The sequence below is a fragment of the Ascidiella aspersa genome, chromosome 2 (genome assembly GCF_963924565.1).
Source record: "Ascidiella aspersa chromosome 2, kaAscAspe10.2, whole genome shotgun sequence".
Lineage (NCBI taxonomy): Eukaryota > Metazoa > Chordata > Ascidiacea > Phlebobranchia > Ascidiidae > Ascidiella > Ascidiella aspersa.
In genome coordinates this window covers 24,862,184-24,982,412 of record NC_139448.1, presented here as the reverse complement: position 1 = coordinate 24,982,412, position 120,229 = coordinate 24,862,184, and the positions used below count along the sequence as shown (strand labels likewise).

Sequence of the window (120,229 nt, the reverse complement as noted above, 5' to 3'; positions counted from 1 at the left end):
TAAGAAAAACATCATCTTTTCCATTGAAGCCTGTTATAAAAATGTACGCTTTTGGCGTAATTTGTTGTTTAATGACCCCTAGTCCTAATTCAAACCGATTTCTGTTTACAAAATTGATTTGGTAGGACAGACAAGGTTATCACAAGTTGCGTGACACTTTCTTAGGACCCTACTGTACATTTTTAAAAGGTGTATTACTGTTAAAATGTACGCGATTGAGCTATGTCGTTGATTTCGGGGCTCTTTCCATTTGGTACGTAAAAAGTAACGCAAAAAACGGTCTACAAATGCCGCATAACGCAACGCACATCATTATTTTATTATTAATAATAATGCTTTATCAACCCAAACTCAAACCTGAACCGTAACCCAAATAATGTGCGTTGCGGTATATGCGGTATTTGTTGACCGTTTTTGCGTTACTTTCTATGTACCAAATCGATGGAGCGCCTTGGTTTCCACTTCTAGGCGTTAAGATTTATGTGAGGAATTGCCTTATAAATTAAATTAATACCACTTAGTTTGTTGTAAATCTCAAGATGCCGAACTCATTAAACTTAACTGTATGGCGGTGTTAATTGTTAGCTTCTTAATGTAAATGATATAGGTATTTTGCATTGTACACTGTACAGAGCCTATTACAGAAAAAACAACTTTTGGTAAACCAAACCCATAAATGAATTGGCGTTAGTGTACAAATTTTAGTAAAAATCGTAGAATTCCAAATTTGATGAGTGTGCCGCAAATCAAAATTCTTTTTCGAGGGCGTCGCAAAAAAAGTTTGCGAACCACTTACATTACTATTGGAATACAAATGTATCTATTTCTATACTACTGTTTAAGATCTCAAATTTAGCGTTGGGGCGCAGTGGTGCTATGCAGCTTGCGAACAATTTTTTGAAAGGCAAATTTTGTCTGCCCCTTGGTGGTAATTAAGCTTAAAACTTAGTAATTTGCCAGCTTTTCTTGCATAAAGTAAGTTGGAATAATATTTGGTTGTATACCAATTTCATTTAAATAAACAAATTTGCTGTGTTTGGTAAATGGTAATAGCCATTGCTCATTAGGAAATGTTCTTTACGCAAATATATCCTTATCCTACAGAATACTTTCCATACGGTAATTTTTCTTTAGTATGCCAGTGTTCAGTGCGCAAATTAAATTTATGCTGTACTGCTGCTCTAAATAGTCTTCTATATACTTGTTCCAGTGTTACAAATTAAGACTTATTGAAATTGATACCATAAACTGAAAAAAAATACCCAAATTCTTTGAAAACATCGTTCAAACGAAAAGTTTTTGCACCTCAGTTTGCTGTGTGTAATATTTAACTAGCAAATATTATTGGTGGTGTGCTGTTTGTGCGAGTGAAGCAAGCAATGAGCATTTGTAAAGTAGTTACATTTGAAATCAGTAGCTACCAGATGTCGCTGAATTCAGTTCATAATGTTGCAAATTATATTATATTTGATTGCTGATGTGCGTTAACTTGGTTATTTCTGAGAATTCACAAATATTTCAAAAAAAACGTTAGTTAGGTTTAGAATTATTTTGACTCTTATCAAGAAGGTTTTATTGCGTGTTCAAATCACGTCGGGGTCACCAAAAATGAGGTGTTTAAGCTCATTTAGAATAAAAACAGACTCGTATAACAAGGGGGAATAATCAGATTTATTTCATGCAATAAAATAGCGTTATAATATTCAGTACTCACTTTGATTGACAGAACTTCGCTCCAACAAGACTCCGGTACAACAGATAAAAAATAACACGTCTAACTTAAGACTCAGAAAAATGTGAAGTGAAAGAGGGAGAGAAGTTGGGAGCGAGCAGATAAACGCGAGAAAAAGGTCGATGAAAAAACATGTGGTCACGAAGCGCGTGGAGAGGCTGGTCCGGAAAATGTCTTAGGAAGCTATAGGAGCACGAACGCGCGCAGAACTTAAAAACTAGGGCAGGCTTGTCAGATTACAGGAAGCTTTGCTTAAAACCGCTAATAACTCAAAACAGTGCACAAAACGATTCAACCATATGCATTTTCAAAAACTTAACAAATAATTATAAACTTAACAAATAAATTCGCCAGCTAAACACTACACTGAGTATGTTATTATAATGTTAAACTTATCCACTTGGTTTATTTTTATAGAACTTGCTCATGTTTACTAGTTAAACTATAATAGCAACACATATTTGTCTATCACTGTGATTCAGCCATTCTGGGATTATGTTGGACATTGCTTAAAGACATATCAACAGTACACTGGGAAAATAAAAAAATAGTCCGTCTATTCCTCAAAGATACAACAAACCTCTGGTAAGATTATTGTGACAATGAGATCATAGTGTAATTCAAACCATTTTAGAGTATTTATTTTACTTCAAAACTTTAAACTGCTAATTGTCCATGGGTAAAGTTTATCTAGTTTAGGGCTACCCAAAGTTTTCAGGCTGTGACCGCTTTTATTATATTAAACTTTTTTACCCACTAGGTTTAACAGTTTAAAGCATAACATTTCTCAATGTCTGTCTGCTTTGTCATACATTTATTGAAGTAATGTGCGTTACATAATTTGCCATTAACATACCAAACAGAAAAAATAACAATTTTATAAATGTAGCACTTTGTGTAAAATTTAACTCCATGAGCAACCCCCAGTTTTGAAAGCCCTGGTCTATTATACAAAACTTCCGAGTAATTTTGCCAATGTTTTGTTTGTGACTTGCTGGCAGATTTTAAGTATTTATTTAAAATCTTTTTTTAATTTAGTATGTTACACTATTTTGCTATTATACAGGTTGGAAAACTGATTGGGAACCCCAACTTAAAAAGTTCTGGTCATAGAATGAGCAGATTATTTAAAGAGTAAAACACAATAAATTCCTTCAAATTTTCCACCCTTTTACCATTTGTTGTGCTGTAAGAAGCCTATTAATTAATATGAAACTCTATTCTCTTGTGGATAACATATGACACTGCTTTACACAAATTCCTACAGGTAGTTGTTTGGGCTTTTCAGTGATTTTGATTTCTTAAGTCAGGGTGGTCCAATGTTGCACAATATTTCTTACATATTCTTTACGGGCCACAAAGCAGGCTACATGCGTGCCAGGAGCAGATAAACGATTTTCGTTAGGTCGGAGCATGAAGTGTTTAAAGATGTGGCACAAAGCATTGTCAAAAAGTAACTGTCGAAAGATATATAAGCTGCACAAACTTTCTGCTATCACAAAATTGTTGCCAAATAAAATCGAGCGCAAATAATCAGACTGGCAGATTGGTGCGCTCCAAACACGCAAAATTGCATATTTGACAACACTTAATTTTGAAAAAGACTGCATTTATAAGTGCATTGCAAAACAACCATTTTAGAAAGTTCCATATAGGACGCACTGCGACTTTCAAACCTGTCTGACACATACAAAAAATTAGACTTTTTGCCAAGTCATAGTAAACTGGTTTATTTAATGGTGTAATCGGAAAAATGTAACCCTAACCAAACCATTGCAGTATGCTCGCTGATTGTTGGTCACTTATATTTCTTTAAATAAACCCTGTACATTACAATAATTCAACAGTGCTTCGCGGGCCACAAACAATGATGTCGGGCCTGGGTTTTGGACCACCCTGCCTTAATTTATCAATTTTTGTTAAAAGTGTCATTATTTGCCTGCTTCTTGGTACACCTTATATGCAAACTCAGGCAAGCAAAACAAAATAATGTTTATTTAAAATGTATATGGTTAAACATGGTAAGAATCAATCAATTTAAAGAATAAATAAAGTTCTTTATTGACACCAGATTCCAGAGGCCACTTCAGTATTGTATTCTTTTACCTGGTCAACAGTGTCTGTAAGAACACAATTTATCGATCAATATATTACAAATGTTTTTTTATAATTTTATTAAATTATCGCTTTGCACTGATTTATTATATTTATATTTCCAAGTGTGTATTACATAGTAAACGTTTTGTTTTATATGAATAAAATATTTATAAATTTTTACTTTGTCGTCAAAAGAGTTGTTGAGTTATTACTTATTCTGAATAAATTTCAGGAAATAAATTATAGACTGTAAAAGTATAGTGGCTTAATTTAGAGTAAATAAAAAAAACACACAGAACTAGGTAGCATATTGTACAGGTTTGAAATCAGGACTGCGGGTCTGCCTCGAGGAGTTGGTTTGTTTTGCTGGAGTCGGGCTCGGGACTCGAGTAAGACCATGTAAAACTACCCGACTTCCAAGTCTGACATGCGCAGTAAACTAATATGATCGCCAACTGAAAATTGTAAAGGTGGAATATAGCATGAGGTAGAATATTTTTCAACCATGTATTATGAGTGAATTATATGACACCCCTATAAGTGTATAGCTGAATATCCATTGTTAAACAGGCTGTTTAGTCAGGGCCAGACTCGGGACTCAATGAAATGCCACATTTAACTGGAGTCGGACTCGGGTTATTTTTAACCGACTCCGCAGCCCTGTTTGAAATAGATATTTTTTGTCATTTTCAATGTAAGTTTGCGAAAAGTATTTTTTACCTTGAGTGCTTCTTATCTCTTTTCTCCCTAATAGCTGATAACAAAAGTTTGGAGCTTAACTGCTGGAGAATGTAGTTGAATGAATATCAAAGCCCATGTATAGAAGTAGGTGACATCTTGTAAACAGCTTAAATATATATATCTTTATTCAGTTTAAACTTGATTGGATAACTGGTAGTAAAAGAATAAAGGTTATTATTACATTTAATTTCAACAGATTACAAAGCTGCATAATCTGGTGCTTTCCTTTTTCAAATGAACAATATTACACACTAAGTTTGTGTTCACCGAACCCTATCCAGTACCAAAATGTGTAATGTTAATATTCCTTAACACCAAAAATAAAGAATAATTGAATATATTACAAGATCCCTACTCTAATTTTCTTTAAGTTTTTTACTGTAATGCTAAAATAAACGAAACTGGGGCAATAAAAATAACTTTAAACAATATTGTAATATTTTGTTTATTGTACTATATAAGCAAACACAAAAAGTTGTACCAAAAGGCTTACTAGTAATAATAAAAAATGTAAATTCCTCTCCGGCACCCCGGTTTTCGAACCACTGGTCTACTCTACAGCAACGCGTTGTACGCTTCCGCAGTCATTAACTGGACGACGTTGGCGCGCCAACGAGTGTGTTAACCATATTATATAGTACTTATGGTCAACTGATATTGTATGCCCTACAGGCATTTTTGAGTGTGTTTACACGAAACTCGGCAATGAAAGTTTGACACCTAATTCAAACATAACTTTTAACTTGTCAGAAATGTCGAACCTTAATATATATAAGCCGGTTGCTCCAAAATTTTAGCTCACCAACATACAAGTCAAGCCCAGTTGTTTACGTTTTACTATTATGCACTAGAGCGGAACGCTGTCGAAAGTAGAACAATGGGCTACGTCACAGTTTGTCCTCATGGTTATAATCTCTTTGGATGGAGAGACTGAAGGGCAGAAGTTTCGTAGTGTCAGGTTCAAGGTAGCCTACTGTATGCCACCGATAAACAAGTTTTTATCTTTTGTGCATGAAATTTGGGCCGATTACAGCCTCAAGGACAAATCAAACGAAAAAGGGAAGTGCTTATGCCAGTGGTCGGCAAACTTTTTTCGTCGCGGCCCAAAATAATCTTTTCGGAGCTATTGAAAGCCCACTACTATGTCAGTCTATTGTCAGTCTATAACAATTATGTTATCGGTATTTGCTTTAGTGAACCAGTGGGTTTTGAGTCACATTTAGGTTAGTCTTGTTTTCAACCAAAGGAAGACGAAAGGGGGGTCGATCACGTAGGTTTTGGAAAACTTGCGAGGGGCTCACGACAACAAAAAGGTTGGGAATCACTGCTATAGACTTTGACCATGATAAGGACTTGTAACTGACCTGGCAGTACACACTGATAAAAAGGGCGATTATTTTTTACCTAAAAATGATAAATTTTGACCTAAATATATAATTTTTATAAAAAAAGGTTAACCTATTAGATAAACGTTGATTTAAACAACATTGTTTGAAGAACGGTACTGCATTTGGTGTATTTGCGTCGCCAACCACACGTTTTGATGATTTACTGACTATACCGGTTGTAGCAAATTAATCATTTTTGGAGGTTTACTATGCAAAACTCATGAAAATGCTTAACGGTTAATATTTGTGTTATTTAAAAAAAAAAATAAAACAAGACGCTGGTTATTTTAGAAAAATGTTGTATAAACAGTTGAAATACAACGTAAAAATAATTTCAGAAAAATAACAAAGACAGCTATCGAAATAGAAAATGGGGCATTACAAGCGAAAAGCAAAATAAAGACAGCAAATATACTGTTCAGTACATTTCTCGAAATCAGAGATAAACAATTACCGGTATATAATTCAAAAACAATGTTCGGGCAAAGCCTAATGCGATAAACTAGGCCTGGGTGGTTAATTCCTCAGGCTCTTGTATAGTGGGCTACCATATTTTCAGCACCCAAAAAGAGGACATTTTTGGCGGCAAATAAAACAAAAGTAGAAATGTTCCGTTTGATGATGTTTTACATTTCCTTGGTAGCTGAAGGCAAAAAAGTTACGAAAACAAAGCAAAGCAAATTTAGTTTTCAGATTCAGCCCATGAATACTTTGCGATTCCCTTAACTTTTTCCAATAAGGATTGACCATTTTTAACGAGATCGTAAAATTGTTTACACGAAATATCATTGAAATTATATACAACCATTAAGCTGCTCGCAACGGATCCAACTAATAAGCCTGACTTTGTGCCAACTTTGCTAAAATAGTCGGTCACTTTAGAATTAGATGAAGATGAGGCTTCATTTTCACCTCTAATAGCCTGCTTATGCTTCGTGGTTTTAATATGGTCTACGAGGCTAACACTACCTTGCCACAGATATAAACGTGCCATATCCACAAGTAATGCATTCGGCTTCAAAATTAATATAGGCCTACGTCCTTTTCTGAAACAAGGAAACTTCTGGCGTAGCTCATCAGTAAACAGAATTTCCCGTTTGGCATTATAATTTATGGCTGATTTTGCTTTATGGTTGTCTAAATTTAAAGAATAATAAAGAAAAATACAAGCATCTGTTGAGATAGCCTACTAACTGTATGCTATTGCAGGGCTAAAGCTGATTAGTTTAGGAGCGGATGCGGTTTTCTGTTATGATTTGAGACCGGCTCCGTTTGGTAAAAGGTTGATCGAAGGTTGCGTGTTCCTACAGCTTATCCACAGCAAGGTATTAAACATAACTCACTTTATTGAATAACATCAGAACGGCAATCAACTTACAGGAAGAGCTTATAAAGTCCATGCACAATACTAACGGTCCAGCATAATAACTTCTGTCCGTTACATTATTTGAGTTGGGTGTTCAGTTCCAGTTACCATTCAGTTGATTAAGTTTGGATCGGTTTTAGCGCTGTTATCAAACTTTAAACTATATGCGCATTTTTAACATTTATATTTTTACACTTATTAATCGTGTTTCACAACATAAATCAACAAATATTTCGATCGGCTTTAAACTTAGATTTTTAATAAATATTTTGTAAGATAGATCGACATTCACCTTGTTTATTTAGCAGTTTAAGCAAAAGTTTCAAAGACATCCAGCGACGAATTGCGATTTGCATCGTTGCGTGTGCAATTTCCTCCAATAGTTGATCGGTGGCGCTTGTTCTCTTGTGAACATTTGGTTAGGTACGCTCGTTGCAATATGTTCTATGAGACAAATGATGAGGAAAGTTCGTTCGTAGGCTGTCTTCTCTTCTGGTGGTTAGCTTTTTTTGGATGAACGTTGCGGCTTAGTTGTGAAGTTGCGAGGATCGAATGATTTGCCTGATCCCACGATGAAAGATCTTCTTGAAAACGGTGGTCACCATTTGCAGGGCTCAAGCTGATTAGTTTAGGAGCTGATGCGGTTTTCTGCTATGATTTGAGACCGGCTCATTTTGTTAAAAGGTTGATTGAAGGTTGCGTGTTTCTACAGCTTAACCACAGTAAGTATTAAACGTATCTGGCTTAATTGAATAACAGTTACCATTTCAGTTGATTAAGTTAGGAACGGTCCCGTTAAGCCTCGATCGTTTGGCTTTTGTTCACATCGCCTGGCCATCGTTTGCCAGAGGCGTGTTAACGGAATGCAAATAACATCTTCGTGTTACTTTACGAGCAATGTTTATGGTGGCAGGTCTGCGATTGGGCCATGTCATTAAATAACAACAAATAATAATACGACCCCTACACTATAGTATAGACTATATAGACAAACTTCTGTAAGAAAAAGAATATAACCTACGATACAGTAATATTGTTAGTAGGCAAGGCCTACAAACTCACACCTTTACTTTGTTAATGGGTATTTTTACATGTGAGGTTCTGTTGCAATTTTTCTGGCATAATGTTTGCAATAACAATCAATAAGGTAGGACTGGTAGGGCAGTTTTTTGGAAAACTTTTTTAAACCAGCAATTCAGCAGGTTTCATAGCTACAGTAATTTTTTGGAAATAAATACAACATCCCGCCTAAAAGTCTTGTTAAAAGTATAACTAACCCGAAATGCTAAAAAGGAGGACATTTGGGCATCTTTGAGCATCCTTGGAGGACCTTTCACTTTTTTGAGAAAAAAGGACAAATCCTCTTAAAAGAAGACATATGGTAGGCCTAGTGTTTATTGCTCTAATAAAGATTTAATACCAGGGAGTCGAACCGGAACCGAACCGGAACTTTATGAACCGGTTTTGGGTCAATTTTTTCCGAACCGTAACCGAACCTGAACCGTTTTTTATAAGATTTTAAGGAGCCGAACCGGAACTGAACCGAATAATTTGAAAATACCTGAACCTTAACCGATCCCGAACCTGTAAACAAAAGCGGTTCGCTCCTGCATGACGTCACAACTTCTATTTTACAGAGTCAAGTTACGCCATGTTCGAAATTTTATGAAAAAAATATGAATATGGAATAAAAAAATCGTTCATTTTTTATTTTTTAGATATTTCAATATTGAGTTGCTGTTTTTTTAATAAGTCACGGAACTTAGATTAAATGTCTTACAATTCAAAGATTATTCTCTACATTTATCGACCCATATTTTGAGATTTAACGCAAATTATATTGTATCTGAACCGGAACTTTATGAACCGGTTTTGAAATAACGATGTTCGAACCGGAACTTTTAAATTCCTCCGAACCGAAACCGTAACTGAACCGGATTCCGAAAAAATCCTTGAACCCGAACCGAACCTGAACCGGAAAAGTCAAACGGTTCGACTCCCTGTTTAATACACTTAAAATGTCGTTGGTTATAACTCAAAACTAGATTTTTTCATAAAATTTTAACTGTACGACAATTTCGATTTATGTGCATTTTAATCGATTTTGACTTGAAATATTTTTGACAAATGTAGACCTAACATGTAAATTTTGACAAAATGAGACGTTTTTGTACAAGTCAAAAAAAATAATCGCTCTTGGCAAAAAAGCGTATAGAATAGGTAAGCGATAAATTAAGTATTCTATGACATAACCTTGATTGTTAAATTAGCCATACGTGACTCTTCTTCTGTGGAAAAGTTATATTATAAAAAGAAAGATGGTCCTTTCCAGAGTCGTTCGGGTAATTTTTGTTGTATAGACTAACTTGATGTAACTAAATAATACATAGTCCGGCGCCCATAGTCCAAATAATGTTTTATTTAGTTGCTAAATTGTAGTTTTGCAGATCCGGTTACAGCAACAGCAGTGGTTCTCAAAGTATGGGTCGCGTAGGGTCAAAAAATGGGTCGCTCCAAGGTGATTCAATTCTGCGCAAACTAACTTTTTTCGTTCATTTTTCAAGTATTTTCAATTCAATCTTGACTAAAATATTGCATCATAAGTATTTCGGCGCTCTTTCACTATTGTACGTAAAAATTAATAAAAAAAAAATTTTCTTCAAATGCCGCTTACCACAACCCATATTGTTTGGGTTAGGGTGCGGGTTAGCGTTTGATTGAGGGTGGGTCAAGTTTTTATTAATAATAAACATAATATTACTTGACCAACCCTCACCCAAACGCTAACCCGCACCCTTACCCAAACAATATGCGTTGTGGTAAGCGGTATTAATATTTTTTTTTTGCATAACTTTTCACGTACAATAGTGAAAGAGCGCCAGTATTTCATGTGGCAACCTGGATTATTGCATCATAAGTGTTTTTTTTAACGTTTTTATGGCAGCCAGCTACAGGAGCTGCTAAGACTGGTGTAAGCGGTAGCCGCACAGTTTATTACTTTTTTTAGAAGATTATTCGGCACTGGTGTAGAATCCTACCACAGCGTTTAAACAATTACTAAATTGTCGCACAATGTTTGAGTTAGGGCGAGGGTTAGCGTTTGGGTGTGAGTGGGTCAAGCATTATTATATTTATTAACCCAAATGAAAATGTGCGTTGTGGTAGGATTGTAGACCAGCGCCGATTATTTTGCTAGCTCGTATCACACACATATATAGCTCGTACCACACACACCTCAGAATTCTGTTAGACTAGCGTTTTTATAGTGCTGTCTTAGTCACTGATCAACTTGGGGTTAGAATTGAGAAAATTGAGTAATATTTATTCGTAACTTGAGGTCCTGAGCAAAAACTCAGGTTCGTTTCTTTCAATGCGAGCTATAGTTTTGTTTCTTTTAATGCGAGCTATATAGGTTCGTTTTTTTTCATGCGAGCTATAGTTTCGTTTCTTTTAAAGCGATATATAGGTTTGTTTCTTTTGATGCAAGCTATAGGTTTGTTCCTTCCAAATAGGTCATTATAAGTTGCAGGTAGTCTGTGTCTTTTTCTATTTTATGCATGTCAGAAAAATACACTTTTCGGTGTTTGAGGCGTGGGTTGTGAGATGTTCATAAAACTCCGATTTGGGTGGTGCTCAAAAAAGTTTGAGAACCACTGGGTTACAGTAATCCAAATTTTGATGTTCGGTAAACGGGGAGCGGGCAAATCGCCTAACATTCCTAAAATAAGGTGACTTATCTTGGCGCTGGTCTAGAATTCTATCACAGTTCTGAAATCAACGCAAAAATTACAAAATATGCCAATTGGCAACTTTAATATTCCATTACATTGCAATTGGAACTACCTCGCATCTAATGTAAAAGATAAGGGCGCTGGTCTAGAATCCTACCACAACAAACATTATTTGGGTCAGGGTGAGAGTTTGGGTGTGGGTTGGTCAAGTATTAGTATATTCTTTATTAAATAATAATACTTGACTAACCCTAATAATACTTGACGAAGTTTTGCATATACAAACCAATATATACTGTCACTTTGGAATTGTGACTTTAAGGTTGCAATATGCTTATAGTTTTTTTGACGTGAAACTTCCATCTACTGACATGCGCTTATTTTACTTTGTTGTCTTGCTATTACTATATTTTGTGATTGTTTTTTCAGCCCATTTTCAGGCAAGCACAAAGAGGTAACAAAGCTGTTTCCAGCTTAACTTATGAATGTCAAACCAGGGAGCAGTTTGAATCGGTCTGGAGCAAGCGAGCTGCTTTGCAGGAGCATCACTTAAGAATGGTAAAAGTAGTTTTGTAGGAATTTTAAAAATAGCAAGTCATCTCATAGGTTTACATATGTATTGCTAGATACTTACATTTGTACTAAATTTAGTTATAAAACATAATCTTTTGGGCTGTCAATAAACACCTCTATTCAGTAGCAATACAATAATTTAAGTAAAAAATTATGCTAGTGTAAAATTATGTTTTATTTAAAACTAAATGCATTGTTCATATAATCTGAAAAATACAACAATTAAAATAGTTTATGCCATTTCAGAAAAGACAATAACGAAATGCTTCTTTTGTTTTGTTTTTGTAAAATCGTTTCCTGTACAACTTACTATCATTGCTGATTTAAAATACCCATTCAGGGTATTTAAAACTGCCAAATATGATCAAATTACCAGCCTATAAACCAGGGGACCTTAAACTGTGGTGGCGCCCCTTAGGGGTGTGAACGTTTTGCAAGGGTAGCGCAAGGGACCCAAAAAACACAAACTTCATTTTTGTTTTTTGCTATTAAGGTTTGTTAATACAAATATATCTTAGTATATTTTTAATTCCATGTCAAAGCAACCAGAAAAAAGGAAAATTTTAACCACTACACCTTGGATTTCTTTTATATTTGCCACACTTGAGGAGTTTTTCAGCCAGATCATTAAAAACTTTATTTTGTCAAAATTGGTTGAGTGGTAAAAAAGTTATGTTATTTTAAAATTTGGGGTAATTTGTGCTCGGTCATCCATGAAATTCATTGATTTTCAGCTATGTCAACTTCAACATCTTGTATCTTTGTGATGGATTGAAGTTTGTGTTTGAAATAAAGTTTATTTAAAAGATAATAATTTAAGGTCCTATTGCTTAGATTTTTATGACATTTGAGGCTGAAGGTCAGAGGTCATGTAGAGGTTGAATATTTGTCTTTTTTGAAATCAGTTAAGCGGAACCCAATTTAAAAGCGGAATATCTCAAAAGCATTGACTTAAATTTTTTTGTGTAAGGTGTCTATGGAAAGCTTATTCCAAGTACTTTCATTTAAACCAGGTTTCATTGCTCCTTTCAAGGGATACCACTGTCATATGAGCTGTGTAACATGACCGTCTAAAAAATAGCATTTTGGTTCGAATTACAAATTTATTTCAATGCAAAGTCTGAATTACATTATTTTTTCAACTACTAAACTGTGACATTTGTTTTTAAATAAATTTATTTTCACAATATATATTTTATTCTTAAAATGTTTATGGAAGTATACTCCAAATACTTTTTTAAAACATGGGTGGATAAAGTGCATTATATCATGTTTTTTTTATTACAAATTTGTTTTTTTATTACAAATGAAAATTTCTGTAGTTTTGTGAATTGTTTATCTAAAATTGTCGAAAAAGTACTCATCCAGTTTTTAAAAATCCAGCTAATGAAGAGTTTAGTGCTCGCAGTTACACACTAATGAGGATTCTGACTGCCATAGATTCACTATGGTAAAAGAATGTGGGTATATTCTATTTGCTGAACTACCTATAAAAGATAAATCGTTGCTATTAATAAGAGCCTTATTATAAGAAAAATTTGAAGGATAAAATTTGCTTGTATCACCATGCTTTATTCTTAAACACAAGATACAACTCCTTTAATGTAGACAGTATTAACCTCTTCTGTTCATATATTTTAGTTGCAACACTAACTTTGTCGCTAATTCCTGGCATTATACGTGTGTTGTCATTGCCACAGATTCAGCACAGCTTCTTTCTATGTTTCCTGCTGGCAATGGTTTTCTCTTTTGGTGTACATATTTTTTGGACTTTCGTAAATTTTAAAAAATTCTTTGCTGTCCGCATCATATTTTCTGGCACCAAAAAATTCTGAAACTTTTTTTTCTAAACCAAGAGTCTGAAGAAAGGTTAGAAGTTGAACTTTTGCTGAGTAGGATTCTTCAGTAACGTAACCAGTTTGGTTTGAATTTTATCCATTAGTTTGTCAAAATCTTTGGCTTTTTGCATATTTACAATAATTTTGCATTCTCTTCTCTATTAGTAGTTTCCAAGTGTGGAAGTTTAAGAGCAGTTGAAAACCTCTTCTTCAAATCTTGATAAATAGAGCCCAATTTCCTTTTTCTATATACAATCTTGCTGGATGATGGTAGGCTATGAAGTTTTAATGGGATTGACTAATCACATTTAGGCTTGTGTTAAGCTGACTTGTGGAAAGATATAAATCGCTGTTGTCACTAGTGCTAGAGGCAGCTACACTAACATTCGTATCAATTGACGATTCTGATGAAATGCTTTCATTTTCACTACAAATTAATTTTAGCTTCGTTTTGCAATTACTACAATTTTTTGTCCAGGGATAAGCTTAAAATTCTTTTGCTTAGTTTTTTGTGAAAAATCAAGTTGTATTTTTTGTAATTTAGCCATAATATTTGTTTTATGTGATTTAAATGGATTGCAGCAGACTTTTTGAGGCAGATCATATTTATTTAGGAAAAAATTTCTTTTTGCAATAAGTTTGCTCTTTTTAATAACAACAATTTAGATAGTTTAGCAAATAGAATAGGCCGATATTCTTTTACCATAGTTAGTTTATGGCAGTCAGAATCCACATTAGTGTGTAAACCAACACTGCAAGCACTAAACTCTTCATTAACTGGGTTTTCAATAACTTGATGAGTACTTTTTCGATAATTTTAGATAAACAATTCACAAAACTACAGAATTTATCAACTTGTAATGAATCTGAAATAAAAAAATATGATACAATGGACTTTATCTACCCATGTTTTAAAAATGTATTTGGAGGAGTATATTCTTCATAAACATTTTAAGAACAAAAAATATGTTGAGAAATTAATTTATTTAAAAAACAAATGTCACAGTTTAGTAGTTGAAAAAATAATGTAATTCAAACTTTGTATTGAAATAAATTTGTAATTCGAACCAAAATGCTATTTTTTAGACGGTCATGTTACACAGCTCATATGACAGTGGTATCCCCTTGAAAGGAGCAATGAAACCTGGTTTAAATGAAAGTACTTGGAATAAGCTCTCCATAGACACCTTACACAAAAAAATTTAAGTCAATGCTTTTGAGATATTTCGCTTCTAAATTGAATTCCGCTTCACTGATTTTTGAAATACACATTAGTTTGACCTGCACTTGACCTCTGACCTTAGAGCTGAAACAACCAAACAATGTAACAAATCTAACATTAGGTTATTATCTTTTAAATAAACTTAATTTTAAAGTAAAACTCCAATCCAATAAAAAGTTATGCTAGATTGAACTTTGCATGAGTAAAAATCAATGAGTTTCACGGTTTAGCGAGCACAAAATGCCCAATATTTCAAAACAGCATAACTTTTTAACCCCTCAAAAAATTTTGGTAAAATAAAGTTTATTGTAATCAGGATGGAAAACTCTACACATGTACAAAATTTGAGCAATTTTGAAAACATATGGGTTAAATAGGTTGGTTGCTTTGACATGGAATTACCATACTCTTTGTGACCAACACACATGTTATTGTAATTACTTGATCGATTTCACTCAGTGATATTAATCTTAATTTTTCTTTTATTTCAATTTTTTTCGTGCTTCCTAAATCTTATCCATAATGTAGTATTTTTTTAACAATTGAAAGAATTTTTTTCAGCTAAAAATCCGCCGTGCACATTATCACATGAGTTGTGCTGTGCAAAATCATATTTTCTGTGTGTTGACAACGAAAAGACCCTGCTTTAGAACTTTAACCTTCAATCTAAAACTGGGACTATTGTTTTTGCAAGGGTAGGCAGTTTAATTAATTATATATTTTATTGTCTTAGGTTAAAGAGCATCATATACCAGTGCACAGAAGTGGCGGAAAAATGAATGACAATACGAACATGTTACTATACTCTTATGGTTCTATAGTCACCCTGGCCTGCCTTTATCAAATCTTTGGCTTTGCAGCTTAACTTGGGTATTGTTTTGTGTATGTCGTTTATTGAAGTCTTTCGAACCCACTTTGATCTTAAAATACATTTAACCTTCTTGAAAAGCTTTTGAGAGTGCTATTACTTCTGAAAAGTTTACTATATAGCACAGGGATGGGCAATTATTTTTTAAAGGGGCCCGCATAAGAAATATAAAATGTTGTCGTGGCATTAACCAAGTTAGGTTGACAAAATGCGATTCGGTATATGTTTTACAGATTGGGAAACGGTCGTTGTACTAATTTCCGTTTATATTTTTAAAGCGGAATATTCTTCGATCGGAGCGTAAAAAATCCACTTATAAATACTAGGCTAAGTTTGACAAATTTTCATTTGAAAGAGTGTCACAGAGGGCGTCTTTTATTAGTACAAGTGCCCCAAAACGCGTGGAACTTATCACAAAGGTAAAATAAATTCTCAAAAATTTTCATTCGAGTTTGTAAAAAAGGGGGTATAGCTGGGTCATAGACCCGTCCCTGGAAAGAGTGTATATTTATATGTTACAACCAAACATGTAGAAAGTCGCCCTGGTTTGTATTTTAGAAAAAACAAGACGAAATACCCGGCGTTGCCTTTTGCAATAATCTCGATATATTACTTGCATTCGAGCAATGCCCCGGTTTAGCGTGGTTAAAAATGTATGAAGCCTTCAACCTGTTGATTGTTCATCACCATCGCATATTATGTAACCGCGAAAGTACTCTTCCGTATTGTATATAAAATGGATCGAGTAAACACTTTCTCACAATTAAAGTAGGAAGCGGCCCTTGTAAAGGAGCAACAATATTAGGCCCCACATATTGGCAAAGGCGCTGTTCCCATAACAAATTCGTCTTCCCCGAACCAAATCATTCTCGACTATAGGTTAAACAAAATGTAATATTCCGTCAAGCTATGGCTTCTTAATAACTTTTACATATTATGTTGTAGGCCTAAAAAAAAAGTTCACAAAAGAAAAGAAAATGTGAGATAGATTTAATAATACTTGACCTATACCTTAACTCAAACGCCAACCCGAATCCTAACCCAAATAATGTGTGTTAATTTAATAATTATTTGAACGCTGGGAAAAAAACCCAAACTCTGGGGCATAAAAAAATTTCTCGTCCAGGATATATAGGATTGTTACGCCACACATTGATATATTGGGACCTAAAGCGTTTATGTAACGATTAAATCAACGCACAATATTTGAGTTAGGGTGCTGGTTATCGTTTGGGTTCGGGTGGGTCAAGTATTATTAAACTTCATCTTCTTATGCAGATTTGTTAAGTCAAATTAGTGCATTGTTTAAGACCTCTATGTCTAAAAGTCCGACTTTTCGATCGTTTGGATACCCTAATTGTCGTAGACTTTTGTGCTTAGAACTGCACTAATTTGACGCATCGGGTGAAAATTAAGTACAGTTTTTAAACTGTTTAAACTCTGCCTTATGAACCAAATATGACCAATTCAATAAGTTTACTGGTTAAGGAGCCCAAGTTACTCTACCAAATGCGGCCCGCGGAACCAAAATATGTGGCCCGCGGTGTGCGTTGGTTTTTGACCTGCACCACAAACATTCAGTTGTAGGCATTGAAGTTGCTTCAGGTCATCTGTTACATCGTATTTGCCAGTAATTACCGATTTCTGTGAGACATTGGTGCTGTACCGTTGTGAACTAACTTTCTGATACATGCGGTCTTCCTTTTCGCCTGACTGTCGTGGCGCAAGTTTGTATTGCTGTTTTTTGTGTAACAGGACGAATTTGTCACTCGGAAGATCATTCTTGGTGAGTTGCGTTGTGAATAATATGGGTTTGCGGCAGGGCTGCGGAGTCGGTTAAAAACAACCCGAGTCCGACTCCCGAGTCCGACTCCGGCCAAAAAAATACACCAGAGTCCGACTCCCGAGTTCCGAGTCCAGCTCCGACTCTACAGCCTGTATTTTACCCATTTACGCAACTAAATTAAGGTGGATTTTCTGCAATCCACTCATATTGTCGTCATAATTGATCCACCCGCATTACATGGTTTAAAAATATTTCACCATTTGCTATTACACTTTTACAACTTACATTTTGCCGCCTTAACAGTTAAAAAAATTGATACTGCGCATGCGCACGTCGGACTCGGGACTCGGGTAGTTTTACGCGGTCTTACTCGAGTCCTGAGTCCGACTCCGGCAAAACAAATTAACTCCGTCGAGTCCCGAGTCCCGAGTCCGACTCCGACTCCGCAGCCCTGGTTTGCGGCCCTGGTAATATGTCTATATGTAAATGTAACCTTTGCTAAATTTTCTACGATGACACAAGTAGTCAGTTCGCCCAGCATTATGGCTTTGTGTATATAATAACATCCTTTGTGTAGTATTTACGCTGCTCTTGTTTTGCAGTGCCTTTTCTTGTGAACTTTAAATGAGTGTAAATCTCACTCTTTGTTGACTGCATTTGCCTTAACTCTTGGTAAGTTTATGTTTATGCGTGTGACGTCATAATGAAGCATTGTTTGTTAAATTGCTTGTTTTATTTAGGCGTTTGAAATGTTATGTACTGACGCCGTTTGCTTCACATTCTCCCGGTTTCCCAAATAGTTGGTGAGCATTGAAATTGTACCACGAGTGAATTGTTTTTGACACAGTGCTCATTTGTGTAGAAACCATCTCCCTGCTGTATTGCGCCAGCTTCTTTGATTCTTTCTTCAGTTTAACAACAAGTTTCAAATTCAAACTGTGTGTGGTTGTTTAAGAGGCTGAAATAGGAGACGCGTTTCGCTACAAGAATTTAGCCTCATATAGCGTTCTGCGCATAGACCGGGTCGTACATAACGAACGTTATAGCATCGTTGCAAACATATTTTGCTCTAGTGTGTCACAAACTTTTAATTCAGATATCATTAAGTTACTATTTTGTGCTGGCAATCCTGCAGATGCTTACTTTAACATCGTTTATGTCGAATAGCCACAAAGTCATATCAAAATAACAGGTTGCTACTCTACAGATCAAGCTGGTCGCACGATAATGTAATATAATAGGGATATTACCTCACAAAGGTCAGTGAGAGGCGGCAAAGTATCAGATAGCTAGTCATCAGCCAAGTGTCATGCGTTATCTGGTACACCCCTGTACACCCTGGGGTGTACGATACACCCGGTTGAAAAGCACTGATTTAGACTCAATTTCACTTTCGCATTTTTTGGACCGAAATCAACAGAATTATGAAGTTTATTTATATTGTGGCGTCAATTTATTACGTCATCTCTAAAAAAGTTAGGTAAAAACACACCTTTGCCTGTTAAACTGTAATTTTTTTACATAATGTTGTACGAGGGCTTTTGTATAACTTTATATAAATAATAGGTGAGAACTACCAATTCTTGTGTTTCACACGCACCCAGTAACCAAGTTCATTTCTTTTAAACAACTCCGAGCTTTTCAGAGAGAACTCAGTGTTTTATATTTCCGCTGTTTTACCCGTCATCAACAAAATTCTGTTGCTCATACGTTACAGACTCTAACAAGTCTCAGCATTGGAAATGTCGAACTACGCGCAAACTATTAAAATTACTTCAAAATTGCGTTTTTAAAATCAGCAGGTCGCACGTGGTTAAAGTGTTATACGGTACCTATAGAGGCCTGACTATAAATCTATCTTATAGAAAGTCTTAGCAAAGAAACTATATGGGAATGAAAAAGGAAAAAGAAACAGTTTTTCTGTCCAAAGCAACGAGAAACTTTTAGGTCGGTTACTATGCTCATTTTTAGCCGAAACAGTCCCGATTTCAGGGCTTTGTCCCGTCGTCCCGGTTAGGCAATTAAAATGCCCGTGTTTGGGCAGCCAGCTTTTTCCATAACTTACGCAGATATTAGCCAACTTAGTGAAGGGTGTTACCAGGCGTGCGTTTTAATTTTAAAGCGTTAAAATTAAATGTAATTATTACGTCACTATACGACGTTGGAATTGGTTCAGTGGTTGGGTTGATTTATTTTGCTTGCGCATTAGTTATAGTTGGAGACAGAGTTGCTAGCGGTCGTAAAACTTTCGTACTAAACATCAATGTAGTCCGGCACAATACAGTTATATTTTTGACGTTAGTGGCAGGAAATTGAGAAAAATAAGCACGTTCTTGGCGTACCAAGGCAAAGAGGGACTTCAGAAATTTTCCCTGCCGAATTTTTAAGGGTACCTCAATGTTTAATGAAATAATCCGAGTTGGTCAGTCGGCTAAGGCCTCAATAGTGTCTTGGCTGTAATTTTTCTTAATTTTTTTCTCAAGTATCATCTTAAACCGCTCTGTGTTTTTAATTTTGTGTAGTTTATTGTGTTTATACTTTTAATACCACCTAGAGGACACCAAAATCTTAAGGGCCTATAAAAGGCATGTTCCGTCCCAGGTTTGCTAATTATGGAATAAAGTCTAGCTTTTTCTCAACGACTGTTATTTTCTATAGCAGAGGCGTGCGAATTCTCCCGGCGGGATTGATATGGTAAAATGAAGTACTTGGCGGGCTGTATTCCTGAATCGATACATTCACCGTGTATTATCCACCTATTCAACGAATAAATCGTATTTTGTTGTACTCTTTAAACACGGCAACACTTTCATTGCGCAGCAAAGATACTCTTTTTTTTGCCGAATTGAGTGAAAGAGTATTTTGGTATCTTATTCTTTAAATTTGCGAAACTCCTCAACTTTACGTCTCTTGGCAAAATCCATGGCATAACATTTATTGTAAATTCTCAATCTAATTTTGAATCAAAACAAGTAATCTAAAAACGCAAAGAAAACAAAGAACTAAAAGAATAACTAAAAGTCACTATTATTTAACTTATAGTAAGCAATATTGGGGATTGCGGCAGGTTGTGTCCGCAGGCCACATTATCATGTAGGACCGGAAACTGTCTGCGGGTCACTCAAAATCCCGTCGCGGGCCGGATGTTGCCCCCCTTTTAATTGTTTTTGTAATGATGCCACCGCCTGGTTTTAGTGTGCAATGGCGAATTAACAGTTAGTTAACATTAGATATTAATGCCCCCTTGTTAAAATAGGATAGAGGCGACGCGAAGTCTCAGTTTCGTAGAACAGATGTAACAATACCTAATTTTATATTTATTTCAAGAGTGATAAAAGCATGGTGCGGTTAATGGTCGCAAAACATCTGACGTTTATTGTGAAGACACTTGAATATAATATAGAATAAAGATCTCGATCTTATTCCGAACTTTGTTTTATTCCGACTTTGATGTTATTCTAATTTAATTTTGGTATTATTGCTGGAATCCATCCATTGTTAGTCGCTAATGCTAAAAACAATACAGAGTTTTTGTAACATTTTTTCATCTCGACCCGGTATGGTCGAGCTCATGAGTTCGAACCTTGCGGCAGACTAAATTATTTTTACCAGGCCTTGCTTGTGTTACAATATTTGTTATGACAACTCGTCGGAAATAAATCTTTCCGAAGACACCCGATATAATATTATAATTATGGCGTAAATCGACCAGTACTTTTTTTGCAGGGCTGACCACAGTATATATCCATGTGGATTTAATGGCCCATTTGTATGTGTACTCACTAATCTTTTAGTTTTTTTTTTAGCTGTAGCCTAGTTAAAGTTGAGTGTGGAAATATAGCGTTTGCTTAACTAGTTTATTAAGTACTAAACGAAATACCCGGCGTTGCCCAGGTCAAATAGAATATTTACCAGTTATTCTTACTGGTTAAAATGTAATTACACCTACAATAACCATCATAATGTACGAAGTCTACCTGCATTTAATCTGGTTAAACAAAATGAAACAATCCACCATACTATGACTCTTTATTACTATTGCACATAACGTTGTGACATGTTAAACTGATAGCCTCATGTTATAGCCTATAATTATGGAATCAGCATATAAGCCGAAACGTATGTCGATTCCTAAACGTTTGTATTGCGTGTCATTAAATAGAAAATTCAAATCATGTCATACCGTATGTCTAAAATCGGTTAACCTAATGCTTCCCCACAAAGTAACACCCCACAGCCTCTGTGAAAGCGGCATTAATTTGAACGCGGAATGGCGTGTTTAAGTATGTGACTTATCTGCGTGGCTCTAAACATCTAATTCTTTGTCTCCGTAATTTCCCAGTACTTTTTTCATTTGGTTAACACAATCTAAAGATGAAAAATTAACGTAGGCCTATAACCTAAAAAGCAGAGTCTAAAATTTTGTGTCTGAAATAGGTCACTAAAGGAAAGTCGCGAACGCGTTCTGGCCGTATAGTTACTAATTCACGTGTTACCAGCATTGTAAAAGCTTGCTGAAGCCGCATGATAGTCCAGGGTGGTCCAAGTTGACAGCATCGCGGGCCACAATATTTCTTGCATATTCTTTGCGGGCCACATACATTAGGCTACATCCTTACAAGGGCGTGAAATGTTTAAAAATCGACGTCACAAATAATCGTCCAAGACATATAAGTTTCACAAACTTGCTACTATCGTCGAACTTGTGCGCAATGAAATCGTAGGGTATGAGACTGTGGAAAATGGTGCTTTGCGTATTTGACAATACTTTTCAGTTAGAAGACAGCATTTTAAAAGCGTAGAATGTTCATAGAAACCCAAAAAAATTAAGAGAAATGTTGCATATTACACATTCGCCAAATACAAAGACGTTTTCGTTTCGCGCAAAAAGGTTTTAATCAGATCAATTTAGCTGAAATTTCATCTTGGAATGGGTCAGCGCGTTAGGCTAAAGTCACAGTGAAAACCATATTTTGAAAAAAGTTTTGTATAAGACGCACTGCGGCTCAAACCGGTCATTAGTTATAACTAGGGCGATTATTTTTTGAGGTAAAAAATTAGAAATTTTGACCTGAAAAATCGAAATTTTGACAAATTTCAACCTAAAAATTGACAACTTATGAAAAATATGACTTATGAAAAATAAATTGATTAAACAACATATTGTTGTTTGAAGAACCTACTGCATTGGTGCCTTAAAGTCGTCAACCCCTCGTTTTTGATGTATTACTGACTACAGGTGAAACTCAATTATTTTTTTTTCGGGTTTAAGCAATTATTCTTGGTACTTTGTCATTTTAAAAAAAGGCTATAAAATTTCCAAAGAAAAACAAGATGCTGGTTATTTTAGTAATACGCTGTGTAAACAGATGAAATACAAGATGTAAAATATAAAAAGATATGCTGTTCAATACATGTGTCCAAATCAGAGATACAAATTACACACTTAGGCTATTTCAAGCAAAACGAAGTTTGAACTGAACCTGATGCGATCAACTAGGTCTGGGTAGTTATTCCTACTGGCTCGCGTGTATGTTGTTCTAATGAAGATATAATACGGTTAAAATGTCGTTGAATATAATTCCAAACAAATTATTTTATGACCAAACGTTAACTGAACGACAATTTCATAAATCTGAATATAGTTTTTTTTAATTTTGTAAACGATTTATGTACATTTTTAATCGATTTTGACTTGAAAGAATTTTGACAAATTTTTACCTAACGTGTAAATTTTGACAAAATTTTGACTTTTTTTGACAAGTCAAAAAATAATCGCCCTAGTTATGACACATCAAAATTAGGCGTCCCTGCTACTCCCTGCTGCGAATTTGGTGAGAGATAGGAATCTGGTTTATTTCATGGTATAACTGGAAAAATGTAATCATGACCAAACAATTGCAGTATTCTTACTGTTCGTTTGTCACTTAGATTTCTTTGAGTAAACAATCAACGGTATGCATTGCAATAATTCAACAGTGCTCGCGGGCAATGAAAAATGATCTCGCGGGCCACATGTGGCCCGCGGGCCTGGGTTTGGACCACCCTGGTATAATCGATGATTTTAAAAAACATGGGGTATTTAACATCAAACCAAAATGGAACGGTGTGTGCTTGTTTTAATTGAGCGACTAAACACACAAACTTGGCTAAACACGTCTCGCATATTTTTCGTAACGAAAACCTGTGACTTATATCGATCGAAAATCAACAAACGTAAAGTCGTAGCAGCGCGAAATTTAAGCAAATAAGTAATCACGGTAAATACCATACTGCATCCAACGAAAAAAATACAGTTTGAAAAGTAAATTTGCTTAGTGTTTCAGGGTTGGGCTTAAGCACTCGCCCGCTCGCCAATGCGAGTGCAAATCGCTACGGGCGAGTGCTGATTGACACCCACTCGCCCTGACTGGCGAGTGACTTCGGCGGGGAATTTAATTAGTTAGTGTAGGGCAATTTGTGCTAAACACCACTAAAGCAAAATATCTCTTAGCGCCAGTTATTTCCTTAAACACTAAGGCGCAAATACATTCAACACTACACAAATAATAAGGTTAATCGAAGTCATGTTCGAAGCCCGTAATAAAGACTCTTTGTCCCGTTTTAAAAAATCGTTTACCGGCAAACAATCAAAAGACGTTGCTGCAGTAGTAAATAGTTACGAGGTTTTTTGCTTAACTTGAACGTTTGTTAATTTTTTAATGTTTAACCCAGTCGTTGGCGCCTTTGAAAAAGTTTATTGGACTTGCGATGTACCCAGCGATAAGATTTTTACTTTAGCCTACTGCATTTATTGAATTGTTTGTATACGAAAATTATAAGCAATTGCTGAAGTTAGTTCATGTCGAACGTCGGTCAACCAAGCCAAAGCCTAAAATATAACTGTCTGTAAATATTTTATATTGCACCTATGTTAATATACGAATCGAAGCCATTGCGCACGCCCCTGGAAAAAGTGAAACGACCAACTGGCGTCGCGCAGCACAGAACCTCTGGTGCATGTTTTACGAATGAATGGTTTAGTTGTAAATTTACAATTATTTTGTCATTATTTGCTGTTCAACCAATAACTATAGATAGTGTTAGGCGAAATGTGGCGTTTTGTTAGTGGTGCGAAGCAACCTGTGGTGAAACGTCCTTTAAGCACAGAAAAAACAGAATACGAAAAAATGAGAGCGCAAGAATTTTTAGAAAAATGAAAAACAAGCAGGCCGTGGCTACTAAATTGTCAGTATTAATTTTTTCACGAAAGATTGTTAAAAATACTTCGGCAAAAAACATTGTTTTAAGCGTAAACTGCTTTATGGGTCATTAATTTGTTTATCCACGCATGGACATAAACGACCAGACTTTTATAAAAAACACTAATGTTTTCGTATAGAAACTATGAGACAGGTTAACGATAACCCAAGAAATGACCGGGCTAGGACGAAAATTTGCAGACGGCGTGCCAACAAATTTGGCGAGTGTTATTTCGTCCGGGCGAGTGCTGGTTGATAGCCGCTCGCCAGGCTGGCGAGTGTAAATTTTTGCTTAGGAACAACCCTGTGTTTAAACCGCTGCAATACACGCGATGTTTTGCTAACTCAGTCCAAATGTTGCGTAGTTTAAACTCGGTTAGGGTTGTTTTAAGTTTTCTGTGTAAGTCTCTTAATGCCCCCATAAAAGAATGTTAAGGAAAACGCTGCAATAAACGCAATATTTTGCGAAATTAGACTATTACGTGGTTAAACAAACTGCAAAAAGCTATTAAACATAAAAGTATAAACTTTGCCACATGAAACTTTATTTTTACCAAGGCAATGTAGTTCACGCAAGTTGTTGCCTTATAAATGTGTGAAAACGTTTTACCCTTTTCGTCAAGAGGTTTTGCGAGAAGTCGCACGCCCGCCCTTTCGACATGCAACCACTGCTGTGTGATGTTTTTGAAATGGTACGACTCAATAATCGACTATAGCACACAACACTTGGCTAAGCATGTCATACATCTTTTAAGTAACGGAAACCCTTGGCATTTGTCAATTGACAATAACTCTCAAACGTAAAACTCCAGGTTGTACCAGCAATTTATTTAGACTTGCTTATTAAAGACCGCTTAAGAGGAGCAATATGAGCCATACGTTTCTCTGTCTGTTTCCCTAAAACGCGAACATGCTGACCACTCACAAACTGTTCCATTTTATATATTAGATGGTCAATGGGACAAAATGTTTGAAAATCAATGGGCTAACTTACACGTTTTTGAATACCTATATTTTTCGTTTATCATTTTCCAGGAAAGTTATGTTCACCACGTGTGACGTAGTATCGTATGTTTAACAGACTGATCGACATCAAGGGTTGAGATGTATGTGCTTTGCCTCCTTTACGCCACGTACAGAATGCAACCAACATAACTTTATTGGCGTAAAGTCAGAACTTTTTTATGCAGCGCTGTCAATAAACACGTATAGTCTGTAACTCTCTTTGTTTTGGGCTATGTTTCGTGACCCTAATTTCCGCCCAAAGTTTTTACATTTAGGAAATCTGAAACAACTCTGGAAGGAATATTTTTTCGGTGACTTAGGTTTTATCGTCGACTGAAAGAGAAATAAATATAGCTGCTGTGACTTGGTCTATATTTTGAAAAACAGCAAAAGTTTAGAAAGGTCAGAGAAAATGCATTGAACAATGTGGCAAATGAACAATCTACGCCTATCTATATATGGCAAATCGAATATTTCAATTTTATACGGTACTAAAAGTAGTAAAAGAGGACCGTCTTAATTTCACTCTGCATTATTATTTTTTAAGGTTATTATAAGGTCGGAGGACGCCGTTTACGTTCAAATAAGTTCCAAAAATTATTTTACAGGTTTCGTTAAATATATATCAATAGAAAAATCCATGACAATGGTCACTGAAAAGGTAAATCCATCGTTCACCGCACCTGAAGCTCGACCGAAATGGAGCCGCTCATGGGATTTTATTTTTACGGCCGCAGGATGTTCCATCGGACTTGGGAATATCTGGAGATTCCCCTATCTTTGCTTCAAAATGGGAGGAGGTATAGTTTTACTTATGCCCAAGATAAACAATACATTTGTGACAATCCCATTGGCTATTCGGACAAGGTAAAATTGAATACTTGTTTTGTTTTGTTTTTTTTCAGGTGCTTTTTTGCTGCCGTACCTGCTGTTCGCTTTTCTCATTGGGATTCCATTGGTATTACTGGAAACTTCTCTTGGCCAGAGTCTCCGTCTTGGCCTTACCAAGACTTGGGGAACTGTTCCTATTTTAAAAGGTTTCTGTAGTAATGAAAGGAAAGATAGTCTATTTGTCAAAACCGAACAATTGCGCATTTGTGAATAAATTCGATTAGACACTTAGATGTACCCGGCTATTGACAATTCGAAGTTACATTTTCAAATTTTTACTGTTGGTGCTTGCAATGAGAGCCACTTATCGTTTACTTTTGAATGGTGCCTTGTTTGACGCTTGCAACCAACTCATTTTTTTAAACGAATGCTATGCGAAAAGCCTAATAATATTTCCTAACATAAACGTCTTAACATATGATGAATAACTCGCAGGAATTTCACTGGCCAATATCATGATAATGATGCACGCAAATGTTTTCTACGTGGTAATTCTCGCCTGGGCAATGAAGTACATCGTCAATAGTTTCTCAAGCCCACTGCCTTGGGCTTCTTGCGACAATCAATGGAACACTGTTCACTGCGTCGCAGCTGCAAGCAAGGGCGTGAAAAACTCGAGCCTAGGATTGTCGTCGACAGCTAACCATCCACTGCCAAACGCCAGCGATTTCCTACTTCCACAAATTGACAACAGCACGTCAAGCGTGTCCTCTGCTTCGGAATACTGGAAGTAAGGCCATATACATAGGAGCGTATCGTGCAACTGATACTGTGTTTAATAGAAGGTTGCACAACCTAAATAAAGCCCTCTAAAGTTATTTGCATTGAATCTTACACATATTTTCACGACTGAATTTTTAGTTGATCTTTTTGAAGTAACAAATTTTCACAGCAAACAAAACACAGCAAACACGGTGGAATAAATCTGTATATCAACCTTTGTTGTTTTCGGACCATAATTACGAAGTCAGTTTTTTCGTTTTAAATTAATATAAAGCAACTGTTAAAACTTCGATTACCTGTATAAGACAACCTATCGTAAATGTTAGCGTTAGGGCACCTTATTCTTACAAATAGGGTATAATTTATTTATATTTGATAAAGGATGTCTGGCGATTCTGTTCTGTATGTAAATTTATGCCTATAATTTACAGTTTGGAGACCCTCGGCATTTCTTCCGGAATCGAAGAAATGGGAAACATGCGTTGGGATCTTGCAATATATGTAGTAGTACTTTGGATATTAGTGTATTTATGTACGTTCAAGGGAATCAAATGGTCTGCTAAGGTAAATGCTTAATAATGTTACAAATAGTATGTTTTAGTTTAATGAAAATCAGATAATAAGTTTAGTGACAAGTTTATATATTCCAATAGAAGTAATTAATTTAATGTGTGTTTATCGTCTATGCCAGTGATTTTCAACCTTTAAAATTTCGCACAACGTTTGTCGTCCGCATTACAATTTTTTTCATCCTCACAAGTGCGTACTATCCCACGGGATGAAAAGCACTGGTCTATGCGTTCCAATGTCGTCAGTTGTATTATTTGCCATGTCGAAATAAACACAAAATTAATTACACATCTAAAATGTTTGTTCTGAACGACAAAGAGGCATGACATTTGAAGATTAAAAACAGTAATTCGTTCAAAGGACAAACACACTCTATTTTATCACGTTAGATCGTTTATGTGACTGCCACGCTTCCAATTGTGCTTATTCTGGTTATACTTGTAAGAGGCTCAACACTTGACGGCGCATCGGAGGGTATACGGTATTACTTAACTCCAGACATGGCCAAGCTCAAACACGCAGAGGTAACTATATAGAACAAATAGAGGATATATGATATTTGGTGTCCAGCCTTCTTTACTCGTCTCTTGTTTACACTTGTCGTGAACCCAGAACGTTTTCCTTCCTTTACTACATTAAGCAATTGCTTTATCTTGAGTTAGTCTTAATTACGTTTTTTTAAACCTTATGCCTTTTACGAGTCTTATTTATCGAAAATAACTGAAATTGCGCGAGCTCTATTTTATTTGATCCTAAAACTCATGTTCTGCTTTAATTAACATAACTGCCTTGTTTATCAAAAATACAAAGAAACGTATTTACAATTATTAAGTACTGATAACAACGAGCTCACGCATTACAATAAGCTATACTTTTATTATATAATAAACTATACAAAAACAACTAATCGGAGACTGTAACATAACACTGTCACCAATCGCACATATATTGTGAAACCTGTATCAACACAACAACAACAAAATAGCATAATAATTTGCATATAGACAACATTCGCGTGACATCACCTGTTGGTTGTGAGAGGGATTTCGTGGTAACCGGCGCCGATAAAATATACGAAAGTTTCAACCAATTGGGATACTAAATGCCCCTAATTGATTATAATTCCTTTGTAATTATGAGAGGCTAATTGCTGTTGCAGACCTGCGACAATTCCCTTTCGCAAATACTTGTGTTGTGTACGCATTTCTCACTACTATTTCTTTTACTCAATATTTTTTGTAGGTATGGGTTAGTGCTGGCACACAGGTGATCTATTCGTATGGCGCTTGCGGCGGAAATTTAATAACTCTGGGAAGTTACAACGATTATCACCACGACGTATATAGGTGGGTCTAAAGGTGTGCCGCGGCACCCTTCGGTGCCATTTCTTAAGCTGAAAGGTGTCGCAAGATACTTGTGAGTCTTTATGATTCTTATTTTTACTATTATTGGTAAACCTTTTGATACAACTATTTGTGTATAAATATGCTTTCCGACATTGTTTAGAGTTTTCTCGTATTGCTCAAGTTTCGTGTATTGTTGCTCTTAATGAAAATTCTAGTAGGGGTGCCTACTGTGTTAAAGGTGTACACAAGATACTATTCTGTTAGATAATTAATTTTAGTTGGTTTAGTCACAGAAATAATGAGTATGACTGTTATTTATTTAAAACTTATTTGAGTTTTACGTAATAAGAATATCAAAGCCCATACAGAAGCAGGTATCATTTTGAACGTTTCGAATAACTCTTTATTCATTTTCAACATCTGCTGTATGGGCTTTGATATTCTTATTACGTCTTACTACAACCTCCAACCATTATGCTCCAAAATATTTGAGTTTTGTTTGGCAATAGCTGTAACAGACGTTTATTAATTATAGAGATTCAATTCTAATTGGGGTGCTGAACATACTGACAAGTTTTATTAGTGGATTGGCTGTCTTTTCCACACTTGGCTTTATGGCTCAATACCAGGTACGTATATATATTTTTTTAGCATATAATTCATATGTGCAAAATCACCCCTTTGAATCTCCCAGTATTACGTTGAGTATTTAATAATAAAACATAGTCAAAGATAAATTTAAAATATCCTTGTTTTGATTAATATTATACCTGGTAGCAACCTTTTATAATATACTCGAACTAACATTTTGAAATGCGCGAAGTATTGACTGTCTCGTTCTTGCGTAAACCTACAGGAGAGTGTGTTTTTTATTCGGGTTAATAATTTTGTAAACTACTATTTAGTTTATTTTTGCATGGAGTATGTTTTTTCGCAGAACACGACAGTCGCCGATGTTGCGCAATCCGGCCCAGGTTTGGTGTTTGTCGTCTACCCCGAAACACTCTCATTGCTTCCCCTTCCACAGTTTTGGTGCGTGGTGTTCTTTATCACAATTCTTTTTCTCGGATTTGATTCGCAGGCATGTAAATGTAGCTTGTATGGACCGCAAACATCAGCGCACTGTTTTGGGCGAAATCAATTTGTGAAAGACGTGAGACGAAGTTTTAAGAATAACAATGTTGTTCTTCATGCTTTTATCGCGCAAACACGGCTTACGACATCTAATAGATTGTTGTCGGAAACTCGTGTCCCCGAAATGTTAGACAGCCGTTGTAAATGAATTGATTTATTGTGAAGTTTGAACGATTTGTTGGCAGGCGCTTTTACGTTTTGTTTGTATATGCCTGGAGAAATATTCACATTTTTTCTGTTAAAGTACATTAACGGTTAATCATAGTAGTATAACATGCATGCGCTTAGCTCCAGTGGCCGAGATAAATATTCAAATGTATTTGTTTTAAACAAGAAATAAATTTCATACTCAAAAGTGGGCACCGTTAAAATAGCACTTATTCCAGACGCTCGTATATGATTAAAACATGAATGCCGATTCACGATCTACAATCAGACCATTGTGCCTTATATCGATAATGAACCCACGTTGTGTTATGTTGCAGTTCGTATACCAAGAATGCATTCTCGCCTACTTCACCGACAACTTTCCGAGAATCAAGCAGTACAAATATGGGCGCGAAATCTTTCAGGCAATATTTTGCTTTATTATGATGACGATTGGCCTTTTCATGGTTACTGAGGTAAGGCATTCGTTGCTTTATTCACGCACCATAACGCACGCGGTTAGATAAAAATATTATATTGTAAATAATATGCTAACATGGCATGATTTTAATAACGACATGGAATTTCGCTCCAGGGTGGTGTCTATTTTTTCGAAATCTACAACAACTTCGCGGTTGCCGGTTGGTGTCAGTTTTTCATTGCTACTTGCGAATTTGTGGCAGTTGGTTGGCTCATCGGTGCCGATCGTCACTGGGCCGAGATAAAGAGAATGATCGGTAGCAGAAGGGGAAAGCACCTAATCATATTGACTTGGAAGTACATTGGTCCTGCCGCTTGCTTCGTAAGTTAACAGTTACGGAGGCTTGGTGCTTTTCGAACTGTGATGCTACTGGTTTCAAAATCTGGCGTCATTATTTTGTTCAGTTCAAACATACGACATTTAAGCGGATGTATTCATACGTTAATGGCAAAAGTATCAAGACCGACCCAGTTTATAAAAATTAGTTTTGGAATAAAAAAGGAGGATAAAAAAAGCATAAAAAAACAAAGAAACATTTTTAAACTATTTATCTATCATTAGAACTGTATATAAATAAGTAGTTTCATTTTGCTGGATGGGGCTAATATGATTGATTGCCTCGTCTGACGGCCTTCGATTTGTTTCTTTCTTTAAATTCACAGGCCCTTTCGATTTACTACATGGCGGAGCTTAAGCCACTCACCTACAACAAATATGTTTACCCAATCTGGGCTCAGGTTTTATGCCAAATTATAAGTCTAAGTTCGGTCGGACTTATTCCAGCCTACGCAATCTACAAAGTAGCAGTGACTCTTTGGCAAGGCAAGAATATTTCAGAGGTAAGCGCCTAGATCACATGTAAAAATATAACAGTTTGAATGTACTGTTGGCCACCATATTTTAAACTAGCTATTTAGTGTTTTAAACAACTGTATGAAGATTAATTGTAATACTTTTAAATTAAAGTTACAGTACCTTACTGTCAGTGGTGGGATTCAATTTTTTTATCAGCCAGTTCTATCACAAAAGTCATATTTTTTAGCCAGTTCTGTTACAAAAAGTCACATTATTCAGTAGTCCTAGGACGACTTGTACTTATGACGCAACAATTCAATTTTAGACAAACAATCAAAAAGGAAAAATACTACAGTTTTAAAAATTAACACAATGTTTAACTGTTACGTGTAAACTTGACAATTGCATATTAAAAAAACACACTCAAAAATCGGTGTATCGGATTAGATGCAAAATTCCATTGACAGTAACCCGTAATTCTAATCAACTTTAGTCATAAAACTGAGATAAGAACAACATCAACGTCGAAATTAAAACACAGTTCGGAATAAAACCAAACTAGGAGTTATGCCTAATAAAGTCGGAATAAGTTCTAATCGGTCCTAAGTACATCACTAATTCACCTAACGATTTTCACTCCAACCATTTTCGTATCCCAAAAATTACCCACCTCATCCTAAACAGAGCCAAAAATCCGGTGCCAAAACAATGTTGTGGCGGGCCAGGTCTAAAATAGAATCTCAAATTTACGTAATATGACGTCATACTATGACGTTATAAACCAAGTAAGCTGAATAACATGTTATTACGTTGGTAGTTATGTGCAAATGTAGAACTGTAGAGGATTTGAAGGGGACAAGACATCGCGCAAAGCGCAAAAAAATCGCGGCTATTTGGTTCAAAATGTTTTAATTTACATTTAGAGGTAGACGTCACACATTGGTCACAGATAAAATATATGTACATCTCTTGATATGTTGGAATTAAACAAGTGGTCAGGGGCGTTAACTCATGCAGCAGCCCAAGGTTATAATACGTAAAAATTTTGCACAGAAAAACAAAAAATGCCTTGTTTTACTTTTTGAGGCTTTTCGTAGCCGATGTGTTTGCTATACAATTTGAAATAATGCAAAAGCTTCATAAATCTTAAAAAAAACATTGCATTAACTGAATTTGGTTTAAAAAAGGTTGGGGAAACGGCCGTGTACCGGTACTAATTATTAGTCTAAGTTTGACAAACTTTTGTTTGAAAGAGTCACTACAAAAGGACGACTTTTGTCTAAAAAGACGCTTAAAAAACGCATGGAACTCAGAAAAAAACAAAAGAGATTCGGACGAAACGCAAAAACAATTTCCTTTTTAGTGTTTAAAACAGGCTAAAATGGAGTTTGGCGGGATTATAGATCCGTCCTGGAAAGAGTGTTTATTTATGTTACAACCAAACATGTGAGTCGCCCTGTTTTTTTTTTTAAGAAAAAATAAACCGAGGACCAGATTAAATGGCTTGGTGGGCCGTATTTTGGCAATATGGCTGATCTAGGGCCTTCAAGTCTTATTTAGACGATTTTGATCTTATTCTGTACTGAATATCAGCCTACTGCGTATTTGCCCTTATTGTGTCGTTGGTCTACTCTAAATACTTCGGTTTTATACATTTTCTGCTTGATGGTATTGTTGCTTTTTAGGTCTTATTGTGTGTTCCCATGCTAACCGGTTCGCTGATCTTATACAATTTCGTGAGACGGTTCTGTAGAACCGGTGCGAACCGGCGTAATCCCACCATTGCTTACTGTGTATTATTTTTCGAAAGACACAAAATGGTTTCCAATTATCTGTGTAACAACGAATGACTGAAACAAAACAAATGCAAAACTCGGCCTAACAGAAAATATATTATATCTATGTTTTTCGCTCCGTTTTTTAGTTGAGGTACCGGCCACATGAGAGCAAAATCCCAGTTGATGAAGGTCAAAATATGCTGCCAATGGTTGATTCCACAGCACGGAGTTACCTTGAAACAACGACATAAAAACATTCTAATTTCTATAGAGCTCTCTTTTTGTATTTGGATTCTAGTTGTTGTCATTTTCAGAGCCAAAAAATTAACCTCATCTGCGATTATGTTGTAAATATATATTAAATTACGTCAAAAGACTGACGCTGTTTATTTTTATTGCTAAAATACAGTATATACACCTCAGATAAACGAAAACACGTTTATCACACTTTCCAGTATGGACACATTTTCTGGATTTTAAACATGTACGAGATGTTGCATTTTCTTGTCTTTTGATTTGTACTACCTCTATGAAAAAAACTTTTGTTTTTATTTTTGGTATGACCTACGGTTTCATTTTGGTATGATTTACTTCCTTTTGTTACAAGCCAATATTGATTAATCGCATGCTTTTTATTTTTTATAGTTTATTTAAAGCAGTGGTTCTCAACCTTTTTTTCACCGCGTACCACCTCGAGGTTCTATGATCTTGTTGCGTACCAACAAATTATCGAAAAACTCAACTTTCCTCAAAATGTATATTGGATTATTAACAGGGGCGGATTAGCTAATTAGTTAGCCCAAAAAATTTCGAAACAAATTCGGCCCACTAATCTTAAAAAGTTTCTCTTTTTTACCTTTGCAAGATACCGGTAGTCAAGTTTTGTGATTCTTTGTTGTTTTTTCCACCCCATCCGTCAGAAATCAGTGCAGTTCTAAGCAAAAAGGTATACGACAATCAGTGCATTCAAAGGATCAAAAAGTCCGACTTTTAGGTCTTGGACAATGCACTAATTTGCATTAACAAATGTGCATAAGAAGATTAAGTTTAACAATACTTGACCCAACCAAACCCAAACGCTAACCAGCGCCCTAACCCAAATAATGTGCGATAATTTAATACTTATAACGCTTCAGGCCCCAATACCTTAATTTGTGACGTAATAATCTTAAATACAATGGACGAGAAACCATCTTATGACCATCCGAGTTTGGGCCTTTTTTCCCCAGCATTTAAAGAATTATTAAAATAACGCACATTATTTGGGTTAGGATTCGGGTTAGCGTTAGGGTTTAGGTGGGACAAGTGTTATTAATCCTATCTCATATTTTTTGTTATCTTTTCTGAACTTTTAATGAATATATTTAATTTATCTACGCCGGGAGTTTACCTAAAGGTCCAAATCAGTGCATTGCCAGGACCTCAAGGTCTAAAAGTCTAGACTTTTCTGCCATTGGATGCCCTGATTGTCGTAGACCTTTTTGCTTAGAAATGCACTGATTCCTAACGGATCGGGTGTTTTTTCTATGATGTCATAACATAAAATTGCATAAATGTTCCGGAAAGATAATAATTCCTATTATTGATGAAGCATAAAATATTTAACTATACAATCATAACAATAAATGTATAGTTTATTACAAATGGAAAAAAATGCTAAAACTGTAATTTTATTTATAAACATACTGCGTACCACCCAAAATTACTTCGCGTACCACTAGTGGTACGCGTACCACAGGTTGAGAACCACTGATTTAAAGCATACACGCACGTATTATCTAGAAGGGTGCGGTCGACAACCTTTTTTTATCATTAGATGAACCATCTGGTCCCGTACCAAAACCCTTTAACTTAGTTTTATTATGATTATGATCGCTGTTAACGGGAGCCAAAGCATATAGGTGCCATCAGCCTGTAGCAACATACTTGCACCTATCAGGCATGTTTATAATAGTCCCATTAAGGTAGAATAAAAAAATCAGTCCTAATACATGCTGTTTATTTTTTTATTGCTAAAATATAGTATATGCATCTCAGATAAACGAAAATGCCTTTATCACACTTTCCAGTATATGTATGGACGAATTTAAAGGATATTAAACATGTACGAGATGTTACATTTTCTTGTCTTTTCATTTGTACTACCTCTAAACAAAGCAGTCCTGATACATAATACGTCTTTTCGATTTATCACTATACCATCTTTAAATGTCCTATGGTAGTTTTAGCAAAGGCTGTATTAAAGCGGTTGGTGCTTTGTTCTACCTGCGAAAGTGTATGATGGGGTTAGCGCAGGGGTCGGGAACCTATGGCTCGCGAGCCATATATGCCTCTATTTGTGACGCCATATGGCTCTTCTGATAAAAGAATCTTGCTTGCAGAAAAATTCTTTCAACGGAACTATGTAATCACAGTTATGCAAACTTAGCTAATCAATTTTTGATGCATATTATGTTTTGTCCTTTAAATGACAACAAAATAAACGGCCCTGCTCAAATAATTAGTTTTGCAACCTATAACTAGATGTTAAAAAGTATTATATATCTCTCATGGAAATAGTACAAAGAATATTTGACTTTTATGGCTCCCTTAGCCCCTTAGCTGAAAAGGTTCCCGATCCCTGTGTTAGCGTATTAAGCACATGCGATTATAATTATACAACAGCGAACTATGCACCCGATTCGTCAAGAAATTTACCGAAGCACATCGGTGAACTTACGAAAAAAACGCCGATTCAACTTCGGTAAAATTATAATTTTCTATCCCAGGATATAAACTCGCTCGATTGGATCGTTTACCAGCGATGCGTATCGCGAACAGACGATAAATGTTAGGGTTTGCATATATTTTTTTCCAATTGGCGTGTTTGACAGGATCAAAGAGATTATAACCTTATAATAATCTCTCTTTGGTTATAATCTCTTTGACAGGATAAGGCAATATATAACGTAGTTTTAAATAAAACAAAGCGTAAAATGTAATAAAAAATCAAACCCTATGATACCAGGCCGATGTCTTTTGTGGTAAACGCGTTGTTAAGCCACTCCTAGCTTTCAATGCTGACCTGATTCTTGAAAAACTGGTTCACTAAATGTACTGTAAGCGGAATTAAAATAAATTAAACAACGTAATGTACGTATAAATGTTGTAATTACAGCTCCACCACCCCAGTCTGTATTTATAGGAAATGGGCGCACACTGGTGATTTAAAGTAGTAGCATGCACATTGCACACCTAAATTTGCAACACCAGAATAATAAAAATTTGTTACAGCACACCCGAGATCTTAGCGAAAGGTGCCATGAAATGCAGACTTGGTCCACCCTAGATCTGAGTAGATGATTATAATCCCTCAATTTGGCGCTGGCTGGTCAAGAATCCTACCACTACGAACATTTTTGGGGGGTTAGGTATTGGGTTTTGGTAGGTTAAGCAATAATATTAAATATAATAATACTTCACCCATCCTCACCCAAACACTAACCGACACCCTAACCCAGGGGTTCTTAACCTATATTGTATGTTTTACCCCCTTTAACGAAGATGAATATCAGATTCAACAATCCCCCCCCCCCTAATATATAATGCTTAATTATTAAAAAACAAAAGTAACAAATTACATCAGTTAAATTCAATGCGATGGCTGCCCTTGTTTTAACGAATTGTTCAAATCATTCCAGTTTGACTCAAAAAAGGACCGGTTTTTGCTCATCATACTTCGATGACCATTTAGGTAAAATAGCAGGTTTCATGGTACTGTTTGAAAATGTTTCCATGCACAAAGCATACTAAGGAATTTGCCGATCATCCTTAAAAAGATATGTAAATTCAAAATTTAAATAATTTCTCTGGTAATTTGACTTCTTTAGGGACATGCTGAAACACTTTAGGAAGTAAGAAATGTCCCACAGACAATAAAATGTAAAAGAAATATTCTTGCTTTTGTATCAGATGAAACAGTCTTGAGATAATTAGGGACATGCTATTTGACTAAATTTTTTGGTAACTTTTACAGAATGTAGTAATCAGTCAATAAATTATTTTCAACTCTAAAACGTCCTAATCACTGGGCTAAAATGATCAACAATAAACTAATTTGGCCGTTTAAGCCATATCCAGTGACAAAAAGTAGACAATCACATTCATTACCAGCACGGAATTTCGACAGGTGTACTTAACCTTACAGTTCTTGCTACTAATTAATAAAGCACTTAAAACTCACTATAACTGAATTTAGATAAAAAAATCAATAGGCTACTAGTCTAGCTTCGAATTAGCATTTAATCTGAACCAGAAAAGTAGGCTACCAATACCTACAGCTGGCACAGCTTTTCTGTCCCGTCAACTGATGTGGATATTTTGATTGATAGCTCATTTGACGCTAAAATGACAAAATTTATCCAAGGTTAAGAAAGACTGCCTTAAGACAATTATTGCATTGCTTTAATAATTGTTTCAACGCTGTTGTAGGATTCTAGTTTTTATAAATGTAGGACCAGAATTGTCAGTCAAACCAAATGACAAATCAACAATGTGTAAGTTATGGGTCATTGATACCCACTCTACATGTCTGATATGTATAGCTGTTTCAACCGTGTAATAATTCAAAATATTTCTACAAAAGAATATAACTAGTACCAGAGGGGTTATTTTTTTATTCTAGTACGTTACAGAGTCATATTACTTTAAGCAACCCAACTTATCCAGCAATCAGACTTTTACCAAAAATTATTAATGTTATATATACAAATTTCCTAATTTTAGGTATTATTATTTATCCATATGTGAATAATATCATGCAGAAAATGGAAGGCGTGGGGTGAAACCAGAGTCTACTTGTTAAACAGATCCATGACTTGACAGTTCAGTAGCTGGGTATTGGAATATTACAGGGTTCAACTAAAGCTTGAATACAGTGAAAGGGTCCTTGGGTTTCTGCCTGCATTCCATATTTATTGACAGACAAACATTTAAGCCAGAATTCTGAGAATATATTTGCCAGAAAGGCCACAATTCATATTAAATCTCTATTGAGGCAACATTTTACCTCACATTAAGTCAGTGGAATGACTTTGGAAAAGGCCCAAAACTAAAACCCCAACCATGTTCCAAAACAGTACACCAGTCCACATCACATATACAAAATATGACAATACAATGTTCAAGAGTAGGATGCCGCTATTTAGGTGCACAAAATAATCCCCATGGGGTATAAAAATTTAGGATGGAGTAATAAACTCAAAGCCATTTACTAGTTAGATATATATTGGAAATTTACTATGCCTTCCTATAATATTGACATCTAAATGATTTTTTAAATGCAATGGTCAAATAAATCCGAGCAGACATCATCCTGAAACACCTCTTCTTTTGTTGGGTAGACTAATTTGCATGTATATGTGACAAGAATCATTTGCTGTTATTTTTAGTTTTTACCAAGGTACACAATGCACATAATTGCTTTGGATGACCAGTGTACATTAGAAGCACATCCTGGTCATATCAAAATACACCAGGTTCTCAAATAGGGCACATTTAATGCACATTAGTGCCTTTTTTTGTGTACATCAGGTAAATTCTTTATTTTGCGAAATCACATCTAGTTAACATATTGTAATGATTTATGTTTCTATTGTTGACTCTGATTTCTATGCTATCTGCTTCTGTGCGTTTCTCCTTTCTTTTCCTTGCCTCTCTCCGTAATTATCATTATACGTCCCGCGTCTTGTTACATTCTTCCCTTCCCTTTATAACTCGTGTAGCTTTACTGTGCTTCGTCAGTCTTTGTCAGTTTCTCTTATTGGGTACTCTTTTATATTCGTTACTAATAACGTTCTTTTTGTTACAGCACTCTATGTTGTAAATTGTTGATTAAAGCTATAGTAAACGAACTTGACGACGTTTATTGTTAGTTACTTCAATTTAATCAACAACATTTTCCATGATGGAAAACCGACAACTTTTGCGGCCTAAAACTTTGACGATCGAGCCCGAAGCTCCTAATGCTGCTCGACACTTCGCGTATTGGTTACGCTCCGTTAACGACTTTATCGACCATCTCGACGAAGGCGATAACACCACTTCCGCTGCAAACAGGAAGCGCTTCATAGTCAACTGTTTATCTCCGGATATATTCTCTTATGTAGAGGATGTTGACTCCTTCGAAGAAATCGTCAGTACATTAAAACAAATGTACGTGAAGAAGAAAAATAACGTATTCGCTCGCTATCTACTTGTAAGTCGTCATCAAGGCCCCGACGAGACACTCGCGGAGTATTTGCGGGAACTTAAACTTTTAGCGAAGGATTGTACTTTTCTTCCAGTATCGGCTCATCAATACAAAGACGATCTTACCAGAGATGCGTTTATAAACGGTCTTTCGGCTCCGTTCATCCGTCAACGTCTCTTGGAAATAGAAGATCTTGATTTAACTAAGGCTTCTCAGCTTGCTGAAAGCCTGTCCAAAGCGCAGCAGCAGTCTGTTTTGATGGGCAAGACAATTCCTTCTATGGCGTCTGTTCCCGCCTTTAAAGAGCTGGAAAGCGACGGGAATGGAAGTTCCGCCGCTGCTTCCGAGTCTATTTCTCTGGCAACGGCTGACAGAAGCTTAAAAGCCAAAGGTAACTTGTGCTATTTCTGCGGTGGTGGACAGCACAGCAGCCGCGCGACCTGTCCTGCCCGTAACGCTACTTGTTACCAATGTGGAAAAAAGGGACACTTTTCACGAGTCTGCCAGAGTCGTTCTTCGTATTCCTCCCGCCGGGTGAATTCACGACCCGCGTCTCCGACCGCCGTTGGTTCTTCCATGATTTCTGGTCATCTTCCGCCCTCGTTTCTGGCCGGTGCTCCTTCCTGTCTGGGTCCTGCGTTAGTCGATGCGACTTTACAATCCACTCCGGTCCAAGTTTTGATCGACTCCGGGGCTTCCGAAAACTTTGTCAACAAAAGGTTAGCCACCAAGCTTCGTCTGAAGACCTTCGGACCCCACTCCTCCGTTTCCATGGCCTCCTCCCGTCTCTCTATCGCTACTTCGGGAAGAACCACCGCTACCATAGCCCTACTAGGTCGATCATACATCCTAACCTTTGGTGTTTTAGATGACCTTTGTGCTGACGTTGTTCTTGGTCAGGACTTTCTGAAGAAACATGTCGAGGTTAGTTTCTTCCTGGGTGGACCGGAAGCACCCCTGAAAATTGGATTCAATGATTTCTCCCACCTTTCTTTGGCCGTCGCTGACTTAAACCCCCCTCGCCTATTTGAGTTTTTGCTTCCAGGTTGTACTCCCATAGCTGCACGCTCTCGTCGATATAGTAAAGAAGACTGGAAGTTTATCAATGATGAGATCCGGCGTCTCTTGGAGTCTGATATTATAGAACCTGCTCGTTCTCCTTGGAGAGCTCCTGTACTAGTGGTCTCTCGTGGTAACAAGAAGAGACTGGTTGTCGACTACTCTCTCACCATAAACCGATTCACCCAGTTGGACGCCTATCCATTGCCGAAAATTGAGGAAATAGTAAACAAGGTCGCTCAAGATAAGTTCTTTAGTTCGCTCGACCTGCGTTCCGCTTATCATCAAGTTCCGTTGTTACCTGGGGAGCGACACTACACGGCTTTTGAGGCTGGCGGAAAACTGTATCAATACAAACGCCTGCCGTTCGGCGTCACTAATGGGGTCGCCGCGTTTCAGCGCGCTATTGACGAGTTTATTGAAGCTAATAAGCTGAAAAAGGTCTATGCCTATCTCGACGACATAACTGTAACGGGTTCGACTTTGGAGGAACATGACAGCAACCTTCGAGCTCTACTTCAAGCTGCTGCTCGGCAGAATCTCACTCTTAATGAAGAGAAGTCAATGATTCGCCGTACTTCTTTAGATTTCCTGGGATACCGGATTAGTCAAAACAAAATACAGCCGGATCCTCAACGTCTACAGCCTCTTCTCGAGCTCTCGCCACCCACGTCACCCAAAGCCTTGAAACGCGTCTTGGGGATGTTCTCCTACTACGCTAAGTGGATCAAGGACTTTTCTCGTCGCGTACAGCCGTTGCTCACTGCAAATCGTTTTCCTCTGAATGAGACGGCCGTCCGTTCCTTCCGTGATTTAAAGACTGAGCTCGAAAGGATAACTCTTGGGGCTATTCGCGACGGCGTTCCCTTCGAGGTGGAAACCGATGCTTCCGACTTCGCTATTGCTGCAGTTTTATCCCAGAACGGGCGCCCTGTAGCTTTTATGTCACGTACTCTTAGCAAGTATGAGCGGAACTATCCTGCTATTGAGAAGGAAGCGACCGCCATTGTCGAAGCAGTCCGCAAGTGGGCTCACTTCCTAAAGGGCCGTAGTTTTACTCTCATCACCGATCAAAAGTCTGTGTCCTATATGTTCGACCGAACCAATCGAGGTAAAATTAAAAACGCCAAGATCACTTCGTGGAGGCTAGAGTTGGGTCAATATTCTTACGATATCCGTCATCGCCCTGGTGTTCAAAACGTGGTCCCCGACGCTCTATCACGGGTATGTGCTTTCACAGGTTCTACGCGAAATCTTGAGGAGTTGCATAAAGCGATGGGACATCCGGGATACGCCCGTATGTATCACTTCATAAAAAGTAAGAACCTACCGTTCACTCCCGAGGAAACCAAAGCCGTCGGGCGGAACTGTCGCTCATGCGCCGAACTAAAACCACGTTTCTACAGACCGGAACCTCGGGATCTGGTAAAAGCAACGAGATCGTGGGAGCGACTGAGCATGGACTTCAAGGGTCCTGTACAGGGACCGAATCCGTACCTTCTAGTGCTAGTTGATGAGTATAGTCGATATCCGTTTGTTTTTCCTTGCAGAGACATGACGTCCCGCTCCGTCATCGAGTGTCTCTCCGTCCTCTTCTGTTTATTTGGTTTTCCCGAATATATTCACAGTGATCGTGGGACCTCTTTTATCAGCAAAGAAACTCGTCAGTTTCTTACTACTCGGGGCATTGCAACGAGTAAATCGACACCCTATCATCCACAAGGTAATGGTCAGTGCGAAAAGACAAACCAAACGGTTTGGAGAACTATTAAACTTCTCCTTCACAGTCGTGGTCTGTCAGGCAACCGCTGGGAGGAAGTGTTGCCAGAGGCTCTTCACGCTATTCGTTCACTCCTCTGTACGGCGACTAATGAAACACCCCATGAAAGATTCCTCCGTTTCCCGAGACGAGCTTTAACCGGAACCGCTATGCCTTCGTGGCTACTTAATCGAGGTGTTGTTCTTTTACGTAGGTTTGTTCGAACCAAGGGAGAGCCCCTGTGTGACCCTGTCACATTGCTCGACGCGAATCCATCCTACGCCCATGTTCGGTTTTCTGATGGGCGCGAAAGTACAGTCTCTACATCCGACCTCGCTCCGTGTCCTGGTTCTCCTGAGTCGCTCCATGACGCTTTTCCCCCTCGCGACGCCGAAACGACGAACGACGCTCGCGACGCCGAAACCTCTCGGACCTCTGAAGGCGAGGCACCGGTTGAAGATGAACCGACCTCTGAACCCGCCCCATCTCCTGGAGACGAAGTACCTCTCCCCGACATCCGACGATCGGGTCGTGAACGTCGGGCTCCTGTCCGCTACGGAGACTGGACTGTCTGAAGGGTCTTTTATCTAGAAGGGATGAATGTAATGATTTATGTTTCTATTGTTGACTCTGATTTCTATGCTATCTGCTTCTGTGCGTTTCTCCTTTCTTTTCCTTGCCTCTCTCCGTAATTATCATTATACGTCCCGCGTCTTGTTACATTCTTCCCTTCCCTTTATAACTCGTGTAGCTTTACTGTGCTTCGTCAGTCTTTGTCAGTTTCTCTTATTGGGTACTCTTTTATATTCGTTACTAATAACGTTCTTTTTGTTACAGCACTCTATGTTGTAAATTGTTGATTAAAGCTATAGTAAACGAACTTGACGACGTTTATTGTTAGTTACTTCACATATCTCAGTTTCAGGCAAGCATTTCATGCAACTTTACTGCAAATCAATTTTGGGTTCTTACCCCTTTGTAATTTGTATAATTTTTTATGTATGTCAAAAAGTTTTTCTGTTTTTGATTGACTCAAGTTTTATAAAATTACATTTCACTTAGGTATCCCGGTAACAAGGTCAAGGGGGCAGCCACCCCAATTACATTGTATTATTTTCCATGACTCTTTATTTCAATAAATTCTACACCTAATAAAATCGAGTGCGACATAATCCGATCCGAATATATTTTAAATCGCAGCTGTAACAACTAAACTAGCTGGGACAGGGAGCGGGACGATTAGCAGTGTATTTTGGTCGCTGAACTATTTGTCGTCAAGTAGGGTTAAGAATGCGATAAGATACGAGTTTAAAGCGTTTTTTTCGTTTGTTGAGGGTCACAGAACAAACTAAATTACATTAAACAGGGATCGTGCTGAAGCCAACTAAACTCGTGTGCAAATGTGCTAAAATCAAGGCTACATACTTCTACGTCAAACCCTGTGGTTAAGAACCACCGCTCTACGTTATGTTTAGAGCGGAACAAGCCACCTGGCCACACAATTTGGTCAAAACACAAAAAATTCTATTCAATATGTTTTTCAATTCGAAAAAAAAAATTAAGTAATTTGGCGTAACCTTTACAAAATGCTTTAATTTTCACGTCTAGGGGTGTATCACGGGATATTTTTTATCCCAATACCAGTACCTAATTTAAAAAAAAAGATCTCGATCTAAACGGATACCAAAAGACATCATTATTTTGCTAAACAAACAAATTATCAAATGTTCAAAGGCAATTTTCTATTATTAACCTATACTGTTTTAAAAGAAATGACCTTTTAAGATAGAAAAACTATTTCTATATTAATTTGGAAATGCATTAGCATCGACCAACCTACAGATATACCAATTGCTATATGTTATTGCCTCAAGCCAATATAATCAGACATCATTTCCCACTGGCACTAGCCATTGACCAAATAAAAATATATAATAAAAAGATTTCCAAAAGAGATTATTTCTGCATTTTTTTAATATTTAAAATAGGTCGGGGGTATGGCTTAAATTTGACCTGTAAGGTAGTTCATGCGTGACATTCTGTAAAGAAAAGTTTTTAAGAGATCATATTTTATGTCCTTTCCCAGAGCAAGTTTTCATGAATGATTGATGAAGCTGATGAAAGTTGCTGATATTGCGATTGTGATGATCATCAAAGCATTAAGCAAGCAAATTGCCACATTTGTAGATCTTTGAAAACAGTTGACACTTTTCTATAAAACAAAGTTGTAGTTTTCTGACTATTAAATTTAAACTATATTAATTAATGCATAGGTGACCAAGAAAATACAAATGTAAAAGTCATTCGCTCCATATTAGTGTTTCTCAACCTATGTATCGTGCCTGAATTGGGTCACAATTTGATTTGGTTTGGTTGCCTTCACAAGTTAGACTTGAATTGCAAATAGCACAAAGCAAGGTTTCTTTAAAATTTGAAAATACTTTGGAGAAAATACAACACACGGCCCACATTGGTGGAATTCAACTTCATTTATGCTATTTGTCTTATGTTTTGTTCAATTTCAGTAAAGATAATTCGTTCGCCAAAACTTTGCTGTTGCATTTACATTTATTATTGGGGTTGATGCAAAAAAAAATGGTTAAAAAACACTGCTCTATTACAGTCTACCTTGAACTGGCATATTATTTGAAAAAAACATGTTGTGCAAATAGTATTTAAAGTTTTTGTTTAAAAAATCACTAAATTTAGAGTCCCCACCATGCAAAACAAATATATGGGGAAAAAATTAACTTTACTAAAAGTCAAGCAGTTTTAATATCAAAATATTACCTGTTAGGATAAATAAAACGCTCAAAAAACTTTTTGTTGGTCTGATCTGATTTTGTTCCAAAACAAAGTCATGTATATAATACCATCAACAGGTTAATACATATTGTTTTCTCTGAAATGTAATAATATTTTTTTACATATAACGTGAATTACAAAAATTACACAGGAATAGTCTCCAATAATAAATAAAAAACAATTTATAGGAGTTTTAAGTGGTAATTGTTATGCTTAACTAAACCACCTTCCTTCACTTATAAATATCATAAAACTGAAGTTTTATTTATCATATTGACAACCAGCTTAAAACAGGCTTACTAAACTAAACTAAATTCTGGCTGGGTTTTAAGTTTAAAATAAAATGCATATATACTATGTCCTGTATATAAAATCAAAGCTTTAAAAAAAATAACAAGTTGCATAGTGCAACTACCTAAGAAGTTGAAGTACTATATTCAGAAGTAGTCAAAAGTAAGAGCTTTTTGGATTGCTATACACGGTACCTTATACTAATCCACTAAGGGGTGACAAATAAGATTGATCTGGAGCAGTGGAGCAAATACTTACAATTTTGTTTACTATATAATAAATGTATAATGACATGGGCAATACTGGCGGCTGTTCGTCAATGATTAGTGGAAAAATATATATAATGCAGGAGAGTTGTTTATTTATGATAAGTAAGTAGTTTTTAAAAACAAACAAACTTTGACATAATATCTTTAAGTTACTATTTACAACATAAATGGAGATTTTTATCAATGTTTTTCACATGGATTTATGGGCTAAAAAATGATAAGTTTAATTGGTTATCAAGAGGGCGATTATACTTGTCAAAAAAAGTAAAAATTTTGTCAAAATTTACATGCTAGGTTAAAATTATTTTAAGTTAAGATTTTATTATAAAAAATCAGTTCTGAATTATATTTAATGACATTTTGACTGTATTATATCTGATTAGAGCAATATTACGGTATATGCGAGCCGGCAGACTTAACCACCCAGATCTAGTTTATCGCATAAGGTTCAGCTTGAACTTTTTTCCCTTATGATTTGCAGTTTTCCCGTTTCCTATTTCGATAATATGCTAGGTAATTTTCTGCAATTATGATATGGGCCGAAAATTTATTTTCGGGACATATCTTGTTTTACCTTGTATTTGAACTGTTTACACATTTTTCTAAAAAAAACAGCGGTTTGTTTTTCTTTGGCAGTTGTTTTTTCTTTTTTAAATGATAAAAATATCAACTATAAGCATTTTTTAACTAGTTTTGCATAAATCCGAAAAATAACAAATTTGTCTTTAACCGGTAGTAAATAAACATCAAAAACGTGTGATTGACGACGCCGAGACAATTATGCAGTACTTCAAACAACAATGTGTTGTTTAAATCAATATGTATTTCTAATAGGTAAAAATTTTCAAGTCGAAATTTCAATTTTTTACATTAAAATTTCTCATTTTTTACGTCAAAAAATATTAGCCCTAGATATCAGTGGTTTAGTGGTTTAAAAACTAAAATGTGGTTTAAAAACTAAAAAAATTAAAACTAAAAACTAAAATTTCAGAGAAACGCCATGGTCCATGGTGAGATTACACTCAAAGATAGGGTGGGCAATGTTAGGAAAGCTTTGTAGCTAGAATTGCTAATGCTAAGGTTAGAAGCACGATTAGAATGGGGGCATGGGTGGGGTTATTGACAGTGGTTTGAATCAAATCATAACATATGGTTATCTTATTAGCAGTATAGAATATTGGCAAGGAATTTGCAAAAAAATAAAAAATACTGAAACAAGTTCATAAAAAATGCAGCCTGAACTTGGTTTTGCTTTTATAGTTATTTATCTCTGATTTGGACAATTATATTGAACAGAATTTGCCGTTTTTTCGCTTGACATGTGCAATTATTCCATGTCCTATTTCAATAAATAGGTCTGTCTCAATTTTTTGCAAATATTTTTACCTTTTATTTCAACTGTTTACACAACATTTTTTTAATAAACAAGCGACTTGTTTTTCTTTGGGATTTTTATAGTTGTTCGTCTTTTTCAAAATGACAAATATATTAACTAATCATTTGCATGAGTTTCGCATAAAATCGAAAAATAACTGATTTGTTGTCAATCGGTATAGTCAGTAAAACATCTAAAACAAGTGGTTGTCGTCGCCAAGATACTAATGCAGTACTTCAAACAATAATATGTTGTTCAAATCAATGTATTGATATAGATCAACATTTTGTAAAAATAAAAATATTTTTTTGGTTAAAATTTGTCAAAATTTCAATTTTTAAGGTTAAAATTTAACATTTAAAAAAAAAATAACCGCCCTAGTAATAAAGAATAGGTTTGTTTTGTAATGTTACAGCACAATACATTGAAAAGACATGTGGTTGTAGTTGTAGATAATAAAATATTTTCAGGCATAGAAATACAAGTCTTCGATAAAATCCTAAGAACCCAGATTTCAAACATTGGATATCGGTAGGGATGTTTGATTCTTCATATATCATTATAATACTTAAATCAAAGCGCATGCAGAAGTAGGTATCATTTTGAAAGTTTTTTAATATATTTTCAACATAGTTCTACATATAACATTCTACTACTGATACAGGATATTTTATATACTCAATAATGTCACCATTACTTCAAGCAAAATAGTTTCCCAGGTTCCTGAACTATCCAACGACCATATAACAGTTTCAGCATAATTTATAGCTAATTGCAGTTAAATGTTGGTAAGTTATAACGCAATGTGAGAGTCAATTACAAGCAGTGATGCATTTTACATACTAGGCTACTATTTACGTATCTTTACAATAGAATATTAGTCCTGCATTAAAGTTGCGGGGTATGCCAGGATCAATATTCAAATATTTGGAATTGTGTGCAAATATGAATGAGTAATTTGAAAACCTTAATTTTTTTAAAAGTGAGTTATTGTAGATTTTGAATCTTTGGTGTACATAAAACCATGGTTGCACACCTAAAAGTTTGGCTCTGCACACACCAAGTCTCAGCAAAAAGTGTCATGAAATGGAGACCGGCAGTCACAGGTGTGTATGGATGGCACTCTCTTGAGGCCCATTTACACTACAGCACTGAGCTGAGCATGAAATTGTTTTCACTACAGCTGCACTGGGCATAAAAAATCGCTCAAAAATGTAATGTTTTTCTATAGCTGCACTGGGAATAATTTTAGCAAAGCGTGAAAATCGCTCCAAAGCGTATTTTTTCCCAGCGGCACGGGGCTTGAGTTTAGGAAAGCGTGAAATGCTTGCCATATAGAATTTAAATGCAAGTTACGCTTTGCTCAGTGCAGCTGTAGTGTGAACGGGCATTTACATTCAATCTTTTTAGTCTTGGGTTTTGTTTCCTATATTTGGATATATAATTAACAAGAAACCTTCTAATTGTACAGAAACAAACTTTATGGTGTCAAGGTGTGCAATTAAGGGTTGACGCACAAAGAGTTCAAAGGACATGTTTTAAAAACTTAAACCATGTAATCATGACTGTGTCACAATTCACAAGGGATTATTTATATATTGGTATACAATCTTGAAACAAATCATAATAAAGAATATTAAACTCCCAAGCCTGCGTAGGTTAACAAAAAATATTGGGCCTTAAATTAAGCTTGAATGATAATTGTATGATTCACAATAGAAGCATTTTCGTCAAGGATTTGCATTTCTATACATTAATTGGGCTAGGAGTAAAAGTTAGCATTTGGGTGGGTCAAATATAATTATTAAATTGGTACTGGTCTAGAAACCTGCCACGGTTATTAAATCAACGCACAATATTTGAGTTAGGGTGTGCATGGGTCAAGTAGAGGTAGGATTCTAGACCAGCACCATTAAAATTGTTCTCCAATAATTGTTTCTTTCTTGTAATTTCAATTTTGACAACTTTTTTCAGTGTTGCAAAAAAATTGGGCACTGGTCTAGAATCCTACTACATTCCATCCGGAAGTTATATTGCTAACATTATTTGGGTTAGGGTGAGAGTTAGCGTTGGGGTGGGTCAAGTTACTTAAGTATCATTATTATACTTATTCTTACATATGTATGCCTTTCTTGCAACCAAAATATTTTTAAGACAATGCTAATATTTTTTAATTTATTAAAAAAAATAAAAATTTTAGAATTACTGTTGAATTACGCATCAAAATCTCGCTAAGCGCGAATAATCTAGGGATTTACGTTGTTAAAATTGGTATAAACAAAGTTTGGAGGCCTCATGAGCCCATGGTTTTACTTCATTTAATGTTCAACTTATCGGTTTTTATCCGAATTTTAGGCCATCTGGCAACCCTGTGCACAACCCTAGCATTTATCACTTTTTGTGATATGCGTCGCTGATTTACACTTACCTAATCGATCGGGCGAGATTATATCCTGGGATACAAAATTATAATTTCACCGAAGTCAAAACGGGCTTTTTTTCGTAAGTTCACCGCTGTGCTTCGGTGACTGTTGACGAAGCGGGTGAACTATGAAACAAAGCAATATGAACACTTCGATGCACATGGATGCGCACCAGTAGGTTTGTGACAGCAAAACCGTTGGTTTTAAATAGTTACAGAAATTTTGTACAAATGCGCTTATAGTCCTAATTTGTATCACACATATGATGGTTTGCATGACCCCGAAGTCAACCTCTACGTTTACACGTTTGAAAACGTTTGGAATAGAGTAGACAGAATTTGCTTTAGAAGAAAAGGTCAACTACATAAATGGTAAACCCTGAATCATTTTTGGTATTTACGCAAAGCCTCAAAGAGGAATCATATGAATTTGACATAATGCTGATGCGAGTTTCAAGTGAGGGGGGATTCTAATCTGGTTCGTGTTATGCTTATTTTTTGATAAAAGTAACACGTCATTACTAAGAAGGGCGCTGACAAGGAATACTTGTTGATTGTAGAGCGCGAATACATTAACAACCTTATTTATATTGTCTCATTTTTGTTTCAACATAATTAGGAAAAACAGTGGACATAACCAATTTAAAAAACGGCGCTGCAGTCAAGATCATTGCCGAGCTTGCATGATTTTGAAATTGAAATAGTTGATTTAATTGACTGTTTTTGGATATATACGATTTGAAAAACAATACTACATTTTATTTCTGACGGAGAGAGTTTGTCAGAGATGGTCAGTTTGCTTGACAAATGTCCTCTTCATCAAAGAACGCCTTTGCTATGGAAGGAATCACTTTCGGTGGCAAATCTTGATGCACCATTTCACATAGCTTTTTGATAAAGTGAGAATTATCCGTCACAGTCTGAATTTGAGGATTAGCGGCTTCAACTTCGGAACGCAAATCATCCCAAAATTTGTTTGGATCCTCGCGCCATTTGAAATACTCCTTGTACGCAGTGTTGTTCGAATTCAGGTACCAAAGGTCGGGTCAACTCATCTGGTGTTTCCAAATCTTCGGCGTGTACAAAGGAATGCGGTGGCGCGATGGTTAGGTAATCATCCTTTCGTGTGCCCCGTACAACTGGAACCGAACCGTATATGTAATCATTGCGGAATAATTTCTCGGTGATATAGTCTCGACAGTGCTTGGAATTTTCAAATGCGAAGTAGAACTTGCGGGATCGTACCAGCTGGGCCATCTTGGCATGTGGCCACTTGCCACCAAAACACTTGCCGAAAGTATCGATATCTGGAATGACTTTTTGTAAGTCTTTGAACAGATTCATGCGTAATACTGCACCCTTCTTTCCCTCACACTCGCTGACTACCCAGGCCTAAAAATCAAGGAAATAAAATTTCGATTAATTATGTTTTATGCCACAGGACCTGTAGTACAGGTGTTTTGTAATGATAAAATTAATCTTTATAAAAGGTGCGAACATCTCTCAGTAAGCTATCCCCACAGTACTATAAATTTGGTGGTATAGCCATAATAATGATGGCAATTGTTAGACGGATTCTAATTGTAAAAAACAACTCCAAGTAAATACATATATATTAGTTTTAAGGTTTCTTCTCAGGCTTTTAAATTCAACACAAAATACACTTTCTCGCGTTTATGGGTTATGCAAAAAACAACCAAGCTAGATATTTATTATTACAATTGTATAAAATTAATATTAACTATAGATTTGAGGTGTAAAATTTTCAAAACCTTTTGTGTTGTAGGTTTTACGTAAGGATAAACCTATAACAATAGTTGTGTTTATGTATTCACTAAAAGCCCTCATATGATGTGTGAGTCTTTACTGGTAAATGGCAGGAAGTTGCGGGTCCTCTTGTATTATATAAACAGCAATTGAATTGAATTGTGTTAGGGTGTGCATGAGATTAAATCTTTTCCTCCAACACTTGCGTTTTCTACAGCGCAGTTCAACAGCTATAGCTCATTTCGCAAGAAACGCGATGAGGTAAACACAATAAGCAAGTTTTAAAAGACTAGGGCAAAATTCTCCCTACTCCAACTCCAACTTGCATTACCGCCATTCCGCTTTTTGCAGCCATAGAGCTTGTCGACTTCTTCCTTTCCTTTAAGAAGCTAGTCGTACAAGTCCCTCATTAGCGTGTAGGGAGCGTACACGTCACTGTTGCGTCGATACGTCATCGTCCAATTAAAGAAATTGTCGAACTCCGTCAGTTTCCTGTTTTCAAACCATCGCACCACCCAGGGATTTTCCCACGAATACCATACGAAGCGCTGGTTTTCCGACCTGGAAATTAAGTCGAGCTGTCTTTTAACAAGGTATGCAATATAATCCACTATAACTGGCCAAATATTAGTATAGTCAAGGAAGTTAAGTGTGAATATAGGTTTTCATCGTAAAGCCACATTGGCACTGCCCGAGTTTATGTATGCTATAAGTGCTCTTTTGGAAACGTTTAATGTTCTTTAAAAAGTAAAACTAAAAATTTTCCATTTAATGACTTCTATTCAACAGCTTCTTTTCCAATCAACGTTGCATATTTTACTAAGCGGCTGCATCATCATTATCACTCTGTCGAATAATTCTTGTACAAATACGGGCTTATAATAGACTCCAGCCATACGTCCTATATAAGAACAGTATTAAAGTTGGAATAAACACAGATGCTAGACCGACAACCCCCGATCATCCCCACCCTCTACCTACAGTTTCATACGTTATTTTGGCCATATGCGTTATTCCAATGAAGTTAAGACGTATTCCGACAGGTTTAGGTTTTATTCAAACGATTTAGATTTTATTCTGTCGTAGCTATTGCTATGCATTTGGTTTTATTGAGTCGTTGGTCTTAATGATATGGTGCTATAGATTATTCTGCTTTAGATATTATTGCCTTTTAGGTATTATTGCGTGTTTCCCTTACAATGTAGCGGGAAGACACGGCACACAACTACGATGTTAGACATTTTTTTTTTTTTATCCCAATCATTTAAAATTGAAACACATTATTTAAGTTATACATTATGCCTGGCACCAATAGCTTCTTACGTTATTTAAAGTTTGGCAATTTGCACTAGGCGGCTACACTACTAACCGCCTATCCTTATGCTTTGTTACAAAGCATAATACCTATAATGTGGCCAATAGCGTGGTGCTGAAGTATAATGGAAAATCACAGCTTCCGCCTCGTTCATTTTGGACTGATTGAACGTCAGCGTACAATTTCCATATTGACCGGCCTCTGGTATTTCACTTGGAATGTTCCAGGGATGTTCCCACATTAGAAGTACGTTAGATCTGGACGACCACATCGATGGCGCCCGTTCTGTTGTTGCAGTTGTTGTCTCGTTTTCAGTTACTTTCGAGCTCACTTTGCGTTTTCGCTCACGGGATTGCTGTAATTCGACTTTTGATTGGTTTCTGGTTTGTTCTTGGTGTTTCAAAATCGGCGAAGAATAGGAGGTCTGGATTTTAGTTTGTGTGACTCCTAGTCCGAACTTCCAGAAAACAAGTATCGATAGAATTGTGACCGAAAGCAGAGTAAAAAATATGATGAAAATGAATTTATTCATGTTAATGTTTCATATTAAAAAAAAAAATTGTTCTGGTCTTCGTTTGATGCCTACCGCTTTTCTGGAATCGTTAGCAATCGGCAAAAACGTCACAATCCTTCACCTATAGGCTACCCATTGGGTTGTCACCTGTCGAATGACACATTAATATGACATATACAAAAATCATAAGCTATTTGTTAGGTATATCACTACTTGACAGTTCGTTATTCAATAAAAGTGAAATTGAACAAGGGTATTTAGGTGATGCTTGCAAGCCTTACAGGCCGTGCGCGATCGCGTCTTTCATGTTTAAAAAGGCATAACTTCATGCTGCTCAACTAGTCAACCAATTTCTAAAACAACACATGACAGTGCTTTTAAAGTTATAAGTTTTTTTTTCTATTGTATACAGTTTTAGCAAAATGCAAGATTTATTGGTACTTTAGTCTTCGAAGACGAAAAAAACCCAGAAAAATGCGATAAATTATACCACGCAATTCGTTTAAATGCCGCTTCCACACAGCTTGTAAGGTGTTACTCTAATGGTGGGGAAGCATTTAGTTAACCGATTTAAGACACAATCCGCTGCATTTAGGCCAGGGACTTCTTAAACTGGGGGAAGAACCACATTGAGTGGGGTGAATGCCCCCCAAGGGGGCGCAAAGAACTGACTGATAAAAAGCACTTTTTAATATATATTATGTATCAAGTTGTGGCAACCCGAATATTATTTTTACAATTACTTTTACTGTGACTTACAGATATTATTATTATTTTATTTCAATCTATAGAAGTGAAACAATTTATCAATTTTCCCCAGTGATAGGAATCTTTTCTCCCGTTTTTCGTATTCAGTTACTGAGTCCGAATGTGAAACGACACATACTAAACAGTGTGTCAGATTGGTCGTTTTCAAGGGCTTGGGGTCACCAGGCCATGTTCTCCTTTATGCTTTTACCTCATTTTACTATATAAACGAAAATGTTTTTTTGTGTTTGGCGAGAATTTTACAACTTTTTGTTGTTTTTTCCCAGTCTCGAGGAAATTTTTTTAGTACAAACGCGAAAAGAATGGCAATTTTGTTGCATATTTCAACACTTATTCGTTTGCAACCGATCTGAATATTAGTTCACAATTGTGGCATAACAAACAACTTTAATGTGCTCTGCCAATTGACATGTTTAAATTGCCCAACTAATGTTTGGCTATCAAAGCTACAGATATCATTCATGTTTTGCATAATTTCACAGTTTAGCATTTAAACCAGGACAGCGGAGTCGTAGTCGGACTCGGGACTCGGGAAAGACTGCGTAAAACTACCTGAGTTATGAGTCCGACGTGCGCATGTGCATTATCATATTCGAAACTGATAAGGCAACAAACTTTAAATTGTAAAAGTGTAATAGCAAATGGTGGAATATTTTCCAACCATGTATTGTGAGTGGATCAATCTGACACACCTATGAATGGATTGCTTAATATTCACGATATTTTAGTTACGCAAATGGGTGAAATGCTGGCTGTAGAGTCACAGCCGGACTCGGGACTCGATAATATTGCACATTTAGAGAAACGGACTCAGGTTATTTTAAACCGAATCAGCATATAAAAACATCTAGTGATTTCATATAAGCAATGCAATAAGACATATTTTAGGTCGAACCCTAAAAATCGTTTTACGTTAGGCTTTCCAAAGAGAAATACCATACTTGACACAAATCACCTATTCTCCCTGATATCAACAGATGTCATATACATTTATTTAAAACAAACTGAATGTCGCTTGATTATACTTCTCACACCGTATCCTCTTTCCTCGTAAAATGGGATTTAGAAGTCTTAACATAAACTTTAATCTATCCTTCAACATACCACAGCTTTCAACTTAAAATGTCAATACAGAAAAAGTGTTTACTTGCTTACAAAAATGCTACTCAAGTGAACTATAGCTCCCCACCCATAAAAAAATTACATTAACTATGTTTGTAGAAAGCGTATTTTGTAGGGAGTCTTAGTCTACACAACGTTAGGCTGTGGACACCAAGAAATGGTGAAATATTAAACGGCGCCTCGATGCCGAAAACACCACTATTTCAAATGTAAAACATACCACAAAATAAAGTATACGCGCATAGCGCGAAAAAAAATTAACTTTACATATAGTTAAAGTTGGCTTCGACAGACACTCACAGGGCCACATTTGTCAAGCGGGCCTTTACCGAGCTGAGACAATATAAAATTTCTTACCAACTTTTAAAATACAATAACATATGTACAGCATTCACGCGGACACAACTACATGATAAAACTAAGCTATTAAAAAGTAGCTTGCGGCCCAATAAAAATGGCTGTTTATCCCACATCTTTTGCCGCGGCCCACAGTTTGCCGACCACTGGCCTAGGCCTACCTAAAATATTTCTCAAATACTGAGTAAACCGAATCTGTGTACCAACGCGGCAATTAACGTGGACACTGGACATGGCGCTGTGTTGTTTCATTGAAGCCCTATATTTTTTTCGCGTTTTGTATTTGGTCTATACTTATGATTGGTCTTCAGTTAGGTTCTACCGCGTTCAGTAATGTAACGTTACAAAACATCTATTAACAGTGGGGGTATTTCACAAAACATTTCACCAAATTGCTTGTACTATACCACAGCAGGTGGGAGCAAGGCTATACCTTACTTCGCCTGAACAACGTCGCAAAAATTCTATCTTGCAAAAACTATTACGGCAAGTTTAACTCGATAGTGATTACATTAAAACTGTTAAATACCCTATTTAGTACTGCTATTGTGTCTTGTATTTATATAACTACAATTTTAGAAGCACTGTACGCCAGCGTTTCAAATAATTATTCATTAATTTTAAACATCATTGAAATAAACTCATGTTATAAAAGCGAAAAAAAGTATTTTAGCTGTTCAGAGTTTATCTATTTGCAAAAAAATAACTTTAAAATAACTCTTCAACATAATACTTGTTAAATTTATCTGGTCTCGCTGCAGCACAAAGTTAATATGGTCCTCAACAATGAGTTTTTGCTGACTAGCAAATATACCGAAGTAGCTTAAATGTAGCACTCTAAAGTCTAAACCAGCCTTTCTTAACCTGGGGGGTAAATTTACCTCAGGCGATAAATTTCATCGTTTTAGGGGTAAATAAGATATCGATCAAATTATTCACATCAGTTGACGGGACAGAAAAGTTTTGCCAGCTGTAGGTATTGATAGCTTACTTTCCTAGTTCAGATTAACTGCTAAGTCAAAGCTAGCCTATAGTAGCCCATTGATTCTTTGTCGTCTAGTGCGGGGGTTCTTAACCTTTTTTGTGTGTTTTGCCCTTTTAACAAAGAAGAATATCAAATTTACCCCAAATATATAAAGTGGAGCTCATTTATTAAAAAAAACGAAAGTAGCAAATTACATCAGTTATATTCAGTGCGACAGCTGCTTGAATGCCTATCCTTGGATTTACCCCTAAACAAAAGAAATTTACCCCCTGGGGGTAAATTTACCCCAGGTTAAGAAAGGCTGGTCTAGTGTCGGTAACGTGATACTTCACTATTATTGACACTTTTTTTAGTTTATTGGAAACATCGCTGTCTCTCAGTTATCTTATTTGTTATTGCCGAAAAGCAAGGGCAGCCGTCGCATTGAATATAACTGATCTAATTTGTTAATTTCGTTTTTTTAATAAATGAGCACCATTTTATATATTGAGGGTAAATCTAATATTCATCTCTGATAAAGGGTAAACATACAAAAAAGGTTAAGAACCCCTGGTTTAAACGGTTTAACGAAACAAATGGAATTAATATCTTTATGTTATGCGAGAAAATCATAATAATCAATTGGTTCAGTTTTCTCGCAACAGTAAGTTCGATTGTATATGTCAAGGTATAATAATACATATAAAAATGTTATTTCCGAATTTAATTTAGAGACGAAACGATATCATTGTACTTATCTACCACTTAAGATAATACAGTGGTCCGTTGGATAATTTAGGAAAACACAAAGAGGTTTAGGAAACACTAAGAAAACATGTTGGCTGTGTGTTTGTTATTACTAATATTGTCAAGTATGTGTTTTCAGAACAAGAATATTGCCATTTTTGTACAGCTATTTGTTGCGAAAAACATAAAGTTCGGTAAAAGTTCTTTGCGTTGAAATACATTATTGTATAACAGCGATGTTCTGTATATTTTATAACAATGTAAAGCGCAGTTTTCTTTTAAGCATCGTTTAAAAAACGTATTATTTATTCATTCGCATATAAAAGAAATAGCACCTTATAAAAACATATCGCAACCAAAATATTTTTATAAAACTCACACCACAATCTATTCAAAAATCTTCTCGGTCATTCATGTTTATAAAGCGTGTCGTTGTAAAAGCTATTTGCTAGGTTCTGTATCCAATGCTGTCAGCAAGTACCTTTATATTGTCTAATTACGTTACAGTAAAGTCATTTTGTAAAAAATAAAATGTTAAATTATAAAATTAGTATGTTGATGAGCAAACATAGACCTAAATTATACGAAGCAAAATGTTTTTTTAGCAGAAATTATAGGTCAAAACTAACTAAACTTGGCCATAAATTATTTGCTGAAAACACTTAAATCTAAGTGTAATTTGTTTAAAAGATTACAGTCAAGATAGGTTTTTGTCCGTATGACCCCATTTGCAACCTGTATAGGTTTCTTCCGAGATAAACAACGTCGGTTAAAGTCCTAGTTTGTTGATTCATTTATACATTTGCTTTTAAAAGGCTAGTCGTTGTGACTGGGCCTATATTTATAAACATTTATCCACTACACATGTCGTTTTTTTGCACGTGATTTGGCGCCCAAAAGAAGAAAAGTTTTGTTTTCTCTCGATGACTTATCGGATTACAATAGAGTTGTTTTGTCAAGGGTTATTGTTCAGCCAAACACCAGCCAGACTAGATATTTGTTGTCCTATGTATGGTACGCGTAATGAACGCTAAGGCTAGTGAGGTAAACTCTGTTTGCCTCTGTAAGTATATCGCTCTGAGTGTTGTAGTAACGGCCTTCTATTGACTCTTCGCGAGGTTCAGCTTTGTTTGTTACCCAGTTAGCAAGGTGGTTGTTTTGACTCAGTATTTGGTCAAATCATAATTTTATTGAGAACATGTCCATGCCGTCTTCGTCGTAAAGTGGATTCAATGTATGTTACTCAATAGATAGGCCACTTAGTTAGACGTTTTATATAAGTTTACAGATATATAATATTTACCACTGAATTTAGGTGTGCTAAAATATGTTAGCAAAAAACTAGAGTGGACACAGTGATATTCAATGCTTATATAACATCATGTAACATTCTGAAGAGTTTGAAATTCACATATCAACAATTTTAGCATGAAACTTTAACCTCTAAATGTTAAATCATTGAAAACAACCAACGAATGTATTTTCACAGCTATTATCTGGTGTACCAAAATATCATGAGATTGTGACCGCTTATTGCGATAAAACCCGAAAAAGATGTAAAGCTTAACACGCCCCAGCGATGGTAAATTGCCCATAACTTATTGTTAAAGGCAGTATTTTGTCTTTGGACTTTATTGAATAAGGATCACTTACAGTGCTTAGTATTTCAGTCTGTCTTTTTTATGTAGGTCTACCTGTTTGTGTTTCAATTGGTAACTAATGTTAAAATTCCAGATGAGAAAAATAGCTATGCAAAAAAGTAGTATATTTGAATAAAGGGCTTTTTTAATTTAATAGTTTATAATAAATTAGTCTATTTAAAGTTAAACAATATTTTTCAAAACAAAGGTTTCTCCATAAAGCACTAATATTTCTAATGTCATTTGAGCAAGTGTTGTGTAAATTGCAATTGCAAGTTTACTCCATGGTATAGGAAATATTTCGTCACTTGAACAATGTCAAAGACAAAGGAAACAACTTTACCAAGCAACGAAGCCATCAGGGTGTTTTTACGGGTCAAGCCTAACCTTAGCCCAAACGCGGTGGATTACGATATTGAGCATGATGGACACTTTAAGGGCGTAAAACACGTCGGGAACGCCAACACTGTAAAGTTTCATGCGCCGCCCGAGTTTGTGGAAAAGCATACTTACATTCCCACCTACAAGTTTGCCTTCGATCAAATTTTCGACCAACCCACAGAACAGCATGAAATTTACCACGAGGTCGCAAAACCAGTTGTCGATCAAGCGTTGGAAGGTAGGCCGATACACTTGAATTTCAGGAATTTTTCTTGGTTTCAAACAAGTGCAGGTGGATTTAGATATTTAGGTCGCTTAATTCGAATTTGCGTACTTTAATAGTATCCAATCTTTGGGCCATTTATTAAATATACTCATTATTGGGGCTATGACAAGCTTTGATGTACATTGTTGAAAGTCTATACTGATTGCCAATTAATGGTGACATGACCTCCATTGATGTAATGCTGTTTAGCTAAGTTTACTCGTGTGAATTTTCGTTTTCGGGCAGAATTTATTGACAGATTGATAGCGGTTAACAAATCTGTAAAAGGTGGCGTTAAAACTGTAAATAGAAAAATAGTGACATAATATACAAAATTGTATGCTATGTTGTAAAAAAGATGATTTCGATAAAATAAAGCATTACATATTTCTAAACGGCAATTTATAATCACTAAAAACATTTGCCAACATTTATGTCCCCAAATATAACAATTTACGACTTGAATGCGCATGGCTAATCTAATGTAAAATATCATAGAATTAAAATGGACTCTCAAAGTTTGCTTGGGTTTCAAAAGTTGCACATGTTGTGAATCTTAACCCACCCTATAGATCCCATTTTTATGTATCCTAACTTGCGCTATATATTGTGGTTGAATTTTTCTGGGTTTTTTTATTTTAATTTTTTTAGAGCTAACGAGCGTTTGTTTTTGCAACCTCAAATTTATCTTATTAATGACGCATGTATCCTATTACTAAAACTTTTGAATGTGCTATATAACTTTGTTGTTTTAGTATATTTAATTTAATTTTCCATCAGGGTTTAACGGTACGATATTTGCCTACGGTCAAACAGCGACGGGGAAAACATACACGATCCTCGGTCCTCCGGAACTTGATCTGGAGTCTAAAGTAAAAGAGGCTATTAAACGCGAAAAACAAGAACTCGTAAGAACGAGAAATGCAAAGAAAAAGGAGAAAGGCGAAACATCATTGGAGAAAACAAAAATTGAAGACGAAAAATCGAAGGAAGGTGAAAACGAAGAAGCGGTTGAAATTTTAGCGGAATCGCAACCAGCGTTGAAAGACGCAGAAGCAGCAGAAAAACAAAAAGAGTCGGATAGCGTATCACTTCAATCAGCAATGCACGTGTCGCCCGAAGCAGGAATCATACTGCGCACCCTTTCCCATGTTTTCGCGTTTTTGGACTCCCAGCAGGATCAGCGCTCGGTCGAGATTTCCTATCTGGAGATCTACAACAACGTCGGCTATGACCTGCTCAGTGGAAAAGGCGGACCGGGCAAAGTGAAAAAGCTAAATGATTTGTCGCGCGTGTCAGCAATGACGGACGCCCGCCAGAAGCTGCACCTTCGCAATTTATCCTTGCACACTACACGAAGCATCGAGCACGCTATGGAGTTGCTCTCTATCGGGAACGCAACGCGAAAAGTGGCCGAAACTCACCTGAACGAGGCTTCGTCGCGTTCACATTGCGTGTTTACTATACACGTCGCCTACAAGCGCCTGAAGGACGCGAGCGTGATCAGGTCTAAAATCAACCTAGTCGACCTGGCCGGCTCTGAGCGAGTCAGCAAGTGGGGCAAAGCAAACAAAACCCTTCTAACCGAGACGCGAAACATTAACTTATCGCTGCATCACTTGCAGCGAGTAATAGAGGCGCTCAGCAACAAACAGCTGGCAAACCCAGAATTCAAGCGCCATTACCAACACGTGCCTTTCCGCAGCAGTCTTATCACTTTGGTGCTGAGCGACAGCCTGGGCGGCAACTCGGTCACCCGCATGGTGGCCACAGTAAGCAACGATTTGGAGAACTTGGACGAGACGATTTCGACCTGCCGTTTTGCGCAGAGGGTTGCTTCGATTCACAACAAAGTGATATCGAACCAGTCGGCGGATTCGGATCTTGTCATGGCTCGCCTCAAAAAGGAAATTGCTGAACTGAAGTATGTGGCTTTAACCGCTTTTAACAGAAATGCCAGTTCTTAAAAATTAAAAAAAAATTGATTATTGGACACTATCAATACTAACCCTTTGATATGAGAACTGATTTAACCTCTAATTACCTCTGCTACATTGCAATGTTATCAAAAGAAGAAAGAAATTGTGATAAAGTACCAATAAAACTACCCTTAAAAACGATTTTAAATAAATGTTTTACCTGTAATTTAATTATTTTTTCTAGGAGGAGCATCGAAGAGAGCTCGAGTCCCACTGGGTCGGCGACCTCCACTGATTTCGAAAAAAATGAGTTGGAGCGGCTTGTGCTGGAGTACTTGAACGCCACCGACGACCAGTCGATCTTGGATGTTGGTCTTCAAAGGGACGTCGTCCAGTTCTGCTACAAACGGATGAAGCAACAGGTGTGGCTGGAAAGGCGCGAAACACCCAGCAGCAACAAAAAATCGAAGGCCTGTGTGATTTTGTGAACGCAAAGGTGTCTAATTCCAGCGTGACATTATTCTGCCTTAAACAACTTTGCCCATCAAGTGACTAAATTTATTTTACTTATCATATGCTAACACGCTCTTTTGGTGTGATTTTTGGTTTGTTTTAGCATATTATGCAATGCTCTTTCTATAGTCTTTGTGAAACAAGATTTTTCATTCTTTTAAATTACCTTTGACCTTCCAAGAACTGAACTTACAAACTACAAGCGTATTTGTGGTAGGATACCTATTCTATTTTACCTAAATTGTGTTCTATTAGGAATGTTGTGCGTCACAATAACTATATCATGTTGTAATATTTCGTTTAATTATATCAAAATTATTATAGTGACTTGACGATGTTTTGTGTGCCTGTTATTTGATCTATAGGCCGTTATTAGAAAGCATGTCGTTTTGATGTAGCCAGAAGTTTCCTATTTCGGGATTAGATTACAGACTGTTGTTTTACTTCACCATATTCGTTGTATGCAGTATCTTTAGGCTCACATGCGTATATTTTATTTGGATATGTTTTTTATTCATTATTTTCTAAAATAAAAATGCAGTTTTAATGGCATCTGTCTCAACATAACCAATGAGTTTCAATTTCTTGTTTGAATAATTTACTTCTACTTCAAAAAACAGAACACTAACTAAAAATTATTTATTCCACATAGTCAATAATCTTAATTAATGTGCACAAGCCTCCACGAGACTATATATAGTTATCACATGAATATAATCTTCTTCGTGCAAATATATTTTCTTTCACGTGTCTGTAAGCGTTTTCCTATACCGTTGTTGACAGTTGACATCGGTAGCGTTAACACTAGGGTTGTATGCTGTCACATTGCTAAATCGACTGACTTCAAGACGCAGGGCAGGGGTAATCTGTTCGGTTGGTTAATGCATTAACTAGTGGCTGTCTGATAGAGTTTGTCTGTTAAGCATTGTGAGTTCCTCATGAACGAAAAACAGTTGACAAAAAACATAGCTTTGTTTCAAGATGGCTGTAATTTTTTAATTATCCAGAAATATGCTATGTATTTCTTAAGTTTCCGAGAACGAAATTTATACTGCTACACAGAGGAAAGGCCTACAGGTTTTACGGATTTGATCGGTCCTTTCCTATAATAATAATACTTTGTTAGCAAATACACGCACTACGCAGTTATATATATTTGCGGTGGAAAACACGAATGGGCTTCCAATGTACATGAATATTTAAATTCGAAGATGCAATTAACTAATATTTCATGCAACTTGTTTAAACAAAAGACGAAGAAAATTTAGATGTGAATAATGAAAGTTTAATATGCTGTTTTATGTTTTGGTCAATTACATTAATTTTTTAGGTTGGAAATCATTTTTGACAACTTTTTGCCTTATAGCATTTAGCTGTAAAATGATTGCGTCCAGTTTGTTCAACTTTTTGCTGTTCATATTGATCTGTTTCACCTCGGCAAATCACTTTCGAATGGGGACGATTTCGTTTTATCCGGAACAAAACTATACCGAGCAAAAACCACAGGTAAATTTATTATTACATGATGTCGGATTTCAGCCATCCTATTTGCTATGATGACATTTTTTGCAAAATGCCTAGTTACCTAGTAGGAAGAGTGATATCCCGTTGTCTAATAAAAACAGCAAAAAAATATACTCGTGTATTTTAAATAGTTCCAAATGTCAAGTTCGATGAGGCATGGCCTGCGATACACTAAACATTTTATTGTGTAATTTTAAATCATATGAACCACACACACATATATAATTATATATATGTATATATATATATACAGATGAGCTTCACGTTTTTGCTCGGCTATAGCTACGTTTATTTTCGAGATAGAACCACAGAAACAAACACGTCATGGAGGTGCATTGAAGGTTGCTATGAATCAGCAGTCACAGGTATATTCTTTACTGAAAGTGTACAATCTTAAAAAAAAGTATTTTTTTTTTGCTTTAAACTTAAAATACTGTACGCAAAATTTAGTGTTAATATCAGGTGAACTGTTTAGTTATTTTTGTGCCACAATGTAGGTAAAATGTTTCAAATACGATAAGTGTATTTGTATGCATATATAATATAATAAAATGTGTAATTAACTTGTTGAAGACCTATTAACAAACCAAAGACAATTTTAATGTTAATTGTTTTTCTGTTTCAGTGTTTCGCATCAAGCAAAACAATAGCGGAATGGATTGGTTGTGGGGTGGAAACAAGTTTACTTGGACATTCAAGGAAAATTACTTCCACGAAGGCTTTGAGTGAGCAAACCGTAAATTACCACTGATATACACAAGTTATTTTTAAATGACTGAAGTCCCAGTCAAGTTTTTGTAAAATAACCCAGTCCAAGTAAAGACTTTTTGCATAAAAATAAGTCCCAATCAAATTCTAATATAGCAAGTCAAAAAAAGTCAAGCGCTTGTCATTCAAAATTAAACGTTAAAATCTTAACATTTTTAAAATCGTTCGACTATGCGCAACACCTCAACTTAAAAACCACAAAACAGTAACATTTGGCAAGAAATTTGTTTTGTGCAAAAATAAGATAACACTCAATTTTAGGAAAAAATGCCTAATGAGACATTCCATTTTCGTCATATGGTTCAATACTTAAGTCAATACAAGTCAGTCAAAAACAGCGACTTACGTCATTATAACACTGCACTGCAAACATACTACTTAGATGGGAAAAATAAACAAAAACACAAAAAATAGATCATTTTAAAAATTCGAAAACCGACGAAAGAAAACATGCTTGATTTGCTGTGCAAAATAAGTTTTTGTTCTTTTTTGGCTCACAGTAATCGTTTGGGAATCTTAGATTTTTGTAATCTATGGTATGATCCAACTAAGTTTATTTTTTTATAACATTTTTTTTATTCTGTTTCAGTTTGCGTGTGGAAGGCAGTATCCCTGACAAAATGATCGTGCAATGTAAATTTTCGATCCTATCACTGAACGTTACGACGGCCATTCGTTCCGATACAAAAAGACCAAACGCTTCTCCAGTGACGAACATGCCACCTGTTATCACGTACGTTAATTGTGACAATGTTACCAATGATATTAACTAATTAAGTTTGTTTTTTAAACAGTGTTCCCAAAAAATTCCAAACAAGTTTAGGGGGTGCGCGAGCTCCACTCCAATACTTTTTATAATGATTTTATTGGTTTCATGTTGCGTTTGTTGTTAGTTTTTGCTTCCGTGCGGTCCTGTGCTTTAGATCAAAATTACACATGTGTAGATACGTAACTGAAGAAAAACGGTTCACAATTTTGTGATTTGCGAACTTTTGGGTTACTATGTGTTAATGGTACCTCGTCTTTTGAAAAAGTCCAAATAATTATTACGGCCAATTTAGGCTGTGTTTAGTCAGAACAGTATAATATTTGATGGAGAACTATGTTGTGCAAAGGGGTTGGGCACCACCCTCTCCACAAACTGCGTTTTTGCCAACTTTAACAACATAACTGCGAAAACATTTGCGATCTGATTCATAGATCATTCGCGCGAACTGTTTCATGTACATCTTTCGCGCGAACTGATTCATATATCACAAAATGGGGGAAACCCAGACGTTTTTTGCGCGAATTTGTAATGTTATTTCGGTATATACCCTTTGCATTGTGTGTCATCACACCTATTGAAACACGATTAACGCAATGTTTAATTTTTGCGCTTCGGGCGACATTTTGACGGTGTTTCTGTGCAGCCTTACAACTGTTGAGTCAATGCTTTCACAAAATGTTTGTCAAAACCAGCTCGATTAAAACCAATATATGGCGCACGAGGAATTTTTTGTGTGTATTTCAGATTAAAGTTTAGCCAATCCTAACCATATAAACGCAATATTTTTTAACAATCAACTTTTGTAATTTTATGTTGTCGCACTGATTTGTATTAATACCGATTTTATTTTATGGTGATACATATGTGATATCTCAGGGGGGCGCGAAGCATCGGACAATTATTAAAGGGGGCGCGGTAGAAAAAAGGTTAAGAACCACTGCTTTAAATATTTTACATTTGGCCTCATCGTTAGTAAATAATTTGGCAGGTACGAATCTGCCGGTCTAACAATTATTAGGTGGTATTTAAAGATTACGCCAAATTGTACCTTTTTTTAATGTTTTTTTATTTTATTTTTACTTACAAATAAAATTAGAATGGTACAGTTTAATTTAAAAGTATGTAAAACATTTAACAAAGAGTCATAGATTATAAACAGGGTCGGTAAAACCCACCTTTATAGTTCACGGTTACTTAACTTTTGTTTTTTTTATCTAGAAATCTGTTGTAATATTGTTTTACGAGCAAGCATACTTTTTATTTTATTAATTATTTTGTGGATTAGCTAGTCACTTGTCATCGTGCGATGCTTCGCTATTGGGCTGTCACCAGGGCTGTGAAGTCGAATAAAAATAACCCAGGTCCGACTCTCGAGTTCGACCCCAGTCCCAGGTCCGGGGCCGACTATACAGCCTGTATTTCACCCATTTCAGTTAATAAAATAGGGTGGATATACAGAAACTTAGTCAGATGTTTGTTATATACTTCGTCTAACCACAATACATGGTTGGAATATTCCACCATAATTATGCAATTCAATTTTTACAGTTTGCGGTCTTACTAGTTTTAAAATGTTGTACTCTGCATGCGCGCGTCGAAGTCTGGCTCGAAACAAACCGACTCCGCTGAGTCCCGAGCCCGACTATGCGGCCTTGGTTGTCACATGCGTCATAAATAATCTGGCCAGACCTAAACTAAAAAAATAAGTCTCTCACAATAAATCGTAACTTTGCTTTATGTTTTAGTTTTTTTCACGTTCGCACCAAGTTAAAAGTTGTCGTTGCCGATGTGGATAATGACACAATAAAATGTGTCTTGTGTCCACCGGACGGAATATGCGGAAAGGTTGGGAATATTTCAAACTATCTGAGCCTGGACGAAGTAAGTTAAAGAATGTAATTTTTCTGCCAGGCATTTTTGTATTGTAAAATTGTTCTTCCGGCCAAATTTTATACCAACGTTTCGACAATCTTTTCGGGCAATCTTCTTTATAAAAATATAGAAACGTGATAACCGGACAATGCGAAAAAACGAGGCTGCAGCTTTCTAAAGCCCGCTATTGCACAGAAAATGATACAAAGTGCAAGAAAAGTGTTCATTGTGTTGACATGCTTATGTATCGCCCATGACTCTATAGCAGTGTTTCTTAACGTTTTTTACTTGGGCGCACCTAAAGACGTATGAAAACGTGGCGGCGCACCTTACGAGCGAAGCGAGATATATTTTAAATATATTACGTTTTTTCAGGTGTAGGCTACCGGTATTTCTCTTCACTTGCCTTCATTTTTTATTATATGGGTTTTATAGTTGAATATCTTTAAAATAACTTTCGAGCTTTTGAGACTAAAAACGTTATTTTGTCCATTAAAGTCTTAAGATTTAAATTAATCCGATTAATTTTGAACTTATTTTGCCTTGTTTTTCCTTTCGTTCGCGGCGCACCTAGCAGCCTTCCATGGCGCACCAGTGCGCCGCACCGGTTGAGAAACGCTGCTCTATAGAGACATGTCATTGGTAGTCTACCTCTCGAGTCGCAATGCGTGAACATTCAATGTCGATGTCATTACTTTGGCTGGTCGCATGGCTGGCTAACCCTGGTTTTGATGCAACTCGTTCACATTCAGCACAGGGTATGCTATAGATAGACTACTTTGTTAAATATTTCGACAGGGATTTTAGTAGCGAAAGCAGCCTACCCAGAGTTTAGTATGGGCTATGGCTAACGAAAATCCAAATTCTTGTAACATTCGCTGGGTAACTTCCGATAAATTTGGAATGAAAGGTATTACCGCTAAACCATCCGTTTGTCGGGTAGAAGGTTTATGCCGGGATTGCATCCATTTGGGGTAGCCTACCCATATCGGCGTAGAGGGCAATGTGCACTCGCGTCATTTTGTCGACAAGGTATGACAGATTGCTTATGAGGCGGTTCCTTAAAGCATGTACGACCGCACGTCTGTGGCTTATTGGGTGGTGCGATGTAAAGTCCAAAACTCTATCCGTGTTGGTGGGTTTACGGCACACTTGGGTTTTCAACCGCCTATTTTTTAAACGTACCAAACGTGTCGAGGTAATGGGTTGCAACCGTCCTTCTCAGATTCCATGGTGAACTTGATGGTTTCGTGTTCGATGTTCAAGTGCTTTAGGAAAGGTTGTACTTTCTATGTGACAAGACAACACAGATTTTATATTCATACCTTTTTAAAAAGCTTGGAGGCTGAGCGAAGGTCGAAAGCGGTTGGTCTTTCGATAGTTCGATAGTCTCCACGACTAAGTTTGCTAGCACAACAGATACCGGGGAACCCATCGCTGTACCATACACCTGTTGGCAATAATCCCAACGAAAGGAGATGTGTGTCGCTTCCTGACACCATTTCAAAACTGTGATGAGGTCGTCGTGTAACCACTGCGATCTGTCTTTAAGACTATGAACACCCCTAGCCTAAGCTCTAGTCTAGATCAGTACTCCGCAACTAGTGTGCCCGACACCCTGGTGTGCCGCGAGACCACGCCAGGTGTGCCTCGACGTTCCCGGAGGTGTGCTTCTTGCGTTTAAGGGTAACTTTTAAATAATCAGTCGAATTAACGGCGCCTATAGCGCGTTTTATCATCAGTTGCTATTTTTTTCAATTAGCTGCGTAGGATATTTGCTGATGCTGTCTATTGTCGATCAACATAATTTTCGCAGGTGTGCCGCCAAATTGTTTTAGCTCTGTTGGTGTGCAGCACGTTAAAAAAACGTTGCGGAGTACTGGTCTAGATGAAGCCACTTCTATCTCCAAATTAATGGGGACGTTTGTGAAAAATGACACCACATCAAACGACACTAGCGTGTTGTCGTTTGACAGTAAAACGCTCGTGATGAATTCTGCAACTCAGTTGGTACTTTAATAAAATGTTGCCGGACAAAACAATTTTATAATTAAACTAAGTTAAATTGGTATTTTAAATGACTATAGAATTGTTATTTTAAATGACTATGGATATATTTTGGACCCTAAACATGATTTTTAAACCTCTTGTTGATTTTGTCTATTTCTTATATTTCGAAATATAATGGTTGTTAAACAAAGTGGAACACGACGGAAGTATTTACACTGGTTCGATTTACCAAATTAAACAAAATCTGTAACACCCATTATATGGGCAACTTGCATATATAGTCAAATCGTTAAAATTTATGGCTTGATAAGTGAATGCTTGTATGTTTGCAGTTATTCGTAAAACGTTTTACGGTTCGTTGTAGTAATTTGAAACTTTTAGAACAAATGCGAATTACAATACAATCCCAAACCTCGTTCCAAAAAGCTGGATGGTTATTTGGTGGTGGCTCTAATGATAAGAGATTATCCAAAGAAGGATATCTCGCTACACGGGAGACATTACACAACACACGATGCCATGAGCTCCATACCTCTGACTTTTTTTATACAGTGTAAGTTTTATAATTTTCTATGAAGAGTTGTACTGAGGGCTTAATTTTATATTGACTAACCGTTTGAAGGGTCACGTGTCAATATGGCCTCAACACTAATTGTTTTTCAATAAGTGGTAAACCTGCAAAACCTGCAAAATCTCAATAATCTAAAAATATTTTCAGTTATTGCATGGCTATTACATAAAAATATTGTTAATATACCTGCTCGGCGTTAATATAATTCTCACGCCGTGACATACAAACAAATTTGAATTGCCATGTTGAGTAAATTTCAAGATACCGCATAGCATATTACATTAGCCTACTAGTAACACAGTAATCTGCAATAAAACCACCTGACGCTTCATAAAGAGTGTTACTTATAATTTTTTAACATACAGTTGTGGCCACAGCACGTCTAGATTTAGTGAAAGCGAGAATGCTGCCAACACCTTCCCTTCGTGCAGAGTACTACACGCAAGTCGGCAGTTTGTTGACAATATCACCAATAAGCGTTGAGCTTAAAACAAAGTAACGTGTTTTTGTAACATTTTTTGTTTGTTTGTTTGTTATATATGTATGTTGCATTCTTCTGAACAAAGAAAGTTTTGTTATTTAAACAATAGGCGTTTTATCGAAAGTTTCGCGTACCTGTCCGTCACGTTTACAGTAATGGACATACAGTTCTTATTCTTTCGTCAAACTTTTCATAAAGTAATACACAATTTAACGCAAACACGAATTTGTACATTTTCTTATACCAAGTCAGTTTTAAAAAACTCTGCCACAACCGTAAAAGGGAAGAATAAATTGTCTAATTTTGCAAAATCTCGAAATAATGCAATCTTGTTTGCTCTAAAGTAAACTATCTTTCTTATTTTGGACTATACACTATCTTTAAAAATTCTTTCTTTTTTCATTAAGGAAAAATAAATCATATCCCAATCGAAACGTAACAATTCCTCAATTGCTTATTCTCGGACCGCACGGAACCTTAGGCCGACCACTCAAGCAACTTGAGAAGAGCAATACATTTTCGTCGTCGCTACGTTGGAAGCCCACTGCAAACCAAATCGGCGCCCACGTGATCTGCTTCACCATTTCTAGCGCGGTACCATTGCGAAAAAAGTAAGCTCGAAAGTTCCACGCTTCTTGACTGATTCAAATTAACCCTTTGTCTGTCTGTAACAGTGCTGTCCAACTCAAACATGCCGACGTGCCAATTTTTATCTTATAACTTCTTCCCGTGCCAAAGTTTCGCAACTATTTTTATTCTAAAGCGCTTTTATACAAAAAATTATAGTGTTATAATATCAGAAATAATTATTTGTTGTCGTAATTGCTGGGATTGTTTTGTATTGTGAATTAATAGGTCGCGTGCCACATTTGGCACGCGTGCCTCATGTTGGATACTCCTGGCTATATCTAATATTGTTTGTTTTATGCAAACAATAATTTAAATCTTATCTTTAGTAAACCCGTTTACCAATTGTAAGGCATATAAACTACTCTCAGTTCTCCGTTTGTTACGTTTTACAGTTAGTAACTATAATCCGTGTTTTCAGACATATACATCATTGTGTGAAGGTTTTCGTAACAGGTAGGTTACACACGTGTATTTTAACATTTGTTTGTCATTTGACGAATGTAAACCAACTCTATTGTACTTTTGTTGTAGATGCTTGCTTCCCCAACCCATGTGAAAATGCAGGAGTTTGTAAAATTGATCAAGACAATGTGTTTTGTCAATGTCCTGTTGGATTTACTGGGAAGAGATGCCAGATTGGTGAGAAATTTTAATTTTATATTCGTATTGTTAAGCCCTAAATTATAAAAGGCCACGAAATTTTATTTAACTGACTAACGTATAGTTACTTGCAACGTGTTAAAGTTAATCCTGTTTTCTTAGAGACCCGATTGTGTGAAAGAGGTTCTTGTTGGAATGGGAGGTGCCTATCTGGCACATGTTCGTGTTATAAAGGATTCTCTGGATATCACTGCTTAAATGGTAATATGTAAAACTCAACAGGGACGTAACATGGATTCAGTGTTAGGGTTCCCAAATATCTTGGCAATTCTACTACGCCACTAAAACAATTCTTTGTACAACTGTTAGTTAAAGTCGATGTGTTAACAAATTGTTTTTTCATAAATATTTGGGACAATTTTGCACAACTTGCGCTTATAGGTGCATTCTTTGTAGCATCGAACTGCAGAGACAATATTCTACAGGATACGACTGTTGAGCTATAATTTATAACATCCGTTTTCAATTTGCAACTATTTTTATTTTTGATATACATTTATTTTAAAAATACATACGTAATTTGTATGTGCCGTGTTGTAAAGTAAGTGTTTGACGTTTTTTTTGTGTTGTGTACGCATTCGCTAGTATAGTCTCATTGCGTTTCCCTCAACTTACAAGTTAACCTCAATTTTATCCAATCGTAAGACAGCTGACAGCTTTATTTAGAAAAATCGTGTTGAAAGTAGATGCGTAATGCCAATTAGCCAGAAGCCCCATAAGATAAAAAAGTCGAAAGTATTAGGAACAAAGTGAAAAATAGTTGTTAGGTTTTAAAGTCGTTTCTCACAAATGTTTAACAAGGCAAACGACCCTTAATCTTCATCGAAACAATGAAGCAAATCATGACTTAGAATTTATTGACGCAGACATCAATGAATGTGCATCATCGCCATGTGCGGACAACGCAGAATGCTTTAATTCGTGGGGTTCCTACCAATGTGCTTGTAAACCCGGTTATAGCGGCGAACCGAACACTTATTGCACAGGTAAATTTGTATAAAAATAGACTTCTCTGCAGCAAACAATTCCTTATTTAACTTTCTTAAAATGATTACGATTTATTAATATTACGACCTAGGATTTTGCCACGGAATTTCTCATCAAGTGAGCCAAGATGTCATAAGATTTCCAGGAACTTGGGTTAAGCTTACATCTTATTCGTTGAAAACATGCAAGAACGACGGTAGAGTAACGTTTTTAAGTTAAATGCTGTTAATGGCATACATTGTTCCCGTTTTTTAAACTTTGTATAATTTTATATTTCCTTTCATCAACAAAATGTGACTACGATTAAAAGTCGATTCGTCGCTTCGCGCCAGCAAAGCTTAACTGCCGTCTCGATCACAAATAAATATACTAGCAAATCGTCTCAAGGAGCAACTGAATGAGAGTTAAAGCAATACTTAAAAAACATTCAAAGAGCAAAAGCCAAACGATAAGCAGAGCAAACGTACTAATAACTACATCGTTTGTGACGTAACACTGCTTGAGAATTAAAGGGATGGCATGCCGACTGTTATGGTACTGCTGATAAATCCTACAAAACAAATCATTATTAAGAGTATACAATATTTATACATCTTTGGGGTTTTAGCCCTTACGGCCGCCCTGGCTACGCCTATAAATAGACTGCAACATTGTGATTTAAATTGGCGCAGATCGACCAAAAGCATCAGTTCGATGCGTCGAGAGAAACGGTTCTTCTTCAAGGTTTTTCTTCGACCCGGAAACCTTCAACTATCTCTCATGCAACGCTACAATACAAAGCATTAGCGACGTTGTAAGATTAACTTTTAAGGAGTATAATCTCCAATTCTTGACGTGGTTCATATTTATTTATAGCTGAAATTTTTTTTTGTTTCCTTATGTTGATATGCTTTCTTCTAAATGTGTAAAGCGACTTTTGCTAAAAAAAAGCTTAAAAACGGTTGTGTAACATTTGCCAGATTGATCAATTTATTATTGCAACATTTCAAACTTGTTGTTTGTTAACAGCTTGGATCAAGCACCAATACAACGGGTAAGGCTGTCGGAAATATGGTGAATGAACTATCCATTATAACAGCCTCAAGATTCGAGAAAAGTGACGGCGTTAAAGTCGCAACAATTCTTCATGAAATCAGCAAACTAGGCGTTCATTCAACTGTGGTAGGAAGATACAGTGTATAGATAATGTATATTTAAACTCCGAAAGTTTTTTTTACATATCTTACAGTATCTAGCCGTTCTAGCGAATTACTTTATATAGAAGTCCAGGTTTTTCAATTTAATTTTTTCCATGTATATTAAAATTAAAAAAGAACATCTCAGTTTAATGCGTAACATACTTAGTTAACACAGAATATCTAAATAGGCTATTTCTGTGCCACTAGCTACATTGTATAGTTCTTTTATTTTGCTTTGATTGGCACTACCTTAGGTGCTTTATTTTTAAATAGAGACCCAGGTGCGATTTAGAAATGTGACATCACATCTACAAGCGCCCATTGGGACAAATAGGACTTTAAACCTTTATGGTTGAAACATTGCACTGTGACAAGTTCGTTGAGCTTTTCCAAAAATGTAGACGTATTTTTCATGCAGGATGTTCTGACAAACTTTGCCAACGTGGCAAGTAACTTATTGGATCAACAGTTCCACTCTTTAGAGGGCAATTCATCGAATCTAGCAAACGGCAGTGCAGAAAACGCAAACAAAACAATATTCACGAACGATAAAGAAGTTTGGAAGGAAAGACAGACTATCATCGACTCGGTACTTGCAATGGGAAAAACTGCTACTATACCAAAAGACAAGGGAATTATCGAGATCGACACTTCCTGGATATCAGTTCAGGTAATGCAAAGGTTAAAGATCATTGCGGCATGGTTTTGTAACTCATTCTTTAAAATTTAATGAACGATTTAACAAATTATTTTACAATTCAATGCCTAAAGGTGAGAAAGCAAAAAAAACGTTTTTGGTTCTTATTGTTGTCCACACCAAATCAATGAACAACATTTGTTTACTTACATCTTTCAAAAAACAGCACATAACTGTAATACGATGGAGATGTTTTTTCTAGTATTTTGTTGGTTTTTATTTAGGACAGTTTGGTCACGAGTGCCTGGCATGAGCAGGATTTCCCTTCAGCCATTTGACATTTCTAAACCGACAAGTGGCTTTCCATTATGTGACGTTTATATCACAGAGGCACTAATCGTATCTAGGATGATTTTACATAAATAGACTTTGAACCTTTTTAAAGGCATATATGAAAAGAACACTGTCCGAAGTACTCGCTTATGAAATATGTGAAAAGATAAGCGCTTTGAATTTTAACTTTAAAAAGCTATTTCCTCAGAAAATTCCCCTATTTTTTTCAAAAAATTCCCTTGTATACTAAACACGAAACTGGGCTACATTTATGGTTAAATAACAGAAAAAACAATGACCACTACAAGAGTGTTTATAAAATTCAATGTTTTCATCTTTAAAACGCAGCTTACGCTTAGGTTAAAAAACTAGTCCCGGACGGAACAAACTTGCAAGGATGCTCAAAGAAAAACAGCGGCAAAACAATTTTGGGCAACACGCCATGCAGCGATTCAGTCACACTTTCACCATTACTTTATTCTCACCGATCGCATGGAATGCGCAGCACACCGGTGACTCTTGAAATTCCCGCGATAAACTACCGCAAAACAGAGGGTTGTCACGCAGGAGACAACACTTTGCCTTGCCATGCTTCTTTATTCAGTGAAGACGCGCGGGCCTCTCTGGTCGTGCACAAGACTGAAAAGCAATCACTCGGGTTAAAACCAAAAAATCCTCAGCAGGTAATGTCATCTCAATTTTATTTTATACATCCCGCTAACTGTCGTTATAAAGTAATAAGTGAGTAAATAATTTAACACCACCCTTCAAATAAGCTTTGCTTTTATCACATAAAAATATTTTAGATTTAAAATTGAAATCGTTGTGATGTGCGAACTATAGGTTATAGCAGCGGATTTGCAGCCGTTTGATACGACACATCTCAAGGAGCCGATTTCGATTACATACAACCTCCACCACTTCGATAAATATGGTCCTAATTTGGTAATATCATTAACGATATACGAAAAGGTTTTTATATGTTGTCGTAGCAAATGCTATGGTTGCAATATAAAGAATCTACTTACCGTAATACGAAGTGTCTATTAACACTTTTTTCCATAGAGTTAATGTTTAATTTAAGTTTTGCTGTAACCCTTAAGTTCTGTTTCGGTTTTGTAATCACTTACCCCCAGTCGTTGGCAATTTGGGAACAGCTCAATATCTAACCGTTTTTGTTGTTGTATACCTTTAATACAGGGGTTAATAACTGGGGAGGCGTGAAGCAAGGGGCGCTAGTGACTTAGAAAAAACAATTTATTTACTATTACGTTTTGGTCACGACAATATCTCTTACAAAAAAATAAGCTCTTCCGGTTCTTAATGTGTGTGTCTTAGTTCGGCATTTTTTCGCACAAGGAAAACAACGTCGGGTCTGCATACACCAGGGGTGGGCAAACTCTTAGCAACGCAAGCTTTAAAACTGACGAGTTTAAATAGCATAATATTACACAAAATGTTTTGGTGCCATTATCAGGTATACACTTGCACTTGGGTACATATCAGTGTTGTAAATAAGACATTTTTAAATAGTACCAGGTCACAATATTGGCATCAAAAATTAATACTAAACTTCTAAAATGGTAAATCTGACCAATATTTGGCAAAGCAAACACAAAAACGAAACAAATAGAAAGGTAACATTTATTACATTTAATATTTGGCTTAAATAACCCAATTTTACTAAAATGTATTTAATTAAAAAGCACCTTAACATATGTTAAGTCATTTGTCTAAATTACCTAAGTGTAATTCAAGCCATTTGTCTGAAAAACTTATGTCAAGTCAAGTCATTTTGCCCAAAGCGCGTAAGTCAAGTCAAGTCATTTGAAATCAGTGGCTTAAGTCATCACAAGACCACTATATATACAGCATACCCGAATTAATAGGCCTAGTCTTTAGACATACATCTTTCCATACATCTTAAACAATAAACTAAAACAAGAACGGGGACTTAAATGCAATTCCTATAAACCAGCCTTTCTTAACCTGGGGTAAATCTACCCCTGGGGGTAAATTTCCTCGTTTTAGGGGGTACATTTGTTATCAATCAAAATATCCATTTCATGCTGACGAGATATAAAAATTGTGCCAGCTCTAGGTATTGGTAGCCTAATTCCCTAGTTCAGATTAACTGCTTTTATTTCAGTGGTTCGCAAACTTTTTTGGTTTCGCGGCACATTTGACCATCTTTCGGGGCACACCGTTTGGGACTGGCTTATTAGAACCTAGCCTAGTAGCCTATTGATTTGTTATCGTTTTAGTACCGGTAACGTCATGTTTCGCTAATTGATGATTTTTTTAGTTTATTGGCAACATCCTCATCTAGTTACTTTATTGTTACGTCATTTGCTGTTTGAATTCATCAGCTTCTTCAGCAGTCACGGCATAGAAAAAGTAGTTTTATTACACTTTTCATTAGTAGTATGGATGACGATGTGTGGACTCGGATTTTAAACCAAACAAACGCATTTTATTCGCGCTTTGCGCCAATACTTTATTACTGCCCCCTTAAATGTAATTAAACACGTTTTAGGCGCAAAAAAGATCCGAGGTCCGCCACGGTAGAACATTTTAACAACATAATTCTTAGTTAACATTTTGTGCGGCCCGCAGACACCTTTCTGAGGTTGGTTTTGGCCCGCGACTACAAAAAGGTTGCCGACCCCTGCTTTAGACTATATTATCTATATTTAAATACAGTTAAAAGAACTACATAAGTGCTTGTAAAGCTGTGAGGCTAATATATCGGATTTTTTTTTGTTCGTAGACGTCTTTCAAATGCGTATTTTGGGACGTCAGTGAGGGACGTTGGTCGAAAAGAGGATGTAAACTTGATTATTCCAATTCGTCGAAAGTTGTTTGCAAATGTGATCACATGACTACTTTTGCCTTGCTGGTGGTACGTGCATTTGCTTAAAACATAGTAACATATTCACTGTAAGAAGCCAAAAAGCGTTCAATTGCGTGGCTTATTACTAGGGCAAGTTTTTTATGATCTAAACAAAATGAATTAATTTTTTATAATACATATAACAATATATGACTTTAGTTTTTAAGCATCAAATATATGCTTATTTCTGTAATTAACAACGCTTATGTCATGCATGTCTTCACGTTATTGTACAGAACTGCATTTTCAAACGACGAACGAAATACTCGTGTACATCAAAAAACACTACAACAATTTAAATATCCAATATACCTAATCAATAAGCATTAACTACAGTTTTACATCGTATTCAATTTTGTGTTTGCAAAATTTCTGTTCGGACGAAGCACCGATTTCAAGGAAAAGGATAAAAATATTACATTAGCTTATAAGGTCTTGGCACTGTCGGACTTCAAAAGTATAAGTCTGATCATCCGATCTCACTGACTCTATGACAAGCCCTACCGCAAGTGTTAACAATATTCAAAAACCGGGTCGAATACTGCAAAAATAGTTTCCAAAATTATGCTGTCGCGTTTCAGAACACAGAAGATGATGAATATGATGGCGACAAATGGAAAGTGCTTAATATCTTAAGCGACGTCGCATGTCTTTTATCGGCGCTTTGTCTCGTGCTTACGATTGCGGTTCACCTATCCATAAGGTAAATGACACCATACACTCGTTTAACAAACACAACAAAGAGAAAATATTTGTTAAAAAAAAACATGAATATTGCTGTCCGACAATATCAGTCCGGATCCAATGCTCGTTACGGAATGCCAGCATTGTTTGTTTTATACAAATGTTAAACTGGCCTTGATTCGACACCACATTAGTTATTGAGTTTTGGCCTTTTCTTTGCTACTTAAAGTTTTACGATTGAAATGTGTTTTATGTAATATAAACGCAATGTAGTTTTTAAAGCTAAACAGAAAACTTAGCATAACAACCTGGAAAACATTCCTCTTGCGTGTTGCAATCTAACGATAATGCCTATTTAACCATAATGATGTCAGTTGTTATCTGTTAGGGCTTTTTTAGCCCAAATGTTGGCTATCGGTATCAGAAAAATATTAGTAGTATGAGATATCCCCAATAAACATGTCGCTATCTAAAACGCTGTGTCAATATAAAGGTTGTCAGGTTTATTTTCGTGAAGATATAACATCCTTTTCGAAATGTCGGTTTCTCATTTATTACATTCGATGTAGACTAAATCGATATTTTATAATCTCAAAAGCTGCATTGAATCTTTTCATCAGCTCAAAGATGTTTGGGAGTAAAAATAAATATGAAAAACAAGCAAGTCAATGCCATGTCGTTTTGAACTGGCAGATTTCGCACTTAACCACATCAGGCGATGGCAAATTTCCTTTCCTGTATGCTCATTTCCTATTGCATTCCAGTGCCTTGTGGAATGGCTCCCCTAAACCACGTTAATGACGTCATTAGGCGTGAAATATCGCAATGTTACAATAAATAATAGCATCACTGGCGTCAATACTGTAACATTTTGGCGTAAAATTTCGGCATATGAAATAAGTCGGGATATAGTGAATAAACTGTTTTAGAGTAGAAGGACAATTCAGGGATGTTTCACTTTAATAATAAAGCTTTACGTTCGATCTTGCTTTCTTAGACAAATCCGAAATCGTCGTCCGACGCCGATAATAGTCAACTTGTGTGCCTGTCTACTGTGCACATACCTATTATTTTTCTTTGGAAGTGAACGCACTGAAAACCCCATCATTTGTCACGTGATCACCGCCATGCTACACTGGTTTCTCTTGTGTTCATGGTGCTGGATGGCAGTTTACAACTATTCGTTGTATCTCGCCTTTGTTACGGTAATTTATTCGTTTTTTCTTTGATGTTTCATAAGCCAGATATTCACCTGCGTTCTTTCCCTTGCATGAATTGCAAGTGCTTCTATTTGAATATGAATGTTTAAGCGATTTGAGTTTCTGTCACTTTTTAGTTAATCGATTAAACATACCTCTAACAATCCTTTGCGGCAAAAGTCCTTACTTATTTCAGCTGCTCAATTATGTACGTCAACGTTTCTGGTGCACTGTATCCATCTTCGCCCTTGGTGTGCCGAGTGTTATCGTCGGGGCATCAGTGGGATACTTTGTATTCTATATCGATAAAAACAATACTGGTAAGATCTCGGTATCTTTGTTACCTTGTATAACCAATATAAAACTACGATCTAAGTTGCAATTAAAATTTGACGTGAATTATCTCATAATACAGGGAAGGAATCATCTTACATCATGTCAAATGCTTGTTGGCTCCGTGGTGATGCACTTATCTATACCTTTCTGCTTCCGGTGGGAATACTGCTGTTTTACAACTTGATCGTCTTCTTTCTCGTACTGAGAAAAATAACCTGGAAAAGAAAAATGGTACTAAAGAGTTGCCAAATTTTGAACTAAGATATAAAATTATACGAAAACATTAGAAATAATATAAAGCATTATTCGTAAAATCTGTAAGGCTTTTGTAAAAACCTGAAAATCAAATTTCAAATGCTTAAAGTATAACGACGTGCCTACCGTATAATACATAGAGGGAGTGAACGCCATTGCAATAATGTAATTTAATCACTTTATTTACTTTAGCCTTGGTCTCTGTCTTGGGCATGACTAGCAATGGCAACTATGGACTTGGACTTGTATGCTATTTGCAAAAAGGCTACTTTTACTTGACTTACTACTTTTTGACATATTATTTAGGTCCAATCGTCTTTAAAAAAAACTGGTTTGTGCCACGAGATAATGTTGGGCGTCTCTATGGCAGCCTCCCTCGGACTTCCATGGATATTCGGTTATCTAATGATGGTTTCAAACAACGAAAACTTCCGAGTTATTATGTCATGGTTGTTTACCATCTTTAATGCATCACAGGTATTTAGCGTACGAAAAGGGGAGTTTCTTCTCATTTTGCTGTTTCTTTTGTCAAAACATTTATATTAAATCCATTATTTACAATTATTGTAAATGATAAATAATCGTTTTTAGTTTTCAATCAAGTACTTCTTCAATACATTAAATCGTCTCAAATATTTGCGATTGTTGCAGTTGGCTAGTTGTGCAAGTGCGTTATCTGTGTTAAACCGTCATGATTACAAACAGTGCGTTTCGTTTCGCAGGGCATAACCATCTTCGCCATCAGTTGCCTTCGCCAACAAAGCGTAAGGAAACTCTGGGCTAACGCCTTCATGCAAAGCAGTATGGTGAAAAAATGCGGCGGACGTAAAGCGAAGGACATTAACCTGAGCAGCAGCATTGTGTCACAACCCCCCATCACCAAAATAACACGAACGGCAACTTAAAGAAGTGGCAGACTCCAGGGCCTATATGTTTAAGAAGATGTGCTCGGATCGAACACGACATTTTTTAAAGCTGTTCTACAACTTTTTAAGGATTTTTTTCTCGGAAGTTATTTACCGTTGTATATATATATATATATATATCACTGTAAACTTTACACTCGGAAATTTCCGAAAATCGAAAATCAATTTGTTTTTATAAAAGTAAAAAAAAAAAAAAAAAAAATTTGTTAAACCGGGTTAACCTTGTGAAAAGCAATAAAGAACTGTTTTCTGTTTATCGTTTTCCGCGTTAAAAGTAACTGCAAACGAATGACAGAATAAATCGTATAGACCTATAACATATAAATAGCTGATAAACAATATCAAAGAACGTAATTTAGGTCAAATTGGTAAAACGTAGATTGCAGATAAATTACGATTTGATATCATAAATATACATTGATGTGATGCCTTACTGTTGTTTTTCGTGAGTTTGATGTATTATAATGGAACAAAACGATTTATTATAATGGAACGATGTATTATCATGGAACAAACTTTCAACTGTATCCCGAAACTGTATGTAAGGAAAAAATACAAGTATGTTTATATGTATATTTCGTAAAACCTTAATGTCGCAATCTTCAGTTTAATTTTGCTTGGGTAGTCGTTTAAAAACTACAAAACCGCAAACTTGTTGGTAGGTTGACTCTAGGTCAGAGATGGGCAACGTGCGGCCCGCAGGCCGCATGCGCCTTTTATATTTTTTGTGCGGCCCTTCACCTTCTTCCAGCTATTTTTCCCTAAATAAGGCTATTTGAGTGTGCATCTTGTTGGAACTTTTGCCCTTTCAGTTTCCTGTTTAAAGTGCGATGTATCCCATAGCTACACCGCTACACTAATGCAGTTGAACTCGAATGGGAAGCATCTATTACAAAACAATCTTTATTCATAAAATTTTACTTGTGTCGCATTGTTTTGATAAAGAATTGTTTTGCAACAATTACACTTGTCTAGTACAATCAAGGTGTTATATACTTTTGCCACGCATATTGATGACTGAGATGTTGTTATGTTTAACAGCTGGTCTTGAATTAAGGCTGTTAATTAAATTTTACTGAGCCGATCCGTACGAGAATAGCGTCATTGGAATTGTAGGAAAAGTTATTTCCGAATCCACAAGTAGATAGCACTGACAAAACTGCCGTAGTTGCAGCCTAGTAGCTCATTAGTTTTTCTAGTGAAAGCTGAAAATATGAATTAGTGTTTATTTGCGGCCCTCCTGTAAGCATTACATTTCCTAACTGGCCCTTGTGTTAAAAAGGTTGCCCAACCCTGCTCTAGGTCGTGAAATGACGGAGCAACATATTATTACTTCTTTTATATATGCTAACATGTGCAAAATTCAATAATACCATACAAGATGTAACATGCGAAAGGAGCTGTCACAAAAATTTATTAAATTGTTTGGGCGACATCTCACAAAAGCTAATGGATATTTCTTCAAGATCCGGAAGATGCTAATGCCCTCATTGTTCGATCGATGGCCCAGTTATCAGGGTTGTAATAACTCAAGTCACTGTTTTCAAATTACTTGACTTGAATTAAGTCATTTGGGCAAAATGACTTGACTTGACATAAATCTTTCGGACAAATAACTTGACTCGATTTAAGACTTTTGGACAAATGTATTTTCTTGTATTTGCTTTTATAAAATCGAGCTATTTGTTCAAATGTTTGCACATAAAACAAATCGCTTGCTAGATGTTGCGTTTGTCTTTTTAGTTCAGTTATTGTTCATAATCGTACTAGTTTAAAAATTCTAAAAGTTTTAACGTTTTGTTTTATCGTGACTTTAAGTTGACTTGCTCTAGTTATGACTTGACTGGGACTTGACTTGCGAAACTGATGACTTGACTTAGACTTGTTATTTATTCAAAAAGAAAGTTATTTCAATTAAAAATAAAACGTTTGTGCAACTGGATGTATTTCGACTCCATTTCACATTCACATTTTTTAGACCAAAACAGCAGACTCGTGAAGTATTTTTGTATTGTGACGTCAATTTCTGTCGTCATCAGCAAGCAACACCTACTTTTAAATATCACAGAGTGCGCGTTAAAAAGTTGAAAAATCAAGATTTTGCTCTAAATCTAAAAATTGGGCTAGACAAACATCAATGAAACTGTAAAAAAAATATTCTGATTTGGAAGAAGTTCCACAGACCTTCTTAGGGTGATACGATATCTATATGCACAACTCTAAAAGGTACGCGCAGAAAGCATAATTTGCGATGTCCTTTTTCATGCGGTCAATATAAGAGCATGCCTTGTAGGTATGTTATTGTCCAAGAAGAAACCTTGTATGATAATCTATATACAAGTGGCAAAGGTTAACACATTATATACTCCTTAAAATTTTAATTTGGGGGGATTTAGGATTTGTTTGTGCGTGGTACGTGGTTTCTGCGGTTTCCGTAGTGCGGTGAACGAGGGAGGTGCGCTTCCCACATTATTGTAAAGGTGCATTATTTTAAAGGGCCGATGTCTACACAATATAAACAGTAGCTGCTAAGTCACCTTTGCCTGCCCTTAAGAAGACATCCGTAAACACATATCTTGCGGTTTGCACTTCCAACCAGGATGTCAAACGTTCAACCCGTATCCATTGTTTCCATATCTTTGTAATAGTATTTTTTTACAAAGGCACATTCAGAATATAAAACGGCAACCACTCCGCATCGACAACATGTCGTAAACAGCAAATTGTTTACTTAAAGTTCAATAAACCGTTTCAAAGGGCATAATTGTTTCATATTTCGCTTTTGTTGTTACACTGGCGAAAAGCATAAGGTAAGGTATACTCGTTACCCAAAATGTACGTGGTAGGGATGATTGTCAGCACTCTGTACGGCGCCTTATCATTGCATCTAGCAAACTCTCTTCAAAGTGCGACGATTTCTTTTCGGCCTGGACAAAATTACACCGAATCAAGACCGCAGGTACGTGCTGTGCGCCGCCTAAAGAAGCTAAGTCGATAAACATAAGGTGGCGATAGAGCTGCAAAGTACTTCGTTTATTGTTTTATTTTTAGTAATTGAAAAGATTTCAGATTTTTTAAACTAAAGGCAATTAATCAAACTAGAGCAGTGCTCCGCAACCGGTGTGCAGGGGCACACTGGTGTTCCGCGAGACCATGCTCGGTGTGCCGCGACGTTCCCGGTAGTTTTACTTGTTTTTAATGGTGCAATTTAATAATCAATTTATTTAACGCGGAAAATGTTAATCTTACCAAGGTAGGTATTTTGACTTTGCAATAATCCAAGTGTAATTTTTATAAACTTTTAATAATATTTAAAACTTTGTAAAACCTGTGTAACCTTCAATCGCCGGAAATCAAATATAAAAATATTTTGTTTAGCAGACTCAACTGATTTCAAACTTTACCTTAAAGTGGAAAGGAGAAATAAAACCTATAAAATATCAATGTAAATATATTATGGACACTTTGTGATTGTATAATTGGTCTTGGCAGCTGTTTCGGAAAATAATTTAGGCAAAAATCAACAAACCGCCAATGTCAGGTTTTATATTTGGATGCTTTTAAAAGTCCCCTGTTTTTAAATCAGCTATTTCAAGGAGGTACAATTTTCAAATATTTGACCGGCTTTAGAAATTTAGGAAGTTTGCAAAATTAGAAGATATAGGAATGCAATACGTAAAATTTTTGATATGTTCCTCCTTTTTCTTTTGACTAGCTAGAATATTTGCTATTGTTGTTTGTTGTCGGTCGACACATATTTCGTTGGTGTGCCGCCGAATTGTTTTAGCTCTGTTGGTGTGCCGCATGTGGAAAAAGGTTGCGAAGCACTGAACTAGAGATCCTCACCACCGTCTCAGTCGAAGCCCTCAGAATAAGTAAAGCTACCCTGGCCGTAATAAGATGACCCATGAATAGAGTGATTTTCTGAAAACATTTATTTGAATGAAAATATTTTAATTTTTTAGCTGTCTTTCACATTTCTATATGGCCACAGCAATGTCATTGAAAACAAAGCAGTGGAACCTAGTATGCCGTTCAACTGTACGAACGATTGTGTGGTGTCCGCCCCCACAGGTTTGAGTTTGTAATACAAAGTTTCCAAGCTTCAGCGAATATAAATATGAAAATACAGCGCATATGACAAAAAAATACATCAATCCCTGCTAATGGCCAATGAAACCAACAAAATTGTTTTTCTTTCGGAGCAATCCTAAAGTTGCTTTCGTGGCAATAACATGTAACCAGTCAATTTTTTTTCAATTTTATCTAAAGTTTGCATAATACATATAGGCTATATAATATATATGATTATTGTTTTTCATTCTGTAGTGTCTTACCAGAAGCACAAAAACGAAGGAATGGGATGGTCTTGGAGTGGAAAACAATTTACATTAACTTTCCAAAATAATTGTTTTGTCCAAAGAGTTCTGTAAGTAGACTCGTTTTTTACCTGATATTGCAGTCTAAATATCATTCCGATTCACTATCGTAATTATGAGGAATGTCATTTTACATCGGTTATTAAAAGAGCTATTTTCGTAATTCTTGTTAAACGAACTAGAATCAGTTCACCCTGGATTTGCTTCCAAAATAACAAAAAATGTGTTTTTTTCAGAAACTTTTCTGTCCAAGTGACGAAGAGAGTCAATGATATATTGTCCGACAGGTCGCAGACTTTTTCGTTGATTGTTAACTATGCAATTCGTGCTGACACGAAACGTCCTAATTCCTCGCCAGTGAGCAATATGCCACCTTTAGTGACGTAAGACTTCGCCTTATATTGATTACAGAAAATATTGAATATTGTATGAAAAAGCCAACACCGCGGTTAGAGCTTTCAAGAAAGGTAAAATTGCGCATTAAATGATACAAAACTTGTTATCGGGAATACTGAAAACAATTTTTCCGGCTTTTGAGAATGGGAGGTGGGGGATTATTCTTAGGACATATTTTTAAATTGAATATGTTAACATATTACTATAAAAAGTTAGAAATATAAATTCGTGGTTTTTAAGTATTTTTTTTTTGGAACCGCGACAACTAGAACACAGTACAAGTGAAGAATGGCATTAATTTTTTAAATAACCTTTCGTAAGTTGTAACTCATAAGGTAGAAATATATAATAGTAAGCAGTGGTGAACGTAAGCCCAGACGGTCCGAGACGGCGTTCCGGCAAAATAATTTTAGCGAAACATTGTTCAGGTGCGCCGTGCAGGTAAAGAAGTTTTTTTGCAGGCCACGTTCCTTTTTCACTAGGCTATCCGACCATCTCCTATTGTACATTTAAACTGAAATTAATTTGAGTGATACATCGGATGATAATTGATGAAATAATAATAATATTATTACTATTTTTGTTAATTTTGGGATCTAAGCCTGCTCCAACATTGCTAGTTGTTGATCTCTTCTCCATATCGTAAGATTCAAGCAAAACCACAAAGGTTGTAAAAGAGATCCAAAAACAACTTTATTCAACAAAAGCAGAATACTATAGTTACGCAAAAAGCATCGTCAGTTCTGCTAATATACTACAAACACAACGAAACACCAAAATTATATATAAATAAAATAAAATAAAACTATTCAAAAGTTTATCGGATGATAACTTTGGGATACCGAAGTTTACTTGCTTAGACGACCTGTTATGACTTAACTTTTTAACGTCATCTATAAAAAAAAATATTTGCGTTCCGGAAGAAACTTTGTTATCGTTTCGGCAAGAAAATTAGTTGTACTTTCACCACTGGTAATAATGCAGCCATCAATCGCTTCCGGCCAACGTCAACTTTAAAGACAATTTATTGTTTAAGGTCAATGAACAAATTGCGTACGGTACCCTAATAAACGAATAATGTGTACATTAGTGTTTACAGTTTACACGTTTAAAAATTATCACATGTACGGCAAAACAACCTTGTGGTGATCCATTAAAGCTGCCCTTTAAAGAAATTTTCATTTCCCGACAATATTTGTAGCATTAAAAAATTAAAAAAATGAACACGCTTTTCTTGTTTGTTTCTTTCTTTCAGGTTTAATAACAAAACCACCAAGCTGAAAATCGTTGTAGCTGATCTGGACAATGATACCGTTATGTGTCACTTTTGTCCGCTTGACGGAGTGTGCGGAGAGATTGCAAATATTTCACGATACTTTAGCATCGATAAGGTAAAATTTTGATGTCATAAATTAGGCTCGAAGAAAAAATAATTAGCCATCAACAAAACTGAATTTCTCATGTGATGTCATAATATGAACAACTGTTTTATGCAACAAACGTATAGTAATAATAGATTAACTTCATTTCATAGAGACGTACTTTTTTATTAAACAGTTCATAGTAAAAGTTCAAGTCAAGTCTTTTTAAATAAATACCAAGTCAAGTTGCAGCCAAGTCATAATTACACATTAACCTAATTTTAATAAAAATAAATTTGCCTAATGAAAACACCTCATTTCAACCCAAATTACAATTGAATTAAGTCAAGTCAGGTCATTTAAAAACAATGCCTTAATTGAATTTAAGTGAAGTCATTGACTTAAGACATTTCCATCGACGTTTTTTGACGGGGATCTATTCACTTAAGTATAGACTAGTATTTTGTGATGCGGTTTGGATAGCACCACGGAAACATAAAAATTCAAACGTTTAAAACTCGAATATTTTTAACAGCGTTCGCTTTTGCTATGATATATAATATAATAGTATTAATGGGTAAAAACAATTAAGAATCTTGGGTAGCCCAATAATCCACAGGTGTCGCATACTTTTTTATCTTTTGCTTTTCTTGCATTTTAACCGGAAGTCAAAAAGTGAATACGAAAACTGAAAGTTTTTTTCTTTTATAATAAATATTTTTGCTTAGGCTTCATGTGAGTTGATTTACATTCCGAAAAATAGACTGCATGGTTATTTTTTGGTGGCTTTGATGCTACAAGATTACCCAAGGAAAGACACTTCACTCCACGGAAAGCTTTACACCACACAAGACGCAATGAGCTCTGTTCCTCTTTATTTCCACATATTCGGTATGTAGTCGTTTCACACTTAAGATGTATAACGGCAAAACGTAATGGAATATTACTGGTTAAAAAGCCTATGTTTTATAAACCCTCGCGTGGAGGTTTAGCCGCGTGGTAATAAAAAAGGAGAAATATGACAAATTACGCGACAAAAAAAACTTCAAGTATAACACCAGAAAAAATTCAAGCAGCACAGTTTACAGAAAATATATAAATTAAGTAATTAAGTTACATGAGGTAACGGTTATTTAATTTGGTTTAATCGCTTGACATATTTAACTCACATAAGAAGTATTACTGCACTCTCGTTCACCCCCAAATCTATTGACGTGTTTGATTAAGTGTGGTATATTACTGCGAGTTTGACATATCAGCAGCAGTGCGTTAAAATAAAAACAATTGTGGTAAAATGGTTGGCATTGCTGTTGCCGACTTTTGTCATCATAAATCATTTTTTTCTTCAAATTTTTCTTTTGTGTAATCTTTAGTCAATGGCACTAACAGAGCTCAATCAAATTTGAAGGCCGAACGGTCGTCTATGCAAGAAGAATATCGATTGAAAGTCAACCAAAAACTTTTAATCCCAGATGTAAGTGTGAAGCACAGAGAAAGGTAATATGCAACAAAATGGATTTCACAATAAAAGGCGCGTAGGCTATAGATCACACAAATTCCAATCATAAATTTTGCCTAATTTTTTTTTACTATAAAAACACGTTTTTCACGTATAGTGGCACTTTTCCGAAACTGCTCGTTCTTGGACCTGGCGGCATTAAGCACAAACCACTAGGAAATTGCAAAAATCAACATACTTTGTGCACTGCCTTGCGCTGGATTCCAACTGCAGATCAAATTGGAGTCCATGTGATTTGTTACACATTCGCTAGATCACTGGCGACTCAAAGAAGGTAAGTTCTCAAATATCCCTTTCATTATAAACATTTTTAGTTTAGATACCAAGTAGGAGTAATTGTACTCGTCCGATACTCTACTATGTTAGTACCGGTGCCTAACCCATAACAAATTGGCATCCATATTGGAATAATTCTTAATCAAACTATAGTGCTTTTGTTTCAGGTACAAACAAAACTGTGTGAAAGTTTTTGTGTCAGGTATACCCCTATTTACTTAAATGCTTGTAATAGTGCTCCAAGACAACGGAAATTGTTTCTAGATCCCTGCTTTCCCAATCCATGTCAATATGGCGGTATGTGTTCAATTAGTAAGGGAACAAATTTCTTCTCATGTAGATGTCCTGTTGGATTTACCGGAAACCAGTGTGAAATAGGTTTGTGATTAAATGTGGTATGTCTATTACAAGCAAAATGTTATGTTAACATATGCGACAGATTGTAAATATTTAACGAGATAACATTATTTAAACTAATTACCAGACTAAACCTAACGTTGAGAAAAAGTATGTTTATATACGCCTCTCAAAAAATTAATATTGAAAATAATTCGCACCCTTTTACGCACATTTGCTTTGTAGAGACTCAGGATTGTGTCAAAAACTCATGTTGGAATGGCAAATGTATTTTTAACGTCTCGAAACGATGTGTATGTCAAAAAGGATTTCACGGATATCATTGCCACGACGGTAACGAATTAAGATTTTGGAACAACATATTCCAAACTTACGTAAAAGTGTATAGCAAACAATTTATTTTTTACTTTGATATGCAAACATTATTTTCTGTGATAAATCTTGTTTTATTGCGGGGGTCTTTGGGCAATGCTTGTAGTAATTTGACCCTTGTTTGTGACTTTTGTCCAAATAAGTGATTAAATTAAGAACCAAGAAAAGTCGATTTGCTTTTTTAAACAAATACATCAATATTGTATGTTTTGGCAAGAAAATCGTAAATGTTTCCCCACAATTTTATAACGAAATTTCATAACATTACAAGATGGGAGATAAATATTTTGACAAACTAAACCATTACACTTTGTTGTTGTGTAGATATAAATGAGTGTCTATCGTCTCCATGTGCAAAGAATGCAGATTGTTTCAACTTGTGGGGATCATTTAAGTGCGTTTGCAAACCGGGTTATAGTGGCGACCCTTACGAATACTGCACAGGTAAAGCCGGGTTTTATTATCGGTAAGGTGTTATATTCCAAGGTAGCCAAGATAAAGAACAAATAACGTAGGCAATATAACTAGGTTTCGATATTGCCATTAGGCACGGGTTGGTAAGCTCCAGTAAACCGGTAAACGTCAGATCAATGTGAGAAATTATTTTTTTAATAGAAATTAATTTTAGTTGCTGAATTTTTGTTTAAAACAAGGATTCTGTGCCGGGATATCTCGTCAAGCGAACGTCGGCGTGATAAATTACCCAGGAACATGGGTGAAACTAACTTCGTATTCGTTGGAACAATGTCCCAATAAGAATCAATCGAAATCGTCAGTACGCTGCGTTGAACGACAAAACGCCTCAACTCCAATATTTTTCTATGATCCCAAAACAATCAACGACGTAATGTGCAACGTCACTATACAAAGATTGGATGATATAGTAAGACAACCTAAAAACTATTATGTAGCTGTTGCCGATAATCAAGACCTGTTTAACATGTACCCAGATTTTTTTATATCTGAGGGGCCTTCGGTGCTTATAAAAGTTTTTAATCAGAGTGTTTAATTGTTCGGGAAAAATTAGTTCTTTATTTCGGGGGGTTTCTTACAGCTTGAAGCAAATCTAGGACCTACCGAAGAAGACGTCCAAAATTTGGTCAATAATTTAGCCATAATTACGTCAAATAAAATTGATCCAATGGATAAAGACAAGTCTGTGATGATTCTCGATAAAATCAGCAAGCTAAACATGTCATCGACCGTGGTATGTGCAATTAATTGAAGGTTTCTTTTGAGCTAGAAATTTAAGACCTGTTTTATTTGCATCATTTGCAGGATGTCTTGGCCAACTTCGCGAACGTTGCAAGCAACTTAATAAGCAACGATGGTGATACAGTTATGAATGAAAAATCAGATGAAAATACGACCACTCAGGGAAATACGACTGTTCCTTTAAAATCTTATTCGATACAAGATAAAAATATTTGGATGGAGAGAAAGACAATAATTAATTCGGTTCTGGTCATGGGAAATACCGTTGAAATTCCTAAAAATGAGGAAATGATCGAGATCGATACCACCAGAATATCTGTTCAGGTAAAACAAACCTCCATAGGATACACATTGAGTAAAATGTTGCAGTCAAGAACAGAAAGTCATAACAAGACTAAACATGAACAAGACAAATTAACTATATGTAAGAGGATAGAGATACCCTCTGTTTAAACTTTAAATGGAGCCTAACTTACCTACAACAAAAATGTATATTGTTTTTATCAGTAAACATACAATAAGCAGCGTACAAAAAACACTCTTAGTTATTCTGGCGCTTTTCCTTTGCTGTTTGCCTTTATTTTCGAATGGTTGTTTTTTAAACTTTTAATATGCTACCATGCTTTTACCGAAAGGTTTGGAAACTAAATGAACACAGCGCCAATAAAGATTGCCAAGGCAGTACCGATAAGCCAAGTGTTTGTAGCACCGCGGTCAAACTTTCACCATTGCTCTATTCTCAACAAACTAATGGAATACGAAGCACACCGGTGACGCTTGAAATACCTTCCGCTAACTACCGAACAGATAAGAATTGCACAGAGCTCTCTAAAACGACTGGACTTTGTAATAATGCGAGAGCATCCTTGGTCGTGCAAAAAGCGGAAAAGGCAAAAAAAGATTTGGATAAGATCCGATTAGTCCAGGTTTGTTTGTCAACTATTCTTACTTCTGTATCTGTAAAATTACTGCGAATGAAAACTACAGTAAAGCTGACTGATAAATTAGGGTGTTTTACCATAGCAACAAAAAACTAAACATGTTGTTTAATTGAAATTGTAAAACAGGTTAAATAATTTTAAGTTTTGTAGTTTCATTTTTATAGTTTGTTAACCTCAGTGATTAAAGAACAGTAGTTTGCTAACTTCCTTTGTTCATTCAGATGATTGCAGCTAATTTACAGCCGGTCGACACATCACATCTTAAAAAGCCGATTTCGATCGAGTACCACCCTCAAATATACGCTGGCATTGGAAATATGGTAAAAAAGTGTGGACATTAATATGCAAATATAAGTTTGTAAAACTTTTTAAAATGTATTCTTTTAAATTTCTCGTTAACTTGGGGAGAACCGTTTCCTGCACTATTTGGTGCGGCACACAAAGATAAATATTTTGTTAAAAAACGGTTTTAACGTTTGTTCTTATTGGTCATTCAGGTTAAGTAAGCATAATTATGTTCAACCAACTGTTAAAATACCATTTCGAAATCAAAATCAGTAATGTGAATGATATACAAGCATCAAGTCGTAACGTTTTACAACGATCAGCATATTTACTTCAGGTATATTCTACATAAGTCACGTTCGACTTACAACAAACGAACTGCTACCTATCGTAAACTCCCTGCTGCTGTGTGGTTTAGCAATTTTTGTGGACAATAGGCAGATGTTTTTTCACTACAACTCCAAAAATCTTTTAAAACTGAATATTTTATTTATAAAGAAGTGTGTATAAGAACCACAACTATTTGTTATTTAAGTATTTTTTCACGTCGTCAATTAAATATGTTGCAAAATTTACGTTTTAAAACAGTTTGAGGCTGTTTGTACAACTCTTGTTGCAAACGGTAAATGCAAGGCTATTGTGTGCACTTTATATACATTTATTGTTAAAAGTCCTGTTCCAAGTGATGGAGTTAAATGACTGTAAGCCAAAATAGTAGCAGGTTTTAAACGTATTTTGTGTTTTTTATTCTCTAATTTTAGTAATAACCTATTATTTGACAGACGTCGATTCAATGTGTCTTTTGGGACGAGACGAGAGATCGGTGGTCGAAGAGAGGTTGTAATCTTGACTACTTTAATTCATTCAAGGTCGTTTGTAAATGTGATCACATGACAATATTTGCACTACTGATGGTTAGTTTATGTTATACACTTATTTTAGCTTAAAAATATTTTAGCTTAAAAAGTAGCATTTTATGAAGATACCTAAAAGTACAGTACCTAGGAATGTAAAAGTTTAATTTGTATAATAATTTATTATTTAGAATGTGGGCGACGAAGAATTTGATGACGATGAGGAATGGAATTCGTTGAATATCTTAAGTGACGTGGCTTGTATTTTTTCTTCTGTTTGTCTTGTCCTCACCATTGTCATTCACGTTTCCATCAAGTAAATACTTACTTACATTTAAATATAGTTTAATATAAATAACCTGGCATAGTGGTTTTTAAATTTCGTTTTCTTACGTTGCCCTCAGAAGGATCTAGCGATAGGAATCCTACTAAATGTTTACATTTACAACAAAGCAAAATTTTGAATATGTTCGTTGTCAGAAAAACATGTCAATTTCTACAGATTCTAAGTATCAATATGTTTGAATATACATGTTGGGGTATATTAGTATCTGTAAACATTTATTGACGAAATTAAATTTAGATGGAAAATGGAATCGTTTTAAAACTCACTTGGTAAATTGAAACAAGGCTTGGAGGCGTACAGTTTTAAACCTCTGCCTTAGCATATTTCGGTAGCAAATACAAGCAAAACTAAAAGGGCATTACAAACATAAATTTATTTGGGCAGGTACAGGCTCATGAATACAGGAATTATTTGTGTTTTTTTTAAGTTTTGGCATTCAACAAATTTGCAATTGTTTAACAAATGCAAATATAATATCAATTGCATATTGTGTGATTTAATGAACAATTTGAAATATGTTTTGGTGTATTTTTGGCATCTACTTTTGTATAATTATTGAAAAAAGAATTGGAATTTTTTAACCATACCGGTTTAATATATTGCAAAATCGTTTTTGTCGAAGACGATGACAAATACCGCTAGATCGGTTGAGGGCCATCCCTGTGATACAGCGCCCGCTGAACAAAACATTCAACGTTAAAACGCAAAAATTGTGTTTTGACCTCTATGTTTACATTATATGAGTATATTGCGTGAGTGAGTAATGTAAAGCTTTAGGCTAACTGTTGGACATAAAACATAATACAGGAAATATTTTCTTTGCATACTTCAATCCCTTTTCTTGCAAAGAATATTTATTTCTTTAATTATAGCTTACATCGTATATAGGCAAATACGACAACGTCGACCGACCCCGATTATAGTGAATTTGTGCGCTTGTTTGCTCTGCGCATATGTCACCTTCATGTTGGGAATCGAACGAACGGACGACCCTATCGCTTGTCACGTGATTACAGCCATGATCCACTGGTTCCTATTGAGTTCGTGGTGCTGGATGGCAGTCTACAGCTATTCGATGTACCTGGCCTTTGTGACGGTAACATATATTTTATAACCAAAATTGTACAGCGGTCAACAAACTGCGGCCCGCGGGGTAAATCCGTCTGAACTGCGGAATATTAAAACAAAAAGTTAAACAACTGTTAGGTGTAGTTTATTTTCAATAATGTTTTGTCGGGTGTAAATCTAAATAAACGTTGATAAAACTTTACACTAAACGAAAATTTCATGAATCTTACAAATTTTGGGGGGTTAGTAATTCTAACTTCGTTTGATATTCAACTCGACTTAATAAATTTCGACTCAAAATGGCCCGCGATCGTGCAACGTACCCACGGTTTCTCTAAAACAGTTTACATGTTGATATAGTAGATTTAATACTATTTGGAATAATCTAGCTGCTGAACTACATTCGAAAGCACTTTTGGTGTGCAGTGTCGACATTTGCGTATGGAGTTCCTACATTATTTGTGACAATCTCAGTAGCATACTTTGTCTTCCACGTCGATCGAAAAGGTACGGGTAATTTGTCAATATTTTCCTAATTGAATGAAAAAATAGGCTATATAGAGACTCTTTTATTTAGCACGTTACTGATAGGACCTAAGCCATAATTTGTAATAACATATATAGCTTTTCTTTCCCACAGGTAATTAGGGAAGAAAAATTGTCTGATTCTACAAACGATCAAGCAATCCGTTTCGAATAAAATCATTACTTATTTTGAAAATATTTATCGATAATATTATATGTCGAATATATTTGCCAGAATAAGGCAAGTCTATACTCCCAATATAAGTGGCATCGACCCAAAAGTAAAAAATTACTTTGTGGAGATCAGGATGTTTTAAAAAATTCCCACATTATGAAAACAGTACTTTATCCGCCTAATTGACGAAATATATTAACACTATTTTGTCTTTACAAACCCGTGTTAGTTTGTTCTTTCGCATTAAAACATTTTTTCGGACAGGTCATCAGTTGAGTAAAACTAAAATTAAGCTAACACAATGGCTCGTCTTTTAGTCGAGCTGTTAATTAATCAACGTACCCAGAGTGTATTACTGAATAACTACTATCAATTTGCATTTAATCAAGCCCAAAAATTGCAATGTTTTTTTTAGTTTTGTTTTATATAATACCACTAGAGATTATAAAATAATTAATTCAAATCGCCGAAGCTCACATGACTCCGTTTTTCTACTACTTAATGGCGCCAATTTACCTCACCTAAAGTATAGCAGTATTTTCTGGTTTAATACGTTAATATATTTAAATCAGACACGACATCCAAAAGTATATCGTCTTACCGTCTGTCGACGTCATGTTGGTTGCGAGGTGACGCACTTATCTACACATTTCTCCTTCCAGTGGCAGTTCTGCTACTTTACAACTTGGTCGTCTTTTATCTTGTTTTAAGAAGAATCACCTGGAAAAGAAAAATGGTATTTCACTAAGAATATACCAGAGTAATTTAAAACCAGGCCCTACAGAACATTGTTTAATTTAATGGTTACAAAACGCTTTCTATTTGCGCACACTGTTGATAGGTTTGGCTTAGTGTTTGCGTTCTACTATATAGAACAATTTTAAAATATTAAGAAAATCTAAGCCAGATTACCTAATTAAACGAAGAAGAATATTAAACAACAAAGCAGCCTACAGTATTTTGGGCTCACGAAATAAGTGCAAATAATACTCCTTTTTGAAAAACTTTTTCGTGTTATAATAACATTAATGCCATACAAAAATTTAAGAATAAAATTAAAAATTACGAAGAAAATACAAGTTTGGCATGGCATTGCTTTGTCAGCACCAAAAGTATAGCAATTCATGAAATACCACAAAATAATGTGATGCCCTACGATCTTTGCTTAATATTGCTATGTTTTTTTATTCATTTCATTTGGGAAATGTTTCTCCTCCTATTTACTCTAAAACATCAAACCCAAACAAAAATCCTGGAACCTTCCCTGTTTTGTTTTTATGCGTAGTGGGCCTGTAATAGCTCTGGAAAGATTTTTTTGCGCAACGACAAAAATATTGCCGACCACTGTCATACAATGTATAGCCATCGGTACCTTATTAAAAAACGATTAATTAAGGTTTATAGTAGAAAAAGCGTTTTGTAAATTACATCACGCAAACCTTGGATATATTACAGATTAATCGACTGTTCAAGAGTTAAACATAGTCAATTTTATTAGGAATAAAGGAAATTGATGTACTTATAATGGAATACCACAAGAGTATCGTTGTGTAAAAACAATGTACCTCCGCACGTTTAAGGGCGGGTTGATTGAATTGGTAAACATGCGTTTTGTTGCATCAGCTTCAATCGACGATTAAAACACAAAACTTGTGGCACGAGATAAAGCTTGGGATTTCGATGGCAGCCTGCCTTGGACTGACGTGGATATTCGGTTATCTAATGGTGGTGTCCACCGACGGTGTTTTTCATACCGCTATGGCGTGGCTGTTTTCTGTATTTAACGCTTCTCAGGTATTTAGTATAGAACAAGTATGCATGTTGGTTTGTCCAATATGTTTTTAAATGTATTTTAACAATTCGACAGGGTTTTACAATATTCGTCGTCACCTGCCTTCGCCAACAAAATGTCAGGAAAGCCTGGTCTGACGCGTTCATGCGAAGTAAGTTGGCGAAAAGAATGAGTGGTCGCGGGGTTCAAGACCCAAGGCAGGTTGGCAGCATGGTGTCGTATCCTGGCAACACAAAGATGACCCGAGGAACTTCCAACCAACATAGTGATCGAGGACCAAAACATTAAACAAGAAACAAACATATATAGTACATATTAAAACCATCACCACGGTCATTTGTATGGGGCATTTCTATCCTTCTTCAGATAAATTTAAGTAAATAATTCTTTAAATATAAAAAATATATGTTTTTCTCGTGTATTTTTTATACTATACTTGTTGTTTTTTATCAAAATTTAAAAAATGGTCCAAAAGATGTTTGACTATATAGGTTAAATATGTACAATTAAAATACCTAAAAAAATATCACAGAAGGTTTTGTTACGGTTGGGTGAAAGTTTACTTCCGAAACTTTGTACATTTGTAGATATTAATCGACTTTTACGCAAAACAGTTTTTCATTTAAAATTGATCTATCGGCAGTTCACGTTTTTGAATACAGGGAAAACTATAACTGTGTACTTTTTTACTTCAAATAAAACGATTTAATCTTACAGCAAAACCTTTAAATAATTATACATTTCTCATAAATAAATGATCTTTTAAAATGTTGTTGAAAGTGATGTTTTGTTAAACAAAAATAATAATTATTGTCACAATGGTGCAAACGGCGCAGTCATAGTATAAATATTATCACTTATCAGTTTTGACGATCCAGAGCGCAGTCTCTTTTTTCCCAGTTGAGAAGCAAAATTGTTGCACATTGTTATTATTAATATTATTTACAACTAAGCTAAGCCTAATTGTTATGTTGATAAGACCTAGCTTTACTTGACTTCACCGATTTGTTCAAATGACATTAAAATACCTTTTTCTTCAAATAATTTCTTCGAATGGCCACTTTCGACGATATTGACTTGCTTCGACAAAACCTCGACTTAAATTCAGTGCAAAACTACTTGATCGCAACAATGTTCATATAGTACTGTAGTGTAGAGAGTGGTTCCCAACCTGGGGGGTCGGGGGGATTCGCCGTGTGCTATTAGGAAATTATCAAAAGTTGACAAGAATAAACAAACAACACAAACTTTAGTAGTAGAAGGGGTAAAAACAACAGCCAGTAGCGCAGGGCTGACAATTGTGTTTATAACGATTGTTTTAGTGAACGGAACGAGTTGTGTTAATGGCGCCACTATTAGTCTACTTTTGTTTTCAATATATAATGGAAGCATAGCTCCGGTCTAAACGCCTTGTCTAATAAAACAGGAACGATTGGCATTAGACCCGTTTCGTGACACACAAAAAAACTTTTTTACCAAGATTTATATTCAACTTAGTTCTCCAAACATTTTTCCCCACTTAAACATTTCAGTGAAAAACAAGATAACATGACATAAAAATACTGCTATAAAATATCCTTCTAATGTGTATTAAGATAACTTTAGACATAAAAAAGGGTAAGTAAATCAATTCTAGTTTTGTTTAAGATAGTTTACGAGCTCACAGCAACAAAAAGGTTGGGAGAAACTGCTGTTTATAAGGAGCATTTATTGCTAATGCCACTGGATAATGGTGACGACCATTTTTGTGGATATATAAAGTCAATTTTAATACGCCTTAAGAGTACACGCCTTAAGAGTCCACATACTTAATTGTTCCCTATTTATACGTACAATCCGCCTTGGGCAAAATAATAGAGTAAATGTGGAAAAATGTCTAGTTTATTCGTTAAAAACCAGTTTATTAAGAGATTAGCCTATGTAGTAACTAATCTCTTCCTGACACTTTTGTTGTATGCACTCGTCGGAAGTGATTGAAAATCTGTTTTAAAAACAAGAAGCGTTTGATGCAAAACGTGTGTCAAATGTCGTTCGTGATAGGTGTTAGCGATGAGTTTGTAAGCCTTAAAATTGTTAGTGGATGTCAGAGGCAATCGACTTGAATAACATTTGCAAAGACTTATGATTGTGGATTAGAAATTTGTCATAGGCTGGAATGCAAAATTACCAAAAACATTGTTTAACGTCTATCTGAATACAAAGTAAAGGGCATTCAATAACTTCATATTATTTTTTTGTTTTAAATAGTATTGCAACGTCAAATAATTTTGCTCAAGGAGACATAAGTTTGGTCTATCTACAAAAAAAAATATTAACTTAAGCCAAAATACATTTTCTGCCTAATACGGCAGCGCATGTAGAGTTTCCTAAAGAACCTAGCATTGGACACACAGACATTTATGACTAACAAAGACAAAAAAAATAGTAAAAACAAAACGTGGTTAAAGGTGAAAAAATGTAATAATTTGCTACATCCAAAAATATTCCCACAACAGTGATTTGTTGTAGCATGGTGGTTTTAGATTTAACGCTGCGCTTAATACGCTTAGGCCTAAACCTTTTTCTTTCTCGATACATAAACTTAGGACTGATTTCTTTAAATCAGTAAAATTAACTTGCTCGCGTGCCCCAAAAATTCTCTGTTTGAGAAAGCCTATTTGTTACCAAAAACAAAACATTCCAAACCTACGACTTAAACCTAAATGAAAAAGACGCTGTGCAATTAGCAAAATATTGCGATTCTCTATTTACAAGTTTTGCTTGTTTTCTAAACTGTTTTATACATCACGGTTCAATGTGATTTTCCCGAAGATGTGTTAATTGCCTGAATTTTCAAGTAAATAGGCACTGATCACTGCTTGCAAGAGAAAAGCTTGTATTTTTTGACTTAAAAAGCTTTTATTATTTAGTCAACAGCTTTCGCCCCGGCCCGCACAAGCGGTTCTGCCGTAAACCTAAATCACTCAAAACATTGAATAAAGGTTCTTCCTTGGGAGTTTTATAAATCCGCCCTACAAGAGGCTTAATGCAGTCGGTGAAGCCGGTTTTCGCTAAACAAAATTAGCAAATATTCAGTTCGGTACCAAACTGTTCTTGGTTTTTCTAATGTGAAATTAAAAAATACGGCATTTGCCGAACATTCATTACTAAGCGTCTTTTTCAGACCGTGGTGAAAATAAGCTGGAATGTTCTGGAACGGCGTCGGGCAATATAATTGATGTCAAAACGATTTTCCGCTAAAAGAAGGTTTGCAGTAGGCTACCTTTTGCACCAGGTTATCCCGCTATATCCTGGAATTTATTTAAACCAAGATTTCTGTTGCATATTTGGGCACAACGTCGAACGATAACCTCAGATTTCAGAAGGTTATTTTTAGACGTAAATTATATAAAGCGTTACGTCCATGCACCTAAGCGAGTTCGATTAATATATCATGACGTAATACACAACTATTGTTTTGCAACAGTATATGATGACGTAACACGTAACTATTGTTTCATTTTTTTTTAGAAAAAGAGTAAAGACCTTACATGGCCAATACAACACCTAAATGAGGGATGGCGAACCACTGTCCCACGGGTCACGAAGTGACCCACCACAGATTTCTAATGACCCACTTGTCTCTTATACCGAAGCGTTATTAATCATTTTCATAAAGGATTAATGTAAAAAAACAATTCTTCGTTCGATAGCACTATACTGTGTAAATTAGGGCGGGCAAATCTGTGGTTCGTGCAAAAGTGTTTTAGGGGTGGCGAGTAGGCCTACATTAGCTGCAGTTTAACAAATGCGTACAGAAAAGCAGACAAATAAAGGAATTTCGTTTATTACTGTAAAACCTATCGCGGACTTAGTTCTAAAAACCCTGGTTAAACCATGCCCAAAAGCTTTCTGCTGAACTCCTGTGAGCCTATAAAAAATGCTGCTGCATTTGTTAACTATTTGGCTTCTTAATATTTGTGGGAATCTGAATTTGAAAATCATTCCAAAACCTTGAATTACCAAACCAGGCAATAACACCTACAACGACGAAGCAAATTTCGCGCATTAAAATTAGCAAATAATTAAATATATGACCCACTTGCGCATTTTGTAAAGATTAACGTCGTTTTTGTGACCAGGGCGATGAAAAGGTTCGCCATCCCTGACCTAAATGCAGCCCTGTAAATACTATCATAACAAGTTTTTGTTGTCGATTTAAATGTATAACATTCCAAAACTAGTATTGATTTTAATCGTTCATACAGTGGTTCTTCACGGGTGGGTAATTATCACCAAATTATCAGAAATTTAAACCACTATATGGAGGTAAGTTTGACATTAAAAATTAATTGATAGCAAATCATAACGTTGCAGTTTACGGGGTGAATCAACTTACAAGTCTAAGAATCACTGATATAATATCAACGATATTTTTATGGTAAAAAATCTAATAACCATAACCTTTATAAAATATAATGTGTAATGAAAATAAATCATGCGTAAATTTCATGACGTCATTTGTACACAAATATCAATCAATCTATCTAGGGCTGTAGCTATCAGCTGGGAATATTTACCAATAGACAATAGTAAGTTGCTATGGATCTTATGGAAACCTATGAAATGCAACTGTCTGAAATTGAGGTTTTACAGAGCATATATCCAAATGAAAACGAGGTTGAAATTGAAGATCTTGTTGTGTTTTCTGATATGAAACATTATGTACATAGTGAAGGCAAATCACAAGAGCCTGCAAAGATGATGACTTTAACAATAAACATTGCATGTGAAGAACCAAACTGCAGTGTCCAACTAAGAGCCATTATGCCTAAAGATTACCCGGTGTGTGCGTTTCCTGACATATTTTTGAGGTAAATGTGGGCAAGCTGAAAGTGTAAATTATGGGCGCTCTTTCACAATTGTACGTAAAAATTAATAAAAAAAAACTTTCTTCAAATGCCGCATACCACAACGCATATTGTTTGGGTTAGGGTGCGGGTTAGCGTTTGTTTGAGGGTGGGTCAAGTTATTATTAATAAAAAACATAATATTACTTGACCCACCCTCACCCAAACGCTAACCCGCACCCTTACCCAAACAATATGCGTTGTGGTACGCGGTATTATTTTGTTTTGTTTTTTGCATAACTTTTCACGTACATAAGTGAAAGAGCGCCTAAATGTTGAATGTGCAAATGTAGACTCTATACACACATATATATATTGTTGTAAACAAAATGTTTTTATAGGTATCACAATACCTATAGCAATTATTTTTTTACGCACATTTTGAAAAAAAGAAGAAAAAAATCCTCCACAATTTAGCTTTTTTTCTATATTGAAGTGTATAATATACCAATTCAGGTGTGCACACAAATTTATTTACACAGAAATATTGGGTGTGCACATGCCACAGAATGCAGACTGGCCTGTATTGGCGTACTATGTTATTTATTCATAATAGCACAGGTCTGACCACATTGAATGTTCCACTTCTGCACCTATAATATCAAACTAAAATTTTCTCTACTTGTTTTTTAGCATGTTAAATTCCATGTTTGTGTTATTATTAAGGCATAATGCCTCTTGCATTGACTAGTTTCTCAAACAACAAAAACAATTATTTTTGTTTAAAGGTGTGATAAATTGTCCAGAGAAATGCAACTAAAGTTAAATAAAGCAGCAAATGTATACAAAGAATCTTTGGGAATGGGAGAAACATGTTTATATCAAGTAAACCTCTTTATTTTCAATCAATAGTTACACCAATTATATATATATATATACAGTTAAATTTAGTAAAAAATATTCAAATTATCAATTTTTAGATTCTTGCCCCAGTAATAAATTTGTTGCAGAATACAATTACAACATGTCCGTATAGGATTTAATATAATGTTTTATATATATATATATATATATATATATATATGTTTTATACTTTTAGGTGGCGCAATGGGCAAGTGAAAATGTTGGAAAGTGCATTGTCCCATTAACAAATCAAAGCGTGAGCTCTGAACTTTTAGTCGAAGAGATTCCAGATGCTGTAGTATACACTAGGATGTGGATTTACAGCCATCACATCTATAACAAGGAAAAGCGAAAGTGTATCTTGGAATGGGCTAAGGAACTTGACTTATCTGGATTTAGCATGCCAGGAAAACCAGGTGTTGTCTGTGTGGAAGGAATCCAACACCACTGTGAGGAATATTGGCAAAGGTAAGGTAACCACATAAAATAGTATTTTGATGTGACCTTAAGTGGTTGATTATTAGCTTCAAAATCTATTATTTTTATTGGACAAATTGGGCATAAATAATACAAGATAACTAAAAAATCAACTCAATTAAACAAAATACTGCACATTGCCTTGGCACATATTCAGTTAACTCTACTATACATCGTGTATTTTAAACTTCAAAGGGTCCGTTTTGTGTTGTATAGAGTAAAAAGATTAAGCTGGAAGCATGTAGAAATACGCCATAGAAGTATATATGAACCAACCGAAAGCAAATTTGAGGACATGAAAGAACTAAACTTTGAAGTACATGGACACAGAAACAATCACATGGACATGGGTGCATTCTTTGCCTACCTCACTAATCATGATTGTGGAATAGTTTTTAAGCATTTATTCGGAATAGAGGGAAAACTGGCGAATGCAAAATGAAAGGGTTCATCAGAACTAAATCATAACTTCATTTGCTGCAGACTCCGGCGACAAACGTGGAAAAGACTGACTGTGGCACACAGGGAGGAGCAGCTTGGTGATATCAGATTGCAGGAGTTTAGAAAGTTCAAGTGTCCTCTTACAGAGATAGACTTTGGTGTACACGGTGGACGAGACTATCACATGGACCTGGGCAAATTCTTTGAATTTTTAACGGTTCACCAAAGCAAGGAGATCTTCCAAATCCTGTTTGGTGTCCAAGGAACCGTGGCAGATAAAACTTAACTTTGTCTTTTTTCTGTGCAAAATGATTTTGAAATGCAAAGCCACCAGCTAGCGCTATTATCATGTCATTGGAGGGGTTGTGACTCTAGGCATCTACTCCGGGGTATTTTAAATTAATTGAAAGTCGGTTGATGCAATTATGATTCGTATTTTATCAACTATGGATATGCTAGAACAGTGGTTCTTAAACTGGGGGGCGCGCCCCCCTTGGGGGGCGTGCGAGGTTCACAAGGGGGGCGCGAAAATTGACAAAATCTGTATTAATTATGACTAAACTTTATGGTGATCATTGAATGGACAACATCGAGTTGTCACACATTAGTTTTTTCTGTCGTGTAGAATATTCCTGTTGATTTTAAGGTTAGTATTTTCGTTTTGTGAGGAGATGATTCCACAAAAACTTTATGCTAACGCATTAATCACGTGATTAAGTTACCCGCTCTGATCGGCCATTCGAGAAAAACATGGTGTGTGCCGCACGCACGCACGCATGCGATTAAAAACGATAGCCTATTTGTTAATACCAAAATTTGTTTAATTTTTCGTACTGTTTATTAAATAGCTCGAATATTCACAGAGAAAGTGCTAATACTGTTAATTGTTTGAAAATACTGTTCATCGTTACGTCACACACTAACAGGTTTATGGCTTTTTAATCATTTTGTTTTCGCTTTTGAAGAGTTTTTGCGTGTTTCAGATTTAACTGTTTTTTCAAAAATTATGTTTTCGGCTTTATTTCCCATTATGTGTCACATAAAAAAAAAAAAAATCAGTTTCATAAGTTTACAAAACAATTGGACAAGATTTAGGGGCTTCGCAGACACTCAAAATCACAACACTATAATTGCTAAAAATCTGGGACTTCCCTAACACGATACTGTACGTTTTTCTTTAAAAACACAGAAACCTTGTAATTTTTATATTAAACAATGGCAGGAAAGCATCACTAATCTATTTTCCAGTTTTATGTAACTTAAAATGTATTCTTAAAGCCCCCAAATCCATACTCCACCCCATTTTTAGAGATTTTTGAGTGTTTTTAAGGTCCCTGATCTGGAATTGGCCACTGAAACCGCGGTAAATTTGTCAGACTAATCAGAAACAGCCAAATACGACCAGCAAAAGCGACCACGTGCGTCGTCGACAATCCTGTCAGGCGCCAGCTGCGACATCACGGTGTACAATGGTTAACTTCAGGCAAAAAAACAACCAAGACCGTGAAATATGTGTGATTAATTGTGGTAGAATCACACATAATTCGACTATCAGCAGCGAAGGTTTCAAGTTCCATGAACGGAACGAGCGCTAAATTACAAGCACGTTTTTCACCACCTGCAATACTAAACGAAGATCGTTTTTTCCGGGTGTTATTATGCCACGATTAGCGCAACATCTGCGCCAAGCTGTGTGCCAAGTCATCTAAATTACAAGCTGCGGTTGAGGGGAAATAAGTTGTTTCCATTGCACACTTAGCACGTGGTTTTAGAGTACGCTTAAAGAGCATAATTTTGCGTTAACCATCATTACTTAAAAATGGAGACTTTGAAACGCGCACGACAGTCACCATTATAACTTCTTTTAAGAATCTGCTTCAGTTAAACAAATGTCGATGTTACACCAACATCAGATATTAGCGCAGAGACCGAACAGCGAGGAACATACTGCGTATAACTCGTTTTTTAGCGAGAAAAAAAGAAAGAAGGTTTGACTTAGCGTTATCAATTGTCGAATACACACTTGCTAATCATAGTCAACCTAAACAAATAACGAAAGAGAAAACTTCCAGCGTTTACGGTCGACCAAACAAAAGACCAAAAACGGCGTTTTGCGCTCGATTTTGATTTCGCATTAGATTAAGACGCGGGCCCAATTACCTAAAAAGCACGCCGCTTCGAACAGTTTGTTAAACCATGACAAAAACAAACAAAAAACGATAATATCACTTACAAAAAGGGGGTAAGAACTCCCGCCCCCCTGGATATGCCACTGGGGTCAATGGATAATGTATAATATTTTTAACCTTCATAAGTAATACATATTACACTTATAAATAATACTAATAATCGCATTTTGAAATTCCAGGGGGGGTGCAAGTGCCCCACCCGTGCTGGCGCCCATGGTCATTGTACCGACAATTTATCGATTTGACGTGTACCATTCGTCGCCTGGCGTAGGCAACACATAAAAATATCAATGCATAAAATATTTTTTCCCATGTAAAGTTCCGCTACGTGGCGTTACACGTTCGGTAAATATGATTTTTTTGTCTCGTGAACAGTTTTTTTGCATTTCGCGGTTGAATACATATTCTCTGTGCCAAATTGTTGTCGGGTAGGTTTAATAAACAAGCGCCGCACAGTGTGACTACATTTAAAAGTAAGCACTGCAAATGTTTTTTGAAAAGCGATAGGCCTTTACTGAAACTTGCCACTTGCGCATGGACAATTAGCCACAACCTTCCGCAGTTTTGCGAAGGAATTTTAGTGGTTCCTAAAACCGAATGACAACGGTAAGATTGGATTTAAATACCTTGGGATTTCTGCCTAAATTTTGCGTGGTGAGAGATAGACATTATAGAATATAGATATTGGCAAAAACAACACTTTATGACAGTGGTTCTTAAACTGGGGGCGCGTAAGGTTGACAAGGGGAGCGCGAGAAATTGACAAACTCTGTATGAATTAGGACTAAACATTGTCAAAAAGTTCAAGAACCACTGCTTTATGAAGTGTTTTAAACTGTGCAAGCAAACCTGATTTCCTTCTCTGACCGAGTTCAACTGAAGCCGGTTTGGTCATCATTGGTTTAAGATATGCTAGTATAGTTTACTATTCTAAGTAAACATAAAAAACACGCATTTGTTTTGTGTGTCATTTTACTATAAACAATGCTCGGTAAAGGCGCTGAAAAAAGAAGGTGAGGGCGTGTTTAAATGCTTTAAGACAGACCAGAAAAACAACATTTCATAACAACAACAATGCAACATAGTGTGGCAGTATAGATACAGCAATAACTCAACAATCATTAAATATTAGCACAAGTTGCTAAAAAGTAGTGGTACGTTTGCTTATAGTCAAACAATAAATACAAGTGAAGCTGAAAAGAATGTGTAACCGGATGTTTAAAATGTTTCCAGCTTTGCCGTGAAATGTCTTAAGTCATACAAACTGTGTTTGTCAAAAAATACAACACAAGGATATAAAAGAGAAATGAACACATTTTTAATATACCGTTTCAAAAAACAATGTTGTACGCGCTTCGTATTTCATTTCGTTTCTTCCGACAATTGAGAGCAACTTCAGACTTGTAGACGAGCTAGCGAAGGGGAAATCGTTATTTGAACTAGGTTCGACAACGCAACCGTAAACTCGTGATTAGCTTTCGCAAATCGATTCAAGAAACTCAGAGTCGTTGAGATCCTCGTCGCTGTCGGGAATTTCCCCCGTTACCCTGTTTTTGTGCACGAGCGCGCGGTGGTAAGCGGCCATTACGTTCTTTCGGATTCCCGGTCTTCTGCCCTCACTTAACTTGCCTTGGTCGGTCTTCTCGCCTATCAGCGGCTCAAGCTTGTTGCGTGGAAGCCATTGCCTAAAAAGAGTCTTAGGTAAGGCGAGCATACTGCACAACTGCGGGTTGACTTCTGTGTACTCCAAAAACTTGTGACCAGGTCCTTTGTCGGGTAATGCAAGTTGGCGAATATCGGAAGCTTGGTTTAGAGTTATACAGCTAACTGCATTAAAAGAGACTCATGCCAAAAAAGAAAAAAAAAAACTATTTTTAACTGGTTTATATTAACGATTTTTAAACGGATTCGAATGATCTACTTACTTCTATAATTTGAAATAAATACACATTACACGATTACAAAAAACACACACACAAGTTGTGCTTGTTTCGTACCATGTTCGTTTCGTGTCGAAGAAGAGTACAAGATATAGTCGTCTGTTGCCATTCTCTACCCGCTTTTCTCCAACCTGTAGTACGTCCAGGGGTGGAACCGGTATGGGCACGCCGTTGTGAAGGTACCCGTTCCTTGGCATCTTAGGATCGATAAGCTGAAGAACACGACAAAGATTAATACATATTAGACATACAACAAATTGTTTTAAGGCAGTATTAGTAAAGCTTTTATCGTTTAAAACAAGGGTTCTTAAACTGGGGTCCATTGACCCCTTGGGGGTCCATGAAATAGTCTTAGGGTTCCATGAAAGCCAAATTGAAATATTAGTGTCTTATTTAAAAAATCATCCAATTTAAAAAATAGTTTTATCAATAATACAACGTTTTTACACTAAATATAGTTAAGACTTTATTTCATTTTCACATTTTTGGACCGGAAATCAAGATTTCTGAAGTTTATTTATATTGTGACGTAAATTTATGATGTCATCCGACAAACTTGTTGCCGATACTGGTCAATGCGAAGCCAAAAAATCTTTAGGGGTCCGCGGTAAAAAAAGTTTAAGAACCCCTGGTTTAAAATAACCAAGGAGAATCACCCTAACCTTCACAAGGCAGTTGACACTGTGTTTTAGTTTGGATTTGGTCTTGGATTTGCTTTTCAATAAATAAAAACATGGCGGTAATTGGCTTACCAGCGCTGGGTAGGGAGGGTAGCCTCTGCATTTGGCCCACACAAGATCGAGAAAGTCAATGTGAGGGAGATCGTCGCCGTCCGAGTCGTCGTCGGTTGCCGACGCGCAACTCTGCTTCCTCAGCTGGTCACCTGGAAAACATAGCGCGAAAAACATATTATAACAATAATATAATCGACGGAGATTCTACACCCTGTATTGTGCGTGAGAAAGTGGGTCAATTCCAGCGTAAATGCAAGCAAGGCCGGCTAGAAAAACAACTGACCTACGGTGAGGTTTAAACTCACGACCTTTGGCCATATCGGGACAGTTTAGAGGTGAGCGAGTCGGGAAACAACCATGACACCATTGCTTGCTGCATTCTGTTAGTGGAAACAAGTTCATATTGAAGGGGGTCTACAGTGCCACATTCAGTTAATGCAAAATACATGCACAATACACATGCCTGGCCACTATTATCTTGTCCTTGTCCAGGTTGTAATCTAGCCCTTCTAAAAGACTTGAACCAAATTCGAAGACAGTTGATAACTGTAGTGCACAGTCAAAATGAGGCGTTTTGTTTCAAATAGTATGCATTTTTAGTCGCTAATATGTGGATTATTCAATGCCTAATAAGTTAGAATTTAACATCTTAGATAAGGGGCCACCAAACTACAGCCCGCAGGACAGGTCTGGCCCGCCGGTTTATTTTTCTGGAAGTAGGTTTCCGAAAACAATTATAATAGTTTATGAACGGAAATATTTGTGAGATGCAATAAATTTTGATAAAATTTGAACAACATTTTCACTAAAATCATTATAACAATAAAGTCAAAAAGGGTAAATACAAAATTAAATCACGTCAAGCCCGCGATAGGAAATTCCTACAGTTCCATCATTTAATGAAAAAAATTATGTCACCCTGGCTTAGAGCTAGTAGATGAAGATACTAATGTATCGTGTTACGGCGTTGTTATTATGCTGGGCTTGAAATATCAAATAAATGTTGATTCAAACAAATTGTAGTAATGGCAGGATACCTGAAAGCACGAGTGCGGAATGTTCGTCGTTTGACGTTTCGTCGCTTGTTGCTTCCGAACCACGTAACTTGCTAACGACGTCAGCGCAACTTAAGCTCCTTTTTTTCTTCCTCGGACTTCTCTTTTTTCTGCACAAAAATCGATAACGTCACTATCTTACGCCTTAATTCAAGTTCGCTAAATTATATCGGACAAGCAACAAACGCCAGCCATTTAAGTGTATCTTCAAACAATCCAAGAAATGGACCAAACTAACGCAACCAGGCTGACGTAAACTTACAGATCAAACTTCAGCGGTTTTTTATACGAACTTTTAATTTTAAAAAGTACTACCCTACACAGTTATGGGAATGTACCTTTTCACGGAGCCGTTAAGACTGTTCCCGGATGAGGTAGTGTCGGAATCAGAGTTGCTCCTGTTAAGTTTAACGGTGTATCCGTCGCGGTAAGAATGGAAGCTTTCGCGTCGTTTTAACAGCGACGGTGTTTTGTCCTTAAACGCGCAATCTTCTGCAAAAAAAAAACGTAAAGGCCAATATAGTATTTTTGATTCGGTAGTTTCACGGTCATTGTCGCTCAATAGTAAAACGTTGCAACAACTAACTTAACTTATGTCTCCCATGAATAAAAAACTAAAAAAATATTGTTTAGCGAAATGCCGTGGTTTAATTCAGTGGTACGTACTTTGTTTAGTTCAGTGCTTTTTCGAACAGGTTTCATGATAAATAGTGTATCGGCAAAATACTTAACCAGATTACGAGCAGTCTCGCTTTGTTTAACGCTTGTTTTAAGGCGAATTATATATAAATACGTGTTTAATTAGTTTTTATGTTGTTGGCCTGGAATATGGATGGATGTATAATTATTAATTGTATATTGTATAACCTTAATGCAACGAGACTTCTTTACAAAAAACAAAATAGTAAAAAATGGTATTTTTTAATAATTTATTTCCTAACCCTAATTTGTGAATAATATAGCTCAAAACATTTTGGTTCCCAAACAACTGGACTTTCGGTTTAAAATCGACGACTTGTTGAACAATTTGGCGTTGGTCTAGAATCCTACCAAAACGCACATTATTTGGTTTAGCGTGCGGGTTAGCATTTGGGTTTGGGTGGGTCAAGGATTATAAAAAAAATTAGTATAATATTGCTTGACCCACTCGCACGCTTACCTAAATATAGGCGTTGATTCACTAATTGCTTGAACTCTGTGGTAGGATTCTAGACCGGCGCTGACACTTTTTTAATCTTTACAACGAAATGTATTTTAACGTTTGAGCGAAAGCACTTCAAATTTTGACACAGCTCATAAATACACCTTCCTTACCTTGCACGTTATCCACGCCATTTGCAACGACCGGCTCCTCGTTTATTGACAAGCGCTTTCGCTTTTCGGCCGCGTGAGAACTTGTCGACCGTCGCCGTTTTACCGATGCGGCCTTCGCGGCCGGCTGTCCAGATGCGGCGCCCGAGTCGGTACAGTTACTATCGGTGTTGGGCGTGCCGGCGCGGCCACCAGTTGAAGGCGGTCGACCCCGGGGCTTCTTTTTGAAAAGCACGGCGGTGCGACGACTTACGTTGCCGCTGCCGCTGCTACTATCGCCGGGCGAGTGGCGCGGTGGTGAACTGGGCTCGGCATCCCGGTCGCTCGAGCATTTGGAAGCGTTGTCGTCGTTTTTCGCTGCAACAACGGCGGGGCGTGAGTTCAGTTCCTCGACCAGGCCCTGGGAAGCCGCCACCGGCCCGTTCGTGCCACCCGGTTCGTCCTTTGGGGCCGGGCAGCTGCCCGACCTGGCCAGGCGGGCCTTTTTCATCTTTGGGTCCTGGTTGGCAGGGGACCGAGCCGACCAGAGGCGTTTCCGGCCACGGCCAGGGCCCCTTTTTGGCGCCGCTTCTTTGGCGATGACGCCGACGTCGGAGGCGACCGCTTCGGTCTCGGTTGCTGTGCTCGTTGGCGCCGTCTCGGCGTCGTCGGCGGAAAAGTGACGTCGAAAGGCAGCAGAGTCGTCGGCAACATGAGCGGGCGAGTGCTTGGCTTTCTTCTCTGTTTGCGACTTGGGCTCATGGTCACTGCTTTGGTTGATTTTTCTGCAGTTAAAAGCAAAATAAGGCGGATTGGACAAAAAGCCTTTCTCGCGCTGTTAAGATGTTATTTTTACATACAAAATTTATCAATATAAATATCAGGTCTTTTATCACGAATGTTCATGAGATTAATTATTTATTCCATTTTTTAGGGAGGGGTGCATTCTTTATATAACCTATATTGCCAGCAATTAATCACTAAACACTTTGCTAACATATGTCAATTGTAAGAAAAATGTTAAACATTTTAAGCAATTACCAATTGGAGCAGTGTGAAATGTAAAATGTAAACTGTAATTCATAACTACATAAAAAAACAAAATTACGATACATGATAAAATACCAGGTTGTTCCCAAAACTTAATATTTTGCCCATATAATGAGTACAATGCAACACAAAGAACTGGTCAGCAATTTAGCCCATTTTAAAAAACATTGTTGTGTGTCAGCTCTACGTTACTACAACGTTATCTGTTATGCCGTGAAATATTGTGCTACAAAGATACAAAATGAGCACTGCCAGCAATGCTTAAGTTGTGCGTGACCTCACTGAATATAGGCCAATATTGACATTAAGAAACACCGTCGTACTTTGCGCGTTTTACGCTGGAATGTTACTTTTCCAACTTTCTAACACCCGAAAAAAACGGCAGAATTGGATTCGAATCCATTTTCAATTCGAATATCAGGATCGACTTTGAACATCCTTATTTTCAACATATGAGCATCAGTCTGCTTTTACTTATGCTCCACACACAAATGACTCACTTTCGAAGATTGTTGATCTCTGTCCTGATCTTGCGCGTCTTCCAGGAGTTGAGGATGGCGTTATCCAACCTCTGCTGCATAATATCGAGTTGCTCAGCAAGAGGAAGTTGGAGTCGGGTCTCCTCGTCCATCGTCACTGGGAAATAAAAAAGCGGAGAGGTGTTTATTTAGATTTGTTTTCAATACAAATATCGCTTATTCTTTTAATCGAAAATAAACCTTTATTGCAAAGAGAACACTTGCAATTTAGATGTCCTTATATCCCTGAATTATATGCGGTACCATTAGCAAAAACACCAAACATTATCAAGGCCACTGTTTCCTGGTTAGTGTTAGTATGTTTAATGTCCATGTTTTAGGGAAACTGACAATGTATGGACAGTAAACATAACATTAGGTTTTTTTTTAAATCTCTACTTTTTTAATATTTATTTTTTATAAATATAAAAACAATGAATCAGTGAAAAAATAAGTCCAAAGACAGATAACATTGCCTTAAATATCAAAGGTTGCACTCTCAGCCGCAACCATAGACGTTTTTTGGTATAAGTAGCTTAACTCCGTTTTCAGCTGCGCAAATTTTAGCAGAAACTGTATTTCGCAATTTTAAGCCACATAAACATTTTCCCCGCGCAATATCAAAAGGTATCACGAACGTCTAGGGAAAAAATAAATTGTTAACCCTGATAAACTCAGCTGGTATCTGCTGCCGAAACGTCGGCAAACGTTATGGTGATGCCCCGCATGTTCCACACTTATATTATAGAACTTACCGTTATTACATTTACGCTTGATGGAAGAGTAAAAAAAACTATCGTATTACCTTGCCGAGGTGGTTTCGGTGGAGTTTTGCAAAGTAGCATTCCCGTATCGGGGTCGAAGCCGGTTCTCTCGATCTCACGCTTTGCCTCCCGTATCACAGCGCCACCCTGCGTTCAGATTTTAAAAGTATTTTAACAGTTTGCTAGGACAAAGGCACATAAAAGGCCTTATAAGCAAGTTGAAATTGCATTTTTGGGGCAAACTAATATATGTCGACTTTTCAAAATTGAACTCACGTGTTCACGCATGCGGACGCCGAGGCGGTAGAAGATTGTGTCGCGCGTGTTGTAGAGCATGCAGTTGTTCACCACCAGGTTAAAGTCACTTTCAAAGTCGTCGAACAACCTTGGAAAAGTCGAGACAAAACTTTGTTATTCGACGGGGTTAAAATTCAATGCCTAATAAAGCATAAATAGCTTTTACTTTAAATAGGGCCTAAACGAAACTTATTTTCTAATATATTTCTTTTTAACTTAGGGGGTAAAATTCCTACAGGTAAGATTTAATTATTGAAAATGTAAAAATTACTATCTTGAAATTCTATCAGTCCGTGCATTACTTGTAACCTAAGTCCCTGGTAAAATTATCAAGCTGCGAAAAAACGAGTCAATGTTTGTTGGACATAGGCTGTTCCACGTTTAAAAAGTGATTATAGGCTAATTTGCATTAAAAAAAAATTAGTCAACACGCAAAGTAAACCAGCAATTCGTTTTGCACTCACTGGTACTTCTGCGTTTCCAGCTTGGAGCCCATGGTCGAGAAGTCCATGGGCGACTTGACGATCTTGAAGTAATCGGGCGCCTCCTTGGGAGTGACGGGCTCAGCGAACACCTTGGCCACGTCGATGGCGCGGAGTCGAGTGAGGACGCGACGCAATAACATCAGAAACGGGGTCAGGCGCAGGTCTGATGCCACCTAGGGGAACCGATCACGAATATTCTTGGATAATTTTAGGTCTGCGCGGCTTTGCTCGCTGTTTCGCGTTAGCATATTCTTCTAGCTACGTCTAAACGCTATAGATGCGACACGGAACAAAACTAGTCATTTTTTTAAGTCATAGGCAAATTACCTGACTTCACAGGTTCTTGATTTTGAAAACATTTCAGTAAAATCGGGTTATCTAAGCCAATTATTAATTGTAACAAATAATAACACATTACGTGTTTTAACTGATTTAGCGATTTCTATGTTGTCAAGTTTTACATTTTTTTAAACCATCACTGTGACTTGGATTTTATTATAGTTTTACTTGAAATTAGTTCGAATTCGCCTTCTTTATGTGTTATTTGTTATAAAATGACTTGATCTAAACCTACATAAATCTTCATTCAAAATTACTTTTATCATTTCAAAATGACTTTTATGCAACACTGCATTTTTGCTTTAACCAGCATAAATCACACAACATATCATGGGCGTCGTATATTAGGTTGTACATCAAAATTTGTGGGCTGGCTTATAGGAAAGCATTCCGATAAACATTAGCCTCATTTGTGTCCTAATGGGCATCACGCCCTAAATCCCTAATTAAAAAAATAATAGTCTAAACAAAAATTTGCAAAAATCATTGAGTCTGACACATCATAAAATTAGGTTTGGCAAAAAAAGAAAAACAATAGGCAAAATTATTAATTCCGAAACTATTTTTTTTTCTTTTGACTAATTTGTTGCCGATCTATATTATCGTTTTCCGACATGATCGCTGCCCCAATTAAACAAATTAAATGACGTTTTGCGGATGAAATATCAGGTTAGTTGTGGTCTTCATTGGCAACCAGTAAAATTCGCTAAGGCCATCTATTCGTTCTAGCAAGGCGATTTGTCAACAACGAAAAAAAGCGAAAGCGTCGTACCTGCGAGATGCGAATCGTCTCTTTCTTGAGCTTCTCCCGCTTACGAATCAGCTCGACGAGCAGCCGGGCGCGCTCTAGGTCGTGACGCAAGCGGTGCCAGTACTTGAGCTGCTCGATCAACACGTGCTGCTGCGATTCCGCCTCCTGCGTCAAAGCATAATCAAGTCTCACGCCGGCTTGGCTACGAATTCTGGCATGCCGTTTCGCGACGCTATCGAGTGATTTAGTCGGTTGGCGACAAATGTGTTTTAAGCACAGTGAAACGGATTTTATTAATTTTAATTTAAATTCCTTGTTGTTGTTTTTTAAATGTGTCAATAGACTGGCAACATTTAAACTGGCGATATGTAGTTTCTCCCAAACCCAATTTAACTCCAATCGCTGTGAAATACGTGTCAACCCTTTATGCAAATATTTCTCTAGATCAAGTCGAAGAACGGATTTTAACTATTTTTTAACTGCAAGAAGCGGGGAGTGTATACAGATTAAGTAGGAATGCCACAAAAATAAATTTACTGCCGTAAACTCAACTTAATCTTGAGAAATATTTGCATATAGGGTTAACACATATTTCACAGCGATTGGGAGTTTAATTGAGTTTGGGAGAAACTACATATCGCCACTTTAAATGTAGTCAGTCTGTTAACACATTTAAAAAAAATTCAACCGCGAATTTAAATACAACAAACGCCGAAAGTGGACAATTTAAATAGCAGCCAACTGACCGGATCTTTCGACTTGTGCGAGTGGACGTGAGATTGTAGTCGTCGCAGCAAAGGAACACCGTTTCTCGATTGTCTTTTTAGCGTCCAGTAGCTAAGCAAACGCTGCAGGAAAGACGACTTTTTTTGGATCATCACGTGACGCCCGATCGACGATATTCTGGGTTTGTAAAGAAGTGACTGTTATTATCAAACGTTAAACTAATCTTTAAACGAAGCAAAATGTCAAAACCTCATATTTAATCCAAAAACTATTAGGAATCCAACATCTATTATGTTATTTGATGCACAGTATTCATGCAAAATAAAAGTCGCAATTTTAAGTTAACTAATTTGTTGTTTACTTGTCTCTGGGAATGTATGGAATGGCAATATGTGGCATTTCGTGTCTTTTCTCGGCCAAAATCTTTCGTGCTTTCTTCATTTTGTCGCCACTCTTTTTCAAGTCATTCTCAAGCGCCTAAACATATTTAATAGGAAAAAAATGTACGATATTAAAAGAAATCTGAAGAAAATAAACAGGCAAACACCTATTTCTAGTTACTAAAGCAACAATAAATCAAAGCAAAATAGGGTAAATCTGAGTATAGTCGTATTAAGTAGTGATAACAAGCAAGTATTACACACCAAAATATTATTAGGCCTGCCCTGTCTGGGCGATGCATCGGGTGGTGTGTGTGCATCACAGTAGGCTTCCTTCTTCACTGTTATTGTCATGCCGTTTCTTCCTGACTCACGAACCGGTTCCATTTTCATATAAAGACCTATTTACAAACCATAATACTATGTACTTTGTACATTAGAAAAGCGCAAAAAGGGATGTGCAAAAAATCTGGATGAGTTACATGTTATAACAGAGATAAAACGTAAAACCAATATAACTTTTTGGGACCGCTACCCAATTTTTAGTTTTTGCCCATCAATACACAAAACTAAAAACTGATATGTTTATACACCTGAGGTACAGTAATAACATCAATTATTAGAACATTATTGAAAATTACATTCAGTTGATGTTTTAATTACACAACCTATGTTAAATCAAGCAGCCATAAAGATAAAAAAAATGACATTTGGAAATTAAAAAAAAAAAATTTTTTTTTTTAATGAAATGCTATATAATAGATTCATAATAAAATATCAGGCCCAAATGTAGTGAAATATCAGCAGCTACATAAATATTGACAGTAAATCAATATTTATGTCTATCTTCACCAAACCAGAGAAAAACATTTTAAAAAACAGTAAGAACACAAAAATTTACTTTAAATAGAAAGGTTTTCTAATTTAAAAAGTTTTTCTTACCTGCTTGTTGTGCACAGGTTACATGAAAGGCAGTGTAACAGTTTGCCCTGTGACACTGAATACAAGCCCCGACATTGCGCTGCTTGCATACATAGCAAGTCAAGCGCCACCTTGCTGCAGGTATGTTCTTTAAACCATCGATTGGTTCAAGAAAAACGGTGTTGGCGAATCCGACTTCAGGTACCCATAATGCACAAACCTAAGAAAAACATAAAAGATGTATCGTACATCAGCTAGATTGACAACATTATTTTACTCAAAATACAAAATAGAGATGGACCAACATTTCGGTTTATCTGTACCACCAATATCGCTGACATTTCACTCCTAACATCTCTATATGTAAATTTTAACCGAAATTTTGCAGATATTTTACTGTGCAATAATTACATAGCATTTTCTTACAAAACAAATAAATTTGCCAAGTATTCAAGTTCTGAATTTGTATTTCATTTTCTAGGCTGAACATTTTTTGAAACATTGTGATTGGTTTAAAAGAATTAGTAATTAAACAGGTAGATTTACTGAATGTATATTTCATTAAAATATTTTAATATTTAATAACTGTATTTACAATACAGGGTGGCTAACGCGTGGCTCCCAGGCCACATTTAGTCATCACTATTTTCATGCAGCTAATACGTTTAGGTTTTATTGGAGTGGCTCTTGGTCTCTTTATAGTTGACCACTCCTGTTCCAATATATCAATACGGTTATATCAGTATCAGCTGACAAAACCTAGAAAAATTAGTTATCAGTATCTGTCTAAAATGTAATAGGTCTATGTTCATGATAAAGTACTAAAACCTTCAAATTAATGTTAATTATTATGAAAAGCATAAATCAGGCCATATTTTTTTCAAGTCATTTTACTAATTCAAACAGAAACATCTATACCAATTTTTTAAATGAACTTACAACATGGGACCATCGACCATCGTCTGTTTGTTTAAATGCTCCACTTCTGCTAGGACACAGGCAGCAGTCAACTGGACAAGAGGGTGACTGAAGACATCGGCGACAAAGCCACTGGCCCTCTGGAATGTAAGGAACCCCATAGCACTCCTGGTGGACGGCCAGATTGCACATGTCACAGAATAAAATTACATTGGAATTTTGGCATTCACCATCATTGCACACACAGCAGACGGCATCTTCGTCAATGAGAGGCTGAAACAAATTTTATTTGTCAAAAGTTGGATAACCTAAAATTCAGATTACTGTATTATATAGATAAATTATAACAAATCATCCTACTTATATATCAGCAATGACAAAGTCTATTGTTTAAAACATGAAATATAAATCAACCTGTGTGCCATGGGATGCACTTCCATTCCGTGCTTGCTCAAAATAGGACTCTTTCTCGAATCTGTCCATGAGAAGTTCAAGCTGATCATGTGAGACGGCAGGAAGGCCTTCCTTGGTCCTCTGCTCATTCATCAACTCCAACCAAACCGCATCTTCTTCATCCATGTCGTACTCAATCTACACATATACAAAAACATTCAATATAATTTATCATCATTCTGGCCTCGCCTGGAGAAGTAACATGCCATATGCAGATTTTTGGTCACACTTAATTGTTTTTCACATATGTTTTAAACCTGCATTTCTATATCAGCGTTATACTCTTGTATGGCCAGCCTTAATTGTTTACCAGACTATTGAATGTGCAGGACATTTTGCCATGTGCTATGCACTTGTTTCACTCTTTTTTGTAGTTGTGTAAGCTTGTGTCTTATCAATTTTATGCCCAATAAAGCCTTTAATCGTTGGCATTTAACATAATTTGTCACAGATCAATATTTGACTCAAGAAGGTATGATAACAATAACTAATTCATTATCATAGACACCAGCACTCAACCAGAGTGAATTAGAGAGCACATAACATATTCACTGTGGCCCATTACTAAGCATAAATCAAGTACTCTTGATTGACAACACTAACCACTGAACCAACTTTTCAAATGACAAATGATTGGCAGCTACAACTTTGTACTTACTTTGTGTTCAAGCCAGATCATGTGAATGTAATGTGACAATATGGACAATAAACTGCTGTTTGACATTTTTACTTACTGTGCTTAAATGTATGTTTGAGCCGTTAAGGTTAAAATAAAAAAGTTTTAAATACACTGCCGCAATATTGCAAGTCTACAATGTAGTTTGGCAATAAACCTAAGTACTATCAAAGTTTAGAACATTGATTATACTACTTGCACGCTTTTCTTGTTTACCTCTTCCTCTAAATCTTCAACTGGTTTTTCAATGTATCTGTAATATGCAGAACCTCTGTTGGGCGCATCAGGTTTGTCATCGCCATCAGAGACGATGCGAAATGACGGTTTAGGCAACTTGCTTGGAGACGATCGTTTCGGAGAAACAGCCTGTGTTTCTTTGTTGTATTGAGGAATTGTGACATTTTTTAGGTCTTTGCTACTAATTCCACTTTTAGCAGCTTGTGTGGAGCCGGTTTTTGATCCAGCAGAGGAAGCCTTGCTCGATTTGCTTGCTGTGTCTCCGTCGTTGTCACTCTTGGCATCGGCAGCCTCAGAACCCCCAGAAGTTGTACTGTCGTCATCCTTGTCAACATCAGAGTCAGATATTATGTCAAGCTTGTCGCTGATGTTTAATCTACAAGAAAAATAATGAAAGTCTGAAAGTTAGAAACAACTATTCACAAGGAAAATAAAAACCAAATAAATGTAAGGTCAGATCTTGACACACTTACCTATACAACTTTCCCTCAGACTCTACTTCAACCATTTTTTGTGCCTCTGCCCATGTTAGAGTCTCTCTCGCTGGTGTATTGAAGCTGATTGGAGATGGAGAGCGGCGGTTAAAACGGTTGTTCTTCTTTTTCTTTGAAAATTTTAGCTTTGATTTTCGGTTAGAAAATGGAGCCGGCTTATTGGTTGGAGTTTGTGTTGAATGATCGAAATTAAGCATGTGCTGTTCCATTCCACTGTATGTCTTGTAGACTTTTCTGCACATTGGACATTCCCATGGTGGCTTGGTTTCACGCAAGTTGCTCAGAAAGTCTGTAACATTAATTGACCCAACTTCCACCATTGTGAGCATTTTATTGTGGCATTTTGATTCTGTAAATAGTTTTTTTTTAAACAAGTAGTCTTACAAACATATCCAAGGATTTGATTGTAGTTTAAGTTAAATATATAAAAACAAAATTTTCGTTTGAATACAAGTTAAACTTCATTGCAATATAATCACGCCAGTGCCAACTAAAATCACAAAAAAATTAAACAAAAATAACTTTTTTAAAAGTTATGTTTTTTGTTGTCATTGTTTAATCCTAGTGATTTTCAAGACCCAACTTTTAGGTGTATGAAAAATATCCTATAAGTTAGAGGATGTCCAAGCATTTTATCATTACGTACACAAATGAAGAAAATATAACTAAATACATAACATCAGTTAAGATAAGCAGCAATTGACTATTAAATACACAACTGTTGCATATATATTTAAACAATTGCTACCATGCATATTATTAATCAAAAATAGCCTTTTTATTGAATATATATAGTTGTTATCCAACGTTTTGTTGATCGATTTAAAACACATTGCGATAAAAAAATTACTGTA

General features: G+C 36.2%; 6 protein-coding genes, 2 long non-coding RNA genes and 1 pseudogene across 9 annotated transcripts; 6 read left to right on the top strand and 3 right to left on the bottom strand.

The window, feature by feature from the left end:
* The first annotated feature begins 9,527 nt into the window (after positions 1-9,527).
* LOC146164469 (uncharacterized) lies at positions 9,528-15,639 on the top strand. Its single transcript, XR_014494572.1, has 3 exons — positions 9,528-9,666; positions 11,485-11,613; positions 15,422-15,639. It is a non-coding gene; the product is annotated as an uncharacterized LOC146164469 (long non-coding RNA).
* Positions 15,640-26,234: 10,595 nt separating this feature from the next.
* LOC146164468 (sodium- and chloride-dependent taurine transporter-like) lies at positions 26,235-33,704 on the top strand. The gene is made up of 12 exons (XM_083380730.1): positions 26,235-26,388; positions 26,494-26,625; positions 26,915-27,209; positions 27,634-27,766; positions 28,162-28,296; positions 29,015-29,118; positions 29,654-29,747; positions 30,056-30,199; positions 30,738-30,875; positions 30,995-31,201; positions 31,543-31,719; positions 33,600-33,704. The coding sequence occupies exons 1-12, from the start codon at positions 26,235-26,237 to the stop codon at positions 33,702-33,704; spliced, it is 1,818 nt and encodes a 605-aa protein (XP_083236856.1).
* A 9,697-nt stretch (positions 33,705-43,401) lies between these two features.
* On the bottom strand, positions 43,402-49,771 carry LOC146164467 (uncharacterized). The gene is made up of 3 exons (XR_014494549.1): positions 49,669-49,771; positions 45,291-45,402; positions 43,402-44,712 (listed from the first exon to the last, which is right to left on the bottom strand). It is a non-coding gene; the product is annotated as an uncharacterized LOC146164467 (long non-coding RNA).
* Positions 49,772-50,393: 622 nt separating this feature from the next.
* On the bottom strand, positions 50,394-53,276 carry LOC146164466 (alpha-(1,3)-fucosyltransferase 7-like; annotated as a pseudogene).
* Positions 53,277-59,069: 5,793 nt separating this feature from the next.
* On the top strand, positions 59,070-62,631 carry LOC146164465 (kinesin-like protein KIF6). The gene is made up of 3 exons (XM_083382057.1): positions 59,070-59,475; positions 60,283-61,426; positions 61,666-62,631. The coding sequence occupies exons 1-3, from the start codon at positions 59,172-59,174 to the stop codon at positions 61,907-61,909; spliced, it is 1,692 nt and encodes a 563-aa protein (XP_083238183.1). The 5' UTR covers positions 59,070-59,171; the 3' UTR covers positions 61,910-62,631.
* Positions 62,632-63,357: 726 nt separating this feature from the next.
* Positions 63,358-80,711, top strand: LOC146164464 (uncharacterized). The gene is made up of 25 exons (XM_083380729.1): positions 63,358-63,440; positions 63,712-63,823; positions 64,084-64,183; positions 64,816-64,959; positions 66,741-66,876; positions 69,304-69,430; positions 69,814-69,943; positions 70,337-70,540; positions 70,978-71,012; positions 71,091-71,198; positions 71,322-71,420; positions 72,086-72,205; positions 72,298-72,402; positions 72,878-72,999; positions 73,215-73,367; positions 73,803-74,054; positions 74,714-75,037; positions 75,198-75,299; positions 77,125-77,256; positions 77,829-77,950; positions 78,929-79,136; positions 79,327-79,461; positions 79,551-79,697; positions 80,028-80,198; positions 80,444-80,711. Exons 1-25 carry the CDS (start codon positions 63,387-63,389, stop codon positions 80,624-80,626), a joined length of 3,525 nt encoding a protein of 1,174 aa, XP_083236855.1. The 5' UTR covers positions 63,358-63,386; the 3' UTR covers positions 80,627-80,711.
* A 4,569-nt stretch (positions 80,712-85,280) lies between these two features.
* On the top strand, positions 85,281-96,942 carry LOC146164463 (uncharacterized). The gene is made up of 21 exons (XM_083380728.1): positions 85,281-85,409; positions 86,678-86,813; positions 87,512-87,674; positions 88,157-88,280; positions 88,400-88,576; positions 88,746-88,780; positions 88,843-88,956; positions 89,161-89,268; positions 89,632-89,751; positions 89,961-90,190; positions 90,362-90,514; positions 90,586-90,846; positions 91,158-91,448; positions 91,685-91,783; positions 92,531-92,662; positions 92,794-92,918; positions 93,837-94,044; positions 94,406-94,529; positions 95,289-95,452; positions 96,340-96,510; positions 96,584-96,942. The coding sequence occupies exons 1-21, from the start codon at positions 85,393-85,395 to the stop codon at positions 96,794-96,796; spliced, it is 3,165 nt and encodes a 1,054-aa protein (XP_083236854.1). The 5' UTR covers positions 85,281-85,392; the 3' UTR covers positions 96,797-96,942.
* A 4,105-nt stretch (positions 96,943-101,047) lies between these two features.
* Positions 101,048-104,179, top strand: LOC146164462 (RWD domain-containing protein 2B-like). 2 transcript variants are annotated; one of them, XM_083382116.1, is made up of 4 exons: positions 101,048-101,361; positions 102,126-102,222; positions 102,437-102,708; positions 103,201-104,179. In XM_083382116.1, exons 1-4 carry the CDS (start codon positions 101,090-101,092, stop codon positions 103,442-103,444), a joined length of 885 nt encoding a protein of 294 aa, XP_083238242.1. In that variant the 5' UTR covers positions 101,048-101,089; the 3' UTR covers positions 103,445-104,179. The 2 variants fall into 2 exon arrangements, with proteins under 2 accessions (XP_083238242.1, XP_083238243.1); XM_083382117.1 differs by having other exon boundaries at positions 102,934-103,269.
* A 2,170-nt stretch (positions 104,180-106,349) lies between these two features.
* On the bottom strand, positions 106,350-119,958 carry LOC146164461 (peregrin-like). Its single transcript, XM_083382610.1, has 19 exons — positions 119,355-119,958; positions 118,861-119,257; positions 117,930-118,106; positions 117,537-117,788; positions 116,619-116,817; positions 115,941-116,077; positions 115,658-115,773; positions 115,317-115,473; positions 114,592-114,735; positions 113,460-113,653; positions 112,975-113,083; positions 112,740-112,845; positions 111,917-112,052; positions 110,391-111,151; positions 109,415-109,568; positions 109,059-109,186; positions 108,040-108,170; positions 107,345-107,499; positions 106,350-107,032 (listed from the first exon to the last, which is right to left on the bottom strand). The coding sequence occupies exons 1-19, from the start codon at positions 119,702-119,704 to the stop codon at positions 106,819-106,821; spliced, it is 4,017 nt and encodes a 1,338-aa protein (XP_083238736.1). The 5' UTR covers positions 119,705-119,958; the 3' UTR covers positions 106,350-106,818.
* Positions 119,959-120,229: the final 271 nt, after the last annotated feature.

Bases quoted from the DNA above. Each gene is read 5' to 3' on its own strand.
- LOC146164468 (XM_083380730.1), top strand. From the start codon at position 26,235: ATGGTCACTGAAAAGGTAAATCCATCGTTCACCGCACCTGAAGCTCGA. The intron at 26,626-26,914 runs GTTTCTGTAGTA...AATAACTCGCAG, and splicing joins AACTGTTCCTATTTTAAAAG to GAATTTCACTGGCCAATATC. The intron at 29,119-29,653 runs GTGGGTCTAAAG...TATTAATTATAG, and splicing joins TATCACCACGACGTATATAG to AGATTCAATTCTAATTGGGG.
- LOC146164465 (XM_083382057.1), top strand. From the start codon at position 59,172: ATGTCAAAGACAAAGGAAACAACTTTACCAAGCAACGAAGCCATCAGG. The intron at 59,476-60,282 runs GTAGGCCGATAC...ATTTTCCATCAG, and splicing joins TGTCGATCAAGCGTTGGAAG to GGTTTAACGGTACGATATTT. The intron at 61,427-61,665 runs GTATGTGGCTTT...TATTTTTTCTAG, and splicing joins AAGGAAATTGCTGAACTGAA to GAGGAGCATCGAAGAGAGCT.
- LOC146164464 (XM_083380729.1), top strand. From the start codon at position 63,387: ATGGGGACGATTTCGTTTTATCCGGAACAAAACTATACCGAGCAAAAA. The intron at 64,960-66,740 runs GTACGTTAATTG...TTTATGTTTTAG, and splicing joins AACATGCCACCTGTTATCAC to TTTTTTTCACGTTCGCACCA. The intron at 69,944-70,336 runs GTAACGTGTTTT...TTTTTCATTAAG, and splicing joins AGCGTTGAGCTTAAAACAAA to GAAAAATAAATCATATCCCA.
- LOC146164463 (XM_083380728.1), top strand. The intron at 89,269-89,631 runs GTAACGAATTAA...GTTGTTGTGTAG, and splicing joins CGGATATCATTGCCACGACG to ATATAAATGAGTGTCTATCG. The intron at 91,784-92,530 runs GTAAAAAAGTGT...ATTATTTGACAG, and splicing joins ACGCTGGCATTGGAAATATG to ACGTCGATTCAATGTGTCTT.
- LOC146164462 (XM_083382116.1), top strand. From the start codon at position 101,090: ATGGATCTTATGGAAACCTATGAAATGCAACTGTCTGAAATTGAGGTT. The intron at 101,362-102,125 runs GTAAATGTGGGC...TTTTGTTTAAAG, and splicing joins TTTCCTGACATATTTTTGAG to GTGTGATAAATTGTCCAGAG. The intron at 102,223-102,436 runs GTAAACCTCTTT...TTATACTTTTAG, and splicing joins GAGAAACATGTTTATATCAA to GTGGCGCAATGGGCAAGTGA.
- LOC146164461 (XM_083382610.1), bottom strand. From the start codon at position 119,704: ATGCTCACAATGGTGGAAGTTGGGTCAATTAATGTTACAGACTTTCTG. The intron at 109,569-110,390 runs GTAAGGAAGGTG...TTTTTTTTGCAG, and splicing joins TGGCGTGGATAACGTGCAAG to AAGATTGCGCGTTTAAGGAC. The intron at 109,187-109,414 runs GTACATTCCCAT...ATTTTTGTGCAG, and splicing joins CTTAACGGCTCCGTGAAAAG to AAAAAAGAGAAGTCCGAGGA.